This window comes from Saccostrea echinata, unplaced genomic scaffold (assembly GCF_033153115.1).
Source record: "Saccostrea echinata isolate AGI-Se365-2 ecotype Australia unplaced genomic scaffold, CSIRO_AGI_Sech_v1 ptg000020l, whole genome shotgun sequence".
Taxonomy (NCBI): domain Eukaryota; kingdom Metazoa; phylum Mollusca; class Bivalvia; order Ostreida; family Ostreidae; genus Saccostrea; species Saccostrea echinata.
Genome location: NW_026889769.1, coordinates 6,536,938 through 6,681,116, shown reverse-complemented (window position 1 = coordinate 6,681,116; position 144,179 = coordinate 6,536,938). Strand labels below are relative to the sequence as shown.

The 144,179-nt window shown below is 33.0% G+C and overlaps 2 protein-coding genes and 1 long non-coding RNA gene across 3 annotated transcripts; 1 reads left to right on the top strand and 2 right to left on the bottom strand.

Annotated features, from left to right (window-relative positions):
• Positions 1 to 48,664: 48,664 nt before the first annotated feature.
• On the top strand, positions 48,665 to 50,353 carry LOC133190012 (uncharacterized). Its single transcript, XR_009721548.1, has 3 exons — positions 48,665 to 48,688; positions 49,241 to 49,321; positions 49,586 to 50,353. It is a non-coding gene; the product is annotated as an uncharacterized LOC133190012 (long non-coding RNA).
• Positions 50,354 to 62,394: 12,041 nt separating this feature from the next.
• On the bottom strand, positions 62,395 to 118,901 carry LOC133189859 (carcinoembryonic antigen-related cell adhesion molecule 6-like). Its single transcript, XM_061325253.1, has 5 exons — positions 118,797 to 118,901; positions 71,174 to 71,588; positions 69,164 to 69,505; positions 65,458 to 65,735; positions 62,395 to 62,400 (listed from the first exon to the last, which is right to left on the bottom strand). Exons 1-5 carry the CDS (start codon positions 118,899 to 118,901, stop codon positions 62,395 to 62,397), a joined length of 1,146 nt encoding a protein of 381 aa, XP_061181237.1.
• A 6,126-nt stretch (positions 118,902 to 125,027) lies between these two features.
• On the bottom strand, positions 125,028 to 140,975 carry LOC133190008 (carcinoembryonic antigen-related cell adhesion molecule 5-like). Its single transcript, XM_061325484.1, has 8 exons — positions 140,917 to 140,975; positions 139,703 to 140,077; positions 135,974 to 136,306; positions 135,168 to 135,702; positions 133,396 to 133,467; positions 128,611 to 128,730; positions 128,475 to 128,515; positions 125,028 to 128,370 (listed from the first exon to the last, which is right to left on the bottom strand). Exons 1-7 carry the CDS (start codon positions 140,960 to 140,962, stop codon positions 128,494 to 128,496), a joined length of 1,503 nt encoding a protein of 500 aa, XP_061181468.1. The 5' UTR covers positions 140,963 to 140,975; the 3' UTR covers positions 125,028 to 128,370; positions 128,475 to 128,493.
• Positions 140,976 to 144,179: the final 3,204 nt, after the last annotated feature.

Sequence of the window (144,179 nt, the reverse complement as noted above, 5' to 3'; positions counted from 1 at the left end):
TGATTATTCTGGTTGAAAGCCTTTGAATTCTATCAATTTTTTTTCTAAATATTTGTCTACAATATGTCATGTTAAGTATTTTATAAGGATTTAATATCTTGAAGGATAGAAAATAAATTAATAAATGAAATTCTTGAATGATGTCATTTTTATGACTATAAAGTCTTTGTTTTATTTTTCTGGCTAATGTGTTTTTTGCAAATAAGTACATATAGGTAGATTTTTTAAAAGATGGATGGATGCTTAACAGAGAGAAAACTTGGAATGGCCTAATAAGTAATCTTTAATTTTAAAAAGACATTATTAATACATGAAATGATAATGAGTGTTCTTTCTAATATGCTTTTATTACATTATTAAAACATGTTACGTACATGTATTCACAAAATGTTTTCACCACGGCAAATGAAATACCTGTTGATAGCAACCAGAAATTCTGCATGGCAACCAAAACTAGAAATATGTCGATAGGACATGAATGCCCCACTGATGATATATTAGTAATGCAACATTTTAACACAAATTGAGAAAAGTGAGGTCAAGGTCAAAGGAAAGGTCAAGGTGAAAAAATATTGATGCAGTTGAATAGCTTACATCAGTATGTATCAGCATATGAAGTTTGACACTAATTTAAGAAAAGTGGGGTCAAGGTCAAAGGAAAGGTCAAGGTCAAAAATTGTTGATGCAGTTGAAAAGGATACATCAGTATGTATTAGCATATGAAGTTTGATAAAAATATTATGAATGGTTTCTTTAAAACTGAGCTAAACACTAATTTAAGAAAAGTGAGTTCAAGGTCAAAGGAAAGGTAAAGGTCAAAAAATATTGATGCAGTTGAATAGCTCTCATCAGTATGTATCAGCATATGAAGTTGACACTAATTTTTAAGAAAAGTGAGGTCAAGGTCAAAGGAAAGGTCAAGGTCAAAAAATGTTGATTCAGTTGAATAGCTCTCATCAGTATGTATCAGCATATGAAGTTTGATAACACTATCTTGAATGGTATCTTTAAAACTGAGCTAAACACTAATTTAAGAAAAGTGAGGTCAAGGTCAAAGGAAAGGTTAAGGTAAAAAATATTGATGCAGTTAAATAGCTCTCATCAGTATGTATCAGCATATGAAGTTTATTAAAAATATCTTGAATTGTTTCATTAAAACTGAGCTAAACACTAATTTAAGAAAAGTGAGGTCAAGGTCAAAAGAAAGGTCAAGGTCATAAAATGTTGATGCAGTTGAATAGCTTACATCAGTATGTATCAACACATGAAGTTTGATTACACTATCTTGAATGGTATCTTTAAAACAGAGCTAAACACTAATTTAAGAAAAGTGAGGTCAAGGTCAAAAGAAAGGTCAAGGTCAAAAAATGTTGATGCAGATGAATAGCTTACATCAGTATGTATCAACATATTAAGTTTGATTACACTATCTTGAATGCTATCTTTAAAACTGAGCTAAACACTAATTTCAGAAAAGTGAGGTCAAGGTCAAAGGAAAGGTCAAGGTCAAAAAATGTTGATGCAGTTGCATAGTTCTCATCAATATCTATCAGCATATGAAGTTTGATAAAAATATCTTGGATAGTTTCTTTGAAACTGAGCTTTGAACAGAGCTAAACGCAAAGTGTGATGGAAGGACAGACGGAAGGACAGAAGGACGGAAGACAGACATGACAAACACTATATGCCCCGGCCATATTCATGGCGGGGCATAAAAATATTGGGTTGCCATTTACTGATTTAGCCACCTGAGAGCAGTGACTTGGAGCATTCTTCATTTATAAGGATGTTTTATCAAATAATTAAACAATTGCTTGTTTTCAGTTTCATTAAAAATTGTCACTTATTTAGATCCGCCAACCATCACCACTACCATACTCTCTTTTTTGCTATTTCACAGCTGTTTATTGAACGTGAAAATAGACTTTTAAATAAATTTACAATAATAACTAAGCAAGTGAAATCTAAGTATAGTTTACGGACATAAACTCATACCGAATGTAATATTAGTAAGAGGAGTAAGTATGACGTCTACTGCAGACATTTTGGAATTTATTTGCAAAATTTATTAATATTTAATAAGTATAGATTTTTAATATTACTGTAATTGCATGGGTACATTATTACATACATATATAATTTATTTTCAGTGAAAAATGTTTTTTTTTTTTTCTATAGCAACATTTTAATTATAAAGTAAAACAAAACCAAAACATAGGTAATCAGAGATAACAGAGCTCACCTAAATGAATGTTGTCTTTAAGTTAGGCAAAGTCCCACACTAAGCTAATAATCTAGTAATGTGTATCCCTAGATGCAACATTTATGCAATTTTGGTCTGATATGACTTGCAGTTACTTGGGAATGGACTTATCTAAAAACTTTAAACTAGTCACTCATCCAGAAAATGTAAGTCAAATCCAGCATCTGAAGCAAGTTTGAGAGTGTTCATCCCTTGATGCATCACCTATGCAAGTTTGGTTCAGATAGGCCTTATAGTTACTTGGAAATGAGATCTGCTCTAAAAACTTTAACCTGTTCACTCATCCGGAAATGTAGGTCAGATCCAGCATCTGAAGCAAGTCCAGTAGTGTGAATCCTTAGATGTATCATCCATGCAAGTTTGGTCAACATAGGACTTAAAGTAACTTGAAAATGAGATCTGCTCCAAAAACTTTAACCTGGTCACTCACCCGGAAAATATAGGTCAGATCCAGCATCTGAAGCAAGTCCAGTAGTGTGCATCCTTAGGTGTATCATCTGTGCAAGTTTGGTCAATATAGGGCTTATAGTTACTTGGATATGAGATCTGTTCCAAAAACTTTAACCTGTTCACTCATCCAAAAAATGTGGGTCAGATCCAGCATCCGAAGCAAATTCAGTAGTGTGCATCCCTAGATGTATCATCCATGCCAGTTTGGTCAATATAGGGCTTATAGTTACTTGGAAATGAGATCTGCTCCAAGAACTTTAACCTGGTCACTCATCCGGAAAATGTAGGTCAGATCCAGCATCCGAAGCAAGTTCAGTAGTGTGCATCCTTAGATGTATCATCCGTATCCTCCATGCATCTCTGATTAATATAGGGCTTAGAAGTACTTGAATAGAAAACTACTACAAAAACTTTAACCGGGGACGCCAATGCTGACATTGACAGTACAGTACCGACCAGACACAACCTAACACCAAAGCGAACCCAAAGCGCACCCCGGGTTCGCTTTCTGGGTTCACTCGGGGTCCGCTACGGGTCCGCTTTCAGAAATTTTGGGTGCGCTCTGGGTTCGTTTTGGTTCGCTCGGGGTCAGCTCGGGGTCCGCTAGAGCGAACCCGGCGTTCGCTTTCTTGGTTCGCTTTGCGCACTCAAGCGTGAAGTGGACCCCGCTTTAATCTTGCCGCCAGTAAGCTCCGCCCCTTGTTTATTCAAAATACAGTAGTGAAATCGATCATTAGTGTTTTTGTGGCGATCGATACATGTGCATGTACAGTGGCTGCCACGTTATTGTTGACAACAAAAAAGAACGATCATGTTACACGAACGTTTCCGCACGATTAACGCACGATTAAACCTGTTACACGAACGATCCTTGACGCACTCGATTTTTCACATTAAACGATCATTCACGATTGTTAATGCTAATGCATGCTTTTTTGAACAAAATAGATAAATATATTTAAGAGTGGATATTTTTTCTTTTAAAAAAGCTTAATAAATATTTTAGATTAGAAATATTTACTGCAGCAATTCATCGACTTCGGAAAACTAAAAAAATAAATAAATAAATAAATATTTTTGAAACAACATGTAAATAACCCTTACAGAAATTTCTGATAAGTGACTTATAAGTGATTTATTCTTTTACTTATAAGTTGTTTATACTGGACTTATACTTCACTGATACATTTAACTTATAAGTGACTGATAAGTGACTGATTAGGATTTTATATGCAAATGAGGTGCTTGACTTATAAGTGACTTATAAGCCAAGTATAAGCCACTTTGCTTTATGCAAGTATAGTCACTTATAAGTGACTTATAAGTCAAGTATTAGCCCTTTATACTTTATCAAGTATGAGTCACTTATAAGTCACTTATAAGTGAAGTACAGCACTGCCTCTAAGATCTTAATTTGAACAGAGCTTCAAATCATGCAGGGGTTGCATGATGTTCAAAGTTTTTTTTACATATATACATATGCATCTTCACCTAAGATGAAATAATTAAGTTAACATTTTATGGAAAAAAAATTCCCTCTCATATGACATTCTTTGATGATGCAAACTTTATATATAATTTCAGTTCACAAACAAAAATGTTGGACAAAAAGAAATCAATTAAGATTAATGACCTTGAGGTTTCTTCAAATTTATGAAATCTGAAAGCAACTGAGTCAATTGATTCAAAATTTCAGGCAAAGGAAGTTAAAATAAAAAGATAATGTGAATAGAACCTACTTGTTGAACCTGATGTGAAGGCATACTCAAAATAAATTTGAAAACTCCAAAAACATCCTTTCACAGAGACCAACTTAGTTTCAAATTCTTGTTGTTTATCTCTTCAGAGACAAAGTTTCTGATTGGTTAGCTTGAATACCCACAATGCAACTCCAGAGAAGTCTAGTATAGTGTAAAAATTCTAAGTCCACACTTATTCTGGCTAATACCATACTGATCTTCACTTATAAGTGAAGTATAAGTGAAATATTCACTGATATGTGGCTAATCTTCACTTATATGTGAAGTATTAACAAAATCTGTTCCTCACTTATACTTACTTTGACTTATAGTTCACTTATAAGTAAATTTCCAAACTTATAGGTGACTTATAAGTGGCTTATAAGTGAAGTATAAAACACTTGTAAGTGTCTATTGGTTTTTTCTGTAAGGGAAGACTTAATACATGTAGGTATTTTAAATTACAAATAATTATTTATTTAATTCTCCGACATATATAGAATATTTTTTTTTATCTTTTTGATAAGTAAAGATGTAATTAATTTATGATCGAATGCGGCTTGTTCTAGTTTTGATTCAATCGGATTTTATGATATGCAGTATGGGGGTAAAAGATTTTTAAAAGCGGTCTAAAAAATGTAGGAAAACTACATCCATCCTTCTATTTATGAATTTAAAAATCAGCCTTTTTTAAAATTCATTTATCTGCAGAAATAATAATAAGTATCAGGGATAAAAAAGTAACCCCGACAATCATGTCGTGTGCATTTGCCGACTAATACGCTTTATTATTAAAAGTTACGCTATTTTAAAAGAATACAATACTGTACGACTTATTATATTGCTTATTTACTACTGATAATTAGTTCGTTCAATAATGTACATGTAAATCGTGCTTCGTTTTTTTTTTTATTTCAGTTAGAAAAAAACAAACAAACTAAATCAAGCTTTACATTATTCTTTTGTGGAAGATAAATCAAAATAATCCTATAGTAGTTTACTATTGTGCATAATGTAAATGTGCATTTATGCTGTTCTTATTTTTTTTCAATTAAGAAGGTCAATAATTTTGATGTTGATCTGGATTTAAATAAAAAAAAATGTAAATCAGAATTATAAAAATAAAATAATTGAATGAAAGCACGGACATATACATAATCTTGTGCAGTATCTTGAGATGATGAAATGCTATAATTTATCAAAAACCATTTTTTTAGTAACAATTGTGATAACCATTATTTTCTTTTATACATTAAAGAACGTTTTGTCTGGTAAATTTACGCAATGTAAATTAATGGATTTCAAAAAATAAAAAATTAGGAAAATAATTGTGTAAATATAACATGCTACCTGGATAATTAAAATATAAATATGATTTTTTTTAATCATGTTAATAATAATTTCACACTGTACATTAATACGCTTTGCTTGTACAATGTTTTATTACATCGAATGACTAACTGACATGCTGATCGGTCGACGCGCTGATTGGTTAACACGTCTAATCCTGATTGACAGCTCTGTTATGCAACACCGAACGCGCATTCGCTTTCTGGGTTCGCTACTGAATTTGGGGTTCGCTTTCGGTGTTCGCTCTGGGTCCGCTGCGGGTTCGCTTGGGGTGCGCTCCGGGTTCGCTCTGGGTCAGCTATAGCGAACCCCAAGCGAACCCTGAGAGCAAACCCGGGGTGCGCTTTGGGTTCGCTTTCTGTTAGGTTATGTCTGGTCGGTACTGTATTACATAAGCTCCCCTAAATTCATTGAGGTGAGCTAAAAATCAAAACAACAGCGCATGATTTGAATACTTTCCCCAATAACTGTCCTTTTAAACAAATTCTCATTGACCACTACACTACCATGCAGTCACCATGCAGTCATATAAATTTCCATTTAAATTGCTAACAAATCTCAGCATTAAGTAATTGTTACTTGTCACTATTTGAACTTTGAATTTTTAAGACCCCTGTGAAAATTTAAGTGGGTAAACTAAAATTTCAATGTAGAGTGAGTCTACATATCAAATTTTTGCAAGTTAGTGTCAAAAAGAAACATTATTTCTGAATCCATTGCCTTTCATTATTTCTTTCATTAAAAACAAGACTGAAGAGACCCATGGGCCATAATGATCACCTAAGTAACTATGGCCCTTCTGTTCTATATCAGCAGATTTTTCCCCACTATATTCCTATGTAAAATTAAGATAATATATTATGGTCCCACCATACCTTTAGCCCCATCCTACCCTCGGGAGTCATGACTTGAAGTCAGGAATGCTTCCATATGACTAGTCATGGCTTTGCTGTGAAGAAGATATTAATTTTTCATAAAAGTTTCATTGGCCATTGTGGCCCCATCCTATCCCTGGGGATCATGATTTGAATAAATTAGAATCTACACTACCTGAAGGTCTAATCAAGTTTTTCTTAACTTGACATTGAATGAAAGAATGAGTCAAAAAGTTCTCAGGTTACAGTTTGGACTATATTTTGATGTAAAATATTAACCTTGACTATAAATAGGTCAAGGTCATTTTTTTCAATGACACAAGCAAGTAAAGTTTTCATTTATAAGCGTCTATGTGATGTCGAATAAATGCGTATCATGAATCCAAGCATATGGCTGTCGAAAGCGGTAAAATGTAAACTCGGTATAACAGAAATTGATGGCACGACTCTCTGTGGTAATGTGGTTTTAAATGGCAAAAGTAAACCGATGAATCAGATATACCAGTTCGAAACAGAAATTTCACGGTACAATGTCCTGTCCGATTTGCTAGATGAATCTAGCTGCCATGCTTGGATCCGTTCACATGATAATGACTTTATACTAATTTAATGTCGGTGATTTTTAATACCATGTATATTAAAGGTTTAAAACTAAAAGGGTTTGAAAATCAATGACAAAACTGAGAATCAATTCGGACTGTGGTTGTTGTTAAACTATCGCAAACCCATGACGCCCGGATACTAACAACATGTACCATTTCTGACATTTAAATTAAAAAAAATATTTTCCCTACCTACCGACCCAAACGTATAAGGACGAAGTCGGCAACGCCAAACCAACAATATTTTAATTGTGGCCTAATACCCAGGAGAAGAGAAGAAGATTTTTAAAGCATTAATGCATTTTCACTATATGATAAATAGAGCCTGGCCCGAATATCAGATCCCCTGATCCAGGGGCCATGAAATTCATAATTTTGGAAGAGGCATCCTTGCTTATCATAACTATGTATTTAATTTGTTTAAATAATACCCAGGAGTGGAGAAGAAGATTTTCAAAGAAATAATGCACTTTCACTACATGATCTATATAGCTCCGCCCTAGCACCAGAACCCCTGACCCTGGGGCCATGAATTTCATAATTTTGGTAGAGTCACCCTTGCTAATCATAACTATGTATTTCATTTGTTTAAACAATACCCAGTAGTAGAGAAGAAGATTTTCAAAGAAATTTTGCTTTTTCACTATATAATCAATAGAGCCCCCATCCCCACCCCTTTACCAGAACCCTTGACCCTGGGGCCATGAAATTCACAATTTTGGAAGAGGCATCCTTTCATATCATAACTATGTTTTTAATATGTTTAAATAATACCCAGGAGTAGAGAAGAAGATTTTCAAAGAAATAATGCACTTTCACTATATGATCTGTATAGTTCCGCCCTAGCACCAGAACCCCTGACCCTGGGGCCATGGATTTCACAATTTTGGTAGAGTCACCCTTGTTTATCATAACTATGTATTCAATATGTTTTAATGATATCCAGGAGTAGAGAAGAAGAATTTCAAAGAAATAATGCACTTTCACTACATGTTCTATATAGCCCAGCCCTAGCACCAGAACCCCTGATGCTGGGGCCATGAATTTCACAATTTTGGTAGAAGCACCCTAGCTTATCATAACTATGTATTCAATTTGTTTCAATAGTACCCAGGAGTAGAGAAGATTTTCAAAGAAATAATGCACTTTCACCATATGATCTATATAGCCCCGCCCTAGCACCAGAACCCCTGACCTTGGGGCCATGAATTTCACAATTTTGGTAGAGGGCTCAATGCTTATTACAATCATGCCAACAATTTGACTGCTTGATGTCCAGGAATAAAGAAAAAGATTTTTAAAGATTGCATTAATTTTGGTGGTTTTAGCCCCATCCCTCAGGCCCCAGGGGGGCAGGGACCATGAAATTCACAAATTTTGTTCCCCTTCACACATAGATGCCATATGCTAAAATTGGCTGAAATTGGTTCAGTGGTTTCAGAGAAGCTGAAAATGTTCAAATGTTAACACACGACGCACGATGACAGACGAAAACAGATAGCAATAGGTCACCTGAGTGACTCAGGTGACCTAAAAACATACATACAGTACTTCATTATGGTCAATATACATGTACATGGGCAATTTTGACATGTTTGAGGACACATTTTGTGGATAACTAGTATATATATATAGAGAGAGAGAGAGAGAAAGAGAGAGAGGCACTAATCTGATGGTTGATTTACCTATTGTTGGATGTAAACTTGTGAATAATAGTGCCAACTCACAAATCTCCATCAAGCAATAATGATTACCTAGTAATGGCACTTATGTACACTTAATCATATTGTACTTGCTCTTACCAATAATGTCATTTATCTGTCTGACTTCACAACCAACTTTGTCCTTCTTCATCTTGATGTGCTGCACTGCATCTTCCCATGCTTCTTCCATTGATGTTTTCTATAAAGGAAGTACACAATTATTCCACAGAGCATATAAGAAACTTAAATTTTAACTAGAGCCAAGCTCGTTGTTGAAGCAACGAAGAGGTCTTCTGTTGGAGCTGCAAACAGGAAATGGTGACTATGAGTCAAGGTCATGACACCTTCTCAGGTCATAAGCAGTGTTTGAAATAACCCTGCACCCGACCGCCTGAGACGCACAGACTTTGCCGCGGACGAATAGATTTGCACGTATCAAAGTCCAACTGGACATGTTAAAATTTGCCTTGAATTAAAAATCATTTATTTGATAAATATCTCTCAAATCAACTAATAGTATCAGCAGCTAACTGTAACAAGTAAAGGGGTAGAATTTGACAGCCTATAGATTTGGGATGGAAGTTTATGGTGATCGTGCCCCATTCACATTATTGCTAAAAACATTTATATAAGACTTTTATTTTCTTGGGCTAGTAGAGTTTTGGCAGGGCTGACAACTTCACTAGCGGTCAGCCCTGCATGTCTGGCTAATTCTACCACAAGTTTCAAACACTGGTCTTAAGTAATTATCTTTTTATGAGGTATCAACTTCCAATGTTTCACGGGTTCCAATAGATCGAGAGACCTAACGAATTTTACAGTTTCTCTGTCAGTGACCTTGAGCTGGTCAAAATGACTTTGCATCAAGGCCATGACACACTCTGGTTATATCTCACTCGGACCCACCTTGTGATTTTCAGAGTCAAAAGGTCCCCCTCCCCAAAATGGGGAAAAAAAGATGTAGACTTATAGGTAGGAAAGTGCCTTCTCCATCCATCCCACCCACCAAAGGAAATAGGTTTTTCAGTGTTTGGAGTTTGAGGAAGTTGATTAGGTTTTTTTTTCCTTTTTTTCTTTGTTAAAATATTTCTGTCAGTCTGACATTGGTTGGAACTGATGTAGAACCCCCACTTCCCAGAAAACAAATTTCTGGATCTGCGCCTGTCGACATTCATGCAGTAGTGATGCATGTGTAAAAAGATTCTGCATGTCTATCATAACAATTCACAACTTCTTGTAGTAATTTTTTAGCTGTCTTTCATCATTTCTGATGCTGATATTCCATGCAGTTGAAACTAATGCAAGTCACCATTTTTAAAAATCTGCATTGATATCATATCATATTAACTATTATTTATATCTAACTTTACACTCTCATTTCAAATGTTTTACACAAGCAAGCACATGTACTGACTGAACTTTACACTTGTTATTTGAGCTACAATATATTTACATAAATTTTGTCCCCTTTCCATTATTCTAACGAGTCGCAAACAATGATGTTTAATACAATGTCTTCAAAATGTACGGTAATGAAATATTTCGACCCCCACTTATCCCATCTTCAACAAAACAAAACCAAAAAGAAATGGATGGAAGCATTTATAATGCTTACATTTAGGAATTTATAAGTGTCTGTCACGTGATCAACAAAGTCATGTGACATCACAAAAATGAATTATTATAATACATTATTACACGCTCTTCACAAGTTGACTGCAAATTCATACATGGATTACAAATTGAAATTAAATCTAGCTCAAAATAGAATGTATATTCGGACAGCCTTAACATAGCTGCGTTGTCCTTATAGTAAGTGAAATATCAAAGATTTTTTTAAAAACATAATTCTACGTAAACTTTAAAGTGACCTTGAGACTATGGTTTTGGTGATGCCTTGAAAATTTTTAATCTACAGCATATCCTCATCCTTATGTGTAAGTTTGATGATAATCTGCCCAGTGCTTCTAGAAAAGAAGATTTTTTTAGCAACCACTACTTTTGTTTTTATAATCCCTAATTATCTCCCCTTGTTTAAGGGTCACATCCCCAGTTTTTCTTTTAAATGAAAGCCTTGGGCCAAGGATACTCCATGACAAAGAACTGGGTATGTTACGTATAACAGAGCGGCCCTGTCTCCAAATTTGATTTCAGTTTTTTAAAAACATGCCTACGATGTGTCCTTTCAAAATCCTTTTATTTTTTTTAATTATCACAAACCGTTTTTCCGTCAGAGGTCTTGAAAAATGGGGAGTTTTGTTTAGAAATTACAAATTTTGACGTGATTACGTCATCACGGCATTACTGATTTTTAACGTTACGTTAAAAGAAATCTGTAAATTCTCTGAAATGGAAACTAATTACTTTAATATGCCTTATGTTCCAGAAAACAATTTTGAACTTTTATTTCAATTTATTGTAATGTATCTTTGATATAGCTGGAAGGAGTATGATAATTTAAAGGAAAATATAATTTTATTACAAACGATTTCATCAGACAAGTAATGAAGGTTGATTCATCCATACAGACGAGACAAGGTAGTACTTCTTTCAAAATTGCGCTCGTATCAGATTTATCATTTTTTATGTAAAAATTTCCTAATGATTTCTTCAACCATTTAACGCATTGTCTATGAAGTTACATTAAAAATTTTAAAGATACATGAATCAATTAAAAAGAAAATTGGAACATTCCATATAAAGTAGTCAAAATTGGATTTTTGGCAATGAAAAAAACCATCAACACCACTCTCCCCTTTTCCATTCCAACAAGTGGCAGTGCTATTAATTTGTTTTTTTTTTTGTTTTTTGTTTTTTGGTTTTTTTTTGATAAACGTATAAATTACTCACTATTACGGGGTTACGAGGTTTTTTAAACAGCGTTAAAAAAATTTCTTTGATGTAAGGATTTCTTTTATAGAACTTTATTTATTCATTCCAGTGGATCCGCTTTACTGCACAGTTCATGTAAAATACACTAACCAGGAATAGTTCCCAAATATACTTATGTTACATTAAAGTTTTAGAATTCATAGAATTTAAAACTAACTATTATGAATTCTAAAACTTTAATGTAACAGTTAGACACAATCACTTTCTATGTTTCTACTTTCTATGTTAAAACCACACGAGGGGACAGGTTATAAGAGTCCTGATTGATGAGGCCATTCCAAGTTTTTTCTTTGTTTAGCATCCATCCTAAATTCGAAAACCTATCTTCCTATCACAGACTAAAAGGGGAAAAACATAACATTTTCAGAACAGCTCTAGAATTTCTTATTATAATTTGAGACCTCTCCTCGCCATAAAACTAAGTTAAACTACTAGTTTATTGAAATTAAAAAAAATGATACACCACTTAAAAAAGAGAGATGTCAATCCCAAAAGAGTAAAATGCATTTCAGAGATTCGTATTTGTTGACTTAAATTTGAGTTAACTTTGTGTTTGCGTTTCAAAGCTTTGTATTTGTCGATTTTAATTTGTGCTTGTTTTTAATTTCATAACCTCAAAACCGCTGAACATAGAAAAAAAAACTTGGAATGGCCTTATCATAACTTGAATTACAAACTTTGAAAAATTTTGCTTCAAATAAAAACCGTGAATCTCCGAAGGCTTTTAAAAAAGGGGTGTGCAATTTGTTTGGATCCATTTTTCGATGAAGAAAATATTTTATATAGCCACACGATGCTAATAAATTAATTTCAGAGACAAACGCGCTACTTTGCATGTACATACTCATTATTTGATAAAACAAAAATTACATGCCTAAATCTGCGTAGTGAATTCGACAGGAAATGCACACAGATTCTCGGGAAGGGATTCAGAAGCCTGTAGTACACTCTAACGGGCATAATTCCTTAAACAAGTTAAAACTAAAAGTTATAAAAAAAAAATAAGAGTGTAATATTGTGTGTATGATTTACATATAGAGTTTATCCACGTCTGCGATGAAAATCATCTTCAAAGCAATGCTGTATGAAGCGGCAGACATTTGCATTGATATCGATCAGTAAAAGATCAATCAACGGTCACAATCGAGTGGGGAGCCATGGGAAATTGGAAAGGGATGTATTTAGTTTTAAATCAAATTCTTGATAAAATTTTTTTATTGGTACTCATTACAGTACATGTATAACTTGATTATCAGTAACCCCCCCCCCCCCCTTCCACTTCTATTTAAATAGAGACAAAATACAAATAATCAAATTGCAGAATAATAGAACACTCACACAAAAGAATCAAAATTCACTCTCACGTCCCTTTTTATAAGCTACATAGAGATTTTATTTCTAGTTCAGTTATCAAATTATACGAAATCTGATGTTATTTTGTTACTTGTGGAAACAATACACAAAACACGTCACAGTGCTTCTTTATAGAGTTATCCTTGCCATTCCCGGATTATATCACTAGCTTGATTATGTTTCTTTTTCATGTTAGTGTCTGATAAATAAAAATCTTAAAAAATATACCTAACAATTGCGTGACGATATATCTAGTCATCTACTAAGACAAAAACTGCATTAAAATAGATAAAGATTTTCTTTAGAACTCCTCCTCATTTTTACATGTTACACAACCGTAGGTAAGATATTTGATATATTTCGGTGACAATGAAAATTTTATCACTTTCTTTGGATACATTAACTCTCTGGGGCATTTCCTTCGCAATTCTGTACATTTGTCCTTGTAGTAACGATAAGATACTTTCAATTTTTTTTTCTGGAACGGATTATCATCATAGACAGACGTTTTCACAGAGGTGATATTGGACAGGACGCTCCTCCAGCCCCGATGAACATCCATTGGATACTGAACATATTTCCTATGACATACTTAATGTATTATTTCATGGATAATCTGGATAAAATCCTTTTAAAAATACTCGCTTACTTCAAGATTAACAATAGTGTACATGTAGTTAATATGTACATTCTTTTTTTATACAGATAACTATCTATAAAGTAATCTTTTTTTTTTCTTTTTTTCATTTCAAGACTTGGAATGCCTTAAAAATGTATTAGGAAAATAATTTCTGAAAAAAAAAAATCGAGTTAAACCATCGATTATGGAGCAGAAAGGGGGATGTCTTGTCCACAAGTAATGTATGATCGTTTCTGTATTTCTTACAGCACTGGGAACAGATAATCTTTATTCAAAGACAATAAAAAGGTTGATTGTATCATGTTTCACTTAAATTTTCGTAGAAAATGCCGAAAGCGTACACCCCTTTATACGTTTTTTTAGCCTTATAAACTTGGTCAACATAATTATCTAAAATTCCCTGTAAATTATAAATTAAACCCGATTTTACTTGAAAACACTGCATGATGTCAATATTCCGATCAGCATGATAAATGTATATATAATTAATAAATATAAATACATGTAAGAACTTTTCCATTCCCAGCTGCAGACCTTCAATAAGTAAATGTAGGTCGGCAGTAGCAGATTTAGAAGTATTTAGTCATATATAAAACACTTCCTGATTATGCGATAAAACACTAGAGAGTAAAATCCTCTCTGACATAATTAATTTTGTCAAATAAAAATCTGGAACAATACAGTGACAAGGAAAACAAGTTTTGAAAAGAAATGTTCAAATGGTGACTGCTATACGCCAAGCTTCCCATCTACCTCCCCCCTTTCCCCGCCCCAGTTATTAGCTATTGTCTTTTTATATTCATGAATCCCACACATATATAAATTGAGAATGAATAAAACATTCTTAAGGAAGCTGATGCTTTTCCATAAAAATGTTTAAAAAATCTTTTCTTGAAGTCAAATAAAGTCAATGTCCACTATGAAGGAGGCATGCGTTTTAATTGGAGGTACATGTAGGATTAAATGTAAATTAATAGTCTGAACCATCCCAACTTATGTCGTTAAATTACTTCTTTACGCCGTAAATATTGATTGAATATTTATTATAGTTGCGAAGACTGAAGAATTTGTTTCAATTACATTTTTCAACATAATTGCTTTTTGTGACGTCATTTTTTTCAATGCATTACGTCATTAATTTACATGTAATGTCCCATAACAAATTTCACTGAGAAAGGTTATATGGTTTTCATTTCCATAAATTGTATTAAATTAATTTTTTTCAAATGCAGTATTGAATTTAAAAGACAATAAAAAGATAATAAAGCCTTCAGATGTAGAATTAAACAATTAATTTCTTTAAAAATATAGATTTTTTTGTGGAGAAAAAGTGACGTCTATCCAAAAATGCAGCATTTTTAACTTCAATTTTTTGTAAAAAGGGATGTGGCCGCACTTTTGTAAGGTTATTTTTTCTCATTAATATTAGAAATCGTAGTATATTTGTTCCTTCTGCAAAGTTTCGCATACATACTCGGATGCAGCCATATCGAAATATAGACTTGAAGATGAGGAAAACGTTCAAAATAGGGGAATTCCGGAATATTAGACCGGTTTTGAACGATATAAATGAAAGGGCACGTGAGTTGAGAAAAATTGATTCCTATTTCACACACAGGGAAACCTTAATAGTGAATTGATACAATTGATAAAATGTAATCGTGCGTTTAATTTTTGCTGATTTTACAGGGCCGTAAATCGGTCTTAACGTACCCAGTTCTTTGAAAAAAATGACTAAGGGGTTCTTGAGATGTGGGCCATTTTCCAAAAAGAAGAAGGTACGGTTTGGGCTTTATTGTGCCTTTTAAAATTTAATGTTATTAACATCATTCATTTTATTCACAACTCTCTAAAATTCTCATAAATTTATATACCAGCTGTTAGCAATTAATACTATTCTGAACTGATTTATATTTAATTAATGCACAGTATTAGCTGAATTCTTTGACCTTCATAATAGACGTGTGTTTTATTTGGGGTAAACACATGCTAATTATTGACGCTATTGTTTGGAGGTCACAGGTAACTGCCTTCAAACTGACTTCACGGCCAGTGTTTTTACAACAATTATCACTACTGCAAGATAGGTGTGAAAAATAAGTTCCTTGACAAAATTAAAATCCGGATAAACAAGTCATTTTTCAATGAAATATTACGTTTTGTAGTAGAAATTGACAGTACAGATCCAGAACACAAATTTCCCGATTAATGGGACAGAATAACGTGGAAAATATCGGTTCCAAAAACAAGAAAAAAAAACAGAAGTCTCTGATGAGACTGAAGCTCTAGTGGTCTGTACGTATAACAAAGGAAAAGTAGCACTTGGATATGAAACTTTGCAACATGCAACAATAAACAGAATCATGTATCTTAATGTAGTCTTCTTCTGTACCAAGTTATATTGAAATCAAACAAAACTGTAGAAGGAGTGATTTTGAAAGTATTTCACAGAAATTTCTATTTTTTGTAACCATGACAACACCATTCAGTGAAATCAAAAACCAATGCACTAAATTATGTATCTACCGGTAAGTGTAGTCTACTTGTGTGCCAAGTTATATTGAAACAAGACCAAAACTGTAGGAGGAGTAGCGTTTTAAAGGAATTTCACAGAAATTTCTATTTTTAGTAACCATGGCAACACTGTTCATTGAAATCAAAAACCGATGCACTAAATGATGTATCTTAGTGTAGTCTACTTGTGTGCCAAGTTATATTAAAATCAGACCAAAACTGTAAGAGGAGTAGCGTTTTAAAGGAATTTCACAGAAATTTCTACTTTTAGTAACCATGGCAACACTGTTCATTGAAATCAAAAACCGATGCACTAAATTATGTATCTCAGTGTAGTCTACTTGTGTAAAACTGTAGGAGGGGTAGCGTTTTGAAAAATTGTTTACAGACTGACACATGGACAGACAGCTAGACAGACAGACGGGCAGACGACGGACACCTTTCTATAGCATAAGCTCTTCTGGTCTTTGACGTAGAGCTAAATAATCGTCCAGAGGGTGAAGCGTGCGGATTATTGGCATCCGGATTACTGACGCGCCATTGTACAATAAAGCCTTGATTAGACAAGATATAGAAGCATCCTCACATAATGTAGATTCAAGTCTGTTCAAATCATGACCCCCGGAGGTAGGACGGGGCACAATGGGGATCACAGTTTTACATAGGAATACAAAGGAAAACCTTTAAAGTCTTCTCAAGAAAGCCACACTTAGTCATACTGATATGGAAGCATCCTCAAGTAGTGTAGATTCAATTTGGTTCAAATCATGACCCCCATGGGGTAGGGTGGGGCTACAATAAGTTAAGTTTTACATTGAATTTTAGCCTTAAGGGAAAATCTTTAAAAGTCTTCTCAAGAACCACTGGGCCAGAAAAGCTGAAACTTTGTGGAAGCATCTTTAATGATAGTGTTGATTCTAAATTGTTCAAATCATGACTCCCGGGGGTATGGGTGGGGCCATAATAGGGAATCCAAGTTTTACGTTAAAATATAATAGATAAAAACTTTTAAAATCTTCTTCTTAAGAACCACAGGGCCAAAAAGCTGACACTTACTTAAAAGCTTTCTGAGGTAGTGTAAATTCTAAATTGTTCAAATCATGACTTCTGGGGGTTGGGTGGGTCCACTATGACAATAAGTATTACAAGGGGGAAAATCTAGTGAAGAACATCATGCATCTCTCACTGCATTTGACAAGGACTTCAGCAAATGTAAACAAGATGGCATGGTTTGCTTTATGAGTTTGTATCATGTGATAATCGTATGATGTAATAAAACAATACAGAATAATTGCTGTTTTTGAGGTCAATACAATCCTCTCAGACAAGTTTGTCTAAAGACTGAACTTGTCAAGTCACAAAACGATCTGGATAGAGACAAACAGACAAATGTTATTATTATACCTCATATAAATAATAACAAGTAAAACAGAATTCGATTGGCCAAAAAGGTCACGTGACCGTCCTGTTCTCCCTGCAAACAAAAGGTGTTTCACAATTGTGACATCACAATGAGGCAACTGAAACTGAGATGGTAAATACCGATAAAAGATTGTTCACATCGTTGACTGACTGTAAAATCACATAGATGTGTGCGCCTGTCATTGTCAGATATATGCTTAAAATCTGCGTAAACATTGGTACAAAAAAAAGCATTTGTATGCTTCCAGTTCAGGTTAAATCATGTGATATCTTTGAACTAGGGAAGGCAATCTGATTAATTTTTGTAACAAGTTATTCGTAAATTGCTGACCAGGTAACCTGGCTACATTGCCAACATACGGAATGAATCCTATCATTAAATCAGGTCCGTAGGACAGTATTATTTTAACACTACAATGTTCTATCTAGATTGCCCCAGGATGTGGGGAAACTGAAACTTTTTTTTTTGCAACAAATTCAAATGCTTAGTAGTATGATGAAGAAAACATTTCTTTTCTTTTCCTTTTGACATTTTAGAGCACACAAAATGACACAATTCAAAGTTTACAAAGTGGGATTCATTAAACTATTTAAACCTCCACTCCTACCACCACTATGGGCTGGATGGTTGTATGTTCATTCGCCCTAAAATTTGTTCGCCCTTGACTCTGTTCACCCTAATTCTTGTTCGCCCAGAGTCCGATCGCCCTAAAACCTGTTCGCACAGGGTCCATTCACCTTATTTATATTGCAGAAAGTTGAATAATAAATCAATGGATTTTTTTTAAATAAATTATATGTACATTGGTAAATAAAATGCACACAGGAGACAACAGATGTATGCCTGTAGTCACACTAAATACCTGTCCTATCAATGACCCAGCAAACCAACAGAAATTAACGTCTCCGTCCTTTAACATACATGCCAACTTTTGAAAATTCCCATGGGGGATTTTGCGCGTGACGATAATTTTCAAAGCTTTAAATTCGCGACATTTTGTCGTGAAAATAAATGTTTATCCCATTTTTTTTTTTAAATTTATAATATCAATATCACTTGTTAATACAATTTAAGAATAAATAATACAAACAAATTTTTTCCTTCCAAAATTCAAATATCTTTTTAGTTTAACAACATTATGTTTGAAAAAGACACATAATTTGGTGAAAATGTGAAAATGTACAACTTTCAGTTCAAATAAATTTTTGCTAAGTTTTAGAAATATATGGGGTTTTGTTACTGTACAGTTTCTGGGAAACATTTCTTAAATTCTATAATTACATTTTACACAATTAGAATTTCCTAATTAGACATTAAATTGAAAGAAATATAAAAAAATTGCAATGCATTGTGTGTGTGAGTGAGTGTGTGTGTGAGACAGAGAGAGAGAGAGAGATAAGAAAATTTTTTTGTGGTCTGTACTTCAAATAGAAGTGTCATTTTATTCCCTATTAATATGTAGACATCATGATGATTAATTTTATCACACACACAAAACAATTTGAAGAAATGAATTTACTCTTGAGATCATCAATTATTAAAAACAAGGATACCCCCTATCCAAAACAAAAATTAAAATTGTTATAATCACGATGAACTTTTGCATATTAATCCTGGCAGTGTCGTGTGGGTATTCCATTGTCATATTATATTGGGGGGGGGGGGGGGATTCGGTGTACTTGAGGTATAAGACTTTTTTGTTTCATCTAAATTATTTTTATCTCATTTTAACCGGTAAACTTTACAATATTTTTATTACAAGCAGATAAAATCAGCAGCTATGCTTTGTTGTTTTCTACTTTCGTTTCTAAAAAAACGATCAACAAGGCTTAATTCCGATTTTGTTGATAGTTTATCATATCACTGTATTTAATTTTTGTTTTTAATAAAATGATATTTAATATTAACCCCTAAATCTATGTGTTTCACTATGCATGCCCCTTCTGACTGAAAAGTTTCATCCCCTAACTGCTCCAGGCTATGTTACCTGTACCTGGACAGCTGTGTGCGTTCAAGCGAGAAGTGATTTCCTGTGGCTAATTAACACCTCTGTCTGAGTTAAATAAACAAAGGACTAATCTGTGTGCATTGAATAAACAAATCTGATATTCTAATCCCGATTGACAAAATATTGCAGTAGGGAAACTCTGAAAATCGGAAATTTTAGGCTGAATTTTTTTCAAATCGGGATTTTAGGGCAATTTTGTTTTCCCGATCGGGAGAGCGGGATCAAAGGGTAAAATCGGGAGGATCCCGCCTAAATCGGGAAAGTTGGCATGTATGCTTTAATTGTTTTCAAAACATAACGTAGATTGTAAAAAAACAGATATGATCCCCTAAATTACAGTTACATTATTAAGTATAATTAAACCAATTAAGCATAAAAAGCATTAATATCAAATTTGAATTATTTAATTAAGATTACAGTAAATTTAAAAAATACTGTAGCAACATTTAAGAAAAAAAAACACCGCGTCGTAAAATACTGAATAAAATTAATAATAAATGTTAATATTTACTATATACTGTATATATATAAGAGGGCCAGATATAGGGCGAACAAGAATAATGGCGAAGGACCCTGCGCGAACGGACTCATGCAAACAGGTAGATAGGGCGAACGAACCTGATACCGGGCTGGATCCGTGTGTGTTTAATGAGGTGTTTAAATACAAAAAAGTTATACAGTCAGAATTCAGTGAACCACCAACGTTGTCACGCCAACCCAAGTCATTTCTTCCTTACCTTCGATTCTCACATGACATACCCATAATAAAGCCATGACAGCAGCATTCAATAGGGTCCAAGTTTCCACGTAACAGACATCTTGCGCGTTGCAATTTTGCAGCAATTTAAACTAATTGATGTACTTATTCAAATACAGGTAGTATTTTACTTTCGACCTACATGCAAAAAATTAAATTAGCAAGGAAGATACAATAGGCATCTGAATTTTTGCGGCATCTTTCAAACGCGTCCCCAGTATTTTCGAACTTCGAACCCGATGCAGAGTGTTATGGGTAGGCAAACCCGGGCCGGGGCAAATTGAAAACCCGGGTTTTTCGAGATTTTTCAATTTTCTGCGTAAACACTTTATCAGTCGAAATGAAATTTTCAGATTAAGTTTCTCATGGTATGAAAAGTATTCGCTTTAAAAAGTGCACTGTAATATGCAAGATTTTCGATTTTCTGAGCGATTATAATTATTTCCAAGTTGGTAGGCAGAGTCAGACCAACATTTTATGATATTTTTGATCGTTGCAGCGATTAACAAAGAAACTGTTGAATTATTCTGGTGTTTCATATCGTAATTTGATGATAAATAACATTTTCTTCCATAATAAAAGCTATTACTCTGCAGAAATTCACTTTTTAGAAGACCTGGGGCATTAGAACCGGATGCGATCACCCAGGACAAATCTGAAAATTGCGAAAGAATGTTCTACATATTCATTATGCTGTTTAGAGATTGTGGCATTAATCAACTCTTACAATCTCTATATTAATGACATATTATTTGGTGTGTTCTATTATCTTTTCTCCTATGATTCAAATAATTTTTTTCTTGTTTGTGACATATGCGGCAACCTTATTTCTGATTTGATATTAAGATCTATCTAATAATTGTATACTAACTAAGAGTCCCTGGTGTGGCTTATAAAAAGATAAAAATTAGTTTCATTTCCAAAAACCACAGTTAAGGAAACGACAGACATTGTCCAAGATAGACAAAGTATAGTTGGACAGGGCATATGGGGAAGGCAATAAGGTGATGTCTGGGAAAACTTTATTAAAATAATAAATTATTATCAACACAATATATTCATTCATTCATTCATTCATCATTTCTCCCATGGAACGCTGCACGCTGGTGCGATCGGAAAAGAAAAAAATACAACTGTACCTTAAAAAGGGTTTAAGTCTACAATGTGGTTGTTTCTGTAAATGCGGATCCAAGTTCCCGAGTTAGAGGGGGCGTTATATTAGATAACAATTAAGAGGTCTGGGTATCTTCGAGGTCCCAAGTAGGTCAAGATCAAGTTTTTCCTGTTGGGGTGGGGGCTAGGGCGGGAGCACAGCCCTGTAAGTTTCTGAGGATTGTCAATTAGTAGACCTTATTTTGACACATAAATATGATAAATGGCTGTATTTTTAATTTTTTGCATTGATATACAACAATGAAATCTGTCTCACTCTGATATATATTTGTTCTCCGTTTTAGTGGGGCGCACACTGAGAGCGCCTCAGCTTAAATCTGCGCCTGTTCTGCGGTGTAATCTGTGTCCTGTATTTCTCAAAATAAAAGAAAAAAATAGAGTGCGTTTAATGCAGTACAACGATGCTAACAATGCCCACCACTTTGAACGTTTTTAGAAGACGTACAATAAAAAAATATCAAAGAAAAAATGCCCTAAATCCAAATATATCCTAGCCAAAAAAAAGATGATTTTCAAGTCAAATAATTCAAGAAAATACATGTACTCCATTTCTGTCAAGTTCCTGCCTTCGGTACAAGTAACCAAACTGAAAAAGTGCAGCTATCTGCGAATGTCTTATTTTCCTAATATTTCAGAGAGTTAATGTCTTTGTCACATGCATCATGTGGCTCATTCAAGTAAGTTATTTATAGTTGAAAAAAATATTCTCAAAGACGCAAACAATTAAATACCGCGCATGGAAAGGTAGATGGGGGTGTCAGAATTTTGCCGGGGGAGGCACATCATCCGTAATAAATGCCAGACTCGATTTTTTTTTAACCAACGGAAAAAAAAACATAGCAACTTGCATAGGCAATCCTGAAAATCCTATTCGGGGGGGGGGGGGGGTTGTTCCTGATATTAAATTTTCTACAGATATTGGTAGATGACTCTCCTTACCTTTTTAAGGGGGTCCGTCTTTCCTAGGGTGGGTCAAACGTACTTTTTCGTTACCTTTACATAGAAATGTAATAAGTCTGAACATTCCATGAGAGGCCCCAACCCCTCCCCTTCCCCTATAGACCCCCCATGAGTGTGGATTCATTTGTTATTGCATTTGAAGCTACTCAATCCTTCTTACGTCCCTGTTGGAAGAGTTAGGACCATGAAGAAAAGATACTTTTCGACGAGAAAACATCTTATGCAAAACATCCTCCCCTCCCATATTTTTTGCACTACTATTTTGTTATATATATCATCCATTTACGGAATTCTTCTTAGAAAAAAAAAAACAACCCATAGTTGATCATCCCTTATTATTATCCGTACATATTATGCAACTAATTTACACATTATTCATGTACGTACTTGCAATCAAAAAATGCTAATCAGTGGGTATACATTATGATCATTTACACAGCTTTTTGTACATGTGGTATTTTTATAGAGTTTTTTACAGCTAAATTCAATTTATACTATTGTATTTAAACTATAATTTCAAAATAGATGGTATGTAATTGAAGTCTGAATGTAATTGAAACCTGAAAGAAAATTCAGTTGTCATCAGACTTCATACAAAGTATTAATTTATTAAATGTTTACTATCTTCTATCAAAAATATCTCCCTCACAATACTTTAAGTAGTCCAAAACCCCTGATGTGCCTTACTTTTGCAATCCCGAAAACATTCTCTTTTATCAAACTTGCTGTCCCAAGATTTATGATCTTTACTGCAGTGCTAGTCTAAAACGTAGGGTAAAATGATATTTCGCATGTGTGTTTGCAAAGGAATGTGATGTGGATAAAATTAAGCTGAGAGGGAAAAACGAGATGACCTAAGAATCTGATTTTCCCTGGTGTACACAATTTACTGCCTCTAGCTAGAAAAATCAAAATCTATAATGATATCGGAAAAAAGCTATTTTTTTCTTTTCATCTTAATGTAGAAACTTCTTTACACTCTTCTGTAGATCCTCACAAATTAAATAATTTTCAATAAGTATACATTACTAAGACATGTACTAATCGAAATTTGTCAGTGACAAACTCTTCTCAAATGCAGATCTTAAAGTACCAAATAAATGAGCAATTAATAATTCCATTGAAAGAGTATTAAAGTATGTAATGATGTACATGTAATATATAAATGTTCAAATTCGGAAATAACACTGTCATGTATGTAACTTTTGTCTGTATTTCCAAACCGATACATCTTTAATTGTACTATTTGTCTATCTCCATACTCAGGCATGCTATAAAACCTGTTTTGAATTGTCACCACTGTTTATGTTTATCTCTGTATATAATTGTAAAATTGTGATGAGATTAGTAAATTCAGTTCAGACATTGTATTTTTTACTTTTTTTTTCTTGTTTCTTTTTCTACAATGTACTAAATATTGTTTCATTTTATAGGGATATTAATGAGATGGAAAAGACTATACTTAGATAATTTAAATTCTCAAATGTTAAATTTCAATCAATTCAGATGTTCATTAGATTTTCGCATTACAAAACTCCAGCATTTTGACTGTTGCTGAAATGAGTTAATCACATTATGCTACATGTATATGTCCACTAAAATTCACTTACACTATATAATTGTTAATTAAATAACTTGTTTTTGGTATATTCTCTGTTTTAGATATAAATAAATGAAGAAAAATGTATATACCGCCTTATTTTGAGCAAATTACCGGGTACTTCACACTTTACACAAGTAAAGATAGAAGATAATGCATTGTATATATGTTGATAACACAGGTACTTTTGGTTTGGTCAGGACCCCCCCCCCCCCCTTTTATTTAACCCTGAGGCTTATTTGAGACTTCTTTACAAATTATAATTATTACGCTTATTTATCATGTATTTCATTGGAAAAATAGTGGGGAAAACGCCAAATAATCGTTCCAGACAAAAAATATCCCATTTAAATTATATATTTTTCCTAACCTTTTTTTTTTCTTAAACAAATAAGAGAATACATGTACACTCTAAAAGCAAACAAAAAAGTTATTATGCAAACAGATTCCTTATATTTATGACAATGGAGGAATAATATATCAGCTCTAAAACTTTAGATCCACCTCCGCTTCTTACAATACTGTTGAGTGTGAGTCATCATCCTATATTCATTGAATTTGCGGCTAGGAGAAATTTCACGTGTTCACGTTCGGCACTCCTTGGAAAGTGGTTTCCAGCTGTGCCTTATTACCAGATGATTGACATAATATCTTTTATGTCTTGAGTTCTTGAATCTATCTAGTTTCAAGCACTCTAAAGCTCTCGTAATTTTGAGGTAATTAAAAGTTAGGGGCTTGGAATGGATAATCTTGAGTTTAACCGATCAGAAATCTATCAAAAAGATGTTTAGCTTTTTAAAAAAAAGATATATTCGTCAATAAACAAAGTTAACATGAAAATTCATAATACAAATATCAGTGTATTATACTGAACACTTATATTATCCACCCCTGATCGTAGAGATGGGGTCAATTATATACCAAAGTAATTAAATTACTTTGTCAAATTTTTCAGTTCAGATAACTGCAATTCACAAATTTATTTAGTTAAATTATATACTTTGCAAAAGAAATAAATTATTCTAAAAATTACATTTTATAAATTTTAATTCTTTTAACAGTGGTTTATTGGAAGAAATGCTCTTGTGAACTGTATTCGATAGCGAAGATATAGATCATATTTCAATGTTCTGTTCTGTTCTATTTCCAAATCATAAATTTTTTCAAAGCATTTAATCATAGTTAGATGCAATTGTTAACTAGGTCATTCTTTTGGCAATGTTCGGGAATGTAGAATCTTTTCAGTTTAACTTACTTTGTCATATAATTTTCTGATTAAGCATATATGTACCTGGAACTCTCATCTTTGAAGTTTTATGGAGCAGATAACACAAACTTTTTTTTTCCGGAAATCAGCCATATATCTAAGAAATTTATGTTTCATTGAGATGGCTTGAATAAATATGGAAATTTTGTAAGATGACAAATATGTCACAAAATGTGTGAGAAAAAAAATTGTAGACTATATAATTTATATTTTAAAGAATTTAGTATTCATGTCATTTCTTTGAAAATTAGTTAATAAAAACAATATATCATTCCTGGATTTAAAAAAAAAATGTTTGTGATATTCATTCTTCAAAATTAAGCTTGGGTGTTTGTACTTATGTTAATTTAGAGAACTCTTAATTACCCAAAATCCCTGAATAGAACATTATCATGGGTATAAATGTGGAAACGTCAGTGATTAGGTTGTTTATAATGCAGACACTTATGCAAACAGTTCTAACACCCACGACAGAAGATTAAACATATGTTTGTTCTTGAAAAGTATACTTTTTTCCCAACTAAGGATAAAACTGATTTATACCTATATACATTTGTTGATGAATACTAAGTAAAATGTCACAGAAAAATGGAAGAAAGAAGAATTCTACTTATTTCATTGTTATATTAGACTAAATGTTATTGAAAAGTCATTTTAATGTTATAGTAATAACATGTTATTTGCAATATAATTACATATATTTGTAATTAAATTACAATTACTTTTAATTGAAAAAAAATGATCAACTATGAAAAAAAACTTCCGATTAGTTGAAAGTTTGTACTTTATCACACACTTAATTTCAATACGTTTTTCAATTACCCCTTCCATACTTGATTTTTTTTTTATTTATACATAATTTTATTCACATGAAGTGAATGGGATTAGGCAGCAGGCATAGCCTATTTTAGCCCTCTCCCTACAGCAAGGTCAAGGTAAATACACTGTATAACATTAATTAAACAAACATTTTAAAAATGCGAGGAAAAAAACGGGGAAAAAAATACAATGAAGTACCGGTTTGGAAAAATTGACAAAAGTAATATATACATTAACATGACAGTGTTCAAGTAAAACGTTTTGTTGCTGCTATATATGCATGTACTGCTTCAAAAATTTGTATATTAATATTGAGTCCATGATCAGGACTACCATATAATAATTAAAGTTCAGAAACCTGATTACAGTCAATAATATTTTGAATTCTTTGAAAAAGTATATCTCTATAAGATGTATATTTTGAACAAGCGAAAAAGTAATGATAAGCATCTTCAACAGAATCAATACAGTGTGCACACATTGGTGTTTCTGATAAACATTGGCTATATAAGTCTGCCTTTAAATTACTTGCATTGTTCCTTAACTGACAATGTATTATATTGTATTTTCTTATTCCAATATGAAATAGTTCATTACTTTTTTTACAAAAATAAGAATTCAAAAGAGTTTTGAATGATGATAATCCAGATGCATTTCTAATAAGATCTGGCAAGTTATTCCATAGTTTATACTTGATTGATAACGCAAAAGTTCCTTAAAACATGGTCACTTTTATAACATAATGTAGAGAGTAGAAGTTTCTGATTAGAAAGTCATACCATTCTAGCAAATTAGTGCTCAAAATTTTGATACGATAAATATCTTTTCGAAGGATAAAGTGGTTGTGTTCTCAATAATGAGAAGGAGAGTACATGTTATGTTCATAATTTATGGAAGGCCAACATTTTAAATATAATACACCCTCAGTAATATTCACATGTATTATATAGTACTAGTATTTTTAGTATTAGTACATGTATATTAGTATTTTCCTAATTTTTAATTTTATTTCACCACAAATTATTTCTGCATTCAAAATTATTTTAGTTATTCCGTTATAAATTCCGTTAGATTCCGTTTAAATTTAGTCAAATGCTGAATATATTTTCTGACTTCTTAATTAATCTACTTACGCGTGAATTTTCCTCATGTCTGAAATTGAAGCGTTTGGAGTTTTCCGCTGCCATCCTGTAAATCAGAAATTGAAACAAACTTAAACTGGCATACATCTACAATAACAAATTTAGAAATATATAAATAAAATGAAAAAAGAGACCAGTCCTGTTAAATTAATTACAAGATAACGCATCAATTTACATGTATACATACATGCATTTAATATGTACAATAATAATTTGAAATAATATTTTTAAAAAAACACATGCATGTCATTATATTCTTGTTTAAGACTAATTGACAAGGTTAAATGAAGAGGATACTTAAAACTTTTAAGGCGATAATCATGATACACGCACCAGAAAAAAATTCTAGAATAGATTAACAAATCTTTAGTAAAACCTTTAATATAATTCTTTCTGGGATCATATTGTTACAGGAAAGCAAAGTATTTGAGTAAGAACTTTACCTTGTGAAGAATAAGTCCAAGTGAAAGTCAATCTCCTAGAAAAAACACTTTAACCAGCAGATCACAAGACACAGATAATTTTCGAACAAATTTTTACAATTAAAGATAAAAAGCATGCGCAAATTAAAAGATATATGTAAACTAATGAAAAAAATGTTTGAAAATGAATTAGAATATCGCAGAAAATAAAACAAGAAAAATTGTTTGTAAACAATTATTCCCGAATTTGATGCAGCGAAAATGAAGCAAGACTATCTCAAACGACAAAATCGTTCGAAAGAATTTGTGTCAGTTTCACAGCTCTGAATCTGACTAGGTGTAAGGGGCTCATAAAGGGTTTACTGAAAAAAAAAAAGAATTTAAAATATACAGCGATTTTTTTTACAAAGCATATTGATCTTTTGATGTATTTCTAATGAACATGAATATAATATTCAGCTGTAAAACCTCGAAGTTAAGGAATGGATGCAAATATTAGCAAAGCATAACATAAAATATCAAAAATTTTCTAAGTGCAGAGTTTCTCTCTCTCTCTCTCTCTCTCTCTCTCTCTCTCTCTCTCTCTCTCTCTGACCTAAATGCTACATACATTCTTTAAGATTTACGGTTACACAAAATATCGTAAGAATATAAAAGTTTAACATTGTTCAGCCACTTTTTTTCTGAGTGGAAAAAGAATGAGCTTGAATTATGGTTATAATCTTTTAATATTCCAGTGAAGATTGTAAATGATGAATAATTTAGTTTATATGTATATTATGTATAGATATTTTTCATGTATAATGGAGAGTTTATAATGCTTACTGTAATTGTTGGTGTTGAGGAGTCGGACAGATGGACACTAGGGGTTCCACCCCCCGTAGACTCTCGCTATGCGTGCATAATTATGTTAATTTTGTGTATACTGATGGGCCGTATGGCTTAAAGTTGTTTAATAAAGAAAGAATTCTCATTATCAAACATTGATAATTGATACTGAACAATTTTATTAGTTATGGGAGACATAATGGAAAAGAAACCTGGATATATATAGAGAATAATGTTTTCCCTTTACACTGTGTTTAATGTCTAATGAAAATATCCCACTTTATTCATGTATCATATTCTAACTCTTTCATGGCACTTGATCCCCACCCCTGTTTTTAGAGGTCCCTGTTGTAAATGGACTTTTGATAATGCTTACTATTCGTTATCTTTACATTTCATTTCAGTTAAAGCATCAAGGAAAAGTGCAGGAAAAAACACAGAAAGAAAACAAAATATATATGACACGTGCTCAGCTCGAATTTTCTCTCCTTGTAATAGAACCAGCGACAATAAAGTTAGAAGTACTTTAGCATTCTTTTATTCATAATTAGAAACCGCGTCTAGATATCGTGTACACTTGTAAAACACAAACAACGATCGGACAGTAGGGTTTCACTTGGGGTCTTGAATTGACTTGATACGTCTTTCTTGAAACAAAATGTCTAAAATTGAAATTATGTGGGTTTGTGGATGTCCCTCTGTAAATAACTTTTTTTTTTACACAAAGAACAATACTTCCTTGTGTAAACCAGTTATGGGCACTACACTTGTTTCTATTCAATGTATAGAATATGTTAAACTGTACCAAAGTTGATTTATAATTTGAAAATATTGCAACAATTATTAATTAAACTTCTTAATTTTATACATGAAGAAAATAATCCCGAGAAAAGTTTATTCTTTGGTTAAACACCCAAATCTCTGGTCAATACTTTTCGGCCAAAAATTGGACCCATTACTTTTTTATGAATTAGGCATATCTTTATTTCAAACTAAATTGAAGAGCCAGTGGTCAGTACTTCACAAAAATGTAAACTTCAGTATCTTTTTTTTTATTATTCATTTATTTATTTATTTAATTTGACAAAAACCACATGTGGCGGAAGTCATACATACAGTAAACAAATATATAGTCACACAGATTTTCTTATATTAAATGCATCACGTATGAAGTTACAAATGTTGATTTAACATCTGCTGGATTAAGAATTTCATAAGATATACATGTATTGTTAAAAAGTGTACAAAATTCACTTCTTAGTTGTTCATAAAGTGGACATACAAATAAAAAATGATGTTCGTCTTCAACAACAGTTTGACAATTAATACAATATCTTTCATCTCTTGGTATAATTGGATTTTGCCAACATGTTTTTTCCATTTCCTGCAAGTTTTTCATCGTCTAAATATGCATGTTGTAAAAGCAAGTTTGAGTTCTCTTGATCTGAAACAATTTTCTGTAATCTGTAATAATATCTAAATAATAATTTATATATTCTGAAAATAATGGGAAGTGCACCAAACTCTACTCTAACTGCTAAATTAGAAGCTTTATTATGGACACCTAAAATGTCTTTCAAGATGAAATTTTAAATTTTTTCGAATGGAGTTTTATCAAAGTCTTTTGTCATTTCTTTAAAATCACTTATCCAGATTTCCTAAGCATAAGTCAATTATTTGCAAATATTTTTTTTTCAAAGAAACGTTGCATATTTTTGGGGTGCACGCTTTTAAAACCCCTTTGAAAGGCTTAGATGACTAAAGAAACACTAAAATTGTGTTTTTATTCCTGATAAATATGATTTATTAATACACTCAGGTGACCGATATCTATCCATTCTCCTTTTTTGCTCTTCACTACGGGTTGTATGTAATTTTTTGAACATTTTCAGCCTCCTCTTTGAATTACCCATACCTTTGTCAACCACATTTTGTATATTACATCTATAGACATAGGGAAACAGCAGCTTTGGATGTCATGGCACTGAGGCTTTATGGATGCGTGCAACCAAAAACCATAGAAAAATCATGCTTTAAAATGTTCTCCTTACTCCCGGACATCTGGAAGGAAAACTGTTTTATTATTATGAAAAGCACAGAGACCCCTGCATAAATTGTAACATGCATAATACTGGGTCCAGGTCTCAGGGTCGAGGATGGGTGGGGTAAGTGATGATATACTGAAAATGCATCCTTAAAATCATTTTCTTTGCATAATATGGACTTTCTAAACCTTTTTGCACATGTACAGAACATTACCAATCACAATCAAAAAGATGATTTGGCTCTTACAAAAAGTAAGGGAAGTTCAGGGTACCAAGTTTTTTGAGAAAAATGACACTTTTTGACCCCCAATCCCCAGGGTGAAAATTGAAATTTAAAAATCTTAAATTCAGGCAAATGTGTGAATTCGATTTTAAAAGGGTACATTATTAGGGGAAAATAACACCTGAAAAAATCCTTGACTAGCCCCACAAAAAGAGGAAAATTTTCATCTTTAAAGGACCAAAAGTAAAAATATTCTTTTATTTTTTTTCTATGGCCCTGACATAAATAAATCAATCAACTGTTGAGGTTTCCAAAACTCGGAGATTAAGCATTGCCTTTTGAAACAAGCATTCTGAGAGTATTGCATTAGCAATACTAGTCCCCTACCGGCAAGTGTAATCTGGTTCCCGTTAAGAATTGAAAATGCCATAATTCCGTCAAAAATTAATGAAGCGGGACGAAATGCAAACTTGATCTATAACTAATCAAGGTAAAGCCACATACAAAAAATCAGCTCAATATCTACAAGCGTTTAGAAGAAAATTGCGGAAAACCCGTAAAAATTGAAAAGGCCGTAATTCCGTCAAAAATCAATGAAGCGGAACGAAATGCAAACTTGATCTGTAACTCATCAAGATACGCTCACATACCAAAAATCAGCTCAATATCTGCAAGCGTTTAGGAAAAAAGTGCGGAAAACCAAATGGGACAGACTGACAGACAGACAGAGGGACAGACAGACAGACAGACGGACAGACAGACAGACAGACGGACGGACAGACGGACGGACAGACTCAGAGGAAACCTATAGTCCCCTCCGGTTTCACCGGTAGGGGACTAATAACAAAAACATAATAATGGTGCTGAGTACTGTTAGTAAATCCAACTTATTCTCTAATGTACAAAGATAGGGTATTTTTCCTATCATTTTTTTTATTACTTACAAATCCATCTGATCATTTTAAACTATGAAAGAACTTATACCTATTAAACATTTTGTACAAGTCTCTTATTAGTCCCCTACCGGTGAAACCGGAGGGGACTACAGGTTTCCTCTGAGTCTGTCCGTCTGTCCATCTGTCTGTCTGTCAGTCTGTTCCACTTGGTTTTCCGCACTTTTCTTCTAAACGCTTGCAGATATTGAGATGATTTTTGGTATGTGAGTGTATCTTGATGAGTTACAGATCAAGTTTGCATTTCGTTCCACTTCAATGATTTTTGACGGAATTACGATTTTTTCAATTTTTCAAGGTTTTCCGCAATTTGTTTCTAAACGCATGCAGATATTGAGCTGATTTTTGGTATGTGTCTTTACCTTGATGAGTTATAGATCAAGTTTGCATTTCGTTCCGCTTCATTGATTTTTGACGGAATTATGGCATTTTCAATTCTTAACGGGAACCAGATTACACTTGCCGGTAGGGGACTAGTATTGCTAATGCAATATTGTCAGAATGCTTGTTCAACTGACTTTTCAATCATATTATTTACAGTGATTAATCATCAAAAGTGTATAGCAAAAAAGGAATAATTTCTCTCCAGGACTGGGGTCAATTACATTGAAAAGTAATATGCATGTAGTTTAATTACAGTTAATTTGCTTTATTCTTTAATTGAATTACATTTAAATTGCAGAACACTTAAGGAAATCACATTTACTTCGCAAAATTTATTACTTTAATAACAAAATACATTTTCATTTTTGCAAACAATTATGATACTTGTGAATGAATGTAGAACATGGTCTTTGCTCAGCTTATATGCTTATTGTTCATTAAAGCAGATTTACATACTTTGGATATTATAAATATATTTTTTAAAATAAATTTTGGGGAGTTATTTGTTTCTTTCTTCAGTGCAAGACCTACATGTACATGATTCATATACATCAGCTTAACGAAAGGATACTTTCAGACTCGTCGCACAGTACAAAAAGGCGTCACTCTTTTTTGTCTATAAGGGACACAGACTTTAAGAGTCCAATCGGTGTCCCTCGGATTATCCTCAGGTATATTAAACATATGTCATATGTGCAATCTTCAGATTCCCAGTTTTGGTATAAAAACAACAGTTCTTACAAAAATTTGAAGGAATATAAGGTTTCTATTACAGATATATTTGACGATTCCTTTTCCGATCCCTTATGTTCTATTTCCAAATGTTCTGTCAAAACTGTAAAACCTGTGATATTTTGTTTACTAGCTCTTCGTTTTCTAGGAATCTTACTGGAGAGAGCTTGTATACCAAAACTTTGGAAATCTGAATTGCAAATCTTCTAATGTTGTCTACGGAATATAATGTAGCCTTTGTAGGCTTATTAGTCCCCTACCGGTGAAACCGGAGGGGACTATAGGTTTCCTCTGAGTCTGTCCGTCCGTCTGTCCGTCCGTCTGTCTGTCTGTCTGTCCGTCTGTCTGTCTGTCCCTCTGTCTGTCTGTCAGTCTGTCCCATTTGGTTTTCCGCACTTTTTTCCTAAACGCTTGCAGATATTGAGCTGATTTTTGGTATGTGAGTGTATCTTGATGAGTTACAGATCAAGTTTGCATTTCGTTCCGCTTCATTGATTTTTGACGGAATTACGGCCTTTTCAATTTTTACGGGTTTTCCGCAATTTTCTTCTAAACGCTTGTAGATATTGAGCTGATTTTTTGTATGTGGCTTTACCTTGATTAGTTATAGATCAAGTTTGCATTTCGTCCCGCTTCATTAATTTTTGACGGAATAATGGCATTTTCAATTCTTAACGGGAACCAGATTACACTTGCCGTATCTGCAAGCGTTTAGGAAAAAAGTGCGGAAAACCAAGTGGGACAGACTGAAAGACAGACAGAGGGACAGACAGACAGACAGACAGACAGACGGACAGACAGACAGACAGACAGACAGACGGACGGACAGACTCAGAGGAAACCTATAGTCCCCTCCGCTTTCACCGGTAGGGGACTAATAAACAATTGGGCCTTTATCAACATCATTATCGCACAAAACTTTACTCTTTCCCTTTGAAAATTCTGAATAGTCTATTTGTAATATCAAGTAATTCCTCGACACCAGAATACAGGTTCGGATCTGTGATTATGGATATTGCAAATCATGGGCTATTTAAACCGCCACGTTTTACGGAAGAAAATACAGCTAAACCTACCCTTTTTTCCTTAAACTTCAATATGCCAACAAAGGAATTGATGCGGGTAATATAAGTAATAATCTTAATCACAGAAGGGTCCAGTCTTGTATTCTACAATATTTCCAATTGAAGACTACACCCTGCATTCCCTATAAAAATACATCGACTATTGCTTCCAAACTTTTTAATTACAAGAAAACTTTACAGAGCCTGGATATTGAGCATCTGAAACATAATCCTCCATCGTGTTCATGTTCTTCTTCACCCTACAACTATAGTCCTGCTGGGAACGTTATTACTGGTGACGTAAATATTGTTAATAATGAGGACCTTAAATTACTTATTTTAAAAGGGCCAAAATTTAGGGAACCCCAATCTTTCAACTGGAATCATAATTTCATAAATATTATGAATTCTGTGGAAGATTATGCCAGGCGATGGGCCGGGCATAAAAATGAAGACCTTGATACTTTGTCAGAATGGATTAAACGTATCAGATGTATGTTAAACTCTCGCATTGAGCAATAGAGGGGCAACATGTAAACCACCTATCCTTCTTTGTTCAATGACTCAGAAGTGAAAGAAAGAATTAAATAGACTACACGATCAGTATATACTGGTCCCAACTGATAAAGCAGGTACAACATTGTATTTGTTTGTAGGAACTTGTTTGTAGGAACTTGTTTTTCATTGGTCATATACAAATTCATTTTGTTAAAAAACATTCTGATTGTACACACAAGTACTCTGAAGTTGATATTAAAAAGATGCTTGCATTTCTGATCGACAATATCTATGTGGTTTTTGAAGACCAGGTCTTCCAACAATCAGTTGGAATTTCAATGGGTACCAATTGCGACCCCTTATCAGCAGACCTATTTTTGTATTCATATGAAGCAGAATTTATTCAAAATCTTGTGCATGAGAAAAAGAAAACTCTTGCTGTGGCCTTCAACCCGACATTTAGATATATCGACGACATATTATCAATCAACAATAGTTATTTCCATTCATATATACAAGACATATCCCAGTGAGCTTGAAATAAAAGATATTTTTTGAATAGAGTTTTGAGCTTGAATATTGTTCTTTATCTCCATATATTTTATTAGATATATCGACGACGTATTATCAATTAACAATAGTTTTTTTCCATTCATATGTCTTCACGATATATCCCAATGACCTTGAAATAAAAGATACCACAGAGTCTTACACATCTGTTTCATATCTGAATATTTAACTAGAAAAAAGATGTTAATGATGATCTAACAACCAAGCTTTATGATAAACGTGATGACTTTAACTTTTCAATCATTAACTTCCCTAACTTTTGCATCAATATACTCTTATCACCTGCATATGGGGTGTATGTTTCTCAGTTGATTAGATACGCAAGAACATGCTCTATGTATGAACAATTTTTAAAATGAGGTAATTTATTGACAAACAAGTTGATGAAACAAGAATATCAACAATTTCGTTTAAAGTCGTCATTTCGTAAGTTCTATGGTCGATACAATGACCTTGTCAGCAAATACAATTTATCATTAAGTCAAATGCTGACTGACGTTTTCCATACTAATTGTTAGGCCATTATTTACACATTGAATTGGTGTCAGATTTTTCCGCTATTTCCCGATCATGACCAGGAGCATACAGCGGGAGTGACCGGTGGTCAGGGGATGCTCACTCTTCCATGGCACCTGATCCCACCTCTGATGGGTTTGGAGGTCTATGTTTGACCTGCTCCGGATTTGTATTGTTTAATGGCTTTGAGCTTGAATACTGTTCCTTATCTCCATATTTCATTACATGGTGACTCCAGTATATTTGAGTGTTTACATCTTTAAAACTATAAAATATATAGTTAATACCGGGTGTAAATTTCATCTAAAGAAGCGATTTGTGAGGTGAAATATGGAGATAACAAACAGTATTCAAGCTCAAAGAATTTATATTTATATTCTACTGAGAAAAGCAAGGATGGGGTTATTGAAAAATGTAATTGTAACTGAGGATAATTAATTTAATTTTTATGGTAATTGGAAGTAATTTGTCATTGATCAAATTACTTGTAATTGTAATTGATTAATTACCCTGAAGAAAAAATATCATATACTTTCAATTACTTCTCAATTACATTTTCAGAGATTATTTTAAATCATTCAAAACATCCTTAATCTGTCAGTTTTTCAAAATCTTAATATGTTTACATGCTTATAAACATTTACATTTACATTATACATGTACTTACATACAAATAATATTTTTATATATATAAATTGAAAACTTTTACACTTTAATGTTTTGAGCTTACCAACAAATGAAATAGTTTGAGATTTTTTATTCATTAACTTTTGTAAACATACGTATATTCAATTTTATAGGGCAGACAATTAATATACACGTTAAGGATGGCAATCGAATAAAGAATTGCCAATCTGTTAAACGCAAGACTTTCCGACCAATTAATCGGTTAATAGTATCAAAAATTCTAGATACATGTGTGTTTCAGCATTCTAAGCTCTATTCAAATAAACAAGACTATGAAGATGTTATCTTTAGTAATATTTTGTTCATATTTTATCAGATATATACGTTGTTTCAAATTTAATAGGGAAAAAATTAAGAAATCCAGGAGACATGCCTGAAGTATCAGTTATATAAAAATATAAGTCAGAAAAAAATATATGTCAGAAGAGATGATACGGAAGTCCATTCTGCATTGTCACCATAATCAAAACTAAGTCTGAACTATCACTTAATTTACAATGTTTAATAATATAATTCGATAGGTGACTGCAAAGGATATAAAAGATTTGGCTATCTTCTTTATTGTTACTTTAAGCTTTACAGCTTAACCGTATATACAATATAATACAATCAGATACAGTACAGAAGTGGATAATTTGCAGGAGAACAATGTGTACGTAATGAACATAAATAATAGTGAAATTAAAAGAAGGAAAAAATTACAATTATTGGATTACAAGATCACCTCTTCGCCTCATTCTATAATAAATATATTTACCGAGGTATTGAACAAATGCAATAATTTAAACATGGATGTTTTTTCTAAAGAAATATTTTCAAATAAATTTGCTTCGATAATCTGCATAAACAGGGCATACTAGTAGAAAATGATATTCATCCTCAACACAAGAATGACACAAAAACATTTCCTCTGGGCTTTGTTAATAGCTTAAAGGTGTGAGGATAATCTTAACTTTGATATACATGTACATTTTTGAAACTAAGCCGGAATATATTTTTATAAATAATACTGTAGGTAAAATTACCCCCGCGTTGTCAATTCAGAGAGCCTTAATTATCTCCAAATCAGCTTAAATAGATAGGTGAAAATGCTTACATTTAAGATATTTTAATTTGTATTTTTTAAATTCAATTTTCAGGAAAATGTGTTCAAATTTACTTATACATTATTTTTCCCGACTAACCGATTACAGATTTTCTAACCGATTACCATCGTTCTGACCCATTAACCGGTTAACCGTTTACAAATTGCCATCCTTAATAACTTTATTCCTATTGGAATACATTTATGTAGGACAAATTTACGCTGATTGTTTCGTGAAACATCTGTGATACATCCTAGGAACTTCCTATTTATAGGTAAAACTTAGGTATATCTAACGGTCAGACGACAAGTTCTTAAAAAAAATTATAACTTTCCTAAGATTTTGTGAAATATCACATTTTAAGATTTTTCCTCACAAAAACTGGGTACATTACCAGGCAGTTGTGCAATTGTGCAAGTTTCAGGAGAAAAGGTATTTCTTACATAATGCTATACTTGAAATCATTTGAACTGCTGATATCACAAATTTTGGTTTATGCATTTTTCAGATATTTTGAAAATAGTTTAGAAATAAAAAAAATTAATTATTATACAGACTTGGCATATTGCAAAGGTTAATAAGGAGAGTAGAACATCTTGGAAAAAATAATTTCGCAATTTAAAAAGAATACACAAAAGATATACGCAAGGAGAAAAACAAATCTTGTCTAAGTCTTGTTTAAATGAGTTAAGAATAAAAAAAACTGTGTAACACTGTTAAATAATGAAATGTATAGATGTAACGAACAGTAATGAAAGTTCCAATGAAAGTTTGGCAGTTGTTTATCCCAAAATATAATATTAAATTAATTTTGATGAATTTTTTTTAACATAGTAGCTTTACCCAATTTCTGTTAGTATTCTTCTTGCGGGTGATTTTTCTTTCCAAACCCTTTTAAAATGCATTTAGGCCTCATTAAATCTTTTAATTTTAAACTGAAAGTGAATTTATTTGACTTTTTAAAAAACAACGAAAACTTTTTTGGGAGAACAAACTCACATGAATAGAATGTATATAAAATATGCTCCTAAATCATCTGTTAGACTTCCCTGAATCAAGATATTTAATTTGTCTTCTGTCTGAAAGAAAAATCTACAGGACATCCCCAATCGTATTCGAAACAATGAATTTGCTTTGCGTAAAGTATGAGGAGTTCCAGGAAACTTTTTTTTTTATTTTGCAATCGGCGCCTAGAACGAAAATTTAAATAAAAGTCATGATATCTCAATGCACATCTTCAAGACAACACAAAGCAAATTCAAAAAATAAATGAATATATAAATAATTAAATGAATAAAACTTGCCATAGCTAGACTGTTGGGACATTTTGGGGAAGAAGAATAGACGGATGGAGGTGGATAACAACTAAATAGCCGAATCTTCCTTAGAAGGAAGAAAGAAACTTTGACACTTTGATTTAGTTTAGCATTATCAAATAGAGTTAACTTAGGGATATATTAAGACAACTTAGCAGTCCTATCGACAACTATGAAATATAAAGTCCTTTCATTTGCTTTTGACATTAATAAATCAGTACATGCATTTATAAGTACAAGCATATTCAAATAAAGAAGGACTTCTCAGAGAATTTTGGGATTATTCATGACTGTGTAGACGAGCTTCCTCACCGGTGAAACCAGAGGGGAGAATATGTTTCCTCTTCGTCTGGTCGTCTACCTAAGCAACATAAAAATCCTTACAAAGATTCATAGTGGGTTCTGGTTTGTTTGTTTTAACGTCCATTCGAGAATTTGTTTTACTTGTATTGATTCCCATGGCTACTAGTTGCCCTCCGTTAATAGCTGACCGGTTTTTGTATTCATATGTAACAGAATTTATTCAGAAACTTCTTTACTTGCTATGACCTTAAATTCCACATTTATGCATATTGATGACGTTTTATCAATTAACCATTTTCATTTTCACTCCTACGTTAATTCAATATATCCCTTTGTACTCGAAAATAGTTACCACAGAGTCTGTCACATCTGTTTCATTGTTAGATGTTTTATAGAAAAAGACAGTAATGGCTAATAATAAAAAAAAATATGATAAACGTGATGACTTCAATTTTTTATCGTCAACTTCTCTCATTTATCTACATGTATCAATATACCATTATCAACTGCATATGGAGTTTATATCTCCCAGTTGATTCAAAAAGCAAATACCTGTTCTTGGTACGAATAATTTATTAAACAAGGCAAACTAATGCCCAACAAGTTGATGAAACAAGGATATCAATAGTATGGTCACCGTTTAGCAAGGTCTGTGGTCGATACAATGCCGTTTTCAGCAAATACAATGTATCATTAAGTCGATTGTCTTTTTCAAATCTGATTGCTATATGTAGCGATATACCATAATCGCCTGCATATGGCGTTTGTGTCTCCAAGTTGATTAGATAGATATACGCAAGGGCATGCTCTACGTACGAACAATTTCTAAAACGAGGCAAATATTGACAGATAAATTGATGATAAAAAAGATATATTAACAATCTCGTTCAAAGTCTAAATTTCGCAAATTCTATGGTTAATACAATGACCTTGTTAGCAAATACAATATATTACCATAATTAAATCGATTATTAATTAAATTTTTTCTCACAAATTGTTAGGCCTTACTTTTACACTGAATTGTCTACAGGTTTTCCGTTTACCCAATCATGACAGGGAGCACAAAACAGTATAGCCGGTAGATAGGGGATGCGTACTTTTTTAGAGGTCTGTGTTTGCTCCTGTCCAATCTGTATTGTTCCAGTGGTCTCTTGAGATAGAGTACTTTTCGTTATTTTATGTTTTATGTATATATAAATGTTTAATGCGGTGAATGACTTCAACTAGTTCCAATAAAACCCGTGCTAATGAGATGATAATTCTTTTTCTGTTTTCTTTTGTTGTCTTTTCGTTGTTTAGTCTAGAGGTGACCCCCACCATATTTGGCAACTACTTTGTCATTGAATGTCAGATTCCTGTAAAGCATTCATCAAGTATTATACACTAAAGATCATTTTCTCATTGTATTTTTCTTTAAATGCTAGCCTGGTACTGATACCTTTATATGGTGTAGAAATATACGTTTTCTTTAAGTGAGCAAGGTTTTCTAATCTTTTTGGAATAGATTAGTACATGCATTGAAAATAACTCTCATGTCATTCGTTTTTATGATAATTTACTGTTCTGTGCATTTCCAGTCATTTTGACTTTAAAAGTTTGAGAAGAGTTAATATATATCAGAAAAGTTTTAAAGACTATCTATCCTAAAAATATAAAGAACATAGAAAATAGTAGCACCGAACTATAATAGTCTGATTAGAAAAATGAACCTTCAAACCTGGGCAACTAAGTACATTATCATTATAAAAACAAGGTACAGTTTCAGTACAAATTTGGACCAGTATTTACCTAAAATATGAAAGTAATGACTCGTGTTTTCTGAGTAGTAGAATTACATGCATTAAACACTCATCTACTCAACTCATATTTAAGCCAATTGCAAATCTTTTTATAAACATTAAATGTTTAGTGGACAATAAAGCCAAAACCACAACTACTTATTTGAACCTTCTTCAACGAAGAATTCAGTTTGCTTCAGTGAAAATGAAAAGTTTATAGAAAAAAAAAATGTGGACGACAAGACGTCGGAAACTCTACATTTAGAGTCTCTGGCTCAGGTGAGTTAAACATAGAAATAATATAAAGACAGATAGTATTTTTTCGTAGGAGCATTGAATGCACTGGATGAACTGTAAAGGAAATCAATACAGTTTTATCAACGAGATACTTATGACAACTTTTTTCCTAAAAATATAAAATACGATAATAAGGTATAGGTATATTTTGCAGAGAGAATATCCTGTAGGAATTAACTCACAATAGAACGTACAATATGAGTAAATACAACCAAATTGCCATTTTATGATACTATTTCAAAAGAGACATAGAGAGAACAATGAAAAAGAATAATAAATGACAGTACTATATATATTCATATATTATATTAAATTATCTTCAACCTCAAGAATTCCGACAAATCATATATGTCTGGCATATCAAGCTGAAGGTGTGATTTGTAACATGGATCTGGAACTTGATTATCTATTACGAAATCAAATATAATGTATGTTGCACATATTGTGAACATGATAAAACAGAAAATCAAAGTATACTTTTGAATTTACATATAGCACAAGTACCTGCCTAACGTTTTGATTAATCTCAAAGTCTTAAGGTCAAACCAAGGATAATTCTAAAGGGATCATTCATTAATCATATGCAAATTATTTGGGCAATTGCCAAACAATTTAAAATTTTTGTTAATACATCTTCAAGTATACTTTAAAAAATGATAGGCTTTAATGGCTTGTAGCATTAAAACTGTTTATAATTTTTGCACAGACGGAAGGACATTGTTCGGACGTAGAATGGGCTCTTGCGTATGGAATTGACTGGGAGACATAAACTCCATATGCAGGTGAAAATGGGTATATTGCTATAGAAATAAGCGTAGCTGAAGTTGAAGTCTTTACGTTTATTATAAAGTTTTGTTGTTAGGTTACGCATTAACGTCTTTTTCTAGTGAAATATCCAAATATGAAGCAGACGTGTCATACTCTGCGCTATCTTTTATCTCGAGTTCAAAGGGATATATCGAATCAACGTAGGTATGAAAATGAATATTGTTTATAGATAAGACGTCGTCGATGTATCTAAATGTTGACTTGAGGGCCTCAGCAAAAGTCTTCTTCTTTCCATTTGAATTCTGCTTCAAATGATTAAAGAAATTTCTGCTAATAACGATCGAGGCGCAATTGGTACCCCTGAGAATTATGGCAGAGTGTTGGAAGTTTTGATCTCCATAAACTACAAAGATATTGTCCACAAGAAATTTAAGCATCTTTTTAATATCAACTGCGGATTGTGTACAATCAGAATGGTTTTTGCAACAAAATAATTTTGCAAATGACAATAAAAAGGTAAGTTAATTGACGAATTCCATTATTATTGAAAAAAGCAGCTGCCAATGATGTCAAAAAGCCTGGAATTTATTTGTCGTGAGGAATGGTTGTGTAAAGTGTGGAAAAGTCTCTAAAATGTTGAAAATATGCTATTGATTTTGATACAATTTCTGATTTTTAAATTTTTTGAGTTCATTGGAGAGTTTAAGTATTCACATCTGATTTACACCATTTCTCAAATATATTGTTGTACAGTACGCCTGAATTTTCTCATTAACTGCTGTTAATATATTTTAGAGAGGAGTAAAGAAAGAGGCTTCGTGAAACATTTACTAAAACCCGCTATATATCTCTGTTTGCAAGGATTTGTATGTAGTTTAGGAATCTTGTATAGGTATGGTAATTCAAATTCAATTTGGTTGTTGATATTATTAAAAATATTTAAAACTGACATATGATATTGAAGAATTTCCTCCTTAGAAACTTGAATATGAGTATAAGTTGGATTACCTTTGCAGATTTTAATCCAAGTTCTTCTAAAATACAATTACCTGCTTTGTCAGCTGGGACCTGCTTTGTCAGCCGTAACATGACGTAATTATGTATCGTAATTTACAAATATGAACAGCAAGTTCTGCACCTTTTCTGTAAAAAGTTCGAATTTACTACTGATTCAAGGAATATTTGTTCTTTCATCAGTTATTTCTTCTAGATATCATTATGACTCAGTAACTTTTTTACAAAATTTATTGGGTCTGTGTGATCTTAGATAGAAGTACTGTTATACTTCCATGACTAGTTTGACCAGAGTGTTGCATAGTGTGTATTGGACTAGTATTATCGCTAATACATGTCTCTGTACCTGATTGCTTACAGACAGGCATACAAGTTAAGATTTTTTTCTATGTCTTTTCTGTTAGCATCAGAATCTTTTTTTCATCCGTGCTCTAAAATTTTGATTGTTTTGAAGTCATAATTTCACTTTAAGTTGAAAGCACAGTTTTTAACAGCCCTTAAACTACAAGGCAAATGAAGTGTTCTTAACATCAAACCAAAAAATGTGTCCTCATGCATGAAGTAACATTTGACACTGTGACTTATAAGTAATTCGGACTCATCCCATAAAACTTTCATTCATTAAATAAAATCTTCGGTTAGTTCAAGTCATAAGTAATTAAAACAGACTTATAAGTAGTCATTTTGGAGGCCTGTTTCAATGCATGACATAAATGAAAAACACTTGTATCCATTGTCTATTAATGAATTCTCTCAAATAAATTAAAGCAAATTTATTTTTTAGTTAAGGGTGGTTATGGCCCTGCCATTACTTTGCATAAGAATAACCAGGTTAATGTTTTTTGAGCTTGCAGTTTTTGAAGCAGTTACATATCTATTACCTGTATGGTGACTGAATTAAAAATGTTTGATTTATACATGTGTTTACATATCTTAATGTTTAGGCATACAATACTGAAAATAGGTTATACTCACTCCTCCATTGCACCTGATCCCATCTGCTCCAAAATTTGTATTGTTTAATGGACTTTTGAGCTTGAATACTGTTCGTTATCTCCATATATTTCATTATATAAAATTATTTCAGATACACACTACTCACGTAATTTTTTTTGATTTCATGATACATTTAGTTTTCTGCAGTTGTGTAGTCAGAGTTACACAAGATTTGATCTTGAATATTGATGTAAATTTAGGCATATTAAAAGTGAATGAGATAAATTCAAATGGATCCAAAATTCTTAAATTATAACATTAGACAATTTAGTTAAAATAATCAAAATACATATATCCATAATTAGTTAAATAAACACGAGTGGTTTCTGTTCACTAATACTTCACTACCTTTGAAAAAAATTCATGGGATATAACCTAAATTAACTCGATGTATACATCTCTCTCTATTTGTATCCCTTTCTCAAGTCCAAGTCCAAAAACATTACAACTTCTTAAATACAAAAACATAAAAGAAAGGTCTAAAATTGTGAATTTTCGTAATGAACTTGAATTCAGACTTGTATTTAAAGTCGTAGATAAATTTCTCCAATTCAGATATATACTAGTATGTACATGTATGTATTAATTTAGAATAAAACATCATTACATTGAAATGTATGAACCGATGATTTTAATGTCTATTATAATCACTGTACAATTTAACTAACTTATTCGTACATTTTTTTTTTCCAGAATACCATCTACTCTCTCAATTAATCATCTCAAAAAATCAATAATCAATAAAGATAGATAGCTAGGGAATTGAATGCATGTATCTCCAATGACATTTATTAAGAAACTCTCTCTCTCTCTCTCTCTCTCTCCTGTGTAAAATTCCTTGTTTGCCTTTAGATCCGCAATTTCAAGTAATCAACAAAGCATGTTAATCAACACCTACACAAGTAAGGTACACAAAGACTGGTTACACAATAAAAACCAGGTACATACGTTATAAACAAATGGCTTTTTGATGATAAGTGATACAAGAAATTTATTGTAAATATTTCTTATTATATTTATATGTTTTAAAAGAAATGAAGATTACAATACATAAGACAATAAAAATCTGAACATTTAATGTAGATGACAAATCTATACTAAAGGTGGTTAAATGTTTTATGTGTATATTTTTCACATGCAAAAAGGACGTTTTTGCCTTTTGTTATTTTCAACAGAATAATTTGCATTGATGTTTACTTCTTTTAAGGACAGGTTACAAGAAACAAAAACCAAAAACAAAAAATTCCAGGATTTGTACATATTTTTGGACCTATTTTGGTTGTAAATGATGCAAATAATAATTTTTCAAAATATTAATTAACTGTATATTTTCTATGATGTTCAAAATTGTACCTATCTGCAACCATCCTGATTAATCTATATAACTTTTTGACGTGTTAAATCTCATTATTCTGACATTTTGAATAAAATATATAAAGATATGCGGTTAAACTTGTTCATTTTACTTATATAAACATGACAATAAAAATGCATCTTTGATTCAAAAGACATCTTTCGGGAAAAGGAGGGGATTTCTTTTAATTTTATCCAGACTAGGACTTGAACCTAGATATACCATAAGTTATGGTCGCTTTTCCTTAAGCTATCTGGATTTTAATTAAGAAATCACAACCTTTAATTTTATCAATTCATATTAAGTTAATATAGACTTAATGTTTTCCTAGTACATGATCTACTGTAGAAATCTATAAGAATCCGAATCAATGCAAGGAAGACAATAATAACCGGATATCTTTTATTTGCATTAGCATAATAAAACACTAATTATAAAAAAAAATATCTTTTCTAAGTTTAAACTACCAAATATACTGGAATTCAAGAAAATGAAATGATTGTGGTCAAAGAGGAGGTAACTCATAAAAGGTCATCCAGTTAACATTGTTAAATTGTAAAAAAAAAATCTTCCTTGTGGTGTGATCCTATATGAATTCTGAAGTTCTTTGTCTTATCGTATTAACCTATTTAGAAAACTGAACTGAGAATGAACAATTATGATGATGTGTCTTACTAACACAACTATCAATTGATAGAGTTTCAGATGTCAATTCTTCGTTATGTTTTAAAGCAGACATAGTTAATCCTGAACATGATATTTCTGAAGTAAATCTTAGAAGTATTAAGGACCCTCTTTACACTGCATCCTAATTTTAGGGTGCTTATGTGTAATTAGACAGACCCATAATTTGACACACAAAAAATAAATTATAATCTGCATTCTATGACATAATTTAAAATAAATTCAGTATTCTACACATTATATTAGACCAAGAGTAGTTGAAAACTTTATTTGCTTGGATTTTCTCCATTTGAAAAAGCAAAATCAATTTTTCAAGATTATTACTTCATTGTCTTTGAAGATTTTTCCAGGATAAAAAAGGCAGGCTCCCTATATTAAAAATGAATTAGTTAATTTCAAAATATTCTCCTTTAAACTATATAATTTTGGCAAAGTCTAAAAAACATTTTTCATCAGTGTATAGAAGGTCCTTAACTAACATATTTATATATTTTATTGCATACATTTGAATCGATTGTAAACAAATTTAAAAACATATAACTATTATTAAAATTCTTTCTCCTAGTTTTAAATTTAATCATACGTCTGCATGATAAAATTTACAATCAACTTATAATGGTTATTATTCTATAGTCAAATTAAAAAAAAAAGAAAGATCCACTTTCAATACTTTAAGTTTTACATTTTGAAATTCGCATCAGTTATTTATCATCTTATTACCATTTTTACCTGGCCCCAAGACAATAAACTGAATGATATTTTGATTCTTTATATCTTGAGTTTAAATTTTCAAATGTGTTTTAAAAAATTCTATATTTGTATAAAAGTCAGATACAAATATATGAAAAATATTGTTTGATTATCAAACTAATTTAAGAATGTATATTCATTTGAAATTTTGTCTTAAGTCTGTTCTCAGGTTATGTTCTTGGGGCCTGGACCAACAGTTGGTATTATTACTTACTTTTCAACAATAAGTGAATTGTTTCAACAAATCTTGGAATGATAATATTTGTGATAACAACATAAATCACTTATAAACTTACCTTGTTATATATAGTTGTCATTTCCAATATCAGTTTGTTATCCTAGCTCAAAAGTAGCTGTATATCCTTTAACATGTAAAACGTAAACAAAACAAATTTTATGATGATGTAAACAAATAAAAAAATCTTTCATTAAAGTTATTAAATGGAAGATGCCTAACACTCCTGAGCATTATCAATCCTGTAGTACATAGAAAAAACCTCACAACAAAGGATAACCTATGAATGAGCATGATGATGAAGTACAGATGTGCCTCTTTATGTAGATGCTTTACACACAGGAGTAAACACATTCCATTCCGTAGAATCATCAGATTTCAGAATTCACAACACAATAAACACTCATTTCAAGCACATTTTCACATCTTAGTAGTAAGACACTTGAGATCTCTCCATTCATTATGATTCTGTTTTAGAAAAACGGTCAGGGTCGACATTCTTTCTATTACATTCGATCACAAGTAAACAAAAACAAAGTTCATCTACACTGATAAAAAACAGGCTGAGGCTTTGATATCTAACGTGTCTTGAACTCCAGCTTAAGAATCACAAGTCATAATCGACGGACCTCGATGAAAGAAATCAAAATAGAACATATTCCCACTTATTTGATGTAATTTCAATAATTTACATCACCAAGCGATGTAGAACAGGACGCCATTTTTATTGCGTTGAAATATACGTTATGAGCATGCGCGTACATATATACAAACTGAAGGCAAAATTTGACACACCATTACAGAAAAAACCCTCTTATTTATTTAAATCAAACATTTAATAACTCATATTTTCACAAACAGCACAATCAATCCCCCTTTATGATTTGAAAACAGTATAAAGTACATATATACTCCATTTAAGAGAGAAATTTGCCAAAAACGAGCACCCGCACTCAAGTCGGTTGTTTATCTCACTTGGATATATACTCTAAAAAAGGGTACCTCTCTTTTCAAGAGTCTATCTCTGTCAAATCTTCACTGTCAATGATAACTTTTATATCAGTGTAAAGATAAAAGAACAATCTCCAACATACTAGAAACTCATTTCTTGATCTTTACAGGTTACGGAGTACGAGTGCTACAAAATATCGCTGCGACTTAGGTGCTGGTCGAAAACAGCACTTAATTCTCACCAGCACTTAACTCTGTAATTCAACCTACTTGAACAGCACCTAAGTTGGTCGAAGTATTGATATATATATATATATATATATATATATATATATATATATATATATATATATATATATATATATATATATATATGCAGTTGAACTTCGGTATCTCGAACACGGATATCTCGAATCTTATGGATATGTCGAAGTGTGATTTGGAAGTCCCAAGCACTTAATATTTTAAGTATTTTACTCCCAATATCTCGAACCCTCAGATAACTCGAAGTTTATTCTCGGTCCCATTGAGTTGGAGATAACGAGGTTTGACTGTATATATATATGCGTGAGGGTGTGTATGTGTGTGTGTGTGTTAGAGAAGGAAACAAGTTTTGTTTGCCTATATTTTTCCCTCCCAATAGAGATGGGCTGAAATGAGTGCTCTTGTTTAAGAATTTTGCTTGTTTAAACCAAAAACAATCATGTAAGTTTATACCTCAATTTAATTTGCTATTCTATATTATATAGCTATATAAACTTACCACGGAAGATGAATCTTAACCTGTCACCTTTAGAGCTTTGTGAATATTTAACTCTTGGAGTGAAGTAAATCATCATCAAGACTTCATATAAGTCCGACAAAGATTTATAAATAAATTTCTAGACATACATCATCAGTACATCTGCTTACTAAGGATTGATTTCAAGAGATAGACATAATGTACCCATTAAAGAATATTGTATGTACTGTAAAAAAAATATTTTTTTTTGGTGATAACTTTATTTTTGCATATTAGCGAGACTGTTTGTAGGGGAAAATTTCATTCACACATAATATTCCTCTTATAAAGATTATATAGGGCAGATACCAAAAGTTGTGAAAATTTTGTTTTGCTTGTAAATATCAAATAAAAGAAGCACACATTTTGCACCAAGCAAATTCCACTCCCCCTTTTCAACAAATTAAAGACTACTAAGTCATGTTCAGCATTCTTCATTGTACTTTTTTAATAAAAAAAAAATTTGTCGATTTTAGTGGTCTCTTCAGTCCTCCAGGATATTACCTTAGTTTGAAAAACTGCAATAATGGAAAGCTTATGGCAACACTGGAAGATGAGTATATTTTTTTTATTCATCCTTGTTGAAGAAAATGGAGAGGCATATTGTGTAATGTCACTCAGGGGTTATTTTTGTAACTAAATTGTTAACTTTTAAAGTAAACCATATGTCTCTTCATATCCATAATTTTATCATAATTCACGTCTGATTTTTTCTTGATTTGATTGATCTCCATAGACAACTTTATTCTTAATTATTTTCATTGTCTTTTGATTGATCTCCATAGACAACTTTATTCTTAATTATTTTCATTGTCTTTTAGGACAGGACAGAGATTGAATGAAGGAGTTAGATACTTTAAGGATGTATTGCTTGTAGAAGCAAGAATCATTATCGCTTCTGTTGTCAAGAACATAACATATAGAGAAGCTGAAGAACTTCTCTATCCATTGAAATAACAAATTTATGTTCCGGTTGATTGAGTTTGCAAATTTGATATATATTGGAATATTTCGATTGTGATAGCATTGCAAAAGATGTTCTACATCAATTGCTATATGACATGTTGAACAATATTTGTTTGCAGATTCTTTACAGTTATTATATATCACCATCTGATGAAATATTGTTATAATGTAAAATGGACTCTGTCAGGGCTCATGATCAATTGTACTTGGTTACTCTAGATGAACTCATAAACTCTAATAATTGTGATTTCATTCAAATCAAATCCACACCAGACCAAGCTGTTTTATCATTAATTCCTACTAGAAACATTAGTTTAAATGTAGGAAGAATTTGATAAAATTTGATGTAATTTGACTTTGAAAATATCTATTAAAGTTTTGTTTTTCTGACAAGTGAAATGAATTTCACATGCAGAATTCATACCATTGGATTTGGGTGTAATTTAAAAGGAACACTTGTGCAGCCATGCATTATTTCTTAAATAGTACCTGTAATACATTTGTATGGTCTTAATATTGTGTGGCCATTTTTTCCCCTAGGATTAATTGATCTACGTTATTTTTATCTTTAAGTTCCTCAGTGACTAAACCCAATTTGTATAAAAATTGGGAGCAGAGCTCTAGAAAAAAGCTTAACATTAGTTTATGTTCCAAATAATGATTGTGTCAAATAAATTATTTTCCTTACCACTTTTGTATATATGCCTTATATATGGAGACCAAATTATGCACATTAATTCATATTCAATGCTTGGGTTATGTTTCTCAGTGACTGGGTTATATTGTTCAGTGACTGGGTTATGTTCCTCAGTGACTGGGTTATGTTGTTGAGTGACTGGGTTATGTTGAACAGTGACTGGGTTATGTTCCTCAGTGACTGGGTTATGTTGAACAGTGACTGGGTTATGTTGTCCTGTGACTTGGTTATGTTGTTCTGTGACTGGGTTATGTTGTTCTGTGACCGGGTTATGCTGTTCTGTGACTGGGTTATGTTTCTCTGTGACTGGGTTATGTTGTTCAGTGACATGGTTATGTTGTTCAGTGACTGGGTTATGTTGTACAATGACTTGGTTGTGATATACAGTGACTGGGTTATGTTAAACAGTGACTGGGTTATGTTGTTCAGTGACTGGGTTATGTTCCTCAGTGACTGGCTTATGTTAAACAGTGACATGGTTATGTTAAACAGTGACTGGGTTATGTTAAACAGTGACATGGTTATGTTGTTCAGTGAATGGGTTATGTTAAACAGTGACTGTGCTATGTTGTTTATTGACTGGGTTATGTTGAACAGTGACTGGGTTATGTTGTTCAGTGACTGGGTTATGTTGTTCAGTGACTGGGTTATGTTAAACAGTGACTGGGTTATGTTGTTCAGTGACTGGGTTATGTTAAACAGTGACTGGGTTTTGTTGTTCAGTGACTGGGTTATGTTAAACAGTGACTGGGTTATGTTGTTTATTGACTGGGTTATGTTAAACAGTGACTGGGTTATGTTAAACAGTGGCTGGGATTTGTTGTTCAGTGACTGGGTTATGTTTCTCTGTGACTGGGTTATGTTGAACTGTGACTGGGTTATGTTGAACTGTGACTGGGTTAGGTTTCCCAATGATGGGTTTTGTTGTACAGTAACTGGGTTATGTTTCTCAGACTGGGTTATGTTGCGCAGGGACTGGTTTATGTTGCTCAGAGACTGAGTTATGTTGTTCAGTGACTGGGTAATATTGTTCAGTGACTGGGTTATATATCTCTGTGACTAGGCTTTGTTGTTGACTGAATTATGTTTCTCTGTGACTGGATAATGTTGTTCAAAAACTAAGTTATGTTTCTCAGTGACAGTTTTATGTTGTACAGTAACTGGGTTATGTTTCTCTCTGGGTTATGTTGTTGAGAGACTGGGTTATGTTGCTCGGTGACTGGGTAATGATTTTCAGTGACTGGGTAATGTTATTCAGGGACTGGGATTTGGTTCTCAGTAACTGGGTTATATTTTTCAGTGACTGGGTTATGCTGTTGAGAGACTGGGTTATGTTGAACTGTGACTGGGTAAGGTTTCCCAGTGACTGGGTTTTGTTGTACAGTGACTGGGTTATGTTAAACAGTGACATGGTTATGTTGTTCAGCGACTGGGTTATGTTATTCAGGGACTGGGATTTCGTTCTCAGTAACTGGGTTATATTTTTCAGTGACTGGGTTATGCTGTTAAGCCTGGGTTATGTTGAACTGTGACTGGGTTAGGTTTCCCAGTGACTGGGTTTTGTTGTACAGTGACTGGGTTATGTTGTTCAGTGACTGGGTTATGTTAAACAGTGACTGGGTTATGTTATTCAGTGACTGGGTTATGTTGTTCAGTGACTGGGTTATGTTCCTCAGTGACTGGCTTATGTTAAACAGTGACATGGTTATGTTGTTCAGCGACTGGGTTATGTTATTCAGGGACTGGGATTTCGTTCTCAGTAACTGGGTTATATTTTTCAGTGACTGGGTTATGCTGTTAAGCCTGGGTTATGTTGAACTGTGACTGGGTTAGGTTTCCCAGTGACTGGGTTTTGTTGTACAGTGACTGGGTTATGTTGTTCAGTGACTGGGTTATGTTAAACAGTGACTGGGTTATGTTATTCAGTGACTGGGTTATGTTGTTCAGTGACTGGGTTATGTTCCTCAGTGACTGGCTTATGTTAAACAGTGACATGGTTATGTTGTTCAGTGACTGGGTTATGTTTAACAGTGGCTGGGTTAAGTGGAAGGTTGACTGGGTTATTTTAAACAGTGACTGGGTTATGTTGTATAGTGACTGGGTTATGTTAAACAGTGACTGGGTTATGTTAAACAGTGACTGTGTTATGTTCCTCAGTGACTGGGTTATGTTGTATATTGACTGGGTTATGTTAAACAGTGACTGTGTTATGTTGCTCAGTGACTGGGTTATGTTCCTCAGTGAGTGGGTTATGTTGAACAGTGACTGGGTTTTGTTTTTCAGTGACTGGGTTATGTTTCTCTGTGACTAGGTTATGTTGAACAGTGACTCGGTTAGGTTTCCCAATGATTGTTTTTGTTGTACATTAACTGGGTTATGTTTCTCAGTGACTGGGTTATGTTCCCCTCTGATTAGGTTATGTTGCACAGGGACTGGTTTATGTTGCTCGGAGACTGAGTTATGTTTTTCAGTGACTGGGTACTATTTTTCAGTGACTGGGTTATATATCTCTGTGACTAGGCTTTGTTGTTGAGTGACTGGATTATGTTTCTCTGTGACTGGGTAATGTTGTTCAAAAACTAAGTTATGTTTCTAAGTGACAGGGTTATGTTGTACAGTGACTGGGTTATGTTTCTCTCTGGGTTATGTTGTTGAGAGACTGGGTTATGTTGCTCGGTGACTGGGTAATGATTTTCAGTGACTGGGTAATGTTATTCAGGGACTGGGATTTGGTTCTCAGTAACTGGGTTATATTTTTCAGTGACTGGGTTATGCTGTTGAGAGACTGGGTTATGTTGAACTGTGACTGGGTTAGGTTTCCCAGTGACTGGGTTTTGTTGTACAGTGACTGGGTTATGTTGTTCAGTGACTGGGTTATGTTAAACAGTGACTGGGTTTTGTTGTACAGTGACTGGGTTATGTTGTTCAGTGACTGGGTTTTGTTAAACAGTGACTTGGTTTTGTTAAACAGTGACTAGGTTATGTTGTTTCATTTAAGCTCGCAATTGAGAAAGAAAAAGAAAAAAAGAGAAAGAAAAGCTAGAACAGTGCAGTTTTGAGGGATTCACTTGTAACATATTGAAGTGATTGCCAAAAAAAAAAAATTAAAATATTAAAACCCATTTTTGCCTGAAAGTTTTATAGTCAGTAAGTTTTTATCATCTTTTACAGTGTATTTCAAAGCTGTAAAATAGGATTTAAATAAATATAGAAAACCATGAATATCGACTAAATTATGTGTGTTCATTATCTCACAGTTGAACAGTGAATTGGTTATGTTATTGATTGGGTATAATATGTTGAACAGTGACTAGGTTAGGCTTTCCAGTGACTGAGTAAAGTTTCACAGTGACTAGGTTATGTTGTTCAAAGACTAGATTATATTGATGTGTAACTGGGAAATTTTTTTCTGTGACCTAATGACTATAAACCAGGGTCATATTAAAGAATCATCACTTCTTGTAAAACTGCAAGTCAACAAATTAGGGATTTTTGTTTTTTCACTGTATGTGATTTTCTTTATGGGCGGGATTCCTTTTACCCTCGGAAGATTAGCGTAAGAAATAATTATTGAGAAATTCAAGTCTTTTCTGCTGTGCATACACTAGATGGCATACACACATGCTAACTAGGTCACTAGTTCTACCAGTGGCTAAACGCAATCTATTAATTTATCATGTTATAACTATCAAATACCCTAACCTTCGTGAAAGTCGTTCATTCGCCTAAATGTCTTAATATTAAGACTCCGATTATGGCTATTGATCGTATTATTTACCACACACCATAGTGTTTACAAAACCATATTGCATCGGGATCGAATATGCGTTATATTACAAAAAACCATACCGGAAATAATTTTCCCGAAAACCGTGACTGGGTTAACTGTAAACATTTTAGAAAACATATTGAAAGTATTGTATGCATTAATGATTATGAAGCAAAACTGTTTGCAGCTGCTTACAGTGTGGCCTTTTTTGGGTATTTTAGAGTGGGTGAAATCACTGAAGGGAAAAAAACAAACTGCAGGTCATGTTGTCCAGTATGAAAACCTTGAAATGTTAATTAATGAAAATATTATGAAAATTTATCTCCAGCACTCCAAAGCTGACCAAAGGGGAAAGGGGGCAACAATTGTTATAGAAAATAGTCAAGCAATGACCAGCATAGAGCCAGTGGATATTATGGCAAGCTACTTAAGAGTAAGACCAATCAAGCAAGGGAACTTGTTTTGTCATTTTGGGGGTCAAGCACTCACACGTATTCAGTTCACAACAGTTTTAAACAAAGCTTTAAAGGCAGTAGGATTAGACAGTAGTAGATATAAATCACATTCATTCAGAATAGGGGCAGCCACTAATTCGGCAATGTTAGGTATGTCTGAAGATCAAATCTGTAAAGCTGGTAGGTGGAAATCAAATTCTTACAAATTGTACATCAGAATCTAATGATTATGTTTGCTTTACCCTGAATTTAAAAATCATGACTGACTAAAATGTTATTTCAGAGTTTCAGGGGTCCTCAATAGTCAGAAGAGCATTTGTTGCAGCCAGGAGTAGGCCAGGTGGAGTATGCCTAGGACTTCAAAGGCTGAGTATAAATATGTGGTGGCGAGGAAAAGGGGTATGGTATGGTCAGAGTTGTATAACAAAATTAAGTCCTTGTTGAAAGTAAATGACAGTCTACATTACATAATTTTACATTGTGGTGGTAATGACGTGGGTAACATCTCTTTGAGAATTCTTATTCAAATCATTAAAAGTACTCGGGGGAAAATTCAATCATTATTACCCAATACAAAGATAATTTGGTCTCAGTTGCTACCAAGGAGAAACTGGAGATATTCAGAAAATATTGATGCAATGAACAAAGCTTTAAAAAGGTTGAATAGCTCCATTGCAGCAGCAGTTGTAAAGAATGGGGGAGGTTACATCAAATATCAAGAAATAAGTTACAAGGATGCATTGCTCTTTGAAAATGATGGAGTTCATTTATCCCAAACAGGGAATGAAATATTTTTGAAAACAATTTGTGCAGCAATTGAACAATTTAAAAGTACAGGGATACTTGTTTATCCAAAATCTATTAGTAACATAACTTTAGAGTGGCATGGTCCTGGCATTAGGAACTAACCGCTTCCCCCACTTGGTGGCGGTGGCTGCAATGACCACATGGTGCATATGGCCATTTTCGCCATGTGGAAGAATGCGCGGGTTGTTCCTATCAAAATTTGTATATTAAATAAAGATGTACATTTTACATCACTTTACACTCAATATGAAGTGTACATTTTTGTCTCAGGTTGCCGCCCTGCACCGGAATCTGAGTTTTTGAACTTTGTTTTCTGCATTTGTTTGCAATGGATGAATTTGGACATGTATATATATATATATATATATATATATATATATATATATATATATATATATATATATATATATATATATATATATATATATATATATATATATGAATAGATCTTAAAAAAAAACATTTATAGGATTTATTAGTTCTATGAGTGTAATTCATTATCATATTTAACATAATTATTGGAAATCCAAGTATCCTTAATCTGAGCATTTTTTTGTAAGTAATAGAATTTTTTATATAAATTTTGTATCTATGCAAAGCTTAAATGAATTTCTTTACGTATTGGAGAGTTCCGTATTACGGAATTTGCCGGTCTAATTATTTCACAAATGAACGATTTGGCGCTTAGCATAAATAGTGTTCCAGACACGTGTTGGGTCATTGCAACGTTTGTTACAAGATTTTTAGGATATACATTTATCCCTACCCATCCTCGACCTAAGAACTATGTAATGTATTTGTACGTACATGTTATATAATTATTATATATGCTTTTTGTTGTCGTAAATTATCAATTTGTTGTTAGGTACTGCATTGAGAAAGATTATATAAATGCAATCTTGTAACAATCGCACCTAACCTAATATGTTTGTGGTTGTTTATTCAAATTAGTCTAGAAAAGATTTATTTTCGGAGGAGTAAACGAGGGAGAAAATAATAGCGACATCTAGCACTGGGAAACGATATTTCCATTTTCAACAACTCTTTATCCACAGATGGTCTAAGTCCAAACATCCCGGAAAAAGAAAATTTGCATACCCTACACAAATGTCATTTGATCAATGAATCGGAGAATTATAACCATCTGGAGATGTATTATTGTTAAGAATGTTGGCCAAATTTCACATTAACTCCAAGCAATGTCGGTGATTCGGTCACGTGACAAGACATGGCGTAGGACGCATTTTTTTACGAGCACTGCTGAGTGGAACTATTATAGTGTATATCGTTATATATCAGTGTATATTTGGTTTGTATAAGCTTGTGATGGGAGTGGACAACGCTCGGTGAGTCGTCAGGGACTTATTTTGCAATTTAATATAGAAATTCTTAGTGTGCTCATATTTTTTGGCTTCGCCGTGAGTCGAGTAGTGTTCACACAAGCATGGCCAGTAATGTTACAAGTAATGTTACTAGTCCCTCAACTACATCGCCAGCTAGTGGTAAAGACAATAAAAAGAAAAAAAAATATCCAGTTGAACATTAAATCGGCATCTACTTCGGTAAAAAACACCGTTTGTCTGATAAAAAAGCTTCAAAAAAGCCTCGATTAAGTAGTTCTGACCAAAACCCCGTCGGTGCCCCAGACAGTGAAAATGACCTACATTCAATACAAGAAAGTCTTGACGAAATAAAGCAAGGGATGGTAACAAAAGATGATATTGGTGAGATTGTGAAAAACATATTGTCAGAACTGAAAGGTGAATTGTTAAAGAAATCAAGATTGCAATTAAAGATGAAATAAAAAAGGAAATTAAGAGTGAAATTAGAGCCGAGATAGAAAAATTCACACACAGGAATGTTGATGAAAAAATGAAGCGTGCTAACATTGACAATGCAGAAAAATTTGATGCCTTGAATTTAGACTTGACTGATGTGAGAGAGAAAATCGCAAAAGAAAAAAGAGAGTTACAAAAACTAAGCAATGACCTAGCTGTAGCGTCTAGGAACTCAACAAGCAATATCAATGGCAAACTTTAACCAACAATATTCCCAAAAATGTAATATTAAAATACTGGGTTGGCGTGAGCAGCCAAAGGAAAATCTTAAAAGAGACTTTTGCACGATCCTTAAACAAAAAGTTGATCTTGATGTGGACCCTACGGACATCCTTGCAATGCACCGAATCCCCGGAAATCGGAATGGTGGATCGCGACCGGTCATAGTGCGGATGATCAGTACGGAGGCCAAAATAGCCATTATCAAACATCGCAAGGCAATGAAAGACGAATTTGTTATGATGGATCACATCACTCAACTGAACGCAAAACTCATACAGACACTAAAGGATCACGAACTAGTGCATTCCGCCTGGTACTTTAATAGTAAAGTGTTTGCCCTGGACAAAAACAATAGACGCCACACATTTGATATTTTTGATGATATTAACAAAAAACTTAGAGCGTGATTTTTAAGGTTCCATGAAAGTAGCGCACTCAAGACAGTAAATGCATTGGGATCGAGCTCAGTGCTTTGAGATCTCGGGATCGGTATTCCGGAGAACACATTGTTTACGTCCACGGTCCAGCAGTTCTTAACGGGACTAACTTGACACTTTTTGTTTGTTTCTTTTGGTATGTATGTATGTGTGTAAGTTGTGAGATTGTTGCCTACCAAATCAGTATCACCATATTTCAAGATTATGTTTACATATTCTTTTCTCCTTTCTGCGCTGTCACTATACAGTCGTTCATTGACATAAATATCACCGATCAATGAGTCTAAGTGTATTGTCCCTCAATTGTAGAGGGCTTGGTGGAATAGAGACACGGAGAGACGTTCTCAATTACTTAAAACAAAAACAATTCTCTATATATTTTCTCCAAGACACACACTTTACTGAAAATGATATCAACCTTGTTAGATCGTTATGGGGATTTGATGTATATATCAGTCCTGGTAGATCAGATGCCAGAGGAACGGCGATACTTTTTAATAATAACATTGAATATAATGTAACAAATAAATATATAGATGAAGCAGGTAATCTGGTCATTTTAGAGGTCAACCTAGCAAAGAAGTATGATTTTTTATTGGTAAATCTGTATGGACCCAATACAGATCAGCCTGATTTTTATAGTCTGATCAGAGATGAAATTGAGAAATTCCAGGGTGAGTTTGTGTTAATGGGAGGAGATTTTAATTTAATTCAAGACTTTACTCTAGATTGCTATAATTATCGTAACATTAATAACCCTAAAGCAAGAGAGACCCTGCTTAAGTTAAAAGAAACCCAGGACTTATGTGACCCCTGGAGCACTAAATATAATAATTCTAGAAGATACGCTTGGTTTAAAAACAATCCAGTAAAAAAGGCCAGACTTGACTACTTTCTGATATCAAAATAATTAATGACCTTTGTAGATAAGGTTGATATAAAGTCGGGGTACAGAACTGATCACTCAATTATTAAACTTCATATTTTATTTTCAGATTTTAAGATGGGTAAAGGGTTCTGGAAGTTTAATAACTCTCTCTTAAAAGATGAAAATTATATAACTTTAGTTAAAGAAACAAAAATAGGATTAAATTTCAGTATGCAGTGGCACCATATAATCATGCAATGATTAAGGATATTGAAAACACAAAAATTAATTTTACAATTGATGATCAATTATTCCTAGAAATGCTGTTACTTGAGATAAGAGGTACCACTATAAAGTATTGTTCTAGAAAGAAAAAAAAAGAGACAGAGAAGTAAATATTTTAGAAGAAGAAATACAAAAATTAGAAATCATCAGAAATTTTAACAATTCTCAAGAAACTGATGAAAAACTTTCTACTGCAAAATCTAAATTGGAAGAACTTAGAAAACATTATATAAATGGTCTGTTTGTAAGAACAAAAGCTAAATGGGTAGAATATGGTGAGAAACCTACAAAATATTTCTTGAGTCTAGAAAAAAGGAATTATATCAATAAAACAGTAACAAAACTAATTAATGATAATATTTTAGCAATTACCTCGCAACAAGAAATCCTGAAAGAAATTGAAAATGTTTATCTTAATTTATACTCCTCCTGTGATAACACTTTACTAGATATAAATTTAAATAATTTGATACTTAAGGACAATATTCGCATCTTAAATGAGGAGTCGGCTTCCAAATTAGAGGGTCTGATAACCAAGGAAGAAGCATCACTGGCATTGAAAAATATGAAAAATGACAAGAGTCCCGGCAGTGATGGCTTCAACGTAGAGTTCTTTAAATTTTTTTGGAAGGATATTGGAGATTTTATACTTCGATCTATTAACTTTGGTTTCTTGAAAGGAGAATTATCTAAAACACAGAAACAGGGAATTTTGTCTATATTACCAAAAAGGTGAAAAACCAAGGGAATATTTAAAAAAACTGGAGACCTATTTCTCTCCTCAATGTTTCATACAAAATTATATCTGCATGTATTGGAAATAGACTTAAAAGTGTTTTAGATTATTTAATCCATGAGAACCAAAAGGGGTTTTTGAAAGGAAGATTCATAGGAGAAAATACTCGACTTATATACGATGTTCTACATAATACAAAAGAAAAACAAATCCCAGGGATGATGTTACTTATAGATTTTGAGAAAGCTTTTGACACTATTTCCTGGAGATTTATGTACAAGACTTTAGAATTTTTTAACTTCGGTCATGATTTTATAAGATGGATTTCAGTTTTATATAAAAATGCATCATTATGTGTTTTACAAAATGGTATTTTTTCCAGATTTTTTTGCATAGGTAGAGGGTGCCGCCAAGGAGACCCTGTCTCGCCATATATTTTTAATCTGTGTGTTGAGATAATGGGTCACCTTATTAGACAAAATAAAAATATAAAGGGTATAAAAATTGGTAAGGAAAAAGTATGCTTATTACAGTATGCAGACGACACAGTTATATTCTTGGATGGATCAGAAAAAAGTTTGAAGAGTGCATTAGATCTTCTTTTACAGTTTGCTAAATTTTCAGGTTTAAAGCCTAATCTTTCTAAGACTAAAGCCATTTGGATTGGATCAAAAATTAACTGTAATGACAATTTGTGCAAGGAATATAATTTAGAGTGGACATCTGAGACTTTTACAATATTGGGAATAACATTTAATGCCAGTCTGGACAACATTGAAAAGATAAATTTTATTAACAGAATTAATGATATAAACAAAGAAATGAGCCACTGGGAAAAGAGACATATTACACCTCTTGGTAAAATTACAGTTATAAAATCTCTCCTTCTTTCAAAAATTACACATTTATTGTTAACGTTGCCAAAACCATGTGATGAAACTATGAAAAACCTTGAGAAATCTTTTTTTAAGTTTGTATGGAACAATAAAAATGATAAAATAACTCGAAATATAATGATTTTAGATTTTGATGATGGTGGCTTTAGAATGCCACATTTGCCAACATTTATTAAGGCACTTAAGCTTACTTGGATCAGGAGGTTAATACATACAGATTCTACCTGGTCTAGAATATTTATGGAATCTACAGGCTGTAATATTACAAAACTCTACAGTTTGGATCAGAATATGCTTTATATTTTAGTAAAACAACAAATAATATGTTTTGGAAAGAAGTTCTTTCTGATTATAAAGAATTTATTAATTTATTTGAACCTGAAAATATTTTTCAGGTTATGAATGAACCTCTGTGGTTTAACAGTAGTATCAGAGTACAAAATAAGTCTGTTTTTTACAAACAATTATATGCAAAAGGTTTTCATATTGTGTCTGATCTACTGGATACTGAAGGCAAATTGTTATCTTTTAATTGTATATCCATTAATTATGATGTTTTGATCCCATTTACTAATTATGAAGGGCTTAGACTTTCCATTTTGAAAAAATGGCCTGAAGTTAAACAAAATAGAACATCAGTTATTGGAATATCTATTCCTACACATATTCAGTTCCTTTGTCGTGATGGTTCTGGCTGTAAATCATTATACAACTTCTTTCTATCCAAGCGTTATAACCAACCAGTATGTGTAGTAAAATGGACAAGAGATTTAGGGTTGCAGAATGACTTTAACTGGAAAGATCTTTTTACAAATTTGAAATACATAACTAAAGATTCAAACCTCAAATGGTTCAATTATAAGATCATACATAGAATTCTTGGAACTTGTAAATTATTGTTTTTATCTAAAATTAAAGATAACCCACTGTGCTCGGTCTGTAATCTTGAGCAGGAAACTTTGAAGCATCTTTTTTATTACTGTCATCCTGTTAAGGGAATATGGGATTGTTTTGAAGAATGGGTTTTAGAAAAAACTGGAAAAATATATAAACCTAGACCCAATTTCTGTTTTATTAGGTATTTCTGGCAAAGAAAATACAGCTTTAATTGTCATTATCTTGCTTGTTAAACATTATGTATACCAAAAATCTAGAAATTGTAAACCCTTGATATTTGATGAAGTTAAAAATATAATATGTAAATACTATACCTTTGAAAAATATTTGTTTGCAATAAATATGGAGGACATTCAGTTCAAAAAGAGATGGTTATTTTGGTACAATTTATTTGAAAAATAATCAGCTATGTATTACAATTATAAAGAAAAATTGCAGTTTTTTACTTTGTTATTTTTCTTGTAAAGATAGTAAACATTGTAATTTGTAATCATGCATATATATATATATATATATATATATATGGAATTTTATATATATATATATATATATATATATATATATATATATATATATATATATATATATATATATATATATATATATGTAGGTGATACTCTAAGTGAATGAGTGAGAAGAAAGAGTCAGAGAGTGAATGTTAAATAAAAATCTGCAATGTTTATCTATATAAATATACTGCTATATGAATATTGAAAAGCGGAAATAAATAAATTTAAAAAAAAAACTCCAAGCAATGTCATACCTGAAAAAAAAGAAAAAAGATCGCTTTCAAAATAATCAATATTGTATATCAAGGATATACAACCTGTCAATGAGTCAAATGCTGACTGACGTTTTTCATACTGTTTGTTAGGTCATTATTTCTACACTGAACTGTCTAAGGATATTTCCGGTTTTTGTTTCCCGATCATGACAAGGAGCACACGGCGGGTGTGACCGGTCGGCAGGGGATGCTCACTGCTCCATGGCACCTGATCCCACCTCTAAATTTTGAGGTCCGTGTTTGCTCTGCTCCAAATTCGTATCATTTCATTGGACTTTCGAGATTGAATACAGTTCGTTATCTTCATATTTCATTCCATCAAAATTAAATACCAGCTTAAAATTCAGTACATTAAGATGAAGTCATACAAGAAATACTACAGTCTTATTCTTTTATTTGCTGTTTGGACAAAAATACAAAAATGTGTTGCTAACAGTTTTAATTTTTTTATATATATAAAAGATTGTATTGCAACAGTTTATTTACAAACACAATATTTATTTCTGTTAGGTATATGACTGTTCATCGACAACAGCTACTGCGCATATTTGCAATTTGTATCAAGATCTGACAAACGGCAATCTAATATAAATCAGAGCCTGCGATCCAGTTAAATTTTAAATAGATAAGATAAAAGTTTGCTTGTACTTTTATGATTCTATTTTTATGCTTTATAATTAAATTGTATACTTTCTAAACATTATGATGTTTCTTTCGATCGAATGGTTTTATTCCAGTCTAGAATGTTTTCACGGCTTCCTAAATTCATAAAACGACATTATTTAAAGCAACTGAAAAATTGGGAATATAGTGATGGGGGTTTCAGTAAACTTAAGAGTAGACATCCGCAAGTCTTCTTACGCCACTGAATGCAATTTAATGAAACTTTCACAACATAGTACCGTTGTGATCTATCTTACGTTTCGATCGTAGAGATATTTGATTTTTTCCAGTGCAAACATGGACTTCCTTGGTATACTTGGGAGTAGCTATCACTTATCCGCATCTCCTCTTACTCCACTGAATGCAACTGAATGAAATTTACAAAGAATCTTAATTACATTTTGCCATATTGTGCCCTCTATTTTATTTTTCCTTTGGAAAATATGGAGTTTGCTATTCTTTATTTAACATAAAGGTACCCATCTCTTATCTTCAAATCTTTCGATATCACTCAATAAAATTTAATGAGACTTTCACAGAATCTTTATTATATAGTGCCCTTGTGCACCTTCTATTTTATGTTTAAATAAGACCGATATTAGGGGTTTTCCATTGCAAAACATAGACTTTGCCATTAAACTCAATAAAGGGGTACCAGTTTTGCCAACTCCCCATAATCCCCTGAATTAATTTTAATGGAACTTTCACAGACAATGCCAAGAAATGCACTTTGCTATTATACTCATATAGGAGCGGAAGGTATCATTTTGTGAGTCTAGTGCTCATAAAACCTCAAGTTTTAGAACTGAAACAATGCCTTAGATGAATTTTAAGAAGTGTCTTTGTATAGTCGGTATGTTGGGTTATCATCAATCGAAGTTGCAAGACGATTCAATTTTTATCGAAATACCAAACAGTGTTTTTGGAGACAATATCAGAATTTTGGTAACGCTTACATGTAAGATCGTCTAGGAATACAAGTCATCTATATCCCCAGATAATTACATTTGTCTCATATACCCCAGATTTAACCCCGAACGTCAACTCTTAATGCTAGTACAATACCTAGATTAAAACTTATCAGTCTACGAACATCGACTATTATTTACATCGACTACGAGTACTTGTCAAAAATCAAGTTTTAAGACGCCTACTGTTGCAACGTCACTGTAATGCGTTCATCTAATATACGCAAAGCTTCCGGCTAGGAATGCAATATGAGTAACGTTTTGTTTACGAAAGAATAAGTTGTTCATTTACACAACTATACCTGAAGATCCAGTCTAACAAGACATCGGTTTATTCAACGATTGTCTTTTGATGGAGGTAGCATGATGGTGTGGGAAAATATCACAAATAATAGAAGACAACTGGCGACCGTTAATGAGAATAGAAATTTTTCCCATAAACAAAATTTTCCATGACATAATTTCATATTCCACTAACAGCGACTTCGGTGTCTAGCTTTCATAAACCCAAAGAGTGGTCAAATCTGTTATTGACTGTTAATTTTAATCTTCAGTAGACTGGCCATTAGTAAAAAAATATTCCATTAAAGAACTGATTATACGGTTGATAAATGTCATTATAAAATAACAAAGAATATAAACAATTATAAATACATTTTACGAAATTAAGTTCAGTTTATATCCTTAGATTTTTGTGTGTAATTCTCCAGGAAGCAGAGTAATTATAACTTTTTTGCCCGTATATTACACTGAATTACATTAAAGTATTATATTTTATAGATAGCTTGCACTTTTGTATGTTGTGATTATGTGTCATGACAAACTGCCAAACTGTGAAATATATTTTGCACTAGGGCAGAATATTAATGTTAGCACTGGAAAAATGAATTAAAGAAAACTTCGTCAGTTCTAGCAGGAGAAAGTCAAGACTAGCAGGAGAAAGTCGAGACTTTCCGTGGTAATGCTCCAGAAATAAAAAGCCAATAAATAAAGAAAGAAATGTTTAAAAAAATTAAAACTAAATCATAGGGATTGCTCCCGTCCTGGTGGCACGTTTTTTCACCATTGACTTTTTCTTTGGTGTCCGAGGAGGTAATTTTATCAAAAGAATTCATACTAAACACACTGCATGTATATGATTTGGTTCTAATTGTGCTTTATTCTTACAATTAGATGCCAATTCAAATTGCGAACCTCAGTTTCCCATCTGTTTTTCTAAAACAATGCTGTAGGTTTGATCTTTCTTTATTGATTAAAAGGCAGTCGATGTCGCAAATACCACTGTCAACAGTATAAAAAGCAACGATATTACCGTCCAAGTATTGAAACTAATGGCAGTCCGTCCTTTCCTTTCTTTACACATTTCCCCATTTTGACATGGACCGGTGTCGCATAATATAGATACCACAGATGTAACATTCAGAGTCTTTCCATTAAACGTATTGGAAGCAGAGCAAATATAATTTCCAGAATTGTTGATCTGAAGATTTTTCAATAGCAATGAAGACCCGTTTCTGTTCAAGTGTATAGTTTGTTCCTCATCGCTAGCGTTCGTGGATAGGAAGGTCCATCTGTACACTGGCGATGGATTACTGATGGTAAAACAGTCTAGTTTTACATCATCCCCAACAGAATACACCGATGACGATGGTGTGATCGTAACCACGGGCTTTTTTGGACCATCTAATACATAAAATATACAAGTTTTCATAAATGGGTGAATTAAAAAAAAATGACCACCAAACTGAAATTTTTTGGAAAAATTCAACTACTTATCACATATTTTTCACTTATATCATCATGTTGCACATGCATTCTAGTTTAAAATCCTGAAGTGGCAATAGAATAGACAATTGGATTAAAAAGTTTCAGAATTTTTATTAGTAAAATTTATTTTGGAAATAGAAAATATTATTATACCTTAAAAGACTTTCTAAAATACATAATCACAAGAACTTATAGTTTTTTATGCTTCAAAATGGTAAAAGGGGTATAAATGATTAAATCTAGACCTTGATTGAGTATCTTCTCTTGTATATGTGACAAAAAATTGGCTTTTTGATTGTTATTTTATATTATTTTTTCAATTCTGGTTTGAAAAGTTTTAATATGAAAAAAATATGAAGCAATAAAATTCTCCAAAAATCACTTTTTTGTCCGTTTAAGTCAATTCTTTAAATCTAAGCCAAAACAGAATTTTTATATACGAGTTCTCTTACAAAAAATACTAGATTTTGAAGTGACCCTATGTTACATTATTGTGTTGCACTCCTGACATCTGATATGTATTTTATTTAACATTGTTTTAAAAATTATAACACACAATTATCCATTCTTACTTTGTAAATCAATTTGTCCTTTTGATATTTTTCATCGTTTACGGCAGGTTTTTCATTTTTTGAGAACCTTAAAACATGATTATTTGCAAAGTATAAAATATATAAATTGTATTTAAAAATACATGTGAAATGAAAACTTTTCCCTGAATTGACTGTAAAATTTCTGTAATTTGTTGATAGACATAGTATTTTGAACATCAAATAGTATCAACCATTTTTTTTCAACTTATTTTTAGTAAAGATAGTTAAAGGTGCTTAGACACAGATTTGAAGTTAATATTTACTCAAATTTTCTGTATAATTTCATGACTTGTATGTTGCTATAGCGTTTCATACGAAAATTCGATAAAAATCTTATTTTATCTGGAAGTTATTGAAACTTCGATTTTCTGGACGCGTTTGATAGACACATCCTTGCACTTTCACAAATTTTAACTTTATCTTTATTACTTTAGAAAAGTAGCAATTCTGTTGTTTATTAATGAAAAATATTAAAACTATAATGCAGAAAATTCAGAGTAGAAATGTAGAAAGCAAAATCCTCTCACCGGTATTGTCAGTCCGTGCTCAGTGGTGTGTGCAGAGTTTAACAATTGAACACACCCGGTGAAACGTTAACATAAACAACAACAGAGCTCGTGCCCTGTTTACAAAAACAGTTTACGTTTCACTGGTGTATTCAATTTGTTAAACTCTGTACACAACTACACAACACTGAGCACGGGCTGACAATACTTAAGTGAGTGGGTTTTGTTTTCGCACATTTTTACTCTGAATTGTCTGGATTATAGATGTAATATTATTCATTAATACACAACAAAATTGCTACTTTTCTTAAGTATTAGGATAAAGTTAAAAATTGTGAAAGTGCAAGGATGTGTTAATCAAACGCCTCCCGAAATTCGTAGTTTCAATAATTTCCAGATTAAATAAGTTTTTAATTTTATTTTCGTGTGAAATTCTATAGCAACTTATAAGTTTTGATGTTATACAGAAAATTTGAGAAAATATAAACTTCAAATCTGTGTCTATGCACCTTTAAAAAGCATTGGTAATTATAAAGCAGTTTTGTTGCACTCCTGACTGCAGTAAAATTTAAAATTAAAACCACAGAACACAAAAATTCATAAAGTGTTGGCACCATCAAGTGGTAATGAAATTGTGCAATATTTATAGTCCAATACTTCATAATTAAAACAGATGAAAGTATTTAAAATTCGCATTTTATCTGGAATTATTCCCTATTTATGCCAAAAAACTAGCTTAAATGTATATTTAGGAGATAAAATATATTTAAATAGCATATTTTCCTTTAGAGGACAAACACAGTTACCCACCAGAAAAATTCTACTCATCATTTTTTCTTTATTTTTATTCTTATTGGATGATTTGTAATTCTAACATATTTGTTGCACTCCTGACGAAAAGCATTGGGGCCTTTAAAGTAGAATTGTGAAGTGAAAATTACATAAGAACTTGTTCTGTTGTTTCAGTGAAGTTGAGACATAGAAATCTATTTTAATTGCCTGTAATTTTAGTGTGGATTGATAAATATGCGTTTGGTCATTTTTTTTTTAATTCACCCATATACCGATTAATTCAGCTATTTTAAGATAAACCAAATGCCGGGAAATTCAGTTATTTTAAAATAACCATTTAGCAATATGACTTAATGGTAGTTTATGTAATCATTCTGTTACGATTTTTTTAGAGATTTTTTTTACTCTTTACACACTATTAGTAAAATTTAAGGTCATAACATACTACAAATTCGGAAAAGGTGTCTACTTCCTCGAGTTTGGATTTTAATTTATTCGTTACTGATTAAATTTTATCTATTTTGGCGGATTTCATTTTTCTGCATTGAATTTCCATATAGACACCAAAATGTAGATTTGTAATGAATGAAAAAATGGGGTTGATTTTGATAGGTAAATTTTAATATGATTTTGTCTGTTAGCAATAATAAAGCCTGTATAAACTGTTTAAAATTTTTTTTTTGACTTTTTTAGCATTCTTCATTCTTGAACATGATAAATTCGTATCTTATTTCTCTATTTCTAATTAAAACTAAAGCACACACACACACACACGGAATTAATAGTAGCATAAATTCAGATATAATAATCTCAGAATTATTATTTTTTCAACCGAGGAAGGCTACTAAGAAATAATGTATAGTGACGTCTCTAAACGAGTGAAAATTCTTGAATGGGACGTACAACACCATCAAACAAAATCGATAATTTAAGCAGGGGGTATAGTCTTGGCAAAAAAAACAACAACAAAAAAAAAAAAAAAAAAAAAAAAAAAAAAAAAACAAAAAACAGTTCTACCAATATATATGTACCCTGTAAACTAAGGAACGCTGTTTTTCTCTGTAGGAATTATTGGAATTAATACAAGTATAAGGTAAAATCATCGACCAATGTGGAAGAGATTTTACACGACACGATTAAACATGACAAGACACAGTCACTACAGGAAAATACATCTCTCGCTCTCTCTCTAGAGAATTTTAAAAAAAAAAATGGAACGTAAATAAAGCCTCTGTTTCTTAACAGTTCTTCAATATTGTCCAAATTTCAATAATTGCGAAAATTAAACGACAAATGTACATAATACTGGGATACGAAAAAACTGTTTTATACCCGCAATTAAAAGAAAGTATGTTGCAGTTTGCAGTATAATTTTAAAGGATGAAGATGCTACTTTCCGACTTCTTCAACTTTACAATGCATTTAGTCAACTAATCAATGCTATGATACTTACACAAAACTGAGATTGTCTTTGAGTCTTTGTTTGGTGCTGGTTGCGGAGTAAGGCTATTCTGTGATAAGCATTTGAAAAAAGCGCCATTGTCATCTCTGGAAACACTGTACGTTAAGCTTACGTTAAGAAAATTAGTACAATTCTCTGTCTTAATAACAACATTGTTTTTAAAATTTGAAGAGTATATCAATTCTTTTTCAGTTGAATTCCTTGGAACTTTCCAAATTTTAATACTCCCAGGTGGATTTCCGACACCAGCGCTGCATATGAAACGTATGGATTGATTTTCCTCAAGTTCATTGGAGTGTTCTACGATAAATTCGTCTGGTACAGTTGCTTCAGCTGTTTGACTAACAAAATTAAAAAAAAAAAAGATAATTAAGATAGTACGTTTGTATACTGCTATTAAAAGGATTTTGAATGGCGATCCACACACTGGTAACTAAAATTGACTTTAAAAAAAAGAAATTAACCAGTATCTAACAAAAGATAAAAGAGAAATCAAATGGAATTAACAGAAAAATTCAAGACAGGTCCAAAGTCTATGAATTTTAGTGTAATACCTTTAAGCGAAAGAACCTTCCCGATTCCGAAAGACTGTGAAAATAAATCTGGGAAACATTAATCATGTTCTCTAATTGAATCTAGTCAGATTTAAACATTGTTTTCTTGACTTTATGTCCCAGCCAGTTAAATATTTGTATGTGTTTTATATTTTGTCTGTTTTCGTCATTTATTTGATTAAATGGCATTTTCACTCATATAACGTTGTTTCTCTTTTTTTATAATATATATATATTCGATTTAGCAAAAAACGAGCTGCGAATTGCCAGTTTTTGATTTGAGTTGAACACAGCAAAATTTGTGGATATAAACAATAACAACTGATAACGCCTTTGTACAATACATGTTTGACTCTTTTTCCAAAAGAAAATATCAATCAACATTAAAGATTTATCATTTCCAAACCGTATTTTGTCTGATTTGAAATATTTTTCAGAGTCTACGGAAATTTACAATGTAAATTACGGGAATTTATAATTTGTAAATTTTAGTCATTGCTGTAATATTGAATCAAGAATATTGATTGATCTTTATTTGAAGTGGTAGGCATTTACTTAATAAAAAAAATATCCGTAGACTTTAAATTGCCTAGCTGAACTCGATAATTCTTTCAAGGCAGATACTCTGAACAAAAGTAATCAATTGATATCTTGCCTAGTTTGAAAGCTATGATATATGTAACTATGTATTTTGAAAAAAAAAATACAAAAACTGATGGCGTTGGTACTGTGGGAAAAACTACTTTAATAATACCCTTTTAAATTAATCCTGTGAAAAAATAATCCTACCTGAGATCTATGTATCTTAATTTCATTAATAATCAATTGACTAATAGTTTGTTTCTTACATCCAATTTGAGAATTTTTCACTCATATAGAGGCCATAAGCTATCGATGAAGGTCCACAAATCTTGACCTACCCTAACAAAAAAATACTATAGTTAACTATAGTTAACGATAGTGATAACTTTGACGCTATGAAAACTATAGTTAACTATATTGATAACTTTGACACTTTGATTTACTATAGTGATCATTATAACACTATAGTGATAACTATTAAAACTTTGATTTACTAAAGTGATCACCATGAAAATTTTGATTTACTATGGTGAAAATTTTGATTTACTATAGTGATCACTTTGAAAACTTTGATTTACTATAGTGATCACTATGAAATTATCGTGATCACTTTGATTCACTATAGTGATACATTTGACACTTTCATTTACTATAGTTAACTATAGTAAACTATAGTTCACTATAGTAGTTTTTGTTAGGGTATGCTTGGTGCCTACGGCCACAGCAGTGAAGCTTTGCCGTACCAACGCTTACTTGACACGGGACCTTTACATTTGTCATGTTCTTTATTTTGTATTCCTTTCATCCTGTAAATAAGTAAATTCAAAATTTAAAACATGACATGTCACATTGCTCTTAAGATTACCTTGGAATTTGACCGATGTTTGGTTTTGTTCATGTTCGATAGCATCATTTACATAATACTCTATCCAACATTGGTACAATCCTTCATCTCTACAGACAGCATTATTTAGAACCAATGTAGCTCTTGTGAGGTTTTCCTGTGGTGCTATAAGGTGTGCTCTGTTTTCTAGCGATTCCTTGAAGTCACGTTGAATACTTGGGTCTGGTCCGCCAGGAATCGAAAAATAAGCAACATCCACATAACCATTAGGACTTTGTTTTTGCCATTTGATTTTTCTATCTGAAATTTCCTCATTGTCCTCTCTAGAGTATCTACAAGGAAGTGTTATGTTTGTGTTCCTTTGTAACTTTACTCTAACTTCCAGTGGTGTCGATATTTTGAGCAAGCAAGCACCTAATATAAAATTAGATTTATCCTGCAGTCAATCACTCAAAAGATCCAAAATGTGAATCTATCGGAACATTCATTTTAATATGCAAATGAAAAGATAGAGCTTCCTTAAATAACACAATATGCATGCTCAATATATAAATTGTGGACGTGGATTTTTTTTTTTTTTTGGAATCACAAGATCGATTAAGATTTATTTTATAAAATGAAGCCAATTAATATCAAAGAAAAGGGATAATTATGTTACTAAATATGTAATTATACTAAGATAAATTCATTTAGTTCTGTATATTGTTCAATTATATATTTAAATATTTGTTTTAGGAAGGAAATCGTGAGAAAAGTGTATATAAAAAAAATTATATTATTTGACAAACACTTAGGAAATTTTGTTTTGAAAATCAGTAACACCATTTGAGTAAGAGAGGTGAAATCATGGATCGTTGAATAAAAGTGTACTGGATATTTTGACATCCCATGCATAAATGAAATACGAAAAGGATTAAAATAAAACCCTACCATTTGCCAGAAGAAGGATCAGAATAATAAGTTTTGTCATCTTTTGGGGGGTATCCAGATCGCTCAATCAGCACCTTTCTGTAGCTAATCAATATATATATATATATATATATATATATATATATATATATATATATATATATATATATATATATATATATATATATAATATAATATAATATAATATAATATATATATATATATATATATATATATAATATAATATAATATAATATAATATAATATAATATAATATAATATAATATAATATAATATAATGAAATTTTATTATTTTTATAGAGTATCCCACTAAACATATCTATTTCACTTGTGCTAGCAACACTGGGTATTTCAAGGAACACATGTGTTTTCTTGTAACATTAATATGATTTATTTAGAATGATCATGTTAGTATATAATTTCTATGTGATAATAAGATATCATGTCTAAGGATAACTAGCTTTAACTGGCTTAATTTTTTTTTTGGAAAAAAACAAAAACAAAAAACGGATGTCTCACGATTTCGCTCTGACCAACAAAATAGAAGAACTGGGTACGTTAAGTATAACAGAGCGGCCCTGTCTCCAAATTTGATTTCAGTTTTTTTACAAACATTCCTACGATGTGTCTTTTCAAAATCATTTTATTTTTTTTTAATTATCACAAACCGTTTTTCCATCAGAGAACTCGAAATATGGGGATTTTTCTTTATAAATTACAAATTTTGACGTGATAACGTCATCACGGCGTTACTGATTTTAACGTTACGTGAAAAGAATTCTGTAAATTCTCTGAACCGGAAACTATTTACTTTAACCTGCCTTATGTTCCAGAAAACAATTTTGAACTTTTTTTTTTCAATTCATCGTAATGTATCTTTGATAGCTGGAAGGAGTAAAATAATTTAAAGGAAATATAATTTTATTACAAACGATTTCATCAGACAAGTAATGAAGCTTGATTCATCCATACAAACGAGACAAGGTAGTACTTCTTTTAAAATTGTGCTTGTATCAAATTTATAATTTTTTTTTATGTAAAAATGTCCTAATGATTTCTTCAATCATTTTCCGCATTGTCTATGAAGTTACATTAGAATTTTTAAAGATACATGAATCAGTATTAAAAAGAAAATTGGAACGACCCATATAAAGTTGTCAAAATTGGATTTTTGGCAATGAAAAAGCCATCAACATCACTCCCCTTTTCCATTTTAACATATGGCAGCGCTATTAATTTCGTATTTTCTTCTCTCTCTCTCTTTTTTTTTTTTTTTTTTTTTGGATAAACGTATAAATTACTCACTATTACGGGGTTACGAGGTGTCTTAAACTGCGTTAAAAAATTTTCTCTGATGTTAGGATTTCTTTTATAGATCGTTATTTATTCATTCCAGTGGGTCCGCTTTACTGCACTGTTCATGTAAAATACCCTAACTAGGAACAATCCCCAATATACTTACACACAATCACTTTCTATGTTAAAACCAAAAGAGGAGACCGGTTATAAGAGTCCTGATTGATGAGGACATTCCAAGTTTTTTCTTTGTTTAGCGTCCATCCTAACCTATCTTCCTATCCGAGAAAACACACAAACCGAAAGGGGTAAAACGCAGCATTTTCAGAACAGTTCTAGAATTTCTTATTATCATTTGAGACCTCTCCTCGCCATAAAACTTAGTTAAACTACTAGTTTATTGAAATAAAAAAAATTAATACACCACTTAAAAAAGAGAGATGTCAATCCCAAAAGAGTAAAATGCATTTCAGAAATTCGTATTTGTTGATTTTGAGTTAACTTTGTGTTTGCGTTTCAAAGCTTTGTATTTGTCAATTTTAATTTGTGTTGTTTTTAATTTCATAACCTCAAAACCAATTCGTCCGCGTTCACTGCACATTAAAAAAAAGATTGGAATGGCCTTATCATAACTTGCGTTACAGACCTTGAAAAATTTTGCTTCAAATAAAACCCGTGAATCTCCGAAGGCTAAAAAAAAGGTGTGCGATTTGTTTAGATCAATTTTTCGATGAACAAAATATTTCATATAGCCAATGCTAATAATTTACTTTTAGAGACAAACACATTACTTTGCATGTACATACTCATTACTTGATTCACAAAATCGAAAATTATATGCCCTAATCTGCGTAGTGAATTCGACAGGAAATGCACACGAATTCTCGGGAAGGGATTCAGAAGCCTGTAGTACATTCTAACGGGCATAATTCCAAAACTAAAAGTTATAAGAATAAGGATATAATATTATATGTAGGATTTGCGTATAGAGTTTATCCGCATCAGCTATGAAAATATGCGCATGTCATCTTCAAAGCAATGCAGCATGAAACAGCAGACGCTTGCATTGATATCGATCAGTAAAAGATCGATCAACGGTCACAGTCCAGTGGGTAGCCAAAGGAAATTGGAAAGGGATGTATTTAGTTTTAAATCAAATTCTTGATATATATTTTTTTTAATTGGTACTCATTACAGTACAGTACATGTATAATTTGATTATCAGTAACCCCCCCCCCCCCATTCTATTTACATAGAGACAAAATACAAATAATTGAAATGCAGAATAACAGAACACTCGCATAGAAGAATCAAAATTCACTTTCACGTCCCTTTTTATAAGCTACACAGAGTTTTTATTTCTAGTTTAGTTTTCAAATTATACGAAATCTTATGTTATTGCAGCCCGGGGGACCGGGCTGCTCTATACATATAAGTTTAAGTGTTGGTATATGGGGATTGAGGTGGGAGAAGTTATTCAGAATTAAAGGTTTTCTAAACATTAAAAAGATTGTTAATCAGAATGTTCTTTCCCTTTATAAATTACGAGATACACAATATATTTACTTCCATAAAGTGAATCTGTAAAAATATATATGTTTTTCATATTTAATATATAAAGTTGCTTATCATTTACTATCGAAAAAACGACAGGTCCCTTTTTTTAGAACATCGAGTTTTACTTATCGCATAAAAACGTAAAAACGTATTTTACACAGTTCGTGTTTTATAATCTTAAAGTGAAAGACATTTTTGAAATTAAATAGGTGATGCATGTGTCTGGTTTCAAATTATATTTTATGTAGCCAACATTTTCTTGAGGAATTGATAAAGTTTAAAAGGGTATCGTTTTTGTTCGATTTTCATCCGACTATAAGTTTTCAAAATATCCTCTACTATCGTCTCCATCATTTAGACGCATGCCTTTTTCACACATATCGAAGCGGTTTGATGATCAAGACTCATTTCCATTGTTTACTTTATTTATTTCCCGGGCGACAATTGATGGTTACATCAATGTTTTCTTGTTTTGTTACTTGTGGGAACAATACGCAAAACACACCACAGTGCTTCTTTATATAGTTATCCTTGCCATTCCCGGATTATATCACATGCTTGATTATGTTTCTTTTTCATGTAAGTGTCTGATAAAAAAAATCTTTAAAAATATAACCTAACAAACTGCTGACACGAAATGCAAGACGATACATCACGTCATCTACTAGGACAAAAACTGCATTAAAATAGATAAAGATTTTCTTTAGAACTCCTCCCTATGTTTACATGTTACACAGCCGTAGGTAAGATACATGTATTTGATATAATCATTTCGGTGACAATGATAATTTTATCACTTCCTTTGGATACATTAACTCTCTGAGGCATTTCCTTGTGCATTTGTCCTTGTAGTAACGATAAAATACTCTTAATTTGTTGTTTTTTTTCTGGAACGGATTATCATCACAGACGGACGTTGAATCTTTAAAATTAAGCGATAATGTGCACCAGAGTTTTCACAGAGGTGATATTGGACAGGACGCTCCTCCAGCCCCGATGAACATCTATTGGAATACTAAACATATTTCCTATGAAATATATTACTATTATTTTATGGATAATCTGGATAAAATCCTTTTAAAAATACTGGCTTACTTCAAGATTAACAATAGTGTACATGTAGTTAATATGTACATTCGTTTTTTATACAGATAAATATCTATAGAGTAATCTTTTTTTTTTCTTTTTTTTTTCATTTCAAGACTTGGAATGCCTTAAAATGTATTAGGAAAACAATTTCTGAAAAAAAAATTAACGAGTTAAACCATCGATTATGGAGCGGAAAGGGGGTGTCTTAATTGTCCACAAGTAATGCAAGATCGTGTTTGTATTTCTTACAGAACTGCATGGGAACAGATAATTTTTATTTATAGACAATAAAAAAGGTTGATTGTATCATGTTTCACTTAAATTTTCATAGAAAATACCGAAAGCGTACACCACTGTATACGTTTTTTAAGCCTTATAAACTTGGTCAACATAATTATCTAAAATTCCTTGTAAATTATAAATTAAACCCAATTTTACTTGAAAACACTGATGTCAATATTCCGATCAGCATGATAAATGTATATATAATTAATAAGTGCATGTAAATACATGTAAGAACTTTTCCATTCCCAGCTGCTGACCTTCAATAAGTAAATGTAGGCCGGTGTAAAGACGAATAATGACCCCCATAGAATAATGACCGGGGGGTCATTTTTTAACGAAAAAAAATGACCCCCCAGCCGTAGAAAAAATTAATTTTTTGTAGAAAAAGAGCCCTAGGGGTCATATTTTTATATGTGCGTCCTATAAAAAATTGACCCCCGTTGGAAAATGACCCCTTTTCCAACAGATACACAATTTATAACAGGTAATTGACGTCAAGGTTTAATTCTTCTTTATGCCCTTTTTGATCAACACTGGACGAAAGCGCAATTAAAATGCAATAAAACAGCATTACATTTACATGCATGTTTCTATCTTTTAAGCCTTTTGTGTTCTCAGCGCATATTGAAAATCGCAAAATGGCTACTATTGGTTATAACTCTTAACGTAATCTCCCTTTATGACTGTCTTCCATCTGTTTCATATTTGGATATTTGACTGATTATAGACATTCATACATGTAGCTTAATAACAGACAAGCGGGATGTTCTAGCTTTTCAATAGTAAACATGTCTCTCAAAGTATTCAGCATGCCTTGAGTACGATCAACTTTATTTTTTAAAAAGCGAATGAAAAAAAAGTGAGTGAGATAGGTTTTCGGAAATAAATACGGGAAGTTATGCAATGTAATATTTATATATATATTTTTTAATGACATAAAAGGTGTGTAAATGAGGTAGAATATATCTCAAATGACATAATATCTCGTGCGAACGACATACTGTGGATATATAATTTTCCTAATGAAAAAAGGTGAAGATAACAAACAGTGATGATTTTAAAATATCCACAAACAAACAATACAATTCTGTTAACAGGGCATAAAAAAGGACCCCAGAAAATTGCAGAGGTAAGATCAGGTGCCTAGAAAGAGTAAGCATACCCGTCACGCCTGCCGTGAGCCCTATAAATAAGTCAGGGGACATTCCGTTGTCGAATTTAAGTATAGAAAAAAAGGCCAAACAATTGACCCAATTATAGGTTATATTTGTTGACAGGGTCATTGATACGACCATTGAAATTACGAAATGCTGACTTTAAACGAGGTTGTTGAAGCCCATGTAACATCAACTTACATGTATCTGTCAGTAGCCTGCCTCGATTAAAAATTAATCTTGTTCTTGTGTATCGAATAATTTGGTAGACGTTAACATCATATGCAAATGATAGCGGAATATTACTACATAAATAAGTAAAGTTGAAGATGGAAAAAGCTGAAGTCATCCCGCTTGTCAGACAATTTAGTTGTAAGTTGGTCTTTAGCGTCTATAGTCAGTAGGACGCACAAATATAAAGCAGACGTGGCAAACATAAAAAGGACATAAAATTTCTGCATGTCTGAAATATATACAATAGCATAATGTGCATTCAATTTTATTTATAAACAGTGGTCTATGGGAATTTCTTTTCAAATATATAGATGTAATAAAGAAGGATCCCAGTATAATGTACATATGTACATTCAAGTCTGTTAGCATGGTCGTCTGAGAATAGGATACACACATGTAAGAGGAATAATTTTCTTTAGAAATCCACTTTAAAACAGTGATACATGTACATTTGTCAAATAAATATGGAAAGATGTCAATACAGTGTTTATTGAAGTAGATAAATGTTTTTAATTTATCGTTGAAGACAGACCATTTAATTGACCGTCCAGGTGAATATAAGGATTTATTTTTCCTACATTGAACTAAATAGATTGAAAACAACTTTGAAAAGTTATTTCACCTGCATCCGAATTCCACTCAAGTTAACATAATATTCAGGCTCAAAGAATCGGAGAAGGGGGTGGGGAATTGCTCACCCCTCCTTTTTCTGAATGTAAATTTTAGCAATTTCTAGTTTGAAAATGTTCATTGAAAGTCTTGTAAACACACCCTCTTTTCATACAGAATAGTTAAAAAAATCTCTCCTACTTGAGTGGACATGAACATAACATTCAGGCACATAGAATCAGGGGTGGGGTAGAGTATCCTCCCCCTTCCATTTTCATGAACGCCATTTTTCATTTTTTCACTTCAAAATAATCATTGCAAGTCTTGTTGCGCTATCCAAAAATTTTTGATACAGTAGAGTAAAAGGAAATCCCCTTTACATCAATAGACTTTTTAAGGGGTCATCAAAGATATTTTTTGGGTAACTTGTCATTTCGCCTCTTATAATGCCCCATTTCCCCTTTCGATGCTTTGCCTGACATTTATTTTTTCTACATTGCACCAAAACTAGATTTCAAATTCAAAATTAATACTGGTTATGCTTATTATGTTAACTCTGTCAGTACGATGATTTTCACCATCGAAGGAAAAAAAAAAAAAAAAAAAAAAAAAAAAAACAATGTTCACCTCGCCCTTTGGGCTCGATAAATCTTTTAATTTTCTAGATTCTGAATCATCGCATTAATCTTAAAAACAGCAATAATTGTACAAAGTCATGAAATCAACATATCATCGATTTATTCCCAATTTAGCTCAGGTGAGCATTTTGGTCAGCAGGTCTCTTGGTTTATTATTTTTATTTTGCCCCCTAAAAATGTCAACTTTAATCCTCTTTAATCCACAAGGGGTCATTATGCTACGGGGGTCATTTTTCTTCACGTGGGGTATGCAGATTTTTAGGGTGATGACACTTTTTCTACGGGCAAAAGGGTCATTTTTCGACGTCGAATAATGACCCCCGGTCATTATTCTTTGGGGGTCATTATTTGTCTTTACACCGACAGTGGCAGATTTAGAAGTATTTTGTCAGATATAAAACACTTCCTGATTATGCAATAAAACACTAGAATCCTTTCTGACATAATTAATTTTGTCAAATAAAAATCTGCAACAATACAGTGACAAGGATAACAAGTTTTGAAAAGAAATGTTCAAATGGTGACTGCTGTACATGTAAGCCAAGCTTCCAATCTACCCCCCCCCCCCCCAAAAAAAAAGAAAAAAAAGAAAAAAAAAAGTTAGCTATTGTCTTATGACATTCAGAAATCCCAGACATATATAAATTGAAAACGAATAAAACATACTTAAAAAAAACTGATGATTTTCAATAAAAATGTTAAAAATAATCTTTTCTTGAAGTCAAATAAAGTCAATGTCCACTATGAAAGAGACGCGCGTTTTAATTGGAGGTACATTGTACATGCAGGATTAAATGTAAATTGATTGTCTGAACCATCCCAACTTATGTCGTTAAATTACTTTTTCACGCTGTAAATATTGATTGAATATTTATCATAGTTGCGAAGACTGAAGAAATTATTTTCAATTTCTTTTTTATTTTCAATATGATTGCTCTTTGTGACGTCATTTTTCTCAATGCATTGCGTCACTAAGTTACATGTAATGTCCCACAGTAAATTTCACTGAGAAAGGTTCATATGGTTTTCATTTGCATAAATAATTGTATTAAATTAATTTTTTTTCAAATGCAGAATTGAATTTAAAAGACAATAAAAAATTATAAAGCCTTCAGATATAGAATTAAACAATTCATTTCTTTAAAAATATAGATTTTATTGTGGAGAAAAGGTGACGTCTATCCAAAAATGCAGCATTTTTAACTTCAATTTTTTGTAAAAGCGGATGTGGCCGCACTTTTGTAAGGTTATTTTTTCTCTTTAATATTAAAAATCGTAGTGTATTTGTTCTTTCTGCAAAGTTTCGCATACATACTCGGATGCGGCCATATCGAAATATAGACTTGAAGAGGAGGAAAACGTCCAAAATAGGGGAATTCCGGAATATTAGACCGGTTTTGAACGTTATATAAATGAAAGGGCACGTGAGTTGAGAAAAATTTATTCCTATTTCACACACAGGGAAACCTTAACAGTTAATTGATACAATTGATAGAATGTAATCGTGCGTTTAATTTTTGCCGATTTTACAGGGCCGTAAATGGGTCTTAACGTACCCAGCTCTTTAGGACATGGCTTGAAAATTAAAATCCCCAGAACCGCAAAACCATGTCAATCATATTTGAAATTGAGGCATCCCTATATTGTGAGAGAGAGGGGGTAGCTTAAGGCTACAGTAGAGGGTTAAAATTTATCATGGGATTAAAGAGGGAAACTCTGTTAAAATTATCTAATGAAACAGGATCAAGGTGTCTCAACGAATCAGTTCATTTTAAATTTTTAACATTAAAATTTGGCCGAAAATGTCAAAAAGTTCTCCCCCGGATAATATGACGCGTATACATATGTTTACCTGAAATCTCACACAGATAAGCCTTATCCCTCTTTGGAACAGATTTTTGCCATTTTTATTTTTATCTCAGGAAAGAAGCAGAATAGCTATTTTGAAAAAAGAATAGCTAAATGTCCCAGTTCCTTTTGTTTAATATCGAAACTATCCGGCTTCAATGAACATGGAAGGTCTTTAGTGAAATAAAATTTTGAAAGGTTTCAAATGTATTTAACCAAAGAGAGATTCTTCAAAAATAATAAAAAGTCGACACATCTATATCATTGTCATTATCCATAGGTACTGAATTTGCAAGTAAATGTTACATATTTTTCACCCTTCACCCGGATAGGTCATTGTCTCCACCCAAAAGCAAAATGTATGCTGTCAATCTCACGATACATTATTCCTGCAAGCTTGGTCAAGGTAGAATTTGCAATTACTTAGCAATAGATCTGCTACAGAATCTCTAAATTGGCCATTCATACATAAAGTACAGGATCTGAAGCGGTATGGTAAACATTGGTAGACACATCATTTCTAAAGGTTTGGTCCATTTAGGACTTACAATAAATTGGAAATTGATATATTTTTTTAAAAGTCCGGCCTGAGATTAACGTTTGCTAGAATTAAATGGATCTGCTTCTTTCATATCCGGTGGTTTTCGTGATCAATCAAGGAAAGAACTCTTACACTTATGTCCAGCGTTTGTATCTCTATATGTGCCAGCACATTTATATCTATTTTCAAGAAGAGAGTAATAACTCTGTCTGAGAGTTAAAACTAAAAAAAAGAATTTCTAAGGTCTTTTATGGTGTGACCCATATCAATAACTTCTGGTTAGGATCATCAGGGTCAATTATATCTTTTCAAAAAAGGTCGAAGTGTTTTTCTTTGACAATCCTTTTAAAGACTGACATCGGTGTCAAATTTGACCCTTTCAACCCAATCTTCAATACTGAAATATGACCCATGGTCATCATCAATGGCGAATTGGAATTTTGTAAAACAAAATTCCGATCACCTCCTCAAAACTTTCTTTTCGGATCAGGCCACTTCTTTTCTTATATCATAATGAATCATTGTTTAAAGAAATAATCATCATGTTAACTGTTCTGTTTAATTGAACAGCACATACCGGTGCAATATCGAAAAGATAATAGTATGGCAAAATGTAATAAATCACGTCGTATTGGTACGATAAAATCTTTCAGAAAATTTTTAAAAAAAATTATTTTTGGCATAAATGTTGATTTCTTTGTTTTTCTGAAAAGAGTTTTGGGACAATGGGCTTTTCAAATGACCAAACAATAAAAAATTTAATCAAGTTTTTGTTCATTCACAAAGACTTTATTTCCTTCAAATTGATATTAAAAATGTCTGCACACATGAACAAGAAGGATAGGCATGTGAATACTAAGTATTACATGTAAATACGTGAATTCCTTTTAAAAATACACCAAAATCTGCAAAAATTGAATAGAAGAAAAGTAATGAAAAAATAATAATGCTAATTTGAAAAAATAAAACCCCCAAAAAGGGTTTTTACTTGTTATAAGTTAGATTTCAAAATATGACTAACCTGTTTATCTCTTTAAAACATAACAAGATGTCAAAATAAGGAAATAAACTATGGATTTCTTTTATCATGCAAATCTTTGCTAGGAAAACTGGATGATCGGGAAAATAAAATCTGATATGAACCAAAAGCTCATCTATTTCTGTATTACTAAGCTTTTTTTTCGGGGGTAAGGGGGGGGGGCGTAACGGTAGCTCAGTCGGTAGAAGCGCTCACTCCGTGATCGAAAGGTCGTGTGTTAGAATCACGACCACGACTGACCTAATTCGATAAAAAAAAAATTGGTAGCAACTGTTCCTTCGCACTTGTGTAAGCGCTCGGCACTTTGATTGATTGATATTGTGTAACGCCGAGTCGGCAATATTTCAGGCAAATATAGGCGGGTCGGCACTTTGAAGTGAAAGATGCGGGTCCTTCGGATGAGACCTTAAAAACTGAGGTCCCGTGTCACGGTAACCTTCACTGCTTGATGGCCCTGAGTGTCGAATAAAGGTCTAAATTTGAAGCCCTTCACCATTTTTCGGTGACGTCTCTATATGAATGAAACATTCTCGAGCGGGACGTAAAAGAACATACAATCCATCAGTCTTTTTGGGGGAGCCCTTAGGCCGGAATTAATAACTTAAATGAAAACCATGATTAATACCTAGATGACATATTGATCTGTTTGTTGACCAGGATACGGGAGAAGGTATGCCTCAAGAAGGTGGGTTTAACTGTTGTGGAACCAAGGGCCCATATGTCTTGGTCTTTGGGGGTTATTGCTTTGGTCTATTTGTAGGCTGTTGGAATCGGAAAATGGTTTGGAAAGGCTGATTTCACTGCGTTTAGTTAAAATTTGCCTAGCAATGGGTGATGGACAGCTGTTTATATTTGACCAACAATGAATTTCGGGGGTGGTTCTTGTGGTAATACATACGTTAATTCTGGTAGCAATATACCATTATCACCTGCAAATAGACTTTATGCCTCCCATTTGATTCGATACGCAAGAGCTTGCTCTACGTACGAACATTTTTTTAGAACGAGGCAAGCTTTTCACTATTAATAAGTTGATGAAACATCAAAATTTACAGCCTAGTTTAAAGTCAACATTTCGCATCTGATCCCACCTTTGATGTATTTAGAAGTCCATGTTTGTTCTGCTCCAAATTTGCATTGTTTCAATGGACATTTGAGCTTGGTTACTGTTCGTTAAACGTTATCATCATACATATATTTCAGTTCTATTGATATAACCAGCTCAGCTCAATTTGAAAGAGAACTTTTAGAATCAGAGAGTGTGAATTTTTATCAAAGGCTTGTTTTAGGTTATATTTTGGATTTTTCAGTTGTAATACTTTGTGAATGTGTCATAGAAAAATATTTTCTTTAAAAAAGTCAAAGAACCCTCGGGGTACGTTACACGGGGGGGGGGGGGGGGCGTCCCCAAGCCCCTGTGTTTGAAATTGGACTTATTTGACATAAATTTAACAAATTAAAGACTCTATATTTTCTATCGAATTTATTTTTTTTTTTCATATCACCATTTCCCATGATTTAAAGACCACAGGCTGACTTTTTGACATCACTGACAACTGTTTATTCAATAAAAATTCCCAGTGTAGAGCGCTCGATCCGTGATCGGAATTCGAAGGTTGCGGGTTCAAACCCTGGCAGTAACTGACCTAAGTCGATAACAAAAATTAGGTATAGAAACTGTTCCTTTGCCAAGCGCTCGGCACTTTGAAGTGAAAGTTGCATGTCTTTCGGATGAGACCTTAAAAACCGAGGTCACGCGTCATGGAAGGCGCTGGCATGATAAAGATCCCTCCCCGCCCAAGCGCCCTTTGTGCCGAGTAAAGGTCTAAATTTGGTTTGTTCCCGTTTTGCACACATTTGAATTTCAGGTATTAAAAAAATGTGTGCAAAACGGGAATTTGTCCAGGTAATATAATTACTTAATTGCTATAGTCTATATCGGTGTGTTCCCGTTTTGCACACATTTGATAATTAGGTATAGAACAATAGGTGTGAAATAAGTTTGATAGCAATTATAGTCTGAATTCCAACTGGGATCTACCTGGAATTACCTGTATTTTACCAATCCATTATAATCATAAAAGAATGAATTTTTAAAATTTAATTTGTCCAACCCAAATGAAGATGAAGTTGATAATTTAGACACATATCCTTACATGTGTATCGCAGTTCAACCTGTTTTTTTTTTATTTCATAAAGATAAAATGAATGAGCAAATGAATTCAATCTTGATTAATAAATACAGGGAGAGATTATAGTTTTAACAAGTATTTTTTTTATATTTTGATATTTTTAATGTTTTAATATAGTTTTTTTAATTAATCAACTAAAAAATAAATAATTTTATTCCAGTTAAGATTTACATAATTTAACTAATTGAAAAATAAAAGAAGGAAAGTAACTATTGATGTCTCAACTCCGTCTGTTCTTGATTTGATCAGTAAATAGGAGATATCAAATTTCTTACTCTTTCCCTAGCCCGATTCCCCACCCCTCTTCTTCTTCGTGTACTCCTTTTCTATACCCGAATTTCAAATGTGTGCAAAACGGGAACAAACCGTCCCTATACGAGTGAAAAATTCTCGAACAACAACATACAATCAATCAATAAAAATTAATGAAACATGCAAATTTTCCTTGAATCTTAACATTGTTAAAAACCATCCTGACTTCACACAAGTACTCTGAAGTTGTTATTAAAAGATGCTTTAGTTCTTCATTGAGAACTATGAGGTCTTTGAAGACCAGGTGTTCCAACAATTTGTTTGAATTCCCATGGGTATTAATTGTGACCCATTGCAAGATGACCTGTTTTTGTATTCTTCTGAAGCAGAATTTATTCAAAAATTTCTGAAAGAAAAGAGTCTCTTGTCGTGGTCTTCAATTTTAAATATATCGATGACATTTTATCAATTAACAATATCTATTTTCATTTACGCGTTGATTCTATATCCCAATAAACTTGAAATAAAAAGACACTAAAGAGTTGGACACATGTGCCTTATATCTTGCTATTTTACTAACGATAGACGACGATGGCAAACTAACAAATTTGGATTTTTACTGACTATTGATTATAATGGCAAACAAACAACTAAACAATTCATGATAAACGTGATGACTTCAATTCCTTACATTGTAAACTTCTCTTATTGTCCCCCGCTTTCGCGAAAGGGAGGGAACATTCAATCTCATTCGTCTCTCAGTCTGTCCGTCTGTCTGTTTGTCCGTCCGTCAGTCTGTCACGAAAACTTTAACCTTGGTCATAACTTTTGAATAAGAAGAGATAAGGCTTTCATATTTCAAATGTACATTACCTGTGACAAAACTTCTCCAAATATACTGATTTTTGACCCCGTGATCTTGAAGTTTGCGCTACTTTTTAAAAAAGTTATCTTTGCTTGTAACTTTTGATGACTTTCATATTTATCATGTGCATTACCTTTGACAAGACATTTCCGAGCATGCTTTGATTTTTTACCTCTTGACCTTCATGTTTAACATATTTTTTTTTTTTAAAATTAACATTGGTGATTGCTTTTGAATAATATATGGTAGGGCGTTATATTTGACAAGTGCATTACCTGTGTCAAAATTTTTTCAATTGTGCTATGATATTTGACCATTGACCTTGGCCTTCAAGTTTGACCTAATTTTCAAACATTTTATCAGTGTTACTAACTTTTGAATGAGAGAAGATAGGACATTCATATTTGACCCGTATGTTACCTGTGACAAGCATTTCCAAAGGTACTATGATTTTTAACCTCATGACCTTGAAATTTTCAAAATTTTTAACATTAATGATAACTTTTGATTTAGAGAAGATATGGCATTTACATTTGACATGTGCATTACCTGTTTCAAGACATCAATATGGAAACGTTATTCAAGCTAGAAATCCATGGGTTTAAGATACTAGTAGTTTCAATATATGATTATCTTAGCTAATCAATCCGAATTGTACAATTGTAATTGTTCCCTCTTTGGGAAGGACAAACATAGTTCTGTGAAAGAAGTATAGGGCTATAAACACTTGATGTTTTTGAACGTTTACATCTAAAAATTTTAAAGCATGTATTTAATTTTAAAAGTTTCACGCCAACGTACATAGTCTATAGTGAAACAGCTCCTTTCCCTCTATATCTCGGTATGTAGAATGATACTGGGCAAAGCTTTTTTCAGGCTATCAAAATAAAATTTTTATGTTTAAACTGTGATAGAAATTAACAAACCAATAGTTAGATTGCATACAGAAAATCTTTAATAATATGTGTGGTTTATCAAATGTATGGTACGAACAGGTTGTCAATCTAAATTATAAATGGATAATCGATACTGAAAAACAAATATTGCAAGATCAATTTATTCAAAAGTGTTCCAGTGACGTAAATTATTCATATCCACAATTTTTTCCTGTAATGAGAGGAGACAATTCTGGCTATTCGCAGCTAGTTTTTGCTAAACCTCTTGTATATAATATTAAGAAAAACTCCTATTAAGTGAACATGTTGTTTATTAAACTAACAAATGACTAAAACTATATTTACATATTACATAAACTTATATAATAATTAATTGGCTGGGTTGAAAAACAAAAGTATAGTAATATGACAAATTGACTAGTTAAACATGCTGACTAGTCATATGATACAATTCTTACTAATCACATGACAAAAGTAGCTCATCCAATAGAATAAATGTTAAAAACACTAATAAAAGCAAAAAGGTGGTGCACAAAGAAACCATTAAGCACGGAAACATGCTGTCTTCAGTGTCTGACTTGCTGTGCCACCCAACTAAAAAAGAACAAATTCAAAGAATATTTAAAAAACATTGGATTTGAAAATTATATTGATAAATTATCTATTAAATCTAGAAAAAAATACTTTAAAAAAAATTCGTACTGCAAATCGTCATCTACCAATAGAAACTGGAAGATGGTATGCTATACAACATTGGGAGAGAATTTTTACATTTTGTACATGTAATCATGCTCAAATTGCTGATGCAATTCATTATCTCCTAGAATACAAAGCTTTAATCAGGCCAAGCGAGTAGCCAAAATGGAAGTGAAGTGTACGCAGAAAACAGCTGGGGGTCTGGGGACAGCCGTGAGGCCGCCAGTGGGTTCATGGCAAAGCCCCGGTGGGGGCCAAATTAATGTGTATGCATTCGCATACTTGCGTAATGCCAGCTGCTTTAGTTAATGTAAGAAAAAAATATCTGGGAATTATTATTCTCACAGGCCGAATGTTATTTAAGTAATGGAACTAATGTTAACCAATAACGAAAAATAAATCCTGAAAAATATTCTAAAAAATATTATGCTCTCTGTCCTCTTCGGCATATGTACCCCTCTCTTTTTTATTTTTATTCATTTTTCTGTCATGTTTGTTTTTAAAATTGTATAAGTACCTCTGACCAGTTTGTATAAAATGAATACATGTAAATAATAACCAAGATTATGGTTTTGGTGACTAATTTGTACTTCAACTTGAGAAATGAATTTTGATACATTCAAGGAATTAATCCATAACAAGATTTTGATTATCAGTCAAATTAATGTACTTTGATTTCGCTTATACAAACATTTTAAAAGATTTCCATGAGTTATATAAGATAGCAATACAGAGAGTTACGAAAATTGTTTGTTTAGTCTGAGATTATGTTTTATATTAAACATCAATCCACGTGAAAAATGGAGTGCATGCTTTTCTAGCCAGAGAGGATATTTAAAATGAAATATCTTGTTTTCCATCTTTTTATCTGCTTTTCATTCTTCCTCCTTCCTAAACTGAGTGAAGGAAGTATCCTTAAATAACAGTAATCACAGACTACACGTGACTATGTCGCCGTCTTGTATCTTTCACATGATGAGCTTTTGTGTCAATTTATAAATGTCAGCTAGGGTGTTCAGAATTTATAGTTTTTTTTTTTCAAAAAAGAACAAAATTGTACTTATGGCTAAATGTAATAATTATTCAACAGTCGTGATCCTAAATAAGCTAGTGCCACATTTATTCATTCTTTGGTAGATTTCTTAATACTTGAGTTGAATGATGAATATATCAGAGTCGTCAAAAGGGTGAAGATTTACAAATTAAACATTGTTCTATCTTAATTCAGTTTTAACCTCTTTTCTCCGACTATTTTTTGTTTCTCAGTTTTAGTTTATAGAAGGCAGACATTAAAGATACTGTAGATTTTACTATTTATATAATTTTTTTTTCTAATTTTTATATACCGTTCACTGTGGCTCAATCGGTAGAGCGCTCGCTCCGTGATCAGGAGGTCATGAGTTTGAATCTCGGCCGCGACTGACCTAAGTCGATAAAAAATGGGTAGCAACTGTTCCTTCGCCATGCGCTCGGCACTTTGAAGTGAAAGTTGAGGGTCCTTCGGATGAGACCTTAAAAGCCGAGGCCCCGTGTCACGGCAGGCGTTGGCACAATAAAGATCCCTCACTGCTCAATGACCCTGAGTGCCGAGTAAAGGTCAAATTTTGAAGCCCTTCACCGGTATTTGGTGACATCTCTATATGAGTGAAAAATTCTCGAATGGGACGTAAAACAACATACAATAAATCAATCAATCTAATTCTTATACATGTCGAACCATTTAGTTTATTAATGATTTTAAAACATTGTTAAATTGTATTTGGGCAAAATGATTTGTACAATCATTATGTAACATTTCCTTCATTTTGTTTCTTACATGCGCATCCAAGTTTTGAAATATACATATGTACACAACCTTGATCAAGTCTGTGCTCACTGGGGACCAGTATATTCCTTCTCTTTCTAAATCACATATAGACTGCGTATATAGTGCTACTTTTAACCACCTCTTTTTGCATCCAGTTGATCACAATGTTCACATAATTGATTAGAATCCAAATAATATTAAACGATGAATAACTGCAACGTCCAAAAAAAAAAAATCGGCAAGACATAGCTATAGGCTTGAAAGAGGAGTTATTGCTCTTAGATCATAACAAGATACGATAGACGCTTAGAATTTGATACATGACGACAGCTACTTTAGCACAGGGAAGTGGCTAATTAGGTTATGACCATGTGAGGTGAGAAAAACCAAACTGAGACAGTAGCAGTGATTAATACTTAAAATCAGTGTTTGAACACTTATCAGTGAAATAATTCTTCTCATGTAGAATTTTTAAAATAAATTCTTATTTATAGGAATATAAAAATAGGTTGGCTAAAAAGAGCATTAGTGCCTATTGGAATTCCAACAGTTTATTAGAAGACCAGGTCTTCGAAGACTTAAGCATTCGTTTAATATTAACCTCAGAGTACTTTGTGTAGAATCAGAGTGATTTTTAACAAAGTAATTTTGCTGACCAATCACAAGATACGAAAATTTCCGAGTTCTCTTTTTATCGAGGAAGCAGTTGTCTACGAAATAAAAAAAACTAGTTTTTAATTTATCGTGAGGAATGGTTGTACAAAGTGTAGAAAATCGTACTTTTTTGTTATTAAATTCTCTAAAAGTTCTTTTGAATTTTTGAGAATCAACATCTGATTAACACCACTTCTAAAATATATTGTAGCACAGTACGTCTGAAGTTTCTTCTTTATAGCAGTTAGTATTTTTCTAAGGAGTGAAAATGGGGCCTAGGTAAAGCATTTACTGGACCAGGCAATGTTTCTTTGTTTGTAATGAAAAATGGAGATAACGAACAGTATTCAACCTCATAGTCCATTGAAACAATACAAATCGGGAGTAGAGCAAACACCGACCTCGAAAAACATCAGAGGCGGGATCAGGTGCCATGGAGAAGTAAGCCTCTGTCGACCGGTTACACCCTCCGTGAGCTCCTTGTCATGATCGGGAAAACGGAAAAATCTGTAGAAATTTCAGCGTGTAAATAATGGCCTAACAATTAGAATGAAAAACGTCAGTCAGCATTTGACCTAATGATAGATTGTATTTGCTGATGTCATTGTATCAACCATGAGAGAAATTGCTAAATGATGATTTTACACGAGTATTTCCTTGTTTCATCAACTTGTTGATTAATAGTTTGCCTCCTTTTAAAAATTGATTGTATATAAAGCATGCTCTTGTGTATCAAATCAACTGGGAGGCATAAACCCCATATGCAGGTGATAAGGATATATTGCTACATAAGTAAGAGAGATTGACGATAGAAAAGTTGACGTCATCACGATTTCTTAAAGTTTTGTTGTTAGGTTACCATTAACGTCTTTTTTAAGTGAATACCCAAACATGAAACAGGTGTGTCAGACTCTGTGGTGTCTTTTATTTCAAGTTCACTGGAATAGATCAAATCGACATATGAAAGAAAGTAACTATTGTTAATTGATAATACATCGTTGATACAAGTAAACTTCGGTATCTCGAACATCGATATGTCGAATACCACGAATATCTCGAAGTGAATCAACGGTCCCGGCCGTTTTTATTATATTTATGATTTTTAAAAAAAAACGGTATCTAGAAAACGGAAATCTCGAATGCCTCGCTTATCTCGAAGTAGATTTGCGGTCCCAAGTGCTATAACACTTGCGTTATCTCCCATTAAGCTAATTTTACGGTCTTTTGAACGTTTCCGTTAGGTCTAGCGCAGGCTTCATGGGACCATTGCTGTTAATCACACCTTATTAGTCCCAAGCTGTTGTTTTTGGTAGTTAAATTTAATTACGCACGCCAGGTGATTTGGAGATGTTAATAAAATGCACACTCAGAGATATGATGACACGATAATGAAACAGCGGCTTGGGGACGATTACTGTAATAGGAATTTAAATTTATCGAAAATACACGCTAATACACATTATTACATATCAAAGTAAACACTGAACACATCAAAGTGATATTGTACTCAAGAAATTAAACAATGAAAGACATTATTTTGAGTATAAAAGTCAGTACCAAAAATCTAAATCTTCAGTACACATCATGTCTGATAAGGCAATCTAACGAAGGACCCGGTAGCCAACCCAGGGGAATAGTTAGATTATCTGACCGTGGTGTAAAAAGAAAACTTAAAGTTCATACAATCGAAACAAAGTTTGCTTTTGTTTATACATATTGGAAATTTCAATGAATTATTGTAGAACGATAATTCCTGTTTCCGTCAGAATCCTTACTACAGTGATCGGTTTATCATTTACAAAGCGTAACACATATCCGGGTATCAGAAATCCTGAAACCAGCATGATTATCATTTATCGCTATTGAAAGCGATCGACATTTGAAAAATGTAAGTGTTGCAGTATTGAATAAAATAATATATGCATTATAAGTGTTTATGCAAATGTATTTTTAAAAAGATATCACTAAGTACGAACTGAAACATTAACCGCTTAAAATAAATTATGCACGTGGTGGAAAGGGAGGTGGTGGTAATTTCCTGTTAATAGAACATGTAACATAACAATATCGGTACCAAATTCATCAACTTCGATATCTCGAACACTCGGATATCTTGAAGCTTTTCCTCAGTCCCGCCAAGTTCGAGATATCGAAGTTTACCTGTATATCTAAATGTCGAGTTGAAGACCATAGCAAGCGTTTTTCTTCTTCTCGTGTAAAAGTTTTTTGATAAATTCTGCTTCATATGAATACAAAAATAGGTCTGCTTATAATGGGGCACAATCGGTACCCATTGGAATTCCAATAGATTGTTGGAAGACCTGATCTTCAAAATCTACATAGATATTGTCAATCAGAAATTCAAGCATCTTTTTAATATCAACTTCAGAGTACTGTGTACAAACAGAATATTTTTTAACAAAATAATTTTGCAAATGACAAATGACAAGATAAGTATATTTAAGAGTGCCATTTTTATTGAAAAAAACAGCAGTCTATGGTGTCAGAAAGCCTCGAATTTAATTTATCGTGGGGGAAAGGCTGCATAAAGTGTTGAAGAGTCGTACGTTTTGATGTCATTGATTTTTGTAAAATTTTGTGATTTCAAATTTTCTAAAAGTTCCTTAGAGTTTTTAAGCTTCCACATCTGATTTACAGCAATTCTGGAATATAATGTACAATACTCCTGAAGTTTCTCCTTCACTCTGTAAATATTCCAGTGAGGAGTAAAGAAAGAGGTTTGGTAGAAGATTTACTGGAACCCTCTATGTATCTTTGTTTGTAAGGATTTTCATGGAGTTTTGGAATCCAGTATATATAGGTATGGAAATTCAAATTAATTTTGATTGTTGTGAATATTAAAAATATTTAAAACTGACATATGGTTTTGAAGAATTTCCTCTTAGAAAGGAAGAATGGGTATAAGTTGGATTACCACTGCAGAATTAAGTCCTAGTTCCTCTAAAATACAATTCAAATAATGAGCCTTATAACAAAGACAATGTCGTTAACTGCTTTGTCAGCGGGGACCAGTCCATAGTACATATACTGATCGTGTAATCTATCTAATTCTTGTTTCATTTCTGCATTGTGGAAAACAGAAGGAGGGATGGTTCTCACATTGCCCCTCAATCGCTTAATGCGAAATTTCAACACCCATCTTCTACTTCTTCTACTTTTAATCCATTCTGACAGTGTCAGGATTTTTATGAAGTTTAGGAATCTAGTATATAGTATAGATAATTTTCGATAGACGCGATTTTAGCAAGAGTTATTTCCCGTTGGCTGCGATATTGGTTTACATGCCTAGATTCCTTCATTGTTAAACGAATTTAAAATTATGATGCTGGACATTCAGCAGAGGATAACACTATTTTTCTAACGAATATACGTTTTTAAAGCTCACTTTTATTTAGAATTTTAATTTTGTACAGATTTTTTCCTTTATATATATCTGTCATACATGTTTAAAATTGGTTGCTCAAAGAAAATACACCGGTTTAACCTCCAAGATGGCGGCCAAGGGGAATAACTCGGTGGGAAATACGTCATACGAAAATATCAATAGAAAAGGGTAGATCGAACTCACCTTGGTTGAATAATATCAGAAGTATCAAACACTGAAATTTGATTTTGAAGAATTCATCCTTACAAAGTGAACTGTAAGTATAAGTTGGATTAGAGGTCCGTGTTTGCTCTGCTCCAAAATTTGTATTGTTTATTGGACTTTCGAGCTTGAAAACTGTTCGTGATCTCCATATAATTCATTTACAGACGTAGCATTAAAAGCAAGTTTTTCTAAACTACAGTTATAAAATGAGCCTTACAAAGAAAAGACGATATTGTTAGAAGCCTCTTATATGAAATGTCCGAATGATGCTTACATCTGAAACGAAAACATTTTGCTACAAAGGTTTGACAAACTGATCTCCGATCATAAGTGTTATATCCTTGGACATATTATTTTTAGCATGACTGTATGTTTTCTCTAAAGATGAGGTACACTGAACTTCAGTGGTCAAAATAGACACTGTTTTGATTGTAAAATACATTAATATTTGTTTATGTATGGCTAAATATGGCTATAACTTTATGTCATTCTGTTTTGTTCCCCGCTTTTGCGAAAGCAAGAGAGCATTAAATCTTATTCATCTGTCAGTCTGTGCGTTTATCTTTAACCTTGGTCATAACTTTTGAATGAGAAAAGAAAGAGCTTTTATATTTCACATGTACATTATCTGTGAAAAGACCTTTCCAAATTTGCTATGATTTTTTATCCCATGACCTTGAAGTTTGAGGTACTTTTCAGAAATTATAACATTGCTTATGACTTTTGAATGAGAGAAGATAGGGCGTTCATATTTGACATGTGCATTACTTCTGACAAGATTTTTTTGAATATGCTGATTTTTTACCCCGTGACCTTAACCTTGAAGTTTTACCCAATTTTCAAAAAACTTTAGCACTGGTGATAACTTTTGAATAAAAAAAGCCAGGGAATTCATATTTGACATTTGCATTACCTGTGACAAGAAGTTTCCGAACATTCCATATTTTTGTCCCCGTGACCTTGAAGTTTACTACTAAAAAATAAATATCATCGCTTTTCTCTTCTGAATGCCAGAAGATAGGGCATTCATATTTTACATAACCATTATTTGTGACAATACGTTTCCAAATGTACTATTATTTTTAACCTCATATATATGCTTGACCTTGAAGTTTCACCATATTTGCAAAAAAAAAAAAATTAACATTAATGAAAACTTTTGAATGAGAGAAGATACAATGTAAGGCGTTGACTGTGCATTACCTGTGACAAGACCTTTCCAAATGTTCTATGGTTTTTGACCACGTGACATTGACCTTGAAAACGTAATTTTCAAAAATTTTAATGTTCCTGATAACTTTTGAATGAGAGACGATCTATTATTTTTGACATGTGCATTACCTATTTCAAGACCTTTCCAAATGAACTTCTTCTAATAAGGTTTTTTGGATCTCGAGAAACTTTTAAAAAGTTTAAAATTTCACAGTCTTTTTCAAAGTTTTTTTTTTTTTTACATTGATACTAACTTTTGAATGAGAGAAAATAAGGCTTTCATAATTTACATGTACCTGAACTTACCTATGACGCCTTTCAGAAAGAACATCATTTTTGACTTCGTGACTTTGACCTAAAAGTTTGACTTACTTGTCAAAAATTTTAACTTTGACTATAACTTTTGCCCCAGAAGAGACGGGTCTATTATATTTTTTCACATGTACATTACTTGTGACAAGACCTTTCGGATTGTAGTATGATATTTAACCTTGTCCTTGTTCTTGAAGTTTGATACAGTTTTGAGAAGCCTTAATTTTTGCCGTAATTTTTATTCATTCAATAATTTATATCTTTTTATATGATGGAGAGACAAGACAGGACACATATTCAAGACAGTATGCTATAAACAATTGCATACCAACCACTAAGACACCGAAAGCTGGGGACCACGATTCTTAATTTGAATTTACTTGTTTTAAAAGTATTTTCAAATAATTACTGGTATTCCCAAATGATATTCAGAATTAAGCTATTATAAGAAGCCCCAGTAAGACACAACTATTCGAGAAATGCATTTTAATAAGAAAATGAATTGAAAATTCATTTAGATTTTATAAAAACAAACATCCATCAACTTCCAGGACATGTGCTGCATTTTTGACCAAGTCTGTTAGCATGTCTTACATATGCAAAATACCAGATGGCACCGGTCATGGACTCAGGTACCAACCATTTTTCCTCTTGACCTGCATTGACAGTACTAAAACGTTTACTGAACTGTCTGAATATTCTATAACCAGCATTGATTTGATCTGCAGTTTGACATTACTTGCTCGCTACTGTGTCTATAATTAACTTTTTGCATTTTTTCTTCCGTTTAAAAATCTTTTATCGTAATTAATTCCACACTCTCTCTCACACACAAAATATTATGCAGTACAATTTATGTATGTGGGTATACATGTATTATCAGTGCATATGACTGATTTCTTTTTTTCCGAATGCTTAACATATATTACAATTATATAAATCGGCTAATTCACTTCATACCAAAGAATAAGTTTGAAATTTATATTAAGTATCTTGTTTGGTTTCGTAACTTCTGCCTTTTTTATTTTTATTTCTTCACCTTCCAAAATTATGAATGTGAATCTCTTGATGAGCTGATATATCATATGATATTTATTTTGTAAAATTAATTTTCTGAAGCATTTCCTTTTTTGTCTACTGGATGCCACAATATACTTGTCGTATGTTAATACATATGGAAACATATTCACCATATCATTTTGTTAATATGCTTTAAACAGAAAAAGATCCTGTTCATTGAAGGCAAATTTCTATAACCTTATCTTTTTGGGCATTCAGTAATACCAAGTTTATATATATATATATATATATATATATATATATATATATATATATATATATATATATATATATATATATATATATATATATATATATATATATATAAAACTCGGTGACCTTGGATGATTCATTGCTTCTCTGATAGTTTTTGTTGATTTTTTTTTAATATAATCCCTCAACAATTTAGTTTTGATCTTAGTAAACCTAAGTGGGTGTTTTACATGCGACATGTGTTTCCGTTTGTTAACATATCCCTTTTAAGAATAAAAAGGAAGTTTAATTTCAACATCACTATAATGAAGATTGCTAACTTGAAAATGAATGCTTAATTTCTACTTTTCGTTAGAGTTAAGGATTTTAAATTTTTGTTTATATGCCCAATAGAGACTAAATATAAAGTGCTTCCTAAGAACCAAGTACTCGTCTAATAGGAATACTCTTGGGGTAAAATTGTACTGGGAAAAACACATTACAAAACAAGTGATCCTATAAGTAGAATACGTTTGAAGCGTTAATGACACTTTAGTGACTAATGCGTTGTGTTAAACAGATTTCGCCAATTAAAAATTTGCTTTTATGTCATGTACTATTCCTCATTAGCTTTTAAACTTTCCGACGACACTTTGCTTCCTAGAAACTTTCAACATATTAAAAGAGCATATGTAAGAGTGAGTATTTATAGGGGATCACCTTATTTTACTTAAATGGCCACAAAAGTCCTGAAAGAATTGATTACATGTTTCAAAACTAAACAACCTCTTTACTTCTTAAACTAAACCACTAGTTAATCAATGACAGGGTAATTTTATTTCATAATAACACACTTAAAGTATGCCCAGATGAAAAGTATAAAGTCTCGAGTTTTTAAAAAAAATCTTATTACATGTACATGTATATGTAAATTGTTTAAAGAAGATATTTAACATAAATAGTTATTAAACAAGAGCAAAGCTGTTGCAAAGGAACAAGAGGTCTTCCGTCGGAGCTGAATTATAAAAAAGAACCTCGAACTTGCCCAAATGAACTTGGTTCAAGGTCCAAACGCAGCCTCAAATAACATGAACTATTTGTTTCAAGTATGAAACCCAAATATTTTTCTATTATACGATATGGCCAGGACAGGAAATGCATTTTCTATTAAGCGAGCTTGAACTTGACAAAATAACATTGGGTGAAGTTCACGACCTTTCTCGGGTCAGACGCAATCTTTTAGTGAAGTGTAAATTTTCAATGTTTTGCCACTAGAAAGAAATAGTCTATAAACGATTTTTAAACTTTCTCTGCCAGTGACTTTGAAAATGTCCAAATGACCTTACGAGTTCATCAAAGTGATTGTATGGTATTTGAAAATGTCGATATCTTTGGGTTTCTAGTTTGAAGCTCGCGGAGGAGTTTTCTACATTACGATGAATTAAAGTAATATGTAATTAGTTTCTCTGTTTACTTTACCATATTGATTAAACCGTCACGGTAGCTCAGTCGGTAGAGCGCTCGATGCGTTATCAGAAAGTCGTGTGTTCGAATCATGGCCGCGACTGACCTAAGTCGTTAAAAAATGGGTAGCAACTGTTCCTTCACCAAGCACTCGGCCCTTTGAAGTGAAAGTTGCGGGTCTTTCGAATGAAACTTTAAAAACCGAGGCCCCGTGTCACGGTAGGCGTTGGCACGATAAAGAACCGTCACTGCTCAATGGCCCTGAGTGCCGAGTAAAGGTCTAAATTTGAAGCCTTTCGTCGGTATATGGTTACGTCTTTATTATGAGTGAAAAATTCTCGAACGGAACGTAAAACAACACACATCGGGATAATATGAAAATTTAATTTTTGAAATAGTAAATTTTTCAACGTATATGGTAGGCATAAGATAGTATTGAGGCAACAGGATCATAAATTACAGCTTTTGTATTTTACTGTAAAGCATATTTTTGGCAAAATTATTCGAGGGGTGGGGACTTGAACTTCCTGTGTTTTCAACCTTTTCCAACCTTCATCCATGTGTTTGACTAGGAAGAAATGGTCTAGTCTGTCATTTGTCAAGATCTATTACTTTCACTTTCTATTACCTAGTAAATCTTCACTTTCACTTTTATATTTTTCAGGCCCGTAGAACGCCACTTTTTTTCTGAGTATAGTATTTTGCTATTGTAAATTTTCCTTTAGATGCTGGTTGCTCCCCCACCCCCCACCCCCCAATTTTTGATGTTGTAAGGTCGAGCACTGGCAAATTTCAGGATTTAGACAGTAAATTAGCTTTTTTTTAACTTTCAGATAATTTTGGGAAGTTGCCCCCTTCCCTTTTGGTCAGTTTAGGGTTTTTTCTTGTCAGATATTTTTTGGGAAGTCCCCCCCCCCCCCACACTTTTGAAACCGTTGCAACGGGTATGTTTTTCATTGTGGTAATTTCATTCCTTACAGATTTTTATTACAAAGACATACATTATTTTATATGTCGTACCGGTATCTATTAAATTTGCCAGCTTTCCAACCATTTGTGTATTCAAATACACCCAGTTAAACTTCAGTCTCTCGCACACTGATATCTCGGATATGTCGAAGTGATTTGGAAGTACCAACAACTTATTATTTTAAGTATTTTACCCTCGATATCTTGAATCATCGAATATCTCGAAGTTTTTCTCGGTCCTTTCAAGTTCGAGATAACGAGGTTTGACGGGGGGGGGGGGGGTAATTTGTTTAAAATGGCGTAAAAATAGAATTTACCAGCAGAATATTTCATTTCACATTGAAAATGCTCTTGCGACACCACACTAAGTTTACAATTTTGATTGATTTTGATTGACAGGTGAAGAACCATGTATGGATTTTGTGTTACATGTACTATAGATTGTACTATAGATTGTGTCTGACGTTGAAAATAATTTAAAAAAAAACAGATTTAAAAATCTAAAAGAAAGAGTGACTGTAATTGATCTTTATAAAAAACGGAGAAAATTAAATTACATTACAAGTATTGTACATGCACGAGGACATGTGTGTGGGGTCTCTCTCTAAATGAAATCTACGTAACATCACCCCACCCCGAAAAGTATTTTCAAAAACAAATACAAGTTGTTTATTTTTTTTTTTAAAGAAAATATTTATTCTGTCAGGAAGATAAGTACTGTAAACGATACCAGTAGTTTGGCTGCGCTGTCGATTTTTTTGGTATGTTATTATGAAATACGTTATAGTTTGAGATTAATGTATCACTGAAAATGAAGTTCTGAAAGTACAAGGACCTATATGCTTACACAGACGTCCCTGCGTGTATGTTCTCAAATTGAATTCTTTCGACACCTATTTTTTTCAGTTCTAATAATCATTAAAAAAATAATTGCTGTATAAATTTATGAAATTTACAGTTCTAGACATATGATAAAGGTTTATAACTATCTAAGCTGTTATCGATATTTTATAGTATTACAAAATTATGACAACATAATATTTTATTTTTAAAAAATCATTTATAGATTTTGAATGAATTACACATACAAATACACTTGTACAAATCAAATTAATTGCTTCCAAATCTTGAAATATTTTATGGAAACTTTGCGACATCTCTACTTAAATTGGTACGTTATAACACAGAGGTCGTTTATAAAGTTCACAGCTAGGAACATGATATGTTCCTCTACAGTACCATTGTCAGAGTCCTTTAAAGTTAAGCATGAAAATTGGTTTGTGTCATGTCCACAGATGATGTTCGTCCGGTGTCATAACTTTAGAATTAGTTTTATCTTAGTTTTCAAGTGAGTTATTTAATTACAATCTCTCAAATTGCAATGGGGAACAAATCTCATCTGATATTGACAGGATATATGAGTAGTTTGCGTTGACGATATACCAACTTGCTTAAAACATATTTTGATTTGCTAATTTTTCGTTGAAATGAACAATTTTTTTTCTTATACATAAACGTAAACATAAGTATTTTTTTTAAAATAAAAAACATTGTCCAACACAAGGTGCAAGTAATAATATGAAGCATTGTAAGCCCCTGAAATAACTAGAGGGTTCCAAGGAACCCTTGTGTCGCCTGCTTTGATATAAAGATATCTAAGAGTTGATGTATTTGCCTAAAAAGTGGATACGGATAGTAAGACAGCCATAGAATCTGGCAATCAAATAGAAATATGATTCCCCAACCATCAAAGCTGAAATTAATAATGAAAAAATTTAGTGCAATTGTCAGTCTACATCGATCAATTTTGGAATACTGATCCCGATATATTTTCGTAGTATTTAATTTCAGCTTTTGATTGATTGATTGTATGTTTTTGCGTCCCATTCGAGAATTTTTCATTCATATAGAGCCGTCACCATATACCGGTGAAGGGCTTCAAATTTAGATCTTTACTCGGCACTCAGGCCATTGAGCAGTGAAGAATCTTTATCTTGCCAACGCCTGTCGTGACACTGAACTTCGGTTTTTAAGGTATCATCCGAAAGACCCGTGACTATCACATCTTATGCCGGGCGCTTGGCTATAGAACAGTAACTTTCTACGTTATTATGTTCCCCAAACGAAGTTTGGGAACATATTGTTTTTACTCTGTTTCTTATTATTATTATTAAGTCTTCCGTTCACAACGGAAGACTTATAGTGATTGTATTGTTTCTTTTTTTTAAGTCTTCCGTTCACAACGGAAGACTTATAGTGATTGTATTGTTTCTTTTTATTAAGTCTTCCGTTCACAACGGAAGACTTATAGTGATTGTATTGTTTCTTTTTATTAGGGTCTTCCGTCTCCAAAGGAAGACCCTTCTATTATTCTATTGTTTCTTTTTCACTTTTATTATTATTATTCTTTTTTTTTCTTTACAATTTTTGTGCAGAAGATATCTCGGAGTTGGCTCGATCGATTTACTTGAAAATTTCAGGGAAGATGTATCTTTGTCTGAACCTTATACGTTTTTCTCATTTTTTTGAAATTCACTTCCGGTCGGAAGTTATCGCCCTTTAATCAAAATTCAGAGGACCCCCTTGTCTGCAATGGAACTCAAAAACGATTAAAGCTAGAGTGCTGAAATTTTCAGCGATGATAAAGGACATGTTGCCATTGATCACCTGGGTTTTCAAATCTTCCGGAAGTGCCTAGTATGGAAGCTCGGTCGGGGTCAAAATTTAGCAAGCGAATCATGAGTGAATTTAATAGACATTTCTTACGATAACTTTTTAACTATGAGTATTTTGTTAAAACATATTGAACAGAAGTTGTGTAGAATTACAAGATCTTTTATATGATATCAAAGAAAAAGGGCTGACTCATCACATTAGGGGCTGAAAAGGGCCGAAAGTCTTTAATCAATAACTCTTTAACAATCAATATTTTGTAATGCATTACTGAAGCAAAAATATTTATCTCAACGATTTACAACTATATATTATGATATTCACATCATTTGTTATATAATTAGGGGCCATAAGGGGCCAGAATGCTAAATCTTTGACGCTTTATATCTCAAAAGTGGGAAATATTTTGATAAGCAATATTGAACAAAAGATGTCCAAAATAATGTTCTAAACAGGATGCAACCTTTCATTTTTTGCTAAACGTCCCCATTAAGGAGTTGAAGGGCCGGCCCCTAAATACTTCTTTTGTAAATATCTCAGAAACGAAAAAGAATTTCTGAATAGTTGTTCAACAAAAAGTGTTCAAAATCATGAGAGCTTTAAAGTGATATGAAGAAAAAGGGGCTGGACCCTCGCAATAGGGACTGAGAGGGGCCGAAAATCTTTAATCAATAACTCTTTAACGATCAATATTTTGTAATGCATTACTGAAGCAAAAATGTTTATCTCAACTATTTACGACTATATATTATGATATTCACATCATATGTTACATAACTAGGGGCCATAAGGGGCCAGAGTGCTAAATCTTTGACGCTTTATATCTCAAAAGTGGGAAATATTTTTATAAGCAATATTGAACAAAAGATGTCCAAAATAATGTTCTAAACAGGATGCAACCTTTCATTTTTTGCTGAACGTCCCCATTAAGGAGTTGAAGGGCCGCGAATATTTTAGAAACGAAAAAGCATTTCTGACTAGTTGTTGAACAAAAAGTGTAAAAAATCATGAGAGCTTTAAGGTGATATAAAGGAAAAGGGTCTGGCCCCTTAAATAAGGGGCCGAAAGGGGCCGAAAGTATACAATCAATAACTCTTTAATGATCAATATTTTGTAATATATTTCTGAGGCGAAATAGTTCTTCTTTACACACTTTATCTAAATAACATGATGTTGATATCATATATTACGCAGTAAGGGGTCTTTAGGGGGCCAGATTGCATAATCTATGGCGCAATCTATCTCGAAAAGGAAGAATATTTTTATAAGCAGTATTGAACAAAAGACGATCAAAATAATATTCTGAACAATATGCATTCTTTCAATTTTTGCTAGACGTCCCCATTTAGGACTTGAAGGGCTGGCCTTTAATATTTCTTTTGCATGTATCCCGAAAACAAAAAAGAATTTCTGACTAGTTGTTGAACAAAAAGTGTTCAAAATCATGAGAGCTTTAAAAAGATATGAAGAAAAAGGGGCTGACCTCTCACATTAGGGGCCAAGAAGGGGCGAAAGTCTTTAATCTATATTCCTTTGATGATCAATATTTTGTAAAACATTATTAAAGCAAAATTGTTCGTCTTAACAATTTATTTATATCATTATATTTGAACGAAAATCTCAGTCAAATTCTTATCTCATCTTATCAAAAATCGGACGGAAGACCCATTCGTTGCTCGCAACGAGATCTCATTAAGTCTTCCGTTCACAACGGAAGACTTATAGTGATTGTATTGTTTCTTTTTATTATTATTATTATTATTCCTCCCAAATTTTGTGAGCGCGATTACTCAGAGATGGTTGGATAGATTTTCACAATTTTTCACATGATAGTAGGCTGATATATGAAGTTTATATGAAATTCCGTTTTTTGAAAAATTCACTTCCGGTCCGAAGTTACGGCCGAATTTCCAATTTTTAAATGGACTTTTGTCCGGAATTTTTCTCGGAAACGGTTTGAGGCAAAGATGTGAAATTTACAGGGGTATAAGATCATGACATTGTCTTTGTTTCGAAGTTGTTTTCGTGTGTTTCCGGTACTTCCTGTCCGAACCGGAAGTGAACTTGTGTTTGGTCAATTTTCAACTTTTTGTTTTTTAATATTTTTTCAAGATATTATTATGTATAACAGAGGTTATTCTACAAATACTAAATATATAATTTGTTTTGAAATCAGATTCCACATTTTGCAGATTTTCGGTACCGTCATTTTCCCTATTTACCTAGTGTGTAAACAATGGGCAAAGAAAGATAACTCTGACTTGTAAGTGAGAATAGAACTTTCGAGATAAAGGCGGAAATAGCATCGATGACGTCAGAGACATACACACTCTCCATATCAAAATATTTAGACGTTCTATATTCACTCTTCAAAATTTAAGAGTACGTTGGTTACTGCTTCCAGTGCATGTAAAGTTTGAAGTTGCCAGTGTAGTGTAAGTCTGTATTGGCAGTTAATTGATTTACACATGAAAATATCTAAAAAAAAATTAATATATATGCTAGGTAGCTAATTCAAGTAAATATATTATAAACACTGAATATACATTTATAGTGATGGACAGGCATGCAGTTTTATCTATTTCGTATATTTAGTTCAGAATACTATAGTTATAAGCCTTCTATAATGCAGACGATTTATTATTCTCTATGATTTGAATGCGAAATTATCCCGATTTCCGAGTTTTACTTTCGATATTAAAAAATATTACATACACTCAAAAAAGGAATTAAGCGATAGAAAATTGTAATACAGTTCTGTTTTAAAGCCTTTATAAATAAATTGATATCTGCCACTGAAAAGAAAGAAAATCAATCTATAGATTAGATTTGGTTATTACATGTATATTTGATAAAAGGTTAAATTATTTATGACACATGATCTATACTCTATATACCCAAGGAATTATAAAAGATGTGAAACGGCGATTCCTGGATTCTTGTGAAATACTCAAAGAGTTAAAAAAAGATATGTGAAAACGCGATTCTGTGTGAAATAATGCTACGCTGAATGTTTCTTTTGGAAAAAAAAAAAAAAAAAAAAAAAAAAAAACATGATAAAAAAAATTGCACAGGTCTGTGGATATGTGCACGTGGGATAAGTATACCTGAATGAGCACAATTTTATGCAATAATATATAATTATGTACATGCAACTGACGTCCGTACTTTTCCTTATAATTCATAAAACATAACACTACTAGTATCTAATTCCTTTGAAGCCCCCCCCCCCCCCCCCCCGTCTTGATTAATATTTGGAGACGTTCGTGCAGCTTGGCATTTGAATTATATATTCGTTTTAGATTTAAATCTGGAACATGTGGTTATAATTACCATTTACATGTATACAGAATTTCATATTCTATAATGGTACATTTGTCATTATGTCTACGTCTGAGAGAGAGAGAGAGAGAGAGAGAGAGAGAGAGAGAGAGAAAGAGAAAATGGAAGAGAGAGAGAGAGAGAGATTCCCTCTTAATCCCGATCCTCCTATCCATTTACATACTCCAAAAATTAGTTCTATATCGGTCACACCCATTCTTTATTAAATGTTTTCTGATTTCATAGTCATGGTCACATCCTGTATAATTTTCTGCTTAAAAAGTATCACACGAAGTGCACGTGTGTTGACCTGTCAATCAAAATCGCCTGACGCTGTATGCACTGCATGCAATAAAGTAGCCTGAGTTGGAAATAATCTTGAAGTGTGATCTTTAAGTAAATCTGATGCAACAAACTTGTGAAAAAATAAAATAAAATAAAAAAATGAAATATCTCGATATAATGAACTTCGATTGTGGAACGTGGAGACCGGTCCTTTAGATGAGATCGTATAAATCGTTAAACAACATATGATCAATCAATCAATGGATTGCTGAATAATTACTGTAACTGAATAATCTTTCTTATAGGTATGCTGTCAAATCTTGATATTATAACTTTATAAAACTCAGTAACTTTACGTTTAATGTGATACTAACTTAATTCATTATATTTTTTTTATAACACCATCACAATTATGCCAGAACGTATACACAGTGAAGTTTATGATAGTACGGTGTTCGTTCGTCTGTTTGTTTGTCTAAGAAATGATTGCAAACATTTTTTTTTTTTGATTGCTAATTATCCTTGCTCTATGATATACGTATATCTCTTACAGGTGCCAAATGCATTATACAAGATTGATAATGAAAATCAAAGTACCTTAAGTACTGAAAGAACTTTTTTTCAGTTATTTTTTTCTTTCACAGTAAATATGATATGTATGTTTTTACACAGAAAAAAAAGCAAATTCTTACAGATTTAGAAGAACGGAAGACTTTTTTGTTGCCATGGCAACAAGAGTCTAGTTATTATTATTATTATTATTATTTCTCCCAAATTTTGTGAGCGCGATTACTCAGAGATGGTTGGATAGATCTTCACAATTTTTCACATGATAGTAGGCTGATATATGAAGTTTATATAAAATTCCGTTTTTTGAAAAATTCACTTCCGGTCCGAAGTTACGGCCGAATTTCCAATTTTTAAATGGACTTTTGTCCGGAATTTTTCTCGAAAACGGTTTGAGGTAAAGATGTGAAATTTACAGGAGTATTAGATCATGACATTCTCTTTGTTTCGAAGTTGTTTTCGTGTGTTTCCGGTACTTCCTGTCCGAACCGGAAGTGAATTTGTGTTTGGTCAATTTTCAACTTTTTTGTTTTTTAATATTTTTTCAAGATATTATTATGTATAACAGAGGTTATTCTACAAATACTAAATATATAATTTGTTTTAAAATTGGATTGCGCATTTTCTAGATTTTAGGTACCGTCATTTTCCCCATTTACCTAGTGTGTATACAATGGGCAAAGAAAGATAACTCTGACTTGTAAGTGAGAATAGAACTTTCGAGATAAAGGCGGAAATAGTATCGATGACGTCAGAGACATATACACTCTCCATATCAAAAATATTTAGACGTTCCATATGCACTCTTCTAAATGTAAGAGTACGTTGGTTACCGCTTCCAGTGCATGTATAGTTTAAAGTTGCCAATGTAGTGTAAGCCTGTATTGACAGTTAATTGATTTACACATGAATATATCTAAAAAAAAAATAATATATATGCTAGGTACCTAATTCAAGTAAATATATTATAAGCACTGAATAAACATTTATAGTGATGGACAGGCATGCAATTTTATCTATCTCGTATAGTAAGTTCAGAATACGATAGTTATAAACTTTCTATAATGTAGACGATTTATTATTCTCTATGATTTGAATGCGAAATTATCCCGATTTCCGAGTTTTATTTTCGATATTAAAAAAATATTACATACACTCAAAAAGGAATTGAGCGATAGAAAATTGTAATACAGTACTGTTTTAAAGCCTTTATAAATAAATTGATATCTGCCACTTAAAAGAAAGAAAATCAATCTATAGATTAGATTTGGTTATTACATGTATATTTGATAAAAAGTTAAATTATTTATGACACATGATCTATACTCTATATACCCAAGGAATTATAAAAGATGTGAAAAGACGATTCTTGGATTCTTGTGAAATACTCAAAGAGTTAAAAAAAAATATGTGAAAACGCGATTCTGTGTGAAATAATGGTACGCTATATGTTTCTTTTGAAAAAAAAAACATGATAAAAAAAATTGCACAGGTCTCTTGATATGTGGGATTAGTATACCTGAATGAACACAGTTTTATGCAATGATATTTAATTATGTACATGCAACTGACGTCCGTACTTTTCCTTATAATTCATAAAACATAAAACTATCTAATTCCTTTGAAGCCTCCTCCCCTCCCCCCCCCCCCCCCCCCCGTCTTGATTAATATTTGGAGACGTTCGTGCAGCTAGGCATTTGAATTATATATTCGTTTTAGATTTAAATCTGGAACATGTGAATATAATTACCATTTACATGTATACAGAATTTCATATTCTATAATGGTAGATTTGTCATTATGAAATGTTCAATTTACGTCTGAGAGAGAGAAAGAGAGAGAGAGGGGGGGGGAGAGAGAGATTCCCTCTTAATCCCGATCCTCCTATCCATTTACATAGACCAAAAATTAGTTCTATATCGGTCACACCCATTCTTTATTAAATGTTTTCTGATTTCATAGTCAGTCATGGTCACATCCTGTATATTTTTCAGCTTAAAAAGTATCACACGAAGTGCACGTGTGTTGACCTGTCAATCAAAATCACTTGACGCTGTATGCAATGCAATTAAGTAGCCTGAGTTTGAAATGATCTTGAAGTACGATCTTTAAGTAAATCTGATGCAACAAACTTGTAAAAAAAATAGAATAAAATAAAAAATAAAATATCTCGGTATTATGAACTTCGATTGTGGGACGTGGAGACCGGTCCTTTGGATGAGATCCTATAAATCGAGGTCCCTTGTCGCAGAAGGTGCTGGCATAAAAAAGATTCCCCACTGCTCAATTGCGATAAGTGCCAAAGTATAGGACAAAAATTTGCAGTCTCCACCGGCGAGTGGTGGCGTCTCCATGTGAGTGAAAAATTCAAAAATTCTGGAGAGGGACGTTAAACAACATACGTATAATCAATCAATCAATCAATCGATTGCTGAAGAATTGCTGTAAATGAATAATCTGTCTTATAGGTATGCTGTCAAATCTTGATATTATAACTTTACAAAATTCAGTGACTTTACGTTTAGTGTGATACTAACTTAATTCATTATATTTTTTTTATAACACCATCACAATTATGTTAAAATATACACACAATGAAGTTTATGATAGTACGGTGTTCGTTCGTCTGTTTGTTTGTCTTAGAAATGATTGCATACAATTTTTTTTTTAAATTGCTAATGATATACGTTTATCTCTTGTAGGTGCCAAATGTATTATACAAGATTGATAATGAAAATCAAAGTACCTTAAGTACTGAAAGGACTTTTTTCCAGTTATTTTTTTCTTTCACAGTAAATATGATATGTATGTTTTTTACACAGAAAAAAGCAAATTCTTACAGATTTAGAAGAACGGAAGACTTTTTTGTTGCCATGGCAACAAGAGTCTAGTTATTATTATTATTATTATTCTTTTTTCTACTTTCTTCTCCGGTACTTTTTTGTCCGGGAGTGTTCTCATAGAACCACTTATCCGATTGACATGAAACCTTTTTAGGGTTAATAGGCATGTTGTGTAGGTGTTCGGAACAAAGGTCATTTTGCGCGCACATGCATGCACGTGCGCGCGCGTGCAATGAGTGAAATGACTGATATACTTGATGAAGCCGTAACTTTTATATTTCTTGATGAATTGCTTTGAAACTCAAAATATAAAGATATATTAGTAGTCTAAACAAGATAACATGGTCAAATTAGCGTGAACTCACGCGCATGCACGTGCGCTCTTCTCTGATTGGCTGATACAAAAATCTCAATAATTTCCTTGTTTTTTGACAAAATACTTTGAAATTTAGAAAATAAGTATATATTATAAGGTGCTACAACATGTTATATAGGAAATTTCTTGAAAACACGCGCATGCAGGTGTGCTGCAATCTGATTGGTTGAAACTTTAAATGTCTATAACTCCCTTGGTTTTCAACAAAACAGGATGAAATTTACGACATGGATAGGCACATGGAGCTTCTACATTATGATACTATCAAAATTGAATGCAAGGCCATGCATGCGTGTATACTGAATTCCGATTGGCTAATACTTAAAGGGTTACATCTCTCTTATTTTTCAATGAAATTCTTTAATATTTAACATAAATGTTTGTATTGTGAGACACTATAAGAAAATTAATGTGAAAAATGTAGAAAACATGTGCAAGTACATGCGCTGAAATTTGATTGGCTAATACCCATATGGCTATATCGGAGTAGTTTTCCAATGAAATACCCTTAAAAATAAAGTGTCCATCTATATTACAAAAGTATTGTCTAATTTATTGAAGCTTTTTGGGGAATGGGGCATCATAAGGGATTGGGGAGCCGTTTGGGGAACATCTGTAACGGTTCCCGTTACAATTAGCACTAGTTTGTCTTACGGTTGACGCCGCGCTGAGATCAGTACCTCCCAGTCACGAAACTGACCAAAAGGGGGGGGGGCAACTTCCCAAAATTATCTGACAAGTAATAAAAAAAGCCCCCGGACCTCCACCCTGGAACCGCTAGGGGCTTCGATGCAGCCCCCAGACCCCCTGCCTTCTATTGCGCCCCCCCTCCCCCGTTATGAAAGTCCTGGATCCGCCACTGAATACCTCTTACGGTTCTCGCAATATAGGTGTGACCGTCGTATGGACTGACAGATAAACGCCGGATAAATTTATCCCTAAAGTGTCGCTCTGCCCTACAGGCTACACAAAAATCAAAGCAATGTAAAACTGAAAAATGGTGCTATAATTCAAATTATCTCCTTTGTAACGGCAATTTATGAAAATTCAGTACCTTGTCATTGGTCCGTTGTCAGAATTGTACTGTAAAAATGAATGATCTGCTACTGTTTAATGCACTTTATTTTTTATCAATTTTTTTAAATCACACAGGATTGTCACGTAGGCATATGAAAAATATGCCTACGTGCAAGTCTGTGTGATTTACACACCAATAATTCACACTCAACTTAAACATATTCCTTATATTTACATTTTACATGTTTAAATGCACCAGAAATATACTGGATGTTTGAATGTCTCGCTGCCCGAGTTTCTCCGTGTACATTTCTAAGCGTGAGTATACACGAAATGGCCTTCAAATCAATTTCACAGTTGGCTTAGTAGAAAAGCACAGCAAATGTAAATCTTGAACAATTCCATTAAAATAGAGGGAAAAGATGTAGGAGAGGGAAACCGACCAGATACTAGAAACTAAAGATATAATATCATAGATACATTTCATACTATCATTGTCTTCTCCAGTGTGACTAAATTGAACTCATTTACTCGTTGTTCTGAAGCATTTTTAATGAAGCACATATCTTATGTTACGTTTTTGTTAATATGGAAATGTTTTATTTTTAAATGTGATATATTCGTAAGCTAAGAGATAAAGCATTTTATACTCTACATACATATAATCAACAAAAAGGGCAAATCTCTAGTATAGAACCGAAACCTGCAAGATCAAGACAACAAGTAAAATTCCGAAATACGAGTACGTTTGTTAATTTCAGAATACTCATATATTTTAATTCATCAGGTTTCGAACAAATGCTTTAAAGGATTTTTCACACCAGATAGGTGAAATGTTGAAATGTCTTCGATAACTTCTATTGTGTCTAGGAGAAAACCTTAATAATGTAAAGTACCAAACTCATAATACGTAAAAAAAAAAAAAAAAAAAAAAAAAAAAAAAAAAAAAAAAAAAAAAAAAAATTGGAAATATAGATCAATGGGTAGACGACTTAATGACACAGGAATTACGGTTCACTGAGCTTTAAAGTTAGTTTTTCAAATAGTGAATACCTTAGCAGCTCGTAGTGGTTGAAAGATATCAATCTAGTGTGGCAGAGTAAGAGAATTGATTCTTGAAGAAAATTCAAGAATCATTCATTTCTTGAAGAAAATTCAAGAATCAATCAAGATTGATTCTTGATGGATCCTGAATGCGAGACGTGGTGACCGGTATAAGTCCCGTGTCGCAATAGATAGATGTTGACACAAAATAGATCCTTCACTGCTCATTAACCACAAGTGCCGAGTAAAGATCTCAATTCGCATCCCTCTATAGGCAGCCGGTGGTGTCCGTGGGACAGGAAGCAACCATCGACCTAAGCAGCGTGTATAAGTAAGAATATTTCAATTTGAAAATTAAAAAAAAAAGCTTATCCACTTTTTTGCGAGTAGTAAAAAAAAGCGCATGCTATTCGGAATGTCTATCATGATTTTTATACTGCTGATATTTAAATAATTGTACGTGTTAATTATACCCGCACTTTCTAAAGAAAGTTCGGGTATATTGTTGTTACTCATGTCTGTCCGTCCGTCTGTCTGTCACGCTCTTCTTTCTCAAACTCCTCTTACATTTTACACAGTAGCCTAATCATCTTTTGGGAGATGGTTGGTGGTGTCCTGTAGATGTGCAGTAAGGTTTCGGAATTTTCATTTTCACCCAAGGGGTCAAATGGGGGTCAAAAAATGACGTTTTTATGCAAAAAGCCACTGGTTCCCTGAACTCCTCTTACATTTTACACAGTAGCCTAATCATCTCTTGGGAGATGGTTGGTGGTGTCATGTAGATGTGCAGTAAGGTTTCGGATTTTTCATTTTCACCCTGGGGGTCAAATGGGGGTCGAAAAATGACGTTTTTTATGCAAAAAGCCCCTGGTTCCCAGAACTTCTCTTACATTTTACACACTTTTGGGAGATGGTTAGTGGTGTCATGTAGATGTGCAGTAAGGTTTCGGAATTTTTATTTTCACACTGGGGGTCAAATTGGGTTCAATTTTTAAAAAAAATATATTTAACATGTTTAAACACCCTGGTTCCTAGAACTTCCCTTATATTTTATGCATTAGCCTTAAATCATGATCATTTGGAAGATGATTGGTTTTGTCCTGTGGATGTGTAAAATGGTTTCAAAATTTGCATTTCCATGTGGATGGCAAAAAAGGGCAGGAAAAAAGACCCCTCCCTAACCCATGGGGTCATGATTTGTACAAACTTGAATCTACACTTCTTGAGAATGTTTCCATATTAATCATGCTCTTGTTGTTCTTGAAAAGAAGAATTTTGAAGATTTTTTTTCCCTTTTATTCCTATATAAAACTTTGATCCCTTATTGTTGCCTGACCCTACCCTTGGAAGTCATGATTTGAAAACTAGAAATATGTCCATAGAACATGAATGCCCCGTCGAATGTATATTACTAATGCAACATGAAAATTTGTACGAGTGTATGAAGTTTGATGAGAATATCTTGAACAGTTTCTTTAGAATTGAAAATAAAACCTAAAAAAATTGGATATAGATGATAAATTCTCACCAAATTCTGTATAAGTGCATGCTTACATAAAAATATCTTAAACTGTTTCTTTAAAACTAAGCAAAATACAAATTAAAGAGAAGGGAGGTCAAGGTCACAGGAAAGTGCAAGGTGAAAAGTTTTTGATGCAGTTGAATAGCTCTCACTAAAACATATCAGCATATTAGGTTTGATAAGAATATCTTGAATGATTAGTTTAAGAATTGAGCTTAACACTTATTTAAGAAAAGAGAGGTCAAGGTCAAAGGAAAGGTTGAGGTCAAAATGTTGATGCAGTTGAAGAGCTTACATCAGTATGTATTTACTATTAGCATATGAAGTTTGATAAAAATATCATAAATGGTTTATTTAAAACGTAGATAAACACTAATTTAAAAAAGTGAGGTCAAAGGAAAAGTCAAGATCAAAAAGTTGATGATATTCATAGCTCTCAGCAGTATGTATCAGCATATGAAGTTTGATAAATATATTTTGAATTGTTTATTCAAAACTGATCTAGACACTTATTTAAGAAAAGTGAGATCAAGGTCAAAGGAAAGGTCAAGGTCAAAAGGTTGATGTAGTTGAAAAGCTTACATCAGTTTGTATCAGCATATGAAGTTTGATTACAGTAATTTGAATTATTTCATTAAAACTAAGCTAAACACTAATTCAAAGAGAAGTGAAGTCAAGGTCAAAGGAAAGGTCAAGGTCAAAAATTGTTGATGCAGTTGCATAGCTCTTATCAATATCTATCAGCATATGAAGTTTGATAAAAATATCTTGTATAGTTTCTTTGAAACTGAGCTTTGAACTGAGCTAAAAGCAAAGCGCGACAGAAGGACAGACGGAAGGATAGACAGAAGGATGGAAGGACAGAAGACGGACATGACAAACACTATATGCCTCCGCCATATTCATGGCGGGGCATAAAAACTTGAATCTACACTATAGGAGGATGTTTCCATATCAAAATGACTAACAAGCAAATTCAAAGAATTGTGGTCCCCTAGCCAGCTGCTTTCCGTGTCTTAGTGGATGGGATGCCATTATTTGTGGCATATTGTTTCAAATAGCACGCCCTATCATATGTCATTCAAAAGTAATCACCAAAGTTAAAATTTTTGAAAATTAGGTAAAACACCAAGGTAGGTTATGGGGTAAAAAATCATAGCATGCTCGGAAACATCTTGTTACAGGTAATGTACATGTCAAATATGAAAGTCCTATCTCTTCTCAATCAAAAGTTATAAGGAAATATTTCCTTATAACATTTTTGAAAAGTAGGTTAAACTTCAAGGTCAATGTCACAGAGTCAAAAGTCATGATATATTTAGAAAGGTCTTGTCACAGGTAATATACATGTATAATATGAATGCCGTATCTTTTCTCTCTTTTTTTAAAAATGATCAATTTAAAATAATGTTAAAATTTTTGAAAAGTAGGTCAAACTTCAAAGTCAAGGTCATGGGTTCAAAAATCATAGTATATTTAGAAAGTTCTTGTAGGTAAGGTACATGTGAAATATGAAAATCCTAACTCTTATTATTCAAAAGTTATGACCAAGGTTAAATTTATTGTGACAGACGGACAGACTGACAAACAGACAGACTGACAAATGAGATTTAATGTCTCCTAAGTCCCTTTTGCGAAAACGGGGGACAATAATGCCCTTGCTGTTCTTGAGATGAAGATTTATGATGGAAAAAATCCCCTGTATTTTTCTATGTAATTCTTTGGATCCCCATATGTGGCCCCACCATACCCCAGTGGGTCATAATTTGATCAAATTTGAATCTACACTAAGTCTATGTAAAAAAAGTTTCAACTTTTTGGGCCCAGTCAGTGGTTCGTGATAAGACTTTTTAGCTCACCTGAGCCGAAGGCTCAAGTGAGCTTTTCTGATCACTTTTTGTCCGGCGTCCGTCTGTCTGTCTGTCTGTCTGTAAACTTTTAACATTTTCGACTTCTTCTCAAGAACCACTGGGCCGATTTCAACCAAACTTGCCACAAAGTATCCTTGGGTGAAGGGGATTCAAGTTTGTTCAAATGAAGGGCCACGCCCTCTTTCAAGGGGAGATAATAAAGAATTAGTGAAAAATTAATAGCATCTTTTAAAAATCTTCTTCTCAAGAACCACAGGGCCAGGAAAGAATAAACTCATGTGGAAGCATCCTCTGGTAGTGTAGATTCAAGTTTGTTCAAATCATGACCCCTGGGGGTAGGGCGGGGCCACAATGGGCGATCAAAGTTTTACATAGGAATATATAGGAAAAACCTTTAAAAATCTTCTTCTCAAGAACAGCAAAGCCATGATGAGTCATATTTATATTGAAGCATCCTCAGGTAGTGTAGATACAAGTTTGTTCAAATCATGACCCCCGGGGGTAGGCGGGGCCACAAAGGAGGATCAAAGTTTTACATAGAAATATATAGGAAAAATCCTTAAAAATCTTCTTCTAAAGAACAGCAAAGCCATGATGAGTCATATTTATATGAAAGCATCCTCAGGTAATGTAGATTCAAGTTTGTTCAAATCATGGCCCCGGGGTTTAGGGTGGGGCCACAATGGAGGTTCAAAGTTTTACATAGAAATATGTAGGAAAAAACTTTAAAAATCTTCTTCTAAGGAACAACAAAGCCCTGATTGATTGTATTTATGTGGAAGTATCCTCAGGTAGTGTACATTCAAGTTTGTTCAAATCATGGGTAGGGCGGGGCCACAATGGAGGATCAAAGTCTTAAATAGAAATATATAGGTGAATATCTTTTTCTGAAGAACTGCAAAGCCATGATTAGTCATTTTGATATGGAAGCATCCTCAAGTAGTGTAGATTCAAGTTTGTTAAAATGATGCCCCCGGAGATAGGGTTGGGCCACAATGGGGGATCGAAAATTTTACATAAAAGGAACATATAGGAAAATATCTTCTCATCAGGAACTGAAAATCATGTTTAGTCATTATGATATGGAAGCATCCTCAGGTAGTGTAGATTCATGTTTGTACAAATGATGACCTCTGGGGTAGGATGGGGCCACAATGAGGGATCAAAGTTTTACAAAGGAATACACAGCAACATCCAGTTTGTGTCATAATTTTTTAGGAATATCTGGGAATTTTAAAAAAAAAATCTTCTCAAATACAACAAAGCATTTGTTATATTGACTTGGAAGCATAATAAAATTCAAGCCCCCCCCCCCCTCCCCGGTAATCTTTTCAATACTGAACTGATTTGTGTTTTTGCCTAGCCAATGTGCTCGGTGAGCGATGTGGCCCATGGGCCTCTTGTTTAAATGATACCACCAAATTTTCACTAATTCTTGAGTATCTCCCCTTAAAAGAGGGTGTGACCCTTCATTTGAACACTTTTGAATCCCCTTTACCCAAAGATGCTTTGTGGCAAGGTTGGTTGAAATTGGCCCAGTGGTTCTTGTGAAGAAGACAAAAATATGAAAAGTTTACAAACGAACAGATGGATGACAGACAAAATGTGATCAGAAAACCAGAAAAACTCAAGTGAGCTAAAAACTTATGTTCACAAGAACATGTACTTGGAAAGAGTTACAGTATTTGAAAAGCAGTTTTTTTTTCATGCATTGTTTTTAGAAGCTGAAAATGTATGACTTGTATCCATGTTGAAAAAACTGCACACTTCAGAAAACAGTATGATTAAAAATAGTTAAACAATGTGCTTTGAGAAGCAAAATAAGCTAAACTGGTATAGCTAATTCAACCATAGAGCTTAGTCAATTTTAAGATGCACAATCTTTTCAAATCTTAATCATTCTTAAAATATTTATATCATCATTTCTGATTCAAGGGAGAACTAGAGATATGACCAGAATTATATCTGTTGACTAATAAACATGTACATGTATATTGTGTTTTTTAAGTCATTTGTTTGTTTGTTGTTAAATGTCCCTCTCGGGAATTTTTCACTCATATGGAGACACCACCACTTAAAAATAATGAAGACGTACAAGTCGGATTTGAGGTTAACATTCATTTTAGGAGTTTTCAACAATTAAGACGTAAAGAGATAACTCCTTCCCCTCGCCCCTTCCCCTTCCCAGACCCCTGTTTGTTCATGTATGCAAACTAATACTTTGTTTTGACATAAAAAAATGTGAATATATTCAAATAGTTTAATGGTCCATCTCTTTGAATGGTTTTCATTCCTAATTCTAGGAGGGTACATGGGTTGACCCAAATTCATGAATGAAATGTCAAGCAATCTTATCATTGATGCACTTTTATTTAATTTGATGTAGTCATATTGTGAACATTTCCAGTTCATTAAGAGAGTGGGGATGACCTCCAGGGGTTCATAACCTTAAACCATTAAATGTACATAACATAATAACACAAGAAACAAAATTATGTATAGTCAAATGGAAAAGTTTTCTACTATTTTAGAGTCACTTGATCATTTGTCATTTCAGGGACAGGGAGCGGCTAGGGAGATTGCCCCCCCCCCCTGAAATTTGCAGAGTTATTTAAATAGGACTATATACTGATTTACAGAAGCAAATAAATAATAACTTTGGACGCCCTCCCCCTTATAAAAACGGACCCCACCATCATTGTTTTTATTTTGTTTGTTTGTTTTTGTTTTGGGTTTTTTTTTTGTTTTTTTTTGTTTGTTTTTTGGACCCCCCTCCCCCCCCCCCCCTGGAAAAAATTCTTGGATGTGTGCATGTAACTGAATGTAATGTCGACAACGGAGATAACTCTTCAGAATGTGAAATTCGTCTATTGTGGCATCGATGATCTTTGATCCTTTCTAAACTTTAACCTAACCATTTGCATTTCGGTTTATTTTACCCCAACTTATACTTAAACTTGTACTTACCGACTGTCATGGGTACTGTCAACTTCATGAAATATAATCCAATTAAAACACAAAATGAATTAAATCCTACTGATATACATGTAATGATGTGCACCACGTGCAATCTAAAAATGATAATGGTAAAACTATAGTACTACTACTAATAGGGTGACGCAAGCCCAATATGATGAAGAAATTTTCAAAAAGGTGTTCACATACATGTACAGTACAAGAACAAACGATGCTTTAGCATAACTTTGCCATCTAGGCCTATTTCCAAAAACAGGCAAATTGTGTGTTGGGGGGGGGGTGACAAAATTGATTGGGTATGGCTTTTCAAGAAGGTTTTTGCCTAATCAAATACTAAAAAAAAGTTTGCACATTTTGATAAATTCATTAAAAACGTTTTGTACTAAAAAAAAAAGGTATTATTTGTTATTGAGAAAATAAATATAAAAAATTCAATTGTGGGCCAAAAATTTATAACCCCCCCCCCCTCCTTTTATCAAAACCTATTTTACATCATTAATTAAATTCTGTTATTTCAGACTGGTAATGAATTAAGTAAAGGAAATACCTATAAGAGGCTCATAGGTCTCATGGTCACCTGAGCATTTTATGCTCGATTTGACGAATACATGTACTGTGTAAATTATAGAATTATTTTGACTTTTTCCTTGGTAACCCCAATATGAAGGAGTGTGCATTTAGAGGCAAACACCTCAGTGCGGGTATTACTGTCTCATGACAGCATCTAGTTGTTAAGTGTTCGCATCTGTCTGTCTCGAAAGACAATGGAGTGTCTATGCCAACTGTCAGTCTGGTGTACTGGAGCAGCGCCGCCTGTGACTATAAAGTTCGATTTGGAAACGATGGTTTATGACATTTGCTGCAGTTGTCGGAGGACACGATAGGACTCGACTTGGTACATTATCGCGGACGGGTTCTCTTATCCTCTTTCTGTTCCTCGCTTTTTTTCTCAATTAGTTGGATGCCAACCGTAATTAAAGAGTTCCAAGTTCTGCAATCTAATACGATTCGCTATAGCTCTTCTGGGCACATTTTACAGGCCTTCAAGTAGCATTTGCAGACGTCTTTATATTTGAGATTGGGTCAACCTGTGGGCCATGCCAGCGCTCCCTGTTGGGAGTTCCCAATAGAGAAAATCTTTTTGAATGCGTCTACCATCTATGCGACAGACGTGGCCTAACCAACGCAACCTTCTCTGTATTAGAATGGGAAACACGGTAGGCATATCCGCTTAAGAGAGAGCATTATGGTTGGTGATGTGGTCTTTTCAGGTAATACCAAGGAGTCGTCTTAGACAGCGCATATGGAAGGCATATAGCCTGCGCTCTTGACAGGAGTACAGTGTCCTGGATTTACATCCATAGAGGAGGGTACTCAGGACATGGGCTTTGTACACATTTATCTTTGTATTGTTTGTCAGCATAGTGCTGTCCCAAACTCTGTTTTTAAGTCTTGCCAGCAGAGTTGCTTCCTATTTATTTCAACATCAAGGGATAGCTTGCTCGAGATGTTGAGCTGAGGTAGGGTTAAAATTCAACGACCTCCAGTGTGTGGGTACAGATGGTGATTTGGGAAATGGTTGCTAGCATTCTGACCCATGGTGTTTGTCTTTCTAAGGCTTATGGTGAACCCAAACTAGGAACAAGGGTCGGCAAAGCGGGTGATAAGCCGCTGCAGTGCTTCCTCGGTGTGGGCAGATAGGGATGCTTCGTCTACAAACAGCATTTCCCAGATGAGGACTCTGCATACCTTTGTTTTTGCTCTGAGTCGGGCCAGATCGAAGAGAATCCCGTCACTCTTCTTGATTGGGAAGGTCTCTGAGCATGATTCATCATATTGGACAGTGCCAGTCATGTCGTTGTGAAAGCTAGGACATGATCATTCCCAAAAGCTTTGGAGGAAACCTGATCCTGTGTAAGAGGATGAAAAGACGGCTTCTGCTGACCAGGTCGAATGCTTTGGTCATGGCAATAAAAGCAAGATACAAGGGTCGTCTTCTCTGTTCCTGAATCTTTCCTGTAGTTGTTTTAGGGAGAACACCATGTCGATTGTCGACCTTGCAGTTCTGAATCCACAATGTGACTCCGGATACACTCAGTTCACAGATTAACGTATATTGCACGTTTGTATAGTATGCACACTGAGACTAATAAACACTAATACATGCACGTACCTCATACAAATTTTATTTGAAATTCACTTTGTCGCATTTTTTTCATTAGTTGGAACATTAATCTGCTTTCAGATGACCATCAAAATTCAAAATTATTACCGGTACTACGATCATCTGCTAAAATTTCTTATCTTTAGGCATATAGAATCGCTTTTGAATGTAGTGGTGGGGATAAGGGGATAGTGGTGGTGATAAGGGGAAACTAGAAAAGTAAATGACAATTAACCTGAAATTTCTTTGACAAACTAAACAGAGAGAAGAAAAATAGCCAAACTCGAAAATCCTATACCGGGGTGGGGGGTGGAGAGGCGGGGGGTGGGGTGGGGGGGCTTAAATCCAACTTTTATCAACAAAAAAAAATTCAATGTATCAATATGGTAGGATTTGACTATATTGTAACAAAAAGTGGGGTGGGGGCGCTAGCGGCCTTTCAATGAAGCCTTCCTCCGATACTATTACTCCTACAAGTAAGAGCCTCTGTTAACGTCACTACGCTCCTCACATACCTCGGACTCTTACATCCGAAGGCCATTTTCTAACGAGCTCGTTCCGCCTCAGATTTTGGGCGGAACATATGCGTGAAATAAACTGTACACAAGTAATTCTCAGGTACCTACGTGGGTTTAACAGTAACAAGAAATCTTAAAATCCACTTTTTTCAGTATGCATTATTGTTCATTAATCAAAATCGTCATTATTTCAATTTGTCACCAGAATTACTTTCGATTTGACTTCATGTTAGTTTTGCGGATTGCTAGTCAGAAAACGAAAATTTCAGTTATTTCATAGTGGAAAACTAGTTTCGTTTCATCAGATTTTCTGCATTCCATTCCCGAATTTCAAAAAGACGACTTGTTTTAATTTCTGCTTCGATTTTAAAAATAATGGATTTATCGCTAATACAAGCGATTAACATTGTTTTATGTGTAAGTTTTATCGCAAATAATAAATATTTTATTGTTTCGTATCACTCGTTAATGTTTAAAGCCTGAATTTTCAATTAAACAATTTATTTCAACTCGGGGTTTCAGCAGCGATAAGAACTACGCACGCTAACTCTCGATTCCCGCCTACATTTTACACTCATTTAATTCAATAATAATGGCGAGTTGGCCATAAAATCTTTGTTGAATGCAAAAAAGAGTTCAATGGTAATTGATTTATAATTTTAACACCAGTGTTAAACAGTTAATTCTCCTAATTAAAGCTATTTTTATAAGGGGGTAGGCGATTTTTTTCCCCATTGAAATTGTGCTTGAAACTATCAGCATATTTTAAAATATTCTCGGATGTGGATAAATGTTCCTTAAATCTTTCCTTATGTTTTCCGCATTTAAAATAAAACATTTGTAATTGATAAAATACAACGTTTAAGTTGTAAACCCCTTCAAAATTGGTGAAAAAAAAATGAACAATTTTGTCGTTTTTTGTCTGTAAACATATCCCCCCCCCCCCCGCCCTCTCGTGAAACACAAAAATCTTTGGTATGAATTTGTGAAATAACAATCCATATTCCCAGTAAAAAGGAATTTTTGTTTCACGGTTGGAAAGATGTTTTAAAAATATTTTTCGTTGACTTCCATAGTGAAAAACACAAGTTTTACCAAAATTATAGAGTTATCTCTCTTTCTTTCACAAATAGGTAAAGTTTTATGAAAATTCATATAAATATCTATATAAATATGAAAAATCATTTAAATGTATTAACTTTTGAAAATTTACTTGGAGGTAGCTATAGGCGGGAGAACAATACTATCGTTCGCAGTTCTTTTTACAATGGATGCTAGAGGTTACGCGGCGCCAAGTCAAAAGTATCTCGCCGTGAACCTCTAGCATGCTGGAGTACCGATACGTGCCTGAATAAATATATTTAATCATTTTCATTGCATTTCATTGACAATCTTACATGTTAGGGCAACTGACTGCTGACCATATGAACTTACATGTAACATGTACTGACAACGGACATATTGCTTACAAATTTCAATTTCTCAAAGCATGCTTTCGACCCTCAAGGTAGCTCAGTCGGTTGATTGTGTGTTGTTTTACGTCCCGTTCGAGAATTTTTCACTCATATGGAGACGTCACCATATACCGGTGAAGGGCTTCAAATTTAGACCTTTACTCGGCACTCAGGGTCATTGAGCAGTGAGGGTTCTTTATCGTGCCAACGCCTACCATGACATGGGGTCTCGGTTTTTAAGGTCTCATCCGATAGACCCGTAACTTTCACTCCAAATAGCGTTTTGCGAAGGAATAGTTGTTACCTATTTTTATCGACTTAGGTAAGTTTCGGCCGTGATTCGAACACATGACCTTCCGATCACGGAGCGAGCGATCTACAGACTGAGCTACCGTGACGGTTAACTTTAATTCTTTATAAAGTGCTGATATAATCTACAGAGCCCCAACCTTACACCAGAAGCCCTGACCCAGGAGCCATGATTATCACATTTTGAAAGACACGCCCTTGCTCATTATGATCATTCACTTAGTTTGTTTGCTAAATAAGGGGGAGAGAAGACGCTTTTGAAAGAGCATGCATGTACATGCATTTTCACTGTATGATCAATAGAGCCCAACCCTAACATCAGAACCCCTGACCAGTGCCATGAATTTCATAATTTTAGTAGAAGACTCGCTGCTTATTACAATAAAAAAAATTGAAATTTGAAATTTTACCCTGGAGGCCAAATGGAGCCTCAAGAATGGCGTTTTTCTACAAAACCCTAGTTTCAAAGACCTGGTTCTCTGAGCTCTTGATACATTTTTCACACAAGCCCATTCAAATTTTGGAAAATGATTTGAAGAGCCCTGTAGATGCGCAATAAGGTTTAAGAATTTTGATCTTCATCCGGGTTTTCCCCCCAAAAAATCGACGTTTTTTTTGTTTTACAAAACCTAGTTCCGTGAAGTCCTCTTACATTTTTTGCAGTTACCAACTCATCTTTTGTAATATATTTAGTTTCAGCATTTTCATTTTCAGTTATAGACATTAAGCGTTCTCGTTGACTTGCAAAAGGAAAAGAAACGGTTTTAATTACACATTTACGGGTCCAGATTTTTTACTCCCTCGAAGAAAGCAACTTTTCATGAGATAAATAAGAAGATATGAAAGACCAACTTTTTCAGCAAAAGCAATATCGAAATATTTACCATTTTTGACTGAATTCGCTTTCAATAAAAAAAGGGGGCATCTAGAGCCCCAATATAAGGAGTCAGCCCCTTTTCATTTGTGTCAAAATATTAAAATCTTATACAAATTACATATTTTATTTTACATGCCTTAACAAAATACTTTAAAAGACGTCTTTTTCATTCTTTAAATCAATTAATTTTTAACCCTCACTTGGCGCCATTTTGAAATAAAAAAAAAACGTAATCGGGGAATAAAACTCGATGTGCACATTTTTAATGCTTTTATTCTTCAAATACAGTGTTTTTCAGGTCCAGCTATAATAGTCTCTGAGCCTTTATCTGAAAACCAAAGTCCCTAAAATTTAAATGAACAAGGAATAACTCGTAAATGGAAGGGAATTTCTTAAATATTGAAATTGTTTTGTAGAGTCTAAAAACCCTGAAAATTTAAGGAAATCCAGAAATAAGCAAGTTATGAAGCTTTAAAGTTAGCTTCTAGGGGAAGAAAGGTTAACAGGAATAAGCTTAACCAGCACAATCAGTACAAGGTCTTGCTTGTTACAGAAGACCTTATTTACAACGGAGACAGGAGTGGGTAGGGTAGGGTTCGACTATTACATGTATTGAATATGTATACATTTTTATTTCTTCAAGTGAAAGGATAATCATGTAAAAAAAAAAATGAAATAATAAGGGATCGATGACCCAGAGATGCTTGTTATATTTGCCAAAATCTAAAAAAAAAAATACATTAATGCTCAGTGATATATTGTGATCTGTGGTGAAATTTTTCACTGTAAGCGGTGCCTGTAAAGGTAGCTTATATGAATAAAGCATAAAAATGGAGTTTCCTCCATTTTATGTCATTTTTAAAATTCAGTTGTCACTCTTTAATTTTTGAGCATTTCCAACGTTTTATGATTGTTTTCGATAGATTGAATATTTGGATTGAATATATTGCGTCATTCTACAACACATAATAGATAAATTAGTTTTAATTTTATTTGTTTTCTTATGTTTCAGAGGTCCGTGTTTTTATCCTGTTCATTTGTATTGTTTACAAATTTTATGAGACTGATCACTGTTCAAGGTTTTCACCTTTCTTCATTAATTTCCTTCTTCCTTGCTAGCTTCTACGGTCTTATCGACTACTGTTAAGTGTTAAACAAGCTTCAGTCTGTTAAAATATCCTCATCTGATAATGTATATATAGTTATTCATTTTACCGCATTCCAGATTATTGTCATGTAGGTTATTCCTCTTAAGCTTTAAATGATCCAAAATGCACTATGGATTTAGCCCAATTATTGTAAAGGTTTTGTTGTATTGTTCGAACAAAATTTCCTTCCCCTTAAACCATCTTATTATTTCTTAACAATCACCCAAAAACAGAGCTTTTGATTTCAAACTTGCAAGATCTACCTTCCTTAAACTAGCTGATTTATTTTCGTTGTATATGGTGGCATATTTATCTGCTCACTATATGCAAGATATTATGTCAACATGCGAGAAAAGTATGTCAACATGTAAGATAATTATGTTTACATGCAAGATAATTATGTTGACATGCAAGTTGCAAATATCTTTTAGACAATTTGATTTTAATATGGGTAATTTTACTTTCTAACGTCAGTATCGGACATCATACATCCATGATGCAACATATTTGTCTGGACATGCGACTTATTTATGTCAACATGCGACTATAATTATGTTGACATAACGACTTATTATCGTGCATGTTCACATAAATAAGTCGCATATCAACATAATTATTTCCCATGTTGGCATAAATATCTTGATGTTAACAAAATTAACTTGCATGTTCACAATATAAGTCACATAAATATGTTGTATGTCGACTTAATTAATTCGCATGTCGACATGATCAAGTCACATTGTAGCAACCGCTAATGATAAAACGCCGCTGAATGATAGGAATATCATTAAGCGTTGCAATTGGTACGCTTATTGTCATAAATTATTGCTTTAATAGTTGTAATTCTCAACCGCTAATGCTAAACGGCCGCTTAATGAAAAAATTATCTTGAGCAGTAGAGAATTTCAACTATTAATGCAATAATTTATTACATTATGCGTTGCAGCGCTTAATGATATTTCAATCATTAAGCGGCGTTTTATCATTAGCGGTTGCTACATCGCACGTCGACATAATTATCTCGCATGTTGACATAAGTCTACATTATTAAATCTCATGTGAACATAATTATGTCGCAATCTTGCATGATTGACGGGAGGGCGGGGGCAGAAATATCTTCCATGCCACGGACTTATATAATACATATTATCAAAAGATGAAATATTTCCCCTTGGTAAACTATCACAAAAAAATTCATTATCACAGGTAAACAGATTGTAATATGTCCTTGTCTGAAAAGAATATAACAAATATTTATTTCTAACCCGAAGAAATAGGGAAATGTTATTTTTTTGTTTACTTTTCAAATAAACACAAGTTTGACAATCATGCAAGGCTCATACCGGAAATTTTTGATGATTATGCACTGACATTCCCATGTCATTGTTTGCACTATAATGTTTGCATGCTAAGGCCAATTGCTGGTTTTATGTCAAAACAAAAATAAGAAAAAGAAAGAAAGAAAAGAATCAGAGAGAAATTTTTTTATAAGAACTTAGAAATACACATGTAATATATATTGTTTTCATAAATAATCTAAAATGTTTTAAACCTGTTTCATATACTGTAATCACATTCATTTCACATATTTTAATAGGTCTTAAATAGTAGGGAATCTTCAAAACGTAAAACAAATATTCACAAAACAGTACTATACATGTATATCCATTGATTGTTAGTTTCTACCTTACAAAAGAAAAAACGAATAGGTTTCATCAGTGCTGACTGACGTTTTTTGTGCTAGTTGTTGGACAATTATTTCGTTTACTCGATCATAACAATGAGCACACAGCGGGTGGGACCGGTCGAAAGGGAATGCTTTCTCCTCCATGGCACCTGATCCCACCTCTGATGTTTTTAGAGGTTCTTGTTTGCTCTGCTTCCGATTTTTATTGTGAGCTTGATTACTGTTTGTTATCTCCTTATTTCATTGTAACGGTTTTGTTGAATTCGTCATAACGAATTAATAAATTTGTTATAACAGTTAAGATTAAATTCGTTAAAATGAATTCCAAATTCGTTATAACGAATTCCAAAATTTATTGTAACGAGTTAAATTCGTATATTGAAATAGTTATGTCCCTTGACTACTATCTTTATGCGAAACCCTTATAATTCTCACATTTGCTTTTGTTTGCAAAAAAAATGTCAGAAAATTTGGTACCAAAAGAAAGGCAATATCACAAGAAATACAAAAGAGTCATGTGAAATATGAAAGTACTAACACTAACCGTTCAGAAGTTGCCAAGGTTAAAGATTTTTAAAGATAGTTTCAATCTCTAAGGTCAAGATCAGGGGGTCAGAAATGTTGGTACCAGAAAGGTACCAAAAGGAAAAAAAAGAAAAGAAGTGAAATATGAAAACCTTTGCACTAATCGTTCAGAAATTATGGACAATGTTAAGGTTTTTCAAAAGTAGTTCAAACTCCAAGGTCAACTTGCACAATGAAAGCAAGATTTTTTATTCGATTAAATTTAATATACATTCATTTAATAAATTTTCTCATATTTGGAAAGAATGCCTTCATTTACAGGGGCGAATCCAGCAATTCTGAGGAGGATCCAGGGTGGTGGCCCTTCACCCTCCCTCTCCCCACCCACACTAAAACATAGATTCACACACACGTGGAGAGAAAAATCATCGTGTCATGATAAATCATATCTTTGTTAAACGTACCCTCCAGTCCGCATAAAAAACAAACACAGTCCAAAAACTACGGTAGCCTTAAAATTGAATGGATTTGCAATATTTCAAAGAAGAGAAAAATTGTTGAGAATCTGATAATCTCGTGTTTGTTTTTATGCCCCCGTATCGAAGATTCGGGGGTATATAGTTTTTGCCCTGTCCGTCCGTCTGTCTGTTTGTCCGCAAAAACTTTAACATTGCTTATAACTTTTGATTGGTTAAAGCTATGACCTCGGAGTTTGACCCAGTTTTACAAAATTTTCCCCAACTTTAACTTTGGCCATAACTTTTGAAAGATAGGTGCCAGGGCTTTCATACTTCACATGTATATTCCTTATGACAAGACCTTCCTTTGGATACCAACAACTTTTACCCTTTGACCTTGGAGTTTGACCTTCTTTTGAAAAACTTTTTAACATTGGCTATAACTTTTGAACGGTTGGTGCTTGGGCTTTCATAGACCACATGTGTAATCCTTGTGACAAGACCTTCCTTTGGATACCAACAACGTTGACCCTTTGACCTTGACCTTCGAGTTTGAACTACTTTTGAAAAAACATTAACATTGGCCATATCTTTTGAACGGTTGGTGCTAGGGCTTTCATTATTCACTTATGTAATTCTTGTAACAAGACCTTCCTTTGGATACCAACAACTTTGACCCTTTGACTTTGACCTTGGAGTTTGACCTACTTTTGGAAAACTTTAACATTGGCTATAACTTTTCAACGGTTGATGCTAGGGCTTTTCATAGTTCACATGTATAATCCTTGTGACAAGACCTTCCTTTGGATACCAACAACTTTGACCCTTTGACCTTGGAGTTTGACCTACTTTTGGAAAACTTTAACCTTGGCCGTAACTTTTGAACAGTTGGTGCTAGGGCTTTTATTCTTCACATGTGTAATCCTTGTGACAAGCCCTTCCTTTAGATACCAACAATTATAGCCCATTGACCTTCACCTTGGAGATTGACACTTTTTTGGAAAACTTTAACCTTGGCTATTTCTTTTGTACAGTTGGTTCTAGGGCTTTCATACTTCACATACGCAATCCTTGTGACAAGACCTTATTTAGGATACCAACAACTTAGACCCTTTGACCATGACTTTTGAGTTTGATCTACTTTTGAAAAACTTTAACCTTGGTCATATCTTTTAAACGGTTGGTGCTAGGGCTTTCATATTTCACATGTGTATTTCTTGTGAGAAGGCATTTCCTTGGGCACCATTAATTTTGACCTTGACCTTGATGTTTGACCTACTTTTGAAAATCTTTAACCTATTCCATATCTTTTCAATGGTTGCTGCTAAGGCTTTCATATTTTACAGGTATATTCCTCGGTACAAGACCTTACTTTGGGTACCATCTTATTTGATTTGCATTTGAGAAAGTTTAACCTTTGCCATAAGTTGCCATAAGGGGACATCAGTGTTTCACAAACACATCTTGTTTTAACTAGTTTTTCCTGAAAATCTACCCGCCTTGGAATAAATATCAAACAAAGAATTAATTTACTATGACCTTAAGCATACTGTCGTCAATGACGTATTTGATTTAAGATGATTAAAAATGATATATAGCCGAAGATCGCTGGAATTTGATAGCAAATTGAACCTCACATGTTACTTATCATGCATTGAAATAAGTAGAATAATTTCTCCCATCTACTCATAAACGCTAAAAGGGAGGGATAGTCAAGGTAAATTGAAGAAAGGAAATATGTGAGACTATCTATAGCAAGTGGAGTATGAACAGACTGTTGCTGATCGAGCTGCTTTAATCCTTCTCTCACTCATCTCTTTCTCCTCTCTTGGCAAAAATTAAAGGGGAGGGGGTCCAAACCCGTTCCAACCCCGAAACCCCCTCTTGATCCGCAAATGATTTTGCTGTAAAACAATATTCATGTATATGTAATATGCAATGAATTGACTGGTGTCTATAAATATACATAAATAATTCACATATTTAAAAAAATATAAAGTACCATCTATTCAGTAAAACAAATTATGAAGAGTATGTTAAATCTTAACAAAACAAACAAACAAAAATGAATAAAGTTAAGGTACAATGAAGCGTGTTGAAGCTTGGGAAATGCTACTTTGCTGTGCGGAGTGACAGTGACGTAAATAACGTTTCTGATATATGCTTCTCGCTGAAGTTCCGCCCTACAATCAAAGATGCAGGTTAGAATTAATGAAAATGATTTTTTTTTTTAAATCTCAACAAAGACCAAGTTCTCGTTTTGGTATCAATGACTGACTCTTCTAACCTCTTTCTGTACGAAGTTATCAGACCCAAGCACCGTCGTATCTACAACGTTAGATGCAGAACATTGCAGATAATCATTGAAAAAGTTGTATAAATTTCAATTGATACAATTGATTTAAGTGATAAATCAACCATACACATTGGGAGGATTCGAAGGATTTGGGAGGTCCTTTTTGGCAGATGCATACTGATTGTTGCTGTCAACTGGATCTGCATAGGCTACATTTTCAGATCCACTTTCCTCGGTGTTTTGGCATCTGTGGAATCCGATAAATAGACGCTGAATAAGTCGTAAGCGTTAATCTGCTTTGAATGATATATCCTTATAAAGAATATTGTATGAACTCAATTTAAATTTAATTTACTTATGTAAACAGCGAATAAAAAACAAGTATTTAAAAAAATATATCTTGAACAATCAATTTATTTAAACTAAAACGAATATGCAACATGAGGCCCATGGGCCACAACGCTCACCTGAGTCAATATGTCCCTGCTGTTCTCCATCTGCACTTTTTCTATTATATTCCTGTTGTTACCCCCACCCTACCCCCAGGCGTCATGATTTGAACAAACTTTAATCTACGATATCTCTCTGAGGATGCTTTCATTTTCGTATAACTGATCGTGGCTTTGCTAATCTTGAGAAGAAAATTTTTGAAGATGTGCCCCGACCTACCCCTGGGGGTCATGAATTGAACAAACATTAATTTACACAACCTGAGGACGCTCCCATATCAATATGACTAACCATGGCTTTGCTGTTCTTGAGAAGAAAATTTTTGAAGATTATTTCTTATGTATCCCTATGTAAAACTTCAATCCCCGATTGTGGCCCATCCCAACCCCTGGGGGGTCTGATTTGAACAACTTAAATGTACACTACCTGAAAATACTTTCCTATCAATATGAATAATTACTTTGCTGTTCTTGAGAAGATTTTTGGAAAAATTTTTCCTAAATATTACTAGATGTAAAAATTTGAGGTTCCATTGTGGCCCTGCTCTACCCATGGGAATAATGTTTGAATGAATTTGAATGTAAAGTACCTGAGGATGCTTTTCTGTCAATATGACTAATCATGACTCTGTTGTTCTTGCAAAGAAGATTTTTAAAGATTATTTCTCATATATTCCTATGTAAAACTTTTATAACCCATTGTGGCCCCAACAAATCCCAAGCGTGATATATTGAACAAACTTGAATGTGCACTACCTGAGCATTCTTCCTTAAAAGTTTGACTACTCAAAGCTTTGCTGTTCTTCAGAAGATTTTTGAAGATTTGATTTATATATTACTATGTAAAACTTTGATCCTTCATTGTGGCCCAACCCTACCCCCAGGCGTCATGATTTGAACAAACTTTAATCTACGATATCTCTCTGAGGATGCTTTCATTTTCGTATAACTGATCGTGGCTTTGCTAATCTTGAGAAGAAAATTTTTGAAGATGTGCCCCGACCTACCCCTGGGGGTCATGAATTGAACAAACATTAATTTACACAACCTGAGGACGCTCCCATATCAATATGACTAACCATGGCTTTGCTGTTCTTGAGAAGAAAATTTTTGAAGATTATTTCTTATGTATCCCTATGTAAAACTTCAATCCCCGATTGTGGCCCATCCCAACCCCTGGGGGGTCTGATTTGAACAACTTAAATGTACACTACCTGAAAATACTTTCCTATCAATATGAATAATTACTTTGCTGTTCTTGAGAAGATTTTTGGAAAAATTTTTCCTAAATATTACTAGATGTAAAAATTTGAGGTTCCATTGTGGCCCTGCTCTACCCATGGGAATAATGTTTGAATGAATTTGAATGTAAAGTACCTGAGGATGCTTTTCTGTCAATATGACTAATCATGACTCTGTTGTTCTTGCAAAGAAGATTTTTAAAGATTATTTCTCATATATTCCTATGTAAAACTTTTATAACCCATTGTGGCCCCAACAAATCCCAAGCGTGATATATTGAACAAACTTGAATGTGCACTACCTGAGCATTCTTCCTTAAAAGTTTGACTACTCAAAGCTTTGCTGTTCTTCAGAAGATTTTTGAAGATTTGATTTATATATTACTATGTAAAACTTTGATCCTTCATTGTGGCCCAACCCTACCCCCAGGCGTCATGATTTGAACAAACTTTAATCTACGATATCTCTCTGAGGATGCTTTCATTTTCGTATAACTGATCGTGGCTTTGCTAATCTTGAGAAGAAAATTTTTGAAGATGTGCCCCGACCTACCCCTGGGGGTCATGAATTGAACAAACATTAATTTACACAACCTGAGGACGCTCCCATATCAATATGACTAACCATGGCTTTGCTGTTCTTGAGAAGAAAATTTTTGAAGATTATTTCTTATGTATCCCTATGTAAAACTTCAATCCCCGATTGTGGCCCATCCCAACCCCTGGGGGGTCTGATTTGAACAACTTAAATGTACACTACCTGAAAATACTTTCCTATCAATATGAATAATTACTTTGCTGTTCTTGAGAAGATTTTTGGAAAAATTTTTCCTAAATATTACTAGATGTAAAAATTTGAGGTTCCATTGTGGCCCTGCTCTACCCATGGGAATAATGTTTGAATGAATTTGAATGTAAAGTACCTGAGGATGCTTTTCTGTCAATATGACTAATCATGACTCTGTTGTTCTTGCAAAGAAGATTTTTAAAGATTATTTCTCATATATTCCTATGTAAAACTTTTATAACCCATTGTGGCCCCAACAAATCCCAAGCGTGATATATTGAACAAACTTGAATGTGCACTACCTGAGCATTCTTCCTTAAAAGTTTGACTACTCATAGCTTTGCTGTTCTTCAGAAGATTTTTGAAGATTTGATTTATATATTACTATGTAAAACTTTGATCCTTCATTGTGGCCCAACCCTACCCCGGGGTCATGATTTGAATAAACTTGAATCTTCGTTATGTAATGAAGGTTTCACATAAGATGTAATTTTTTGGCCAAGTGGTTCTTGAGAAGATTTTTAAAAGAGGCCACCGAATTTTCACTACTTCTTAATTATCTCCTCTTGAAAGAGGGCGTGGCCCTTAATTTGAACAAACTTGAAATACCTTTGCACGCATCAAATTGCTTTTAACGTCTTTTGGGCGAATATCTACATCATACCGTCATGTTGAGTATTCCGCTGTCCAAAGGTACAGGTAACATCAAGATTTTAATCACTTATGCAGGTTAGTAAAGCAATGTTCAAAATGTTAAAAAACGAATAGCAATAATGCTCAGAAGTCCGATCAAATGATACAAATTTAGAGCAAAGAATTAATAATTTTTCTGATATGACCCCTTAGAAGGTATAAAATAATTTCTGTTTTTTTTTTTAATTTTTGCGGTTGCATTAACATTTATTTACAGGATATCACTACCAGATGTGAAGGATGTGGTAGAACACTGCCAACTTTTAGATGCTTCAGATTCAATGACAAGTTGATCTTGTTCATGCATTAGAATTAAAACCAATCTCTACTCAGTGTCTTTAAGGTATGTCACTCGTCAGCCTTTTAGAAAATTTCAGTCAGAACCTCTTACTTAAAAACTATTTATAACAATTCAATCTTTATAACATACTTAAATTAAACAATGTAAAATGTTTAGCATTCAATTAAAAAACTGCTCAAAAATTCACAAAGAAGCAAGATTTATAAGGGACTATTTCTTGTGGCGGAAGGATATTTAGCAGAAAATTCTGCAAATCTACACATTTATTAAATTTAATATCTTGGAACTTTAGCCTCATATACTTTTACTCAGAGAATATTTTCCTTTATGATATGCCTGGAATATTAAATATAGGTCTCAATTTATATTTTTATAACAAAATTTACACCTTCGCTCAACAAACATTGCCAAGAAATGAAGATATATCAAGAAAGTCGAGATAAAATTTACACAGTTTTTTGCCTGAAAATCGCATATTTTGACCAATATTTCAAAATTTACATCACCTACCCCAACTTTTTCTTTCATTATTTTAAACTACTCGATACTTTTGACCGATCAGCACTTAAGTCGTAAAAAGTTTGATACAAGAAAATATTCTATTGCCTATTTAGATTTTTAATACCCCAAATATGAGACTTTTTTAGTGCAAAAAGGTCACACAATAATTTACGTGCATTTATTTGCATGATTTGTTCAATGATAAATATTATTCAAACTATTTTACGTAAAATAAGATTACGTTTATTGCCATGGTTACATCTGATAAAATATGATAACGGTTAAAGTGATTAACCAAAGAGTTACAATTTAAGTGCAAAAAGGTCAACTTAATTTTACCGTAGCTCAGTTAGATGCACACTGACCCCCCATTTTCTCTGCTATTTTGAGTCATACTATATGAGTACTTATCCAAAATATACTTCTCAAAAAATCCTTGATATAACAAATTTCACGAGTGACATACCTTAAGTAAGTATTTGTGAATTATTTTCAAATAACTTTTCTTTCATACATCAGTAAGCATATTTTTTACCAATATACAGTAAGCGTTTAAATAACATTATATCAGGAAAAAAAGTAGCCTGAAATTTAACCTAAATGACAGGTTAGGGAATTTATAGAATATGTTAATTAATATTTCAAGAAAATTTTGTGATCACAAGTTTTGCAGATTTGTCATACTTGTAAAAAATGGTCAACCGCAAAACATATCCATTATTGGTTCTTTGAACATTAGTAATACTAGTAAAGGCAAAAGCTTCTTAACATCATCTAATATTGTTAACAAAAATTGTTTATGAGATATGTTAGGAAAATGAGAGAAATTGGAACCTTAAATAGGTAACTATAATTTAAGGATTATTGGCAGAAATTTATTTTTAGCACAAATGATTGCGCACATCATGCAAATGTCCTATTATTATAAATATAAACGTACAATTTAGTAACGTCCTTGGGGTCTGAATATCCATCAAGATCGTAATCATTGGCCTGAGATTTGATGAGAGCACTGTTAAAGAATACAAGAATTGTTAATTTTCCATGATGTAAATTTAATGAGAACTCAATAAATAATTATTTTTTTCTTTAATTAAAAAACACAGCGCTACATATACACATACATGGTCGCTACCAACTAAGGTGAGGTATGTCATCTTTTTCACGCAATTTTTAATAATTTTACCCAATTTTGAGATCCCCCCCTCTGGAAACCAGACGGTAGAATTTTGTGTTTCTTACATATAATGTACAGTATAGTATTACTAATCACTTATGATAATTTGAGCAAAAGGTCTATTGTAGTATTTATATAATTTGCTTTGAAGTGCGAGATATTGGCACTTTGCCAAATAATCCTATAGTAAATGTACCTGACGTTCCCTAGACGGCAGATTTTCCCTAATTTGGCATGTACACTGAAGTCAGTGTAAGTTATATATAGTATAAAATTAAAGAGGTTCTCTGCTGTAGTTTTCACACACTAAAACCTCAGTCGGCTCCCTTAAAAGTTGCTCAGAGCTGTCTCATTTAGAACACTCTCTGTCGCTTGACCAAATAAATCTAATGCTTATTGTCCTATGAAACTAATGTAAATATTACATTATCCAGGGACATCTGCCTCTGAGATAATATCAAAAACATGTAAAACTCAAATAATTTAATACTTAGTGCTAATTGGATATTCAAAAATCCCATTCATTTGTTGCGCGTAATACATGTAATTGAATTAATGTATCAATAACTGAACTGTTGCAGGCATCAGTTGAATTTGCGTATTAATGATATCTATTTTCTAAAGTTTGCATGCATTTTTGGGGGTTATTTTTGCTCTCTTCAATTGAATTTTTTTATAATAAAATCAATGAATGCATGCAATAATTCAAAATTAAAGATACCATTTGAGAAGATATGTGTTTGAATTGCTGCTAAACCTCAGTTGGATTCATTATATTTTCAAATATTTTATGATAGTCTCACATATCAGTCAAGCTAGATTGTTTATTTATTTGTATTATATTTTACAGATTAAAGTGTAAATTTTACAGATTAATTATAAGACTAGCAGATTTAAGAATAACTTATACAAATTAAAGTGTAAAATTTAGATTTCAGTGTAAAATATACAGATTTCAGTGTAAATTTTTACAGATAATGTGTAAATGACAGCTTAAAGTGTAATTTTTACAGATTGAAGAGCAAAAAATTTAGATTAAAAATGTAAATTGTGCATTTAATAAGGCGTTTAATTTTACAAGATATTTCTACAGAACTATTTAGATGATTAAAAAAAGGGACAACCTTGAGGTTACATACTCCTACTGAAATAGTATGAGTGTGTTGCTGTCGTATTCTTCTTCCATCACGTCCATATACATGTATTCATGAACATATCGACTAACAGACGTGTGGGTGAGGACATTTTACAGTAACCCACGCAAGTTGTTTGTATATGAATTCTAATTTACGGATCAAGGTATCAATTTTGTTTGTAAAGGAACTATATCTTCCCTTAAAAATTAGTTTAATGGTAAATAACTTGTAAATTAAGAAATTGTTAAACAAATTTAATTCGTGTACATAATACAGCACTTCAGATTTCTTTTGCCATTGGGTAATCTTTGGTGTTAACACATAGTTCCGAAGATGAAGTCCCCTAGAAATCAACTTATCTAAGACAGTAAATACACGATTTCTGAATTTTCAACTTACCCAGATTTCACTTCACCATTGAAGTTTATAGAGTTGTTCTTGTGTCTTGAACGCCTAATGCACAAAAATGTTGTTGTCACTATAAAAATCATAGTGAAGAACATAAAAACAAGGGCGGCAAAAAACCAATAGTTCACGTCACAGACTGCTCTACCATCTATTTCGGAGCAAATTTCTGATATTTTACATTGGCTTTCTCCGCATGTTGGCTGGGACGCTTCTACATCTTCTTTATGTTTTTCTTTGATTATCAGCGATTTGTTTGAAGACATCTTTAGTGTGTCCCCATCGACTACATTTAAAGCAAAGCACGAATAAATTCCACTATCGTTGGAAACCATTTTTCTAAGAATAAGGGTTCTGTTGTCCTGAGTGAGCGAGTGTCTTTCGTCATTTAGAACGTCACTGGAATTAAATTTCCATTTGAAAGAAGGAAGTGGATTCCCATCAGAACTACATGTGAGATTTACATTCGCTCCGACAAATAAATCCAGATGTGGAGCCGAACTTATAATTGTAACGTTGGAAGGGCCATCTAAAATTGGTAATTTAATGAAATAAATTAAGTAAACGATGTTATACTTCCTATGATTAACTATTATAGGGACATCATGCATAAGTCAATTACTTATTTTAATTTTTTTTAAAAATATTACTTGAATGAGTAGTTACGATCACAGCATTTATAGTTCAATAAATAGCTGTAAATCTGTAGTATTTACAAACAAATATTTGAAAGCTTTAAAATATTCCGATGCAAACATTTTATTATGATAAAGTCTTGATCTACTTGTACAAATACTTACAATAAACATCGATTGCTATTGTGTCATTATAAGGAGCAGGTTCCTGTGTTTGTCTGTTTTGTGAAGAACATCGGAAAATCGCACCATTGTCATCTCGGGAAACCGTGTAAGTTATACTGAGGTTTGCAACCGCTGTACAATTCTCCGTCTTCTCAACTACTTCACTTGACTTATTCAATATTATCGGTTGATTTGATAACTTATTTAGCTTCCATATTGCAACAAATCCACCAGGGTTTCCAACATTCGCAGAACATGACAAAAACACCTTGTCGTTTTCTTTCAGAGTGCCATTTTGGTAGAATTCGAAACTTGTCGGCTGCTCTGCCTCAACTGAGGAAGAAAGAATATGAGTGGATGCAATTATTTAAACATAAAGGTGTTTCCTCTTGGTTCTTTTCAGCATATTGGATTTCTTCTTATTTCATCATGTCTTTAGTCAGTCTGTATTCCAGACTTAATGTTTTTGTTTTCATTTTATAATATTGCGAGAAAGTTTTGAATAGTGAAATGTCTAATACAACTCACCTTTGATTAGAGAACTGTCATCAAAATTCTACCATTAAAGTATCTTATCCATAGCTATCGGAAATATTATATGACGTATTTTCTAGTGTTTCTATTAAAACACTATGACTAATTAGTCATGAAGCATTGTTTTCTACTGATTGATAAACTTATCAATAACCAAAAAAAAATACAATATTTGAAAACACATTTGAAATTCTATTAAATATCTCTAAACTTGACAAGGAGTTAAGTTTAACTCATAATGCTATTTTCATTATATTCTTACGAATATTTCAACTCAATAGTCTTAAGAATAAAAAGGTGACAACAACAACACACTTCTCTTACTTGTACAATTTGTGAACAGTTCTCTTTTCAAACTGTCTTGGCAGATTACTCCTTCATGGCGCCTGATCCTACCTTTGTTTTCGGGGGATCGGTGTTGGCTCTGCTTATTTGTGTTGTTTAAGGACAGATGTAACAAATATGTGTAACCGTTTAGATTTTAATATTTCTTTCAAAGTTTCACAATAATGTCCTACAAAGTGACAAAAGTTGTATATTTTTACAATTTCAAAATATTTGCCAGGTAAATTTCGTATTTTGCATCACTTACAACCGAAAAGTTTTTTGAAAGACATATACCAATCCTGGCATTTTTTTTGTTTGTAAGTCCATTTAAATGAACTTAAAAGCATGATCACTGGTCGTCATCTTTACATTTCAATTGTCCATACCATAGGGGCGAAATAACTTCAGCCTGTGCATCAAGAATTTTGCTTTTTCTCTGAGCAACTTTCTCGGTCCATCTTGGTTTGTAAATGGGCAATAACCACTACTGCCATGTCCTATCATTTGTGATCTTGACGTTTGAAATGTTCCCTAACTGGTTCATTGATTTTCCTGATCTTAGTGACCGAACGGTGATTATTAAATCAAAACGCGAGTCTCAAATTTACAGCCATACGCAGATTGTTCCAAAAGGCTTCCAAATCAATTCAAACATATAATAGAATCAATCTCCTAAAACCAAGGATATCGCAAAAGTCTCCTATTTTGAATATGACGTATCTATTTCCGGCTAGAAAAACAAAGGCGGTACAATCACCATGAATATTGTAAACTAGAGTGTTCCATGGAACGCATGTATCGCCTGCTTTGTAGCTTCATTAAAGATGTCTCTCAAGTTTCAAAAGTAATGGTATTTTTGCAGAGTAAGTCAAAGGTCAAGATCAAGTGGATTGTCAACTGGTATTTTTCATAATGTCTTATGACAAACAGTGCACATGCTAAATAGCACAGACTTGCCTTTTAAATGTCAAAATATGCTGTATATCGGCACTATGAACTATTTTGAAAAGTTGGTCAAGGTCAAGGGTCACGAGGTCTTTAACAATGCTAATTTACAAATGCCATAGTGCCAAGCAATATATGTACAAAATATCATATCCATTCCTCTTACAGTTCTCGAGATATAGGGTGTGACAGACGGACAGACAGACAGACGCTGGGTAAAGAGATCCCTACGTGTCGCTCTGCTCTGCAGAGTGGACGTTTTCGTCCGCGACCATGATCCTTTGAAACTACCAGCCCGCTAAGTAGATGATTTTGATGTTTTCGAGCCAGATTTTCAGTAATTTGTATTTATACATTGTAATTATGTCAGATTCTATAGACCACATACTTAGTCGAGATATATTAATCTACCATGATATGTCATTATGAAAATAGCTCTGATAGTGGAGGACTTCGTTGAATCTAAGTCCGATCTTTAAAGCTCTATATAAGTATACATTGTATTTGACTCTGTTCTCGAAAACAAAAGAAATGGTAACATCCTCGTGTTTTCGAAATGGTTTTATATAGTGTGCATTTCTATAGTCTTAAGAACAAATAATACAAACTTTTATCGAAAAACTTGATAATAACAACTTAAGTCATATTTATATAAGTAAAATAAATAAGTTTAACTGCATAGTTTTTTTTTTCATTCCACGTTTCACAATAATGGGATTTAAAGTGATAAAAAGTTGTATAGATTAATAAGAAAGGTTGCAGAAAGGTAGAATTTCGAACATCACAGAAAGTTTTCAATTTCTTAAATTTTTTGAAATTTATTATTTGCATCATTTACAACCAAAATAGATCCAACAAGATGTGTTTGTGAAACACTGATGCCCCCGTATGGCAGCTTATGGCGAAGGTTAAAGTTTCTAAAATGCAAGTCAAAATCCAGGCCAAAAGATAAAAAATGTTAAATTTGAAAGCCCTAGCAGCAACTGTTCAAAAGTTATGGCGAAGGTTAAAGTTTTTTAAAAGTAAGTAAAACGTCAAGGTCAAGGTCAAAGTTGTTGGCATCCAAAGGAAGGTCTTGTCACAAGGATTACATATGTGAAGTATGAAAGCCCTAGCACCAACCATTCAAAAGTTATGGCCAAGGTTAAATTTTTCAAAAGTAGGTCAACTTACTAGTTCAAGGTCAAAGGGTCAATGAGGTTGATATCCAGAGGAAGGTCTTGTCACAAGAAATACACATGTGAAGTTTGAAACCCCAAGCACCAATTATTCAAAAGTTATGGCCAAGGTTAAAGTTTTTCAAAAGTGGGTCAAACTCCAAGGTCAAGGTCAAAGTTGTTGGTATCCAAAAGGAAGGCCTTGTTACAAAGAATACACATGTGAAGTTTGAAACCCCAAGCACCATCTGTTCAGAAGGTATGGCTAAGGTTAAAGTCTCATAAAATTTTGCAAAAGTGGGTCAAACTCCAAGGTCAAGGTCAAAAGGTCAAATATGATGGTACCCAAAGAAAGATCTTGTCACAAGAAATACACATGTAAAATGTGAAATTCATAGCTCCAACCAATCAAAAGTTATGGGCAAGGTTAAAGTTGACAACAGACAGACAGACAAACAGATAAACAAACAGATAAACAGACAAACAGACAGACAGGACAAAAACAATATACCCCCGGGATCTTTCGATCCAGGGGCATAAAAATATATACCAATCCATGCATCCATTTTTTGTTTGTATCATCTGTCCTTAAGTTAAATGATATTTTAGTTATTGAATGTTAAACTAGCGTCTCGACTACCGAGTGAGAGGTGAACAGTAATTGATCAATCAATGACTGATAAGTATGCCATCTGAACGGTATACCATATAGTTCGTTTCGAGCTAATTTTGTCATAATTATATAGTCTCTGATATACTTCATTACCTTGTAAAAAGACGGTTGTTTTACTTGTAGCTTCTTTAATTAGTACTCCATCTTTGTACTCCACGAAACATTGGTACTTCCCGTCATCTTCACACTTGACGTCATTGATTATCAGAACAGCACTTCTAGAACTATTTTTAGGATTGATAAGATTAGATCTATTCACCAAGTAAATCCCATCTCCGGCGAGACTTGCATCACTCTGCCTAGGATCAAATCTTGCCAAATACTTGTTAACACCATGAACTAATTTTTTCCATTTTATTGTTTCTACAGTAATTTCTGTGGGGTATGTACAATTCAAAACAATGGGCGTATTTGATCCGAGTGTAACATTTATCTCTGAATTTGTTGTCACTGTTATTGAGCTGATACCTTAAAAAAAAAATAACAAGCACATGAACATGTAAATGTGTTGGTTTCCTTATCGTTAAGCTGCTCGATCACTGTTTTCGATTGTCTTTGAAACGGACTTTTAGAGATATGCAATTATCGCTTTCATTTATATAATGCATATCTTCTTTTTTCTCTCTAAAGAACACGCCGGTAGTTTTGTCTTAGTTTAAAAGTGATGTATTTTTCTACATTAACAAATAATTAAGTAGTAGAAATAAGTAGTGCTTAGTAATTGTTTTCATTTAGTAGTAATAGTTTATTTATTTATGATTTTACAATTACACATTTTTATTTATTGCATAATGTATTTGTGTGTGTTAACTGTTAAGGGAGAGGTATCTAAATAAAATATTAGACCAATAATAATAGTTAACTGTATCATTTGTAACCTTTGCTTTTATCAATTTTGACGGGTAATCGGTTACATTAAATAAATAATAAAGACTTAATCTCTTGAGAAAATTTCATCGGAAAATTAGATTTATACAAATGACTTTGCTCCTTTAAGTTCTAAAAGAATTTCATCTCCGCTGTCATTGATTCAATCGTGATGTAGTCGGTTGCAAATTGACTGCTTGATGACAAGACCATATGTTATTTTCAATGATAAATATAAGAAACACATTCGAAACCACACGTTTTTTTCTGTTGTTTTTATTTAAATTCCTGTGCATAGGGATAAGAAATTTTAAGCAGGTCTTCTTAAAGTGGGTCTTGAGAGGGAAACAAACATTTTTTTTTTTTAATTTAGTCTGAAAATAAAATTTCCAACAAATAATCAAATATTTTTAAATAAAACAAGGTATAAAAAGTTTTACCTTCAGCAAAGATAAGAATAAACAAACACGTTGTATGTATTTCCATTTTTCAGATTCTGTAAATATAAATAAAACTTCATCTTGAATGAAAAAGAGGTAAAGATAACGAACAGTGGTTGATCTTTAAAAAAAAATGCGACAAACAATACAAATTTGTAAATACAGACCTTGGAAATTCCAGAGATGGAATCAGGTGCCTATGAGGAGTAAGCATCCTCTGTTGACCTGTCAATCCCGCCGTGAGCCTTATGGGTTTATCAGGTAACGGAACATTCCGTAATCAAATTTAGCACAAAAATAAAGGCCTAACAATTGGTATGAAACACATCAGCCAAAACACGACCCAGTGATAGATATATTTACTAACAGGGTCATTATAAAGACCATAGAATTCACGAAAAGCTGACTTTGCAATGTTGACAAACATCATGACAGTGCTATTTTCAGTACAGAATTTTTATACACACCATTCCTTGGGATTAATGTTTATTCGATTTTTTCATAATAAGTTCACATCAATTAGGACATTTTTCATTAGCGATCGTCTTTTCCTTTTTTAATTTTTTAAGTATGCTAAAACGTCTTTCCCTTAAGCAAATATGTTTTAAATGCTTTTACTATTTTGTTAAGAATTTGTAATTACTTAAATTACCTTTTTTCTGAAATATATACGTAACATATGGTAATAAATATTTTTGAAGAATAAAAGAAATTTTATGATAAACTGTTTTCCACACGCTCCTGTGTCAAATAGTATCGATGCAGGTTCAGATTTGGGGAGGTAGCAACAGTGCAGAAATTTGACGACATGCAAAAACAAGGTTTATCAGGTATTATTTTAAGGGTCACAGCCGTAAATTAGCACCAGCTCCGGATCCCTCTCATACAGTTCCTATGAGTCAACAGGCAATTCGAAAGTTTTAGCAATGATGATAAAAAATCTAACCTGCAAAATTGTTGTAATTGGTGTGTGCAGACATCTATAGCTAACTAATTTTTTTTTCATATGTAGAATGAATCTCCTTTATGAGGCAAGCAAAGATAGAACCCAGCTAGAAGCCAACTAAAGGTAAGCCATCCCAGGAGATAAAAAAATAGAAATACATTAGAAAAGCAATGTTTGCATAGATAGTTTTGAATAGGAGAAATTTTTCTTCGTGAAAATTACTGGATTTGAAGAGTTCTTTAACAGGCACATAACTGCAAACTGGGCTAATTTCTCTTTAAATCACTAGATATCAATGTTATAATGGCTGAAAGTACACATACAATCTCTTAACCTATAAAAAAGATTTGTGACTTTACACAATTTCAATATCAATACATGAATAATCATTATTCATGTATTGTAAAGTAGTTAGGGTCTTTCGTCTCCAACGGAAGACCCTTCTATTATTCTATTGTTTCTTTTTCACTTTTATTAGGGTCTTCCGTCTTCAGCGGAAGACCCTTCTATTATTCTTCGGTTTCTTTTTTTACCTTTATTAAGGTCTTCCGTCTTCAGCGGAAGACCTTCTTGTTTTTCTTAGGTTTCTTTTTCACTATTTTTTGTTATTATCATTATTGTTTTTTATCTTACCGATTTTGTGCACGCGAGTTCTCGGAAACGGCTCGCTCGATTTTCATGAAACTTACAGGTCTGATAGAACATTAAAAAATCTAGACGTATATTTTTTTGTTTTGATGACGTCACTTCCGGTTCCGAGCTTTCCGCGATTTAGTGATTTTCGGAGGGTCACTTTGTCCGGCAGTTTCCTCAAAAGCGCTTCCTGGTAGAAGCATGAAATTTTTCAGCGATGATAGAGCATTATGTGTAGATGTGACATACGCATTTCTTTTTCCCCGGAAGTGCCGCACGTCGGCGCTCGCTATGGCCCGAAAAATGTCCTATCGGGATTTTAAAATTTCTAACACTTTTTCTACAATATCTTTTTACCTGTAAATATTTTGTTAAAACATATAGAACAAAAGTTGTGTAGAATGTTACGCTCTTTCAAAGGATATCAACAATAAGGGACTGGCCCCTAAAATTAGGGAACTAGAGGGGCCAAAAGTGTTTTCCTGATATCTCAAAAAGTATTGAGAATTTGTATAGCATCATAGAAGCAAAGTTGTTGAAAATGACAAGTAGCAGCTAAGGAGATCATCAAAAGTCGTCAAAATGACGTCACTTCCTGTCACACCGGAAGTAATGGTAAATGGCTCATTCTTGCCCATATGACCGTAGATGTCTCTCGATCTCGATCTCATCTCCTTGAAATTAAGACGGAAGACTTATTTGTTGCTTTGCAACAAGCTCGTCTAGTTATTATTCTTTTTTCTTCTTACAAAATTTGTGCAGACGATTTCTCGGAGATGGCTCGTTCGATTTCGTTCAAATTTTCATGGTAGATGCATTGACATCTGAAGTTAATTCCGGCAGTTTCGTTTAATTCCGGCAGTTTCGTTAAGCGATATTTACTTCCGGTCGGAAGTTATCGCCCTTTTATCAGAATTTAGAGGACCTCCTTGTCTGTGATGGAACTCAAAAACGGCTTAAGCTAGAGCGCTGAAATTTTCAGTGATGATAGAGGACATGTTGCCATTTTGCACCTGGGTTTGGATATTTTCCGGAAGTGCCTAGTATGGAAGCTCGGTAGGGGTCAAAATTTAGGACACGAATCATAAGTGAATTTTTGAGACATTTTGTATCATATCTTTTAAAGTATAATTATTTTGTTAAAACATACTGAAGAATATTTGTGCAGAATGACAAGATCTTTAATATGGTTTCAAGAAAAAAGGGCTTACTAATCATATAAGGGGCCAAGAGGGGCCAAAGGTATTAAATCAATAACTCTTTAACAATCAATATTTTGGTATACATTAATGAAGCAAAAAGTTTATCATAACAATTTACAACTATATATTATAATATTTATGTCATATGTTACATAATTAGGGGCCAAAAGGGGCAAGAATGCCAAATCTTTGGCACTCTATATCTCGAAAGTGGGAAATGTTTTGATAAGCAATATTGAATAAAAGATGTTGAAAATAATGTTCTAAACAATATGTAACCTTTCAATTTTTGCTAAACGTCCCCATTAAGGAGTTGAAGGGCTGGACCCTAAATATATCTTTTGCAAATATCTCAGAAACGAAAAAGAATTTCTGAATAGTTGTTGAACAAAAAGTGTTCAAAATCATAAGAGCTTTAACGTGGTATGAAGAAAAAGGGACTGGCCCCTCAAAATAGGGGCTGAGAGGGGCCTTTATTCAAT

Bases quoted from the DNA above. Each gene is read 5' to 3' on its own strand.
- LOC133189859 (XM_061325253.1), bottom strand. From the start codon at position 118,901: ATGACTGGCACTGTCCAATATGATGAATCATGCTCAGAGACCTTCCCA. The intron at 69,506-71,173 runs GTAATCTTAAGA...TTAGTCAAACAG, and splicing joins AACATCGGTCAAATTCCAAG to CTGAAGCAACTGTACCAGAC. The intron at 65,736-69,163 runs GTAAGTATCATA...TTTATGTATTAG, and splicing joins AAAGACAATCTCAGTTTTGT to ATGGTCCAAAAAAGCCCGTG.
- LOC133190008 (XM_061325484.1), bottom strand. From the start codon at position 140,962: ATGGAAATACATACAACGTGTTTGTTTATTCTTATCTTTGCTGAAG. The intron at 140,078-140,916 runs GTAAAACTTTTT...TTTTTTTTTAAG, and splicing joins TATTCTTATCTTTGCTGAAG to GTATCAGCTCAATAACAGTG. The intron at 133,468-135,167 runs GTAAGTTGAAAA...ATTCTTTAACAG, and splicing joins AATGGTGAAGTGAAATCTGG to TGCTCTCATCAAATCTCAGG.